We start from the raw sequence: 144,179 nt of genomic DNA on the forward strand, positions 1-144,179 counted from the left end.
CCAAGAAACAATCAGAATCACTTTTAAACTCTGCTTAAGTAGGAAGTTGAATGGATCAAACAGCTTGTCTTAACCAGCAGTTACACTGAGTTTGATTCAGTGTTGAGAAACAGCACTGGTGAAGAAAGGAAACTGGTGAGGCTACTGCTGATTAATTTACAATTGATAAACTTCTTGAGACATCATCCACTTTCTCATGGGCTATTAATTTATGACTTTATGGAATTGTCTAAAATAGTGTTTGACAGACTATAAAAACTCCCTCACTAGCATAAGGGGCCCTAATGGGTATTTCATTACCTGTTTGTTTTTTAAGTTTTAGCACAAGGGAAGATATTTCTTACCCATAGCTATCAGCAATTTAGGGTTAGCAGTAAAAAGCATAGATTCGGCAAATTGCTATCTTTTTTATTCTTAACCTCACAAGTTCAGCTGGATTTCTATGAAAATACCAGTAAGATTTCACCATCAAGCATGAGGGAAGCTTTTGGTTTGAGAGTTATTTATTATTTTGCCATATACAGTACCCCCATTTTATTAGGAGTTTCCCCTTTTAGTCAGAAATTCATGTTGAATTTTATTAAATGACTTTTTTAAAAATTTTATTTTGGTATCATTAATCTTTAAATGACTTTTTAATGTTTGTTGAAATCATATGATTTTACTTTATGAACCTATTAATATGATGATTTAAAATTACAGATTCCTTAAGATTAAATATGGGTTAAGTTTGTTGGATTCACTTAAAGGTTTTTGATTATTTTTTGATTATTTAAAACAAACACTGTTCACATTGTTTTGTATTTCAAAATTCAGAATGATGAAAGAGATCTTGCTATATGTGTGTAAACAGGAAGAACAGAAAGCATCATTACAAAAAGATAACTTGTTACTCAGGCTACAGCATGGTAGTATGACTTGTAATGCAATAGTGGCTGTACTGATTATACTTTTCTCTATGGAAAGCCTTTATTTTGAATATACTATGAATCGACCTGATGGAAATATACATAGGACCACTTTTACAAAAATGAGGATAATGCTGGAAAATGAAAATCTCAAGTTTGAAAATTGATTTTTATTAGCAATATGTAGTCTGTCCTGGTAAAAATTGTATTTTTATTTATTTTCATCTTATCTACCTCTACCCTAACCAAAACATACAGACGACTTAAATTAAAAATGCACACCTTGAATTTTTTTAAAAATTATTTTATGTTAAGCTACATTAAGGGTTCTGATTTTCATGCATGTGGGTAAAACTGTAAAATTTTCAGACTTTCTCGCCTGGCTTTAGTACATCTGCATATCAATATGCATTCAGAGGTGGAAAGAAGTATGGCTTAAGTGCATTTGCATCATTCCTCAGGGGTGGAGAAAAGTTCATCTCCACATCAATAGGTAATTACCTGGGCTAGGAGGGCTTTATCTATACCTGGGAGGTTAGGGGGAGAGCTGGTTTTTGCCTTCTGCTGGAGCAGAAAAGAGAGAAACAGCCCCAGACTGCAGTTTGTGAGCAATAAACGGATTTTAAACTTTATTTAAATGAATTAGGATGTATTTACTTCCTTTTTAAATTTGGTTTATCCCTTACATATTTTTGACAAAAATATAAGCCCTTCTTTAGAAAGAAGTAAAATCAGATATGAGTTTCCCTTTCAAGAATGATTGCTCACTTAATTAGTAAAATATTCGCATTGACTAGATTTATTAACCTAAGGAAAAGTTTTAAAGTAAGTATAGTTAACGTTTATTCTTAAAAGATACTTCCAAGCTTGGAACATCCAAGGAGGAAAAAAGATGACTCTGTGATACTGAAACTTGAAGATTTTTAAAATTATGGTAATTTCAGTGCTTGAAACACTGAATACATTACATGTCATAAAACAGTGGTTAGTATGATATTTAATGATGTTTCAACGCCACCAACTAACTAAACAGAAAAGTTTATTCAGATTTTTTTAAAGGACTTATTTTATTCAGACTATTAAAAACAGGTTTTGATAAGATGGGCAAGGAGGAATATTCGTTTTCTTCTGTAGAATTTATTTCGGTAAAGTGATACATGATATATGCTTTTTCCCCAGAAATCTACATTAACTAAAAAGTATTGTTGATTATTCTTTGCTACAGTGATAGACTTAATTTTTTATTACCTTAAATCTTTCAGTCCAAGTATATTTTTTTTCCGTTCAACTTAATCCTCAAAATACTTTTGATACTATGGGGGGAAAATACTTGGACATCTATTTTTCGCCAACGTGTTCGATGACTTTTTAATCTGGGGAGAAATGGTCAAGTATGTGACTGTGTTTGATGACTTTTTAGTTTGGGGAGAAATGGTGAAGTGTGTGTCTGTGTTTTAATTACATGAATGAGCAAAGAGGAAATACTGGCTGTTTATAAGAACACTAAACTAAGCTCAGCTGTTTCTACATGGATAAAGTAAATCTCGGCTTAAAAATGAAAAAAAAAAACTAAGCCCAGCGCTTAGACAAAACCTTAGCACCTTGCTTCCAGGTGCAGAACACAGAGGACGCTCAGAGGGCCTGGTCGAGCTGGGCCTCCAGCTCCAAGGTGGCCGCAGGAAACCATCGAGCCGTCGTCCTCCCGCGTTCCTAGAGCGGAGAAGAAAGCGTGCAAGGGAGCGAGTGCGACCCTCGGCAAAGAGCTAATTCGGTGCTTGAGAGCGTTCGGTCCCTCGTGCGGGTCTTCAGCTGCCTGAGTGGTGACTTTGCTCCGGGTTAGGGAGTGCAGACAAGGGCCTGTGAAGCAGCTAGAGCTCTGGGGGTGCGCAGAAGCCTTCCGCTACCGCGGGGCGGTCTGTGCTTGGCCGGCGCAGGAGCGGGAGATACCAGTACTGCGCGGCCCAGGAGGACGAAGCCGTGGAGCTGGTAAACCAGGCACAACCTTCTGCTGCGTGTTTCACCAATTGAGCGCAATTTTAAATACGTATTAAAGGTAAGCCTTAGAAGATAATATTTAAGGAAAAACCTGAAGGAGGTGGAAAGACCTACGTGGCTTTTAGGGCACGTGCTTTCTGGGCAGAGGGAACAGCAAGGGCAAAGGCCCGAAAGCGCGAGTTTTCTTTACATATTCTGGAAATAGCAGGGAGGCCAGAGTGGTTGTGTTACAGAAAAGACTGGAAAACCTGGACTGGATCACTGACGGAAGAACCAAGCGGCGCTCGGAGTTCTTGGAGTGTTGAGGTTTTATTTTACACCGGCGGGCTCAGAGGGGAGTAGTCTGCCAAGGTCTGAGCCCTGAGCACAAGCAAGGGGAGCAATTTATATTATTTTGATGTGTGGCACTTCGGCATGCGCTGGGCAAAAGAGGAGCCCGGAGGAGGGGAGGAGGGAGCTGGGAGTGTTTTGCCAACTGGAGGAAAAAAAGCGGTTTGCTGACCTTGACATCTGTGTTGAATATTTTCCTTATCAGTTGGAGCACAGTGAACAAGGGTGAAATTTGTAGAGGATGGTACTGGGGGTGAGGAGAGGTGTGTAGAAGACGTGGACACTATTATGTAAGGAATTTGGTCGTTTCTTGGGGTTTTTACAGGATTTTAAGCAAAGGAAAAACATGATCTGACAAGTTGTAAAGCATCTATAGCTGGGAACTCATGATGAGAACAGACTGTTGAGGGAGGGGCAAGAGTGGAATCAGGGAAATTATTGCAGGTAAATCAGGTGGGAAAGAAGGATGTCTTGGAATAGTATTACTGGTAGAGGTGGTTAGTGGTCAGATTAATGATCTGCTTTGAAGGTAGAGCCAACAGGATTTGCTACTGGATCAGATGTGGATTGTGAGAGGTAAGTCAAAGATAAATCCAAGCTAAATCCAAATTTTCAGCCTGTAGCTTCAAGAGATATTGGAGGAAAAAATCTGAGGTTCAGCCTTCAGACCTTGTGTAGTTATTTAACTCTCCTTGTCTCAGTTTCCTTCTTTGTACAATGAGGTTAGTAATAGTATCTTCACAGGTTTGTATGAGGATTAAGTGCATTAATACATGTGAAGTATATAGAACACTTGTGCTGGCTTACAGCTTTATGTTCTGAGACACAAAGTGTGTATGGGCATTAATGAGAAGAAAGTTGGGGGATCGAAGAATATTCCAGGCAGGAGTAAGATATGGAAGGACCCAACAGCAGGGAAGAGTATTGCAGGTTTGAGGAATGAAAGTTTATTAGATTATAAGAAAATTTTAAGCTATATTGTTTTAAACTTGCTCCCTAAGGGTAAGAATGAGCCACTAAGTGCAATACACACAGCAGAGACATAATCATGTTTCCTCTCTATAAAGATCACTCACTGTCTGCAGTGTGGAAAATAGAGTGGTGGGTCAGAAAGACTAGTTTCAGTAGTCTGGATAGGAGAGGATGATGGCAAAGGGATGAAAAGGAGTGGATACGTTTGAAAGATATTTAGGCAGTGGCTATAGAACTTGATAGATATGATGAATGAGATGTACAAGGAGGCTGGAAGGGTCAGTTTATCAAATTAATTATTATATATTGTGTTGGATATATTTAATCCCATCATAGAAGTGAGCCACCACTAATTTAGCAACCTACACTACATCCAGTACAATATATATCCACTCACATTACAGAGGACAATCTGCTTTACTGAGCCTACTGATTTAAATGTTACTGTCAACCAAAAACAGCCTTACAGAAACACCCAGAAGGCTCAATCAAATTGTCACATAAAATTAACCACCACAATATCAAACATATATTCTGGCTAATAATCATCACTTTCTTGGACTTTTTCACTTCTATTAAGAATAGGATTTGACTTTTAAAATTTTAAGTTCATTTTTTTTTTTTTTTTTTTTGCTGTGAAAGTATTTTTTTTTTTCCTGTAGATTATTATTTTTTATTGAAGGGTAGTTGACACACAGTATTACATTAGTTTCAGGTGTACAACACAGTGATTCAACATTTATATACATGATAATTCTAGCTACCAGCTATAACCATACAAAGTTGTTACAATATTTTGACTATATTCCTTATGCTATACATTACATCCCGGTAAGTTCATTTTTGACAAAGAAAAATACTTATCAACTGGAAGTGTTAATATGTATACATCCAGGAGTATATAATAGCAAGCTGTATTTGGAGCCCAGCCAGGCACAGCCACTAATTGAGCGAGCCTTGCCCCTCAACCATGCATGTTGATTCAACGGTGTGTATCAACAGTTGGCTGATGCTTTGTCACTGATCTATATAGTCACTCAAGAGTAGTCAAAATCAAGAACGCTAAGTCCCCACATACCAAAGGCCTGCTCCAAAGGATTAAAGTGGAATTCTCCGAGTTCATTTTGACATGTTGGGTTTGAGGGGCCTTGGTAAGGTATCCAGGTACCAGATAGCCAAAAATAAAGATCTGGCACTGTTGAGATATCTGGGCTAGAAAATAAGAAAATCATTGGCATAAAGATACTAATTAAAGTCACAAACATACCTGTCTTCTCCATTACCCTTTCCTAGCTTCTGTCTTTTTTTCCATTTAATTTTATTTTTTGAAGAGTAGTTTTCATTCACTCTTACCATTTTCTCATTTTCCTTTGTCAAGCTGTCTCTTCTCCCTATTGCCTACCAGAACTTCCTTCACAGATGACCTATGTGTTTACTAATTAAGTATATATGTCAGGTCTTACATTAATCCACCTTCCTACAGCATTTCTTATTCTTGAGCACCATCTCTTCATAATTCCAGTTATACATGAATTACTATTCTTTACAAGTATTTATCTCAAAACATCTCTATGGATTAGGTATTATCTTCATTTTACAAATGAGTAAATTAAGGCTCCAAAAGGATAAGTAACTTGTCCCAGATCACGCTATAAGTGACAGTGCTGGATTGGAAGCCAGACCTGTTCCAGGCCCAAGCTCTTTTCACCACTCTACACTTGGAGAAATAGATCTTGGCCTTCTGGATACCACTTTGTTCACTTACCTCTCCATCTGTTCCTTCTCATCTCTCTTCCTTATAAGTAGGTCTTTCGCAGGGTTCCAACCCCACAGTCTTTTCCTCTACCTACCTAACTGCTACTCTGGATGCACTAGGCTTTCCAACAGCTCTATGCTCACACTTATCTGTCTGAAAACCCCTTTCCCTATTTTCTTGCCTGACATTGACTTGTCTTTTAAGACTCAGAAGGATTAATCTCTGGGAACACTTTTCTAACTGCTACTGGGAATTAGACGTCTTACCATTTTGCTCTGCTAGCATCCTGTGCATACCATCATCATGGCACTTAATGCACTGAACTATAATTTCTTTTTCACTTAAGTTTCTGGAGAAGCAGAGAGCTGTAGAGGCCAGGGAGTTGTCTTTTATGTCTATAACTCCAGCAACTAAGAGAGTCTGTCACACAGTAGACAATCAGTAAATGAGAGGAGTTATGAATATCCTTATATTCTTTTAGTTAATTCTGGTATTAGCTTTAGTGAACGTATAAGCAGATATATTTATTTTGTGTCTTCCCCCATCCCCCAACATTTTGAGAATTTTCAATCTACAAAAAACTTGAATAGTACATTAAAACTATATATCCCTCATATCAAGTTGTGAATTTCCTGCTACATTGTGCACTCTGTACACCCACACCCACACCCACATTTTACCCACTTGAAACATTTGAAAGTAAGTTTTAGCACCATCTCCTGAGAATAAGGATATTCTTTTACATGACCATAAAACTCTTATCTCACCTGAGAAAATTCTCTGTCAGAGATGACAGACTTTTTCTGTAAAGGGCCAGAAAGTAAATGTTTTCAGCTTTGCAGGTGACATGGTCTCTGTGGCAACTACTCAACTCTTCCTTGTGGTGCAAAAGCAGATGTAAACAATCTCTATAAACACATGGGCATAGCAGTATTCCAGTAAAGCTTTATGTACAAAAAAAGGCTTCAGGCTCTATTTGATCTCCTGGGCCTAATTTGCCTATATGCAAATCATTTATATTCACATTTCTGAATTCTTCAAAAAATAGTTATAGCTTTTTTTTAATGCAAGAGCCAATTTCATGCAATGCATGTAGTTGTCTCTTTGATCCAGAACAATACCTTGCCCACACACTCTTTTTATTTTTGTGAAAGTGATTGTTTTGAAGAATCCATGTCTGTTGTAAATAAGCTACATTCCAGATTTATCTGAAAGTTTTCTCATTATTAGACTCATGTTAAACATTTTTAGTAAAAATGCTACGTAAGCGGTAAGGCATAGGTCAGTTGTCTTACTGTTGGTGTTGCTGGGTTTGATCATTTGATTAAGCTTATGAATGCCAGATCTCCATTTTTCCCATTTTAATTAATAAGCCCTTAGCATGGTGATTCTTTGAGACTGTGATAATGTCCTTTTCCTTCACTCTTTTCAACTCACCCAGTGGCTTCACCCATTTATGTTCCTTTTTTAAGAATGGTTCAGAGAGAATAAAATGGATAATAATTACTGAAAATGTATAAACCAACAGAGGGGTATTGCCATTGTTATTATTGTTAACTACTGCTCTTGTGGTTTCTGTGATTCTTGTTATTACATATTCAGGAATATTCATGAGGAGACAGTCAAAAGGAAGTTCTCCAGAACAGAGAACAGTCTGAAACTAGGGATGGCGACAGCATTGGTGAGTGCTCATTTCCCAGCTCCACTGAATCTGAAGAAGAAGGGGCTTCTGTTGGTGAAGGAGGATCACTGTTTTACTCAGGAACAGGGATTCAAACAGCATGGAAACAGGTGCCTAGGGCAGGAGCCATTGTCCAAACAATTCAGGCAGTTGCGCTATGAAGAGACCACAGGACCTCGAGAGGCGCTGAGCCGTCTCCGGGAACTTTGCCGACTGTGGCTGAGGCCAGAGACTCACACCAAGGAGCAGATCCTGGAGCTGCTAGTGCTGGACCAGTTCCTGACTATCCTGCCTGAGGAGCTCCAGGCCCAAGTACAGGAGCATCACCCAAAGAGCGGGGAGGACATGGTTATTGTCTTGGAGGATTTGCAGCCGAATCTTAGAGAAACAGGACAACACATGGTAAGGGTCAGATGTGCTCTTTCTCAGGAAAGTGGGAATTGAAACCTCTGGCTGGAGAGGAGAACATGAGCTCAGCTGTGGGAGGAGATCTGCTAAGCTTTGGTTCAAAGTTTTTTCCAGTCTGAATATTCATTGCTGTGGGCCTTACCTCAGCCCTACCTGTTATCTGCTGGGAAGAAAATGAATGTGCTCAGTTCCCCAGTCTCTCTGCCCCCCTGGGATTTGTCTTCATTCTCTAACATTGAAGTGTTTTCCAGAACAGCAGTTTCCTCCTAAACCCACATATACTTAATTATCCCTAGGACCTAGACCAGGCAAAGAAACAGAAAATGCATGTGGAGGAGATAGTCCCTCTGAAAGCAGAGCAGGAACAGCAGGTCCAACCTAAGTGTGATGTTCCAAAGCCTGGCAAAGAGACGGGTGAGAAATAGACTACATCTTCTTCCATGTGATATGTGGTGGGCTCTGTAGTCCTTCCTGAGGCTTAGTACCCTTGGCATTTTTGTTTTTGTTTTTGTTTTCAGTCAGGTTTATTGAGGTATAACTAACATAGTAAAATTCATTCTTTCTAAGAGAATGAGTAAGTCAGTGAGTTTTCACAAATGTGAAAGTTTTCACAGATGTCTTCTAATCACTACCACCATCAAGCTATAAAACATTTCCATTACCCCAAACATTTCCCTGTACCGATCCTTGGTGATTTTGTTCACCTAAACCTAAAGCCCTCTCCTGTCTGGACCTTCACCATCCTCTTCTCCTTTTACTGTAGGGGTGAATTAAAAAAGGAGAGCTAGTTTCTGCCCCCTGCCCCCCACCCCAAGGCACATGCTTCATTACTCATTTTTTTCCTGCCTCCTTCAAATTACTGTATTAAGAGTGTTTTCTAAATATCACCAAGATTTTTTTCTTTTTTTACTCTACTGTATTTTCTTTATCACTGAAATGCCCTTTCTAGTTTCTGTCCCTTACATTTTTCTTTTCCTCTCTTACAAGCCTGCTTCTCTTTTCTTAGTGTCATCTTGGTGCTTTCATTAAAGTTGTTGCCTCTTATTCATTCTCCAGCATTTAAGCACAAATCCATTAGTGTTACTCCCCTCCTTAAAATGAGTAAGTGAGCTGGGTAATGCTATTCTTTCTATTTTTGTTTGTTTGTTTGATGTTTGAAAAATTTCATAATAAAAATAAGAAAAAAATCATCACCTTCAGTGACTTCCAGTAGCCATTAACAAAGGCCTCCCATGGCATGTTCTGGTACCTGCTGACCTTTCAGGTTCATGTCCACTAGCATAATCAATTTATTCCAGTTTGTCTTGGACTTCAGCACTGACAATTGCACATCCTGGAAACCCCTCATTCCCAAATTAGGGCAGTTAGCCCCCCTAGGTTCTCACACTGGGTTCTCATGCCGACCAGTATTCCATTTCCCATTTGCTCCTTGCTGTTTCTCTCTTCTGAGTCTCTGCTGCCTTGTTTCTTCTGTCTGGAGTACTTCTTCCCCCCTTTCCCTAATTCCTACGCATCCCTTAGGACCTGTCTTATATACCATTTCCTCTATCCCTCCCTAAATTCTCCAAATGTGTGTTAGTTTCCCCACCTAAGCTCCTTGAGCTCCAAGATTTCTCCTATCGTAGAACTAATCACATTGTATTATAGTTGCTGGTTTACTTCTGTTTTGTTCCTGTCAGACTAAGGGCAGGGGCTTCCTAAGTTGGCTACAGTCCCTAGCATAGAATAGACCATCAAAAAATGTCTATTTGATGAATGGCTGATTTTTATTCTAAAGCCTTCTTTTACTTATCAGCTAATTAACCGATTCAATTTCTGCGTCTGCTTCAGAAATCCCCTTCTGGAAGCTTTCTGAGTTGAATAGCTGAAATAGAAGGGCCTGACTTTTATGAGTAGCCGTGCAGAAATGAATTTATGCCATGTAATCAATGATGGGTATCTATTTTGAATTTGAAAAATGTAGTGATAATAGATACTGGAAAGTGTTCCTTACCATCTGGATCTATTGACAATGCTATTTTATATTCAAAGTTGAGGTCATTTTTTGGTTTCATACTCCACCCCCGCACACATATACAATTTAAGTCATTTATGTCATATCATTGTTGGAAAAGAATCTCTCCTATTCTCATCCCTTAACTCTCACCCCATCCCATTCCCACAAGTAGGCTACTTCACTCTCTTGCAAAACACTACAGCGGTGCATTGTTTACCCTGTTTAATCTTCTCACCAATCCCCACATACAAGACTTACTTCCTCTAATGTCTCCTTACCAGTCTTCACTTTCACTTTTACTTTTGGCTCTTATTTACTCTGTTTGTATAGTCAGCTGTCTTTATCTTTTCACTCCTATTAATCCTCATTGTTTGTTATTAGTGCTGCTTAGGATTTTTCTATTTTCTCTGTCCACCTCCCATTTTACTCTGTCATTCTGACTTTGCATCCCCATTCATGCTCCTGGCCTTAAAAAACGTATCCTTATCTGCACATCTCTTTCATCCTTTTGTCTGTATATCTGAGCTTAGGTTTTATTTGGCAAACATTGTTTACTATCTCTTATGTACCAGACATATGAACAAATTATTACAGCACTGAGATATAATATCTCTGTTGAACCACCCAGGAAAGCAGTTACTGCTGTTTAAGGGGGTGAGGAATGGCTAAGACATTTTTGTGAACTCCCATGTTCCACTAAAGGTCTTATAGTCCACTGTTTTTAATTGACTGGTGAAACCTGAGCCCAGAGGGTTTAAATTGCCTAAGACTACACAGCTAATCATTGATAAAATTGGCACCATGTCTACAATTCTTCATTTCCAGTTCATTTCTTCAATTCCAGTACTAGCCCTTTCCTACTGGCCTCAGGGTCCTCAGCTGACCTAGATTTTTTGTTTTCCATATGACAAACCATCTTCAGGAGAATATAGTCATGCCTTTAAGACAGTTTGCTTGCTGGCTAACTTTGTGTGTGTGTGTGTGTGTGTTTGTATCACATGATAAATATTCAAACTATTTAAAACAAATCACCTCCCTCCAGAGTTCCACATCCTTCCTCAAAGGGAGGCACTATTAAAATTTTCTCATGTATCATTCTGTATATATTCTGTGCATACAGCATCCAGAGCATTTCTACTTTGCACACATGGCTTGATTTAAATTTTTTCTCAAATTGTAGGTTCCTTTCTCTAAGCACCAAAAAACAAGTAATTGGTGATATATTTTTAATGTTTCAGGTGAGGAGACAAGGATTGAGAATGGGAAGCTGGTTGTAGAGACAGACTCTTGTGGAGGAGTGGAGTCATCTCAGAAAATATCCGAACCCACAGATGTTCATTCTAAGGACTCTAACTTGGAAAGGCAGCAGGCCAAGCCCCAGGCGAAGACTGACTATAAATGCTCAAAATGTGGGGAGGGATTCATCCAGCACTCAGACCTGATTAAACATGAAAGTACGCATACAGGAGAAAAGTTTGGTAAATCTGAAGTGTATCAGAGTTCTAGTCTCATTGGACATCAGAAAATTTACTCTAGAGAGAAAGGTCATCAGTGTCATGAGTGTGGGAAAGCCTTTCAGAGAAGTTCACACCTTGTCAGACATCAGAAAATCCATCTTGGTGAGAAGCTTTATCAATGCAAGGAGTGTGGAAAAGTCTTTAGCCAGAATGCAGGCCTTTTGGAACATCTCAGAATCCATACTGGAGAGAAACCTTATCTGTGTATCCACTGTGGAAAGAACTTTAGGCGCAGCTCTCACCTTAATCGGCACCAGAGGATACACAGTCAGGAGGAGCCCTGTGAGTGCAAGGAGTGTGGAAAAACCTTTAGTCAGGCCCTTTTCCTCACCCACAATCAGAGAATCCATGGTCATTCCAAAAGCCATCAGTGTAACGAGTGTGGGAAAGCCTTCAGTTTGACCTCAGACCTTATTCGACATCACAGGATTCACACTGGAGAAAAACCTTTCAAGTGTAATATATGCCAGAAAGCCTTCCGACTAAATTCACATCTTGCTCAACATGTGAGAATCCACACTGAAGAAAAACCTTATGAGTGTAATGAATGTGGAGAAGCCTTCAGGCAGAGGTCAGGTCTTTTTCAGCATCAGAGATATCACCACAAAGACAAGCTGTCTTGAGGTGGCCTTTTCTGATGTTTTGTAAACATCAAAGACCGTATATTGACAAGCAAACAGCACTTTAGAAAACATCACTCTAGTTGATTCTGGCATCAGAGAACTCTTGGAGGCCAAAGTGGAGGCTATGTGCTTCCGCTGTCTACCTTTAGTTTCCTTGAAGTCAACTTTGGGCAACAATAATTTGACCCTAGATAGTACTGTGGAATTAGAGTTAAATAGCATTCTTTATTGTGGGACTTCTCTGGGCCTTTAACATGGTAAATGCATGATTATCCATTTCCAAGTAGTAGAGAGCCTCAAGATTGAACTATGTCTTTGAAGTCAGCAGCCAATCAGTATCCACAGATTTACAGGCTTAAACAGAACAAGAGCAGGTTGAAATTTTTGCATACACTACAGCAAAACTCTATAAAATAAAACTAACAATGTTTGAACAAATACCACATTCAGAAGTCTCTTAAAGTTCAGGTTAATGGTGAACACTTTCCCCCTCTGGCTTTACTAACCAACCCATGCTGGCATTTCCCCCACTCCCAATCAACAGAAGCACTTTGGAATGCAAAGATAATCTAATTTTATCAATTCCCACCTCCATCCTTGCCACAATACTTGATTGATTCAAGTTAGAGATCAAGGTTCTATTTAGACTATGGAAGAGATTTCCTAAGTCATTTGAATGAACAGTGCTGAATTAATCCAGGTAGCAATTGTCTGACTTGCCAACACCAGTGCCACTGTAGTACCTGCTGCATAGACACTATCTAATAAATGGGGAAAGAAATTGGTCTTTTTTCCTTTAATATTACGATGCACTTTTAAAATGTTGCTTGTTCTGGAATTCTTTGAAAGTCACAGTCATCTTGGAAGAGATTATAATCTTTAAACTGAACACCAAAATGTCACAGTAATGATGAATATTAAGCCCAGGGAAGTCTATTTCTAAACCATCACTAACTGATTGGTAATAACTACTTAGGGTACTGCTGTCTGGAAAAGACTGCCCTGGGTGTGGGAAGATAGGTACACCCTCATGTATTGCTGAAGATTTGATTCAGCTGCATATAAATTTTTAACAATGTAGTAGTAACTTCATAAAAATTGGTTTCCCTCTCAAATTGAAAAGACCAGATAAGCTGTTCAGGACTGGTAAGGTGTTTCCATGACATCACCAGGGACCATGGCCTCTGCCTTTCTGCTCCACCTTTCTACTTCATGCCAGTAGTCCTTAAGTCATATGATCCTCAACAACTGCTGAAGCTCCATTCACCATATGCAAAATAAGGACGAAATACAGAAGGACCAAAAGACTTTCCAGTTCAGTCAGCTCCCTTTGAGCAGTCTTCCTATAAATCACTTCAGCACATATGTCAGAGTTCAAAACCTAGGGCAGGGAGGCTAGAAAGTGTCTTACTCTGGGTTGCAGAGGGCCCAGCTGAAAATCAGGCTTCTGTCACTAAAAATGAAGGGGAGAATGAAGGCTAGAATAGGCCTACTTGCTCTTCCCACTCCTTTCTGGCTGCATGCTTACCAGAAGCAACAGCTAATACCGTTTTCGGAGGAGGACCTGATCTGTAGGAGAAGCAGCTATATCTTGCTTATATGAGTAAATTAAGTTGATAATCAGAGGTTTTCCTTCAAGTGTTTTGAGGACTGCTGAGATCAGTACCTAAACATTCAGCTCTGTGTCATAGTTTAAATCTGTTTGATTCTGTTCAGTTTAAGAAAGAGACATCGAATATCTTTATTTTTCTCATTAACAAGCAATGACAATGAAAAGATTCAGAGTATGAAGAGTTATATACTCTTACATATCTGGAAATTTTACTTTGGTTTTCTTCATAATGATTCTATAGTACATGTATTATAAGCATTCTAAATTCATTGACACCTTAAGCAACCTAATTCTTCCTTACAGTTCCAAAGAAAATAGGATTCTCATCAGTACCCTGGGGGCAAATTTATAACCACCTGGGCATAAATACTGAATGGAAGTATATTTTAATATGTTTTCCTTATTCTTGAAACGAATGCATCAAACATAGAACAAATGTTATAACATCTTGATTAAGCTTTGTTTGCAGTGTAAAACCTTCTAGGCACTCTGGTAGTTAAGTTAAAAATCCATTCAGAGGTGCTTGCTTCGGCAGCACATATACTAAAATCAGAATGATACAGAGAAGATTAGCATGGCCCCTGCACAAGAATGACACACAAATTCGTGAAGCGTTTCATATTTTTAAACTCTTTATAAGCGGAGCCAAGTGAGAATCTCAAGAAATTAATAACTTCATATTGTATATTAAAGTTGTAAATTAAAATGTTTTGGTCAAGAAAAAAAATCCATTCAGAGGGAAAGAAACCAGGAAGAATGAACTTCCTGCTGATCAGCCATTTCTATTTGGGTGGTGTCCTGTAACACCCAGATACAGAATGGAATGAGGCATCTGTGTCCCCATTTCCTGCTCATTCTCATAAAAAATGATAAAGTTATATAGCTTGTCATTATAAAAACAGTATGGAAAACTTGGAAAGTAAAAAAACCACTCTAATTTTCACTTATAAAAAAATCACTGCTTTATTAACTTTAACAATTATGATAAGTTGGTATTGATAATTTTGTATTCTATTTGTTTTTTTTTGTATTCTCTATTTTTAACATAATTGTCCATGTTAAAATATCTCCATAAATTCTTATTAACTCATATTGTCTATTATAGAAGTTCATATATATGGTGAAAACCTTGAAAAACAAGAAATAAATCTTGTCTCATGGTCCAGATATAACCACTTAATAATATATTTTCAGATACTGATCTTTTTTCTTTTTTTTTTGGTACCATTAATATACAATTACATGAGCAACATTGTGGTTACTAGTTTCCCCCCATTATCAAGTCCCCATCACATACCGGAATCACTGCTTGTCTTCTCTCTGCTATATTGCCTTCGCCTTGCCGCTCCCCCCACTACATTATGTGTGCTAATCGTAAAGCCCCTTATTCCCCTTCTCCCTCCCTTCCCTCCCCCTCCCATTCCCCCACCTCAGTCCCTTTCCCTTTGGCAGCTGTTAATCCATTCTTGGGTTCTGTGAGTCTGCTGCTGTTTTGCTCCTTCAGTTTTTTCTTTGTTCTTATACTCTACAGATGGTGAAATCATTTGGTACTTGTCTTTCTCTGCCTGGCTTATTTCACTGAGCATAATACCCTCTAGCTCCATCCATGTTGTTGCAAATGGTAGGATTTGTTTTCTTCTTATGGCTGAATAATATTCCATTGTGTATATGTACCACATCCTCTTCATCCAATCATCTACTGATGGACACTTAGGTTGCTTCCATTTCTTGGCTGCTGAAAATAGTACTGCGATAAGCAGAGGTGCATATGTCATTTTTGGGACTAGGAAACTGCATTCTTAGAGTAAATTCCTATGAGTGGAATTTCTGGGTCAAATGGTATTTCTGTTTTGAGTTTTTTGAGGAACCTCCATACTGCTTTCCACAATGGTTGAACATTCCCACCAGCAGGGTAGGAGGGTTCCCCTTTCTCTGCATCCTTACCAGCAATTTGTTGTTCCTATTCTTTTCTATGTTGGCCATCCTAACTGGTGTGAGATGATATCTCATTGTGGTTTTAATTTGCATTTCCCTGAAAATTAGGGATGTGAAGCATGTTTTCATGTGCCTGTTGGTCATCTGAATTTCATCTTTGGAGAATTGTCTGTTCATATCCTCTGTCCATTTTTTAATAGGGTTATTTGCTTTTTGGGTGTTGAGGCATATGAGTTCTTTATATATTTTGGAGGTTAACCCCTTGTCAGATATGTCATTTACAAATATATTCTCCCATACTGTAGGATGCCTTTTTGTTCTGCTGATGGTGTCCTTTACTTTTGAGATACTGATCTTTTTTTATGCATAGAAACATTTTGGTTTTTTTTTTACTGGACTTTAATTATATCATGAACAGTTTTCATTTGTAACAGGACAAATTTGCTGGTTCCTAGTCCAGTTCTGCCATAATCCTGAGTGGGTAACCTGTCATGTGACCCTTCTCTGACCACTGAGATTTAGACCAGGAAGAGACCCCTAAACCAGGCTTCGCCATTTAGATACATCTAGTTTGATACTGAATCACAGATTCTGATTGGTCTCTGTTAGGCATTTGAACTAGAAAGTAATATAGAACTGACACCGTTTCTGTTGTCACATAAGAACCAAATAGATATAAGCTAGCCCAGTGAGAAGCAAAAGAACGCAGCCAACTCCAGAATGTGTTGGCAGGAGAGGGGTGTCCCATGAAGGCTCAGAAAGATTCAGAAGAAACATCTTCAGCCTTCAGCTTCTGAGGTCCACCTACTGCTGGTTTTGGGAGTCCATGGGAATGTTATGTTTCCAATAAAGACTTTTTTAAACTTAGTTTGACTGAGCTTCCAAACTTTTCAAACAACAACAACAAAAACACCCTGATTATCTTCCACATCATGGAAGATAATTTTTAATATATGTTGCACAGTATTCTATGAAATATGTTTCCACTGCCAATCATTTATGTTACCTATAGTTCTGTCATCATAAACAATACCTCAGTAAACATCCTTGTATATACAACTTTTCTCATTTGTAGAATTATTTTCCTTAACTTAATTCCCGTAACTAGAATAGATGAGACAAAGAGGAGATATATTTTCTAAGACTTTTGATGGATTTTCAAGATTGCTCCCCAGAGAGGTTATACGAATCTGTGTACCCTTTTAGCAGTATGTGGAAAGGACCATTTTTCCACACCCATTTCAAACTTGGGAATTATTAATTTGAGTATTTGACAATCGGGTACATACAAAATGGGTCTGCTTTTTAAAGGGTTTTTCAGTATATTTTTACTATCAAACATCTTTCCACATGTTATTCAATCATTTGTAATTCTAATTTTATAAACAGCCATGTTCACATTTTTCTGAAATTTTTCTATTGGATTTTCCCTTTACAGCAGTGCCCTTAAAATTAAATGGAGCTGTATATAAAAATTTTAAATGCACATGCTCTTTGACAGATCAAGTCCAGTGTGTCATATTTACTCTAGAATTATAAAAGGACATAAATATGTTCAATGGTGTTCTGTGCAGCACTACTTATGAAGAAAAAAAGAAAACAATAGGGATAGTTAGTAAATGATGATATGCCCATATAATGGAATATTATTCAGCTGTCAAAAATGTAAGCAGATCGGGAAATCTCTGCAAGATATCTTAACAGAAAAAGCTTAAGGTGCAAAACTATATTGTGATCACTTAAGTGTTTTAACATATATAGACACCCAGTCACTAAACAAATTTATTGAGTGCTACGATGGGGCTGGTGATATCCCAGGGAAGAAATACACAAAATACTGAAAATAGTTAACTGGGGAGTCAGACATTTTTCATTCTATAGTCTCTATGCAATGAGTATGTATAGTTCATACATAATATGTATATTTAAATTTTAAAAATTAATTTGTGCTGCTTTCTGTATTACAATTTTTTTAATTCATCTCTGTCCTGCAGCAGCCTGTGAGGACCCTGAAGACAGAGGCTCAGTTTTGCCTTTACCACCTTGTTGATTTTTAATTGAAATGGGTTGCACAAATGAGGAAAGCGGTTGGGCGTCGAAGGGGCGGTGGGGGTCCGCCCGGGGCACCAGAGAGACGTGCAGCCGCCTTCCTAGAGAGGCGCAGAGCCGACTGGACGCCGCGCCTAGGCCGCTGGTGCGGCGGGGGAAGCAGCCCTGGGCTCCCCGGCCGGGTGCAGGAGGCGCCCGTGAGACCTTTCCGCCCCGCGAGATCTGGGCCTCCGCACCCCGGGGGGAGCCTTTCACGATATCGGCCACGAGTTTGTTGTGTAGGTTCCTTGAATTTTGGTCCATTAACCAGCTATTAGACACGCACTTACCGACTGCCCGCTGTGTGCTGTGCGCTGAAGTGCTGGGGTGCAATCTCGGTAAGGTACGTTCTGGGCCCCCCAGAGCGTCTTGGCTACCGGCGTATCCTGTACATACACGTGCACTCACCAAGAGTCCACGGTGTGTGTTCAATACCAGGTACGTGCCCGGCTCGGGGCGGTTACGCAGAGATAACCTCTGGCATCCAGGAGCAGTGGTGGTGGTGGTAGTGGTGGTTGGTGTGATCTGTATACGACATGGAGAGGGCGTGTGGCAGCTTTGGGCTCACTTTTACGTGGGAACACCCTACCTCCACCTGAATGACTTAGTGGACAGAAGAATTTTCTCTGTGCATTAGATTTGGGGGTGGCAGTTGGGCTGGGTCTTGGGAAATCAATCCTGTTAGAAGGGCTGCCCAGGCCCTAAAGTACAAGGTGAGTGGGGAAAAACTGAGCAGTCAGAGTGACAGTGACGTGAGGAATTTGGGAAGATCGTGGCTTTCTTGGAGGTAGGGACTGTGTCTTTTATTCTTGTGTTGGCATTATGCCTGGAAAGTAATGGCATGCTGATATGTTTATGGAGTGACAAACCAAAAAATACCAGCAAAACACAGTAAAGATCAGATAGTGGGGGGTTTTAATTAGTTCAAAGAGGAGCAATTGAAAGCCGCGTTTTGGTGGGGGATATTGTTGAATATAGTCCAAGTTGTGCTTTAGGAAATAGTAATCCAATCATGATATAGTGGGAGGTGAGGCAGGAATACTGCACAGAAAACTATTGTAATAGTGAATGTAAATGGTAATAAGGGAATAAAAGGAAGCAATGACTGGAAGAGGCATTTTGGTGGAAGAATCAGCTGGACTCAGAGTAATTGTATAGTGGGGCCATTTTGGAGCCTGAATGCCTAGAGGATGGTGGCGATACCAAAAATTGGGAAAGCTGAGTGATTGCATCTTTGAGGGGATTCTGATTTCAGTTTGGGATATGTTAAAATTATGAGGCAGAAGAAGACTGAAGTTGGAGGCATTGTGCTGGCATTTCAAGATAAGAGTCTGAAATGTAGAAGGCAAGTTAGAGCCAGCCAGAGATTTGAATGTTCTTAAAATAGAGATACTGAAATTGTGATTAATGAGATCATGAAAAGAGAGAATAAGGAGAGAAAAGAACTTGAAGCATGCCTACTATTTCAGTATTCTATGGTTACATTAAAAAAATAAAAAATAAACTCCCAAACTTAGGGGCTTTAAACAACCTCAGTTTACTATTTCTTACAATTGTATGGGTTGACTGGGCAGTTCTGCTGCAGTTACTCATGTGGCTACATTCAGGGGGCAAATCAGCTGGGGACTGGGCCCAGCTGGGCTTTGGCTGGGGCCCCTGGGCTCTCACCCACTTGGCCCCCCTGCGGGACTGGCTTGGTTTCTCTCGCAGCATGGCTGGCTCATGGCAGTGTGCTGAGAACTACAAGAGCACTTCCTCTTACAGTGTCCTTTCTGCCATATTCTGTTGGTCAAAGCAAGTATAGGCCAGCACAGATTCAAGAGTAGGAAAAATAGACTTGACCTCTTGATGAGAAGAGTGACAAAACTCATCACAAAAGGTCTTAGGGGATGGGAGAGTTTGGGTATACTGTATCTCACCTACATTTAAGGTGGGATAGTCTGTGAAAAATACAGAGATAGATGGTCTTTGAGAGTATATTTAATCTGCCCATGGAGGCAACCATCTGGCTCCTCCACAGATAAAATTATCCTTTCTTACCAGCTAAAGTATAAGCTGCTAAAGCATTCTTATTCTTAGCCCTTCTTCCATCATATCCCTCACCTTAAATCCCATACCTCCAGGCTCAACACCCTTAAGAGTTCAAGGTATACCTGTGATCAATTTAACTGACAATAAAGGCAACCAGGCTCAGCTTTTGAGCATGACTTAACAGTGGGTACAAAACATACATTTGTTACATGAAAGTTTTGATGCTCTTGTAGTTTATGTTTCTGTCCAGTTCTTTTTTTTTTATTTTTATTAAGGTATGATTGATATACACTCTTATGAAGGTTTCACATGAAAAAACAATGTAGTTACTACATTTACCCATATTCTGAGATCAGACGAGATCGAGCGTGTTCAGGATGGTATGGCTGTAGACATTTACCCATATTATCAAGTCCCCACCCATACCCCAATTCAGTCACTGTCCATCAGTGCAGCAAGGTGCCACAGATTCACTATATGCTTTCTCTGTGCTACACTGTTCTCCCCGTGATCCTGACCACACCGTGTGTACTAAATATAATACCCCTCAAACCCCTTCTCCCTCCCTCCCCACCGCCCTCCCACACCCCTCCCCTTTGATAACCACTAGTTCATTCTTAGAGTCTCTGAGTCTGCTGCCATTTTGTTCCTTCAGTTTTGCTTCATTGTTATACTCCACAAATGAGAGAAATCATTTGGCATTTGTCTTTCTCTGGCTGGCTTATTTCACTGAGCATAATACCCTCCAGCTCCATCATGTTGTTGCAAATGGTAGGATTTGTTTTTTTCTTATGGCTGAATAATACTCCATTGTGTATATGTACCACATCTTCTTTATCCATTCATCTACTGATGGACACTTAGGTTGCTTCCATTTTTTGGCTATTGTAAATAGTGCTGCGATAAACACAGGGGTGCATCTGTCTTTTTCAAACTGGGCTGCTGCATTCTTAGGGTAAATTCCTAGGAGTGGAATTCCTGGGTCAAATGGTATTTCTATTTTGAGTGTTTTTAGGAACCTCCATACTGCTTTCCACAATGGTTGAACTAGCTTACATTCCCACCAGCAGTGTAGGAAGGTTCCCCTTTCCTGACCAGTTCTTATGCCTCAGATGTACATTTGGAAAAACATTTCTGAAGCATAGACACCAGCTAAGTGAACCTTTTCCTAGCCTTTAAACTCAGCATGGATGAAGCTCTGCCAGGTCCCTCTTCTGAGAGTGGAGACAAGCTTACGAGAGTGAAGCAGGAAGATCCCGCATGTGAGCAGATGTGCTCACATGAGCGCTGCTCCCACAGTCAGGAGATTTGCCGCCTGCACTTCCGGCGGTTCTGCTACCAGAAAGTAACTGGGCCCCGGGAGGCTCTGGCCCAACTCCGAGAACTTTGCCATCAGTGGCTGAGGCCAGAGACACATACCAAGGAGCAGATCCTGGAGCTGCTGGTGCTGGAGCAGTTCCTGACCATCCTGCCTGAGGAGCTCCAGGCCTGGGTGCAGACATATCATCTGGAGAGTGGGGAGGACGTGGTGACTGCAGTGGAGAATCTGGAGAAAGACACAGGAGACACGGAACAGCAGGTAGGAAGAGGCTGTGTGTGGTGGTGTCGAGAAAAAATGAGGAATGTTTGTTAACTTTTTAACTTTTTATTTTTAAAAAATAAAAGTATTGGGAGAACAGTACAGAGAACACCTGAAATAATCCTTCCCCATTCCCCACTTGTTAACATTTGTTTCATGCTATGCTCCACTTCTGTGTGAGCAAGCACTGTCTCTCTCTGTATCTCTTTATGTATGCACACTTATACACACACACACACACACATATGCAAGCTTGCATGTTTTTTTCTTGAACCATTTGTGGGTTAGTTGCAGATACCAAGTCCCTTTAATTCTGGATACTTTAGTATGTTCCAAAGAACAAGGACATTCTCTTGTATAACCAGAATACAATTACCAAGTTTCAGGAAATTAAAATTGTTATGATTCTTTCATCTGAACAGTAGTCCTTGTTCAGATTTTGTCATATCATTCCAATAGTGTTCTTTATGGCGGTTTTCCCCCCAGTCTAGGGCACAGTCCTGCATTGCGTGTTGCATTTAGTTGCCATTTCCTTTGTCTCCTTGAATCCGAAACAGTTGCTCAGTTTTTGTCTGTCATGACACTGGTATTTTTTAGGAGTGCAAACCAGTTATTTAATAGAATGCCTCTCAATTTGGGTTTGTCTTATGTTTTCTCATGGTAAGATTCTGGTTGTGCATTTGGCTAGAATAGCACAGAAGTGATGTGTTCAATTTAGTAGGTCAGGAGGCACGTGGTGATGGGTTATCTCATTACTGATAAGGCTAAGGTGGTTGTGCCAGATTTCTTCATCATAAAATTACTGTTTTCCCCTTTGTAATTAATAGGGGAAATGTTTTGAGACAATGTACCTATCTATTCCTTATTAAACTTCCACCCTCTAGTGTAAGTGCCCATCTGGGTTTTATTTAGTTTTTCTGGCAGGGATTCTTTGCCTGTCTTGTCTTTCTCATTTGTCACTGTATCCCCCACACGTAGAACAGGGCCTGGCTCTTAGTAGGTGTGTGGTCCATATTTGCCAAATGAATGAATGTCTGCCTTGCTATTCTGTCTTACTGGCTGCTGCTTTAAAGGAGTAAATGGGATTTGTCCAGTGTTCCCTTAAGACTGTCTGTAACTGCTATTCAGTCTAGTTTCTACCAGGAGGACTTTTCAAGGTAAATATTTTGTCCCCAGGCCTCTGTCTACACTCAGGGACAGGACATGAGCCTACAGGTGGCAGAATCTCAAGGAACCTCTTTGGAAAGTCAGAGCCTTCAGGTCCTGCCCAGGATAACTACCTTGAAGTGTGAACCTCCAGACCTGTCCCAAAAGAACTCTCAAGAAGTGAGTGGTGAGTGCCAGAGGGTGAGTTTAGTGAGGACTTTGGGAGCAGGCCACTGATGGGTGTGTGATCTTAGTAAGAACTTGTTTATCTGTATCCTCAGGTTCTTATGTTTTGTCTATCCATGTAGTTAAACAAGCTTTTAAAAATATTTGAAATTGTAAAATGTTTGAATCTTAGTATCTTCTTGTCCAACACCCTCAGTTAATAGTTAAGAAACCAAAACTAAGAGAGTTTAAATGACTTGCCCAGAGTCAGCAGAGGCAGAGCAACATCTAGAATTTAAATCACCTGACCTTCTGACCAAAATCCTCTAATACATGTCTCTATTCTACACTTCTAATTCTACAGTCATATGTGTTTTAAATATTTACGTGGTAGCTTTCTATAAATTTATCCTTTCCCCATGGTAACATTGTCTTCAGTATCCTCTCTGCCTCCAGTATTTCAATCATTTTAAATACAGCTTTAGGCTTAAACAGGTTCTCTCCTTCCTGTACTTGGAATGTACCTTCCTGCATGCAAGTCTCTCTCACTTTCCATATCCATGCTTCTCTTCCAATTTAAGCCCTCCCAACTGTTGGTTATATTTCAGCTCCATGCAGGCCTCTGGCAGTAGCTTAGGTTATGCAAAGAATACAAAGTCTGGGGTCTGCAGATAGACTGGAGAGAACAGACAAAAGTAAAGGGAAGTTCAAAGAGGAGAACTTAGAACTTCACAGTTTTAGGCCTTTGTGGTGAGGACTGCAAACATTTTTTTCCTCCAAAAGTTGTTGGAAACTATTGACTTTCTTCCCTGGAAGATGCAGGTATGTTCAAAATTATGCATATGATTTAAGAGAGTTCATGATTTACCACAGTTGTGGTTTATCAGTCACCACACTGGTAATCTGTGAATATTGATATTTTGACAGTAAGCATAGAATAAATGGTTCATGTAATAAATGATATGAGAACATTAAAAGGATATAAATAAATAAAATATATAAGGCTCAAATTACTATATTTGCCCATTGTACCATAAATAGAACTTGATATTTCTCTACTTATTAGGCTGATGGTTCTATCATATTTCTTCAGTTACAAAAAACTACTACCACATGAAGCCCCAAATGTTTTGTTTATGTGAAGTAGTTGAGAGGCAGTAGGGATAGTCCTGAGAATTGGGAGGTTTCTGGAGTGGGGAGCCTTGAAGGATGACAGGATTTGCAGTGGAGCAGAAATGGGATACGCATTCCAATGAACCTGTGAGATGATAAACGTACATCTGCTGAAACTGATTTCATTTCACTTTTACTGGACAGGGATAGTGACGAATGGAGGTGAGTAGTTGTCAGGATGGTGATGATGATTGGCAGAAAGGTACCAGCAGTCATGGGATATAAGATTTTTTAGTGGAAGTCAATGCTTAAAAAGCCTCATGAGGTGGCTCATAGAATGGACTCCAGCAGCATTCACCTGGGCAGAGGAACAGTTTCCTGGGCTCCTCTAAGCCCCCACAGGATGCACTGCTGCTGTGGTATGTGTAATCAGGACAAGGATGCTCTCTGGGCCTCCAGGAAGCATGCCTTGTCCTTCTGAACAGCTGTCTACATCCTGTTAGCCCTGCCCTAATATTCTGGAGTCTCTAGCTAAGGGCCTGCCTGCCTACTAGTTATAACTCCAGCACATTTCCTCAGGTTACCTGAGACCAATGAATGAAGATCAATTTCCTTGGCTATCTGCATCCCCTCCTCCTGTGCAGGTATTGTCAAGAGATAGTAAGTCAACCAGCATATCTGGTGGGTAGGGTTTGTTTAGGTAAAGAGTGCATGGGAGGAATGTGAAGGTCAGTTGGGGCCATTTTATGGGGTCTGTAAATTCAAACCAGGAGGCTCAGACTTTATCATTTAAAAGTTGGTTGCCATTGAGGCCTTTTTTAAAAATCAAAATTGTGATATTTAGCGATTGTATTATTTCTGATATATGTGTTGTGGCCTTTCATTCTCACCTATCACAGAACACTAGATTTAAATGAAAACTGGCAAAAATGAAAAAGTTTTGCCAGTCTCTTAAAGCTCAGTTGTAATTGGTTCCTGGTGTAAGACACATTGTTAAGTGTTCACACACATTGTTGTTGGAGATGTAGGAGGGACCTGAGGTACCATCTGACTCACTCCAACTTAAGCCCATTTTCTCCTGTTCTGCCTTTATCAGAGATACAGAGCAATGGGTCACTGTGGTGTTTGTAATGAAATTGCATATATTTGAAAACATTCCTCTACTTCTTCCCAAGGCTCAACCTTAAAGCTCTTCCACCTCAGGAAGATGAGGAACAGTCTGATTTGACCTTTGTTCTCTCAAATTTCCCATCACCTTTTATCTCTCTCCTTATTGACTTTCATCTTTGCCCCCTTCCATTTTCAGTCGCCATTCTCCTGCCTAACTTAGCCCTTTCTCTGTCAGCAGGCCCACTTTGCACTGTGCTCTTTAAGTTGTTGGGTTTGGTTTTTGTGTATGCATCATGGGGAGCTAAGGCAGTAACAGTGCAGCAGGGGCAAGGCTGTTTTTCCAGCAAACTTTATTCCCTCAGAATAGGAAACAGCAGCAAAAAGAAATTCTGTAGTGATCCATATGTCTGGAACACAGAAAAGTGATTCTATGTTCCCTGTTAACCTTTTGGGTTAGAACTGTCACATGTCCTCTTTAGTCATTTTATGATCCCTGTATTATCACCTCTCTTAAAAAATAGTACAGTACCTCATGTAGGGTCCTGTAGTTTTAGAAGACGTTTGTGTTCATATCTCATTTAATCATTAACCATGTGAAGTGGACTGTGGTCTCCCCATTGTACAGATCAGGAATGAGGTTTAGCATGACTGTGACAGGCACAAGGCCACACTGCCAGTGGTAACCCAGTTCTTGTGACATAAAATCCAGTTTATGTCTATATCCCCAGTCAATCTGTAAACCCTCTGAGAGCATAATCATAGTTTCTACCTCTCTCCCTTGCACCAAGTACACTGTGGGACACAAGGTTGATGCACAATTAATTTTTTTAAAATTTTCGTATCATTAATCTACCATTACATGAGCAACATTATTGTGACTAGACTCCCTTGATCATCAAGTCCCCACCACATACCCCATTACAGTCACTGTCCATCAGCGTAGTAAGATGTTGTAAAATCACTACTTGTCTTCTCTGTGTTGTACAGCCCTCCCTGTGACCCCCCCTACATTATGTCTCCTAATCATAATGTCCCCTTTTCCCCCTTGTCCCTCCCTTCTGACCCATCCTCCCCAATCCCTTTCCCTTTGGTAACTGTTAGTCCATTCTTGGGTTTTGTGAGTCTGCTGCTGTTTTGTTCCTTCAGTTTTTTTCTTTGTTTTTATACTCCACATGAGTGAAATCATATCATACTTGTCTTTCTCTGCCTGGCTTATTTCACTGAGCATAATACCCTCTAGCTTCATCCATGTTGCAAATGGTAGGATTTGTTTTCTTCTTATGGCTGAATAATATTCTATTCTGTATATGTACCACATCTTCTTTATCCATTCATCTACTAATGGACACTTAGGTTGTTTCCATTTCATGGCTATTGTAAATAGTGCTGTGATAAACATAGGGGTGTATGTGTCATTTTCAAACTGAGATGCTGCATTCTTAGGGTAAATTCTTAGGAGTGGAATTCCTGGGTCAAATGGTATTTCTATTTTGAGTTTTTTGAGGAACCTCCATACTGCTTTCTGCAATGGTTGAGCTAATTTACATTCCCACCAGCAGTGTAGGAGGGTTCCCCATTCTCCACATCCTTGCCAACATTTGTTGTTGTTTGTCTTTTGAATGGTGGCCATCCTTACTGGTGTGAGGTGATATCTCCTTGTGGCTTTAATTTGCATTTCTCTGATAACTAGTGATGTGGAGCATATTTTCATGTCTGTTGGCCATCTGAATTTCTTCTTTGGAGAAGTGTCTGTTCAGATCCTCTGTCCATTTTTTAATTGGCTTATATGCTTTTTGTTTGTTGAGGTGCATGAGCTCTTTATATATTTTGGATGTCAACCCTTTATTGGATGTGTCATTTATGAATATATTCTCCCATACTGTAGGATGCCTTTTTGTTCTATTGATGGTGTTCTGAGCTGTACAGAAGCTTTTTAGTTTGATATAGTTCCACTTGTTCATTTTTGCTTTTGTTTCCCTTGCCCAAGGAGATATGTTCATGAAGAAGTTCCTCATGTTTCTGCCCAAGAGATTTTTGCCTATGTTTTTTCCTAAGAGTTTTATGGTTTCATGACTTACATTCAGGTCTTTGATCCATTTTGAATTTACTTTTGTGTATGGGGTTAGACAATGATCCAGTTTCATTCTCTTACATATAGCTGTCCAGTTTTGACAACACCAGCTGTTGAAGAGTCTGTCACTTCCCCATTGTATATCCATGGCTCCTTTATTGTATATTAATTGACCATATATGCTTGTGTTAATATCTGGCCTCTCTATTCTGTTCCAATGGTCTCTGGGTCTATTCTTGTGCCAGTACCAAATTGTCTTGATTACTGCAGCTTTGTAGTAGAGCTTGAAGTTGGGAAGCTAGATCCCCCCTACTTTATTCTTCCTTCTCAGGATTTCTTTGGCTATATGGGGTCTTTTGTGGTTCCATATGAATTTATTTATTTTATTTTTTTTATTTTGGCATCTTTAATCTACGATTACATGAAGAACATTATGTTTACTAGGCTCCCCCCTTCACCAAGTCCCCCCCCCACATACCCCTTCACAGTCACTGTCCATCTGCATAGTAAGATGCTGTAAAATCACTACTTCTCTTCTCTTTGCCATATGAATTTTAGAACTATTTGTTCCAGTTAGTTGAAGAATGCTGTTGATATTTTGATAGGGATTGCATTGAATCTGTGGATTGACCATTTTGACAATATTAATTCTTCCTACCCAAGAACATGGGATTAGTTTCCATTTGTTAGTGCCTTCTTTAATTTTTCTTAAGAGTGTCTTATAGTTTTCAGGGTATAGGTCTTTCACTTCCTTGGTTAGGTTTATTCCTAGGTATTTTATTCTTTTTGTTGCAATTGTGAATGGAATTGCTTTTCTGATTTCTCTTTCTGCTAGTTCATCATTAGTGTATAGGAAAGCAACAGATTTCTGTGTATTAATTTTGTATCCTACAACTTTGCTGAATTCAGATATTAGTTCTAGTAGTTTTGGAGTGGAGTCTTTAGGGTTTTTCATGTACAATATCATGTCATCTGCAAATAGTGACAGTTTGACCTCTTCTTTACCAATCTGGATGCATTGTATTTCTTTGTTTTGTCTGATTGCCATGGCCAAGACCTCCAGTGCTATGATGAATAACAGTGGGGAGAGTGGGCATCCCTGTCTGGTTCCCGATCTCAGGTGAAAAGCTTTCAGCTTCTTGATGTTATGTATGATGTTGGCTGTGGATTTGTCAATATATGTGCTTTATTATGTTGAGGTACTTGCCCTCTATACCCATTTTGCTGAGAGTTTTTATCATGAATGGATGTTGAATTTTGTTAAATGCTTTTTCAGCATGTATGGAGATGATCATGTGGTTTCTGTCCTTTTTGTTTATGTGGTGGATGATGTTGATGGATTTTTGGATGTTGTACCATCCTTGCATCCCTGAGATGAATCCCACTTGATAATGGTGTATTATCCTTTTGATGTGTTTTTGGATTCGGTTTTCTAATATTTTGTTGAGTATTTTTGCGTCTATGTTTATCAGGGATATTGGTCTGTAATTTTCTTTTTTCCTGGGGTCTTCACCTGGTTTTGGTATTAGAATGATGCTGGCTTCATAGAATGAGTTTGGAAGTATTCCCTCCTCTTCTATTATTTGGAAAACTTTAAGGAGAATGGGTATTATGTCTTCTCTAAATGTCTGGTAAAATTCACCGGTGAATCCATCTGGCCTGGGTGTTTTGTTCTTGGGTAGTTTTTTTATTACCGCTTCAATTTCTTTGCTGGTAATTGGTCTGTTTAGATTTTCTGTTTTTGTCTTCATCAGTCTTGGAAGGTTATATTATTGTAGGAAGTTGTCTATTTCTTCTAGGTGTTCCAGCTTGTTAGAATATAGATTTTTATAGTATTCTCTCATAATTCTTTGTATTTGTGGGGTCCGTCATGAATTTTCCATTCTCATCTCTGATTCTGTGTATTTGTGTGGATTCTCTTTTTCTCTTAATAAGTCTGGCTAGGTGTTTAACTATTTTGTTTATTTTCTCAAAGAACCAACTCTTGGTTTCATTGATTTTTTTCTATTGTTTATTCTTCTCAATTTTATTTCTTCTCTGATCTTTACTATGTCTCTCTTTCTGCTGACTTTAGGCCTCATTTGTTTATCCTTTTCCAGTTTCAGTAATTGTGACTTTAGACTATTCATTTGGGATGTTCTTCCTTCTTTAAATAGGCCTGGATTGCTATATACCTTCCTCTTAGAACTGCCTTCATTGCATCCCACAGAAATTGGGGCTTTGTGCTGTTGTTGTCATTTGTCTCCATATATTGCTTGATCTCTGTTTTAATTTGGTCATTGATCCATTGATTATTTAGGAGCATGTTGTTAAGCCTCCATGTGTTTGTAGGCCTTTTTGCTTTCTTCGTACAATTTATTTCTAGTTTTATATCTTTGTGATCTGAGAAGTTGGTTGGTAGTATTTCAATCTTTTTGAATTTTACTGAGGCTCTTTTTGTGGCCTACTATGTGGTCTGTTGTGGAAAATGTTCCATGTGCACTTGAGAAGAATGTGTATCCTGCTGCTTTTGGGTGTAGAGTTCTGTAGATGTCTCTTAGGTCCATCTGGTCTAGTGTGCTGTTCAGTGCCTCTGTGTCCTTACTTATTTTCTGTCTGGTTGATCTGTCCTTTGGAGTGAGTGGTGTGTTGAGCTCTCCTGAAATGAATTCATTGCATTCTATTTCCTCCTTTAATTCTGTTAGTATATGTTGCACATATGTCAGTGCTCCTGTGTTGGGTGCATTGATATTTATAATGGTTATATACTCTTGTTGGACTGCCCCCTTTATCATTATATAATGTCCTTCTTTATCTTTTGTTACTTTCTTTGTTTTGAAGTCTATTTTGTCTGATACAAGCACTGCAACACCTGCTTTTTTACCCTATTGTTTGCATGAAATATCTTTTTCCGGCCCTTCACTTTTAGTCTGTGCATGTCTTTGGGTTTGAGGTGGGTGTCTTGTAAGCAGCATATTGATGGGTCTTGCTTTTTTATCCATTCTATTACTCTGTCTTTTGATTCGTGCATTCAGTCCATTTAGATTTAAGGTGATTATTGCCATTGCAGGCTTTAGATTCGTGGTTACCAAAGGTTCAAGGGTAGTTTCTTTACTATCTAACCATCTAACTTAACTCTCTTATTAAGCTGTTATAAATCCTGTCTGATGATTCTTTATTTCTCACCCTTCTTATTCTTCCTCCTCCATTCTTTATAAGTTAGGTGTCTTATTCTGTACTCTTTTGTGTTTCCTTTGACTGCTTTGTGGATAGTTGATTTTATTTTTTGCCTTTAGTTACTATTTGGTTAGTCTGCTTTCTTTGTTGTGATTTTATTTTCTCTCGTGGCATTTATTTAGCCTTAGGAGTGCTTCCCTCTAGAGCAGTCCCTTTAAAATATCCTGTAGAGGTGGTTTGTGGGAGACAAATTCCTGCAACTTTTGCTTGTCTGGAAATTGTTTAATCCCTCCTTCAAATTTAAATGGTAATTGTGCCGGATACAGTATTCTTGGTTCAAGGCCTTTCTGTTTCATTGCATTAAATATATCATGCCATTCTCTTCTGGCCTGTAAGGTTTCTGTTGAGAAGTCTGATGATAGCCTGATGGGTTTTCCTTTGCAGGTGATGTTTTTTCTCTCTGTGGCTGCCTTTAATACTCTGTTTTGATCTTTGCCATTTTAATTGTTATATGTCTTGGTGTTGTCTTCCTTTGGTCCTTTGTATTGGGAAATCTGTGGGCTTCCATGGTCAGAGAGACTATTTCCTCCCCTAGTTTGGGACGTTTTCAGCTATTATTTCTTCATAGACACTTTCTATCCCTTTTTCTCTTTCTTCTTCTGGTACCCCCTATAATGAGGATATTGCTCCATTTGTATTGGTCACACAGTTCTCTTAATATTCTTTCATTCCAATCCTTTTATCTCTGTCTGCCTCAGCTTTTATGTATTCCTGTTCTCTGATTTCTATTCCATTAACAGTGTCTTGCTCCTCGTCCAGTCTGCTCTTAAGACCTTTTAGTGATTGTTTCATTTCTGTTATCTCCCTCCAGAGTTCATCCTGTAGCTCTTGCATATTTCTCTGCAGGCCCATCAGCATGGTTATGACCTTTATTTTGAATTCTTTATCAGGAAGATTGGTTTTATCTATCTCACCAGGCCCTCTCTCTGGGGTTGTGTGAGTGATTTTTGACTGGACCAGATTCTTCTGCCTTTTGTGGCAATAGAAGTGGTTGTAGGCAGGTGTCACGTGTGTCAGCTGTGAGCACAAGGTCCCTTCCTGCTTATTGGTCACCTTGCTCTTCTCTGCTGTCTGTGCCATCTACCTGCACACCAGGAGCAGTCTCTAGGATAATCTCCTGAGCTACCATTGGTCGGGCAGCCCTTGGGATAGCCTAGCACACTGGGGGTTGGAGCCATTCCTGGTGTGTTCTCCTTCAAGAATGGTGCCCCTACATGCCTTCCAGACCTTGCTCCAGCTTCCACTGCCTGTGCTGTCTACCCGCACACTGGGAGCAGTCCCTGGGATAGTCTGCTGATCTGCTGTGGGCAGGGCAGCCCTTGGGATAGCCTAGCACACTGCAGGGGTTTGCAGCTGTGCTGGGTGTGTTCTTCTATGAGAATGGTACCCCTTTGTGCCTTCTGGACCTGGCTCCAGCTTCTGCTGCCTGTGCCATCTAACCACACACTGGGAGCAGTCTCTGGGATAATCTCCTGAGCTGCTGTGGGCAGAATGGCCCTCGGGATATCCTAGTGCACTGAAGGGGGATGGAAGACATGCCAGGTGTGTTCCTGTGCAAGAACAGTGCCCCTTCAGTTGCATAATTAATATTTGATGCTGATGCTTGTTTTGGTTCCTGCTGAGTTTAGGTCTTCTCATTCCTTCAGGTGTCGCATATGACTACTTTTTGGCCTTTAACTCTTTGGCCCATGTTCTGTTCTCTGCCTTTCAACTCTGCCTGTGATCTCATTGTCAGGCAACATATGCCTCATATTCAGACATTTCATAGCTCTCTTCCAGAAAGTCATCCTTACCTTCCCTCCCCACCCAGCTTTCCCCATCCCCAAACTGTGCTTAAAAGGAGGGAACTCAGGCTCCTCTGAGAATATCCGAAGGCACAGCTTTTCTCCCTGTAGTCAGTATTCAGGTATGAACCTTGAATACAAAAATTAACCCAGAGGAAGATGGTGGTGTGAGTAGAGTAGCAGAAATCTCCTCCCAAAAACATATATATTTTTGAAAATACAACAAATACAACTATTCCTAAAAGAAAGACCAGAAGACACAGGACAACAGCCAGACTACATCTACACCTGTGAGAACCCAGTGCCTCATGAAGGGGGTAAGATACAAGCCGTGGCCCAGTGGGACCTGAGTGCCCCTCACCCCACCACCCTGGTGGGAGGAGAGGAGTCAGAGCGGGGAGGGAGAGGGAGCCCAGGACTGCTAAACACCCAGCCCTAGCCATCTGCACTGGAGCACGGACACACAGTGTGTGGTGTGCTGGATGATAGGGAAACGGGACAGTGAAACCTGCGAGTGGGTCCCTGCAGCCAGCACCCCAGGGACAAAGAAAAGCGAGTGCCCTTTGGAAGTCTTAAAGGGACAGGGTCCCCACAGCTGGACGGAGGCGTCCCGGCACAATCAGCTCAGCAGCTGGGAATCCCAGGGAACTCTAGGCGCCCTAACCCCCTGGGAGGCAGAGCAGCTCCGAGGCCCCTCACAGTGATAAACAGCCTCCCACCCATTCCCCCTCGGCATGGGTCCGCCATAGCGGCAGAGGCCACACCCACAGCAACCGCGTACGTAGCTTCCTTCACAGCGGCCGGGTAACAATGAGACCTCATCTGCACGCAGCTGCCCAGCACAAGCCACTAGAGGTTGCCATTCTCCCAGGAGAGGAAGCCACAAACTAGCAAGAATAGATGTTCTCCCAGCTGACAGGTGCAAACTACCCACAACTATCTCTATCACCATGAAAAGGCAGAAGAATTTGATAGACCAGATTAACCCAGACAGTCTCCCCTGAAAAGGAATCTGGGGAGATAGACCTAACCAATCTTCCTGAAAAACAATTTAAAAGTAAGGTCATAACCATGCTGATGGACTTGCAGAGAAATATGCAAGAGCTAAGGAGGGAGAATACAGAAATAAAACAATCTCTGGAAGGATTTAAAAGTGGAATGGATGAGATGCAAGAGGCCATTGATGGACTAGAAACCAGAGAATAGGAACACATAGAAGCTGACACAGAGAGAGATAAAAGGATCTCCAGGATTGAAACAACATTAAGAGAACTGTGTGACCAATCCAAAAGGAGCAATATCCACATTTTAGGGGTACCAGAAGAAGAAGAGAGAGAAAAAGGGATAAAAAGTGTATCTGAAGAAATAATTGCTGAGAACTTCCTCAAACTGGGGGAGGAAATAGTTGCTCAGACCACGGAAGCACACAGAACTCCCAAAAGAAGGGACCCAAAGAGGAGAACACCAAGACGCAAAATAATTAAAATGGCAAAGCTCAGGGACAAGGACACAATTGTAAAGGCAGCTAGAAAGAAGAAAAAGGTCACCTACAAAGGAAAACCCATCAGGCTATCATCAGACATCTCAACAGAAACCTTACAGGCCAGAAGAGAATGGCATAATATATTTAATGCAATGAAACAGAAAGGCCTTGAACCAAGAATACTATATCCAGCATGATTATCATTTAAATATGAAGGAGGGATTAAACAATTCAGAGACAAGCAAAAGTTGAGAGAATTTGCCTCCCACAAACCACCTTTACAGGGTACTGCTCTAGATGGGAGCACTCCTAAGGCTAAATAGATGTCACCAGAGAAAATAAAATCACAGCAAAGAAAGCAGACCAACCAAATACTAACTAAAGGCAAAAAATAAAATCAATTACTCACAAAAGCAGTCAAAGAAAACACAAAAGAGCACTGAATAAAGCACCCAACATATAAAGAATGGAGGAGGAGGAATAAGAAGGGAGGGAAATAAGAATAATCAGACAGTGTTTATAACAGCTCAATAAGCAAGTTAAGTTAGACAGGAAGATATTAAAGAAGCTAACCTTGAACCTTTGGTAACCACGAATCTAAAGCCTGCAATGGCAATAAGTACATATCTTTCAATAAACACCCTAAATGTAAATGGACTGAATGCACCAATCAAAAGACACAGAGTAATAGAATGGAAAACAAAGCGAGACCCATCCATTTGCTGCTTACAAGAGATTCACCTCAAACCCAAAATATAAATGGACTAAAAGCCAAGGTATGGAAAAAGATATTTCATGCAAAGAACAAGGAGAAAAAAGCAGCTGTTGCAGTACTAGTATCAGACAAAATAGACTTCAAAACAAAGAAAGTAACTAGAGAGAGAGAGAGAGAAGGATATTACATAATGATAAAGGGGTAAGTCCAAGAGGATATAACCATTATAAATATATATGCACCCAACACAGGAGCACCAGCATATGTGAAACAAGTACTAACAGAATTAAAGGAGGAAATAGAATGCAAGTCACTCATTTTAGGAGATGTCAACACACTACTCACTCCAAAGGATAGATCCACCAGACAGAAAATAAGTAAGGACACAGAGGCACTGAACAACACACGAGAACAGATGGACCTAATATACATTAATAGAACTCTACATCCAAAAGCAACAGGATACATATTCTTCTCAAGTACACATGGAACATTCTCCAGAATAGACCACATAGTAGGCCACAAAAAGAGCCTCAGTAAATTCAAAAAGATTGAAATTTTACCAACCAACTTTTCAGACCACAAAGGTATAAAACTTGAACTAAATTGTAGAAAGAAAGCAAAAAGGTTCAAAAATATGGAGGTTTAACAACATGTTTCTAAATAATCAGTGGATCAATGACCAAATTGAAATAGAGATCAATCAATATATGGAAACAAATGACAACAACAACACAAAGCCCCAACTTCTGTGGGACGCAACAAAAGCAGTCTTAAGAGGAAAGTATATAGCAATCTAGGTATATTTAAAGAAGGAAGAACAATTCCAAATGAATAGTCTAACAATTCCAAATGAATAGATAACATCAATTATCGAAATTGGAAAAAGAAGAACAAATGAGGCCTAAAGTCAGCAGAAGGAGGGACATAATAAAGATCAGAGAAGAAATAAATAAAACTGAGAAGAATAAAACAATAGAAAAAATCAGTGAAACCAAGAGCTGGTTCTTTGAGAAAATAAACAAAATAGGTAAGCCTCTAGCTAGACTTATTAAGAGAAAAAGAGAATCAACACACAACAGAATCAGAAACAAGAAAGAAAAAATCATGATGGACCCCACAGAAATGCAAAGAATTATTAGAGAATACTATGAAAACTTATATGCTAACAAACTGGATACCTAGAAGAAATGGACAACTTCCTAGAAAAATACAACCTTCCAAGACTGACCAAGGAAGAAACAGAAAATCTAAACAAATCAATAACCAGCAAAGAAATTGAGTTGGTATTTAAAAACTACCCAAGAACCCCTGGACCAGTTCGATTTACTTCAGAATTTTATCAAATACACAGAGAAGATATAACACCCATTCTTCTTAAAGTTTTCCAAAAAATAGAAGAGGAGGGAATACTCCCAAACTCATTCTATGAAGCCAACATTACCCTAATACCAAAAAGCAGGTAAAGACCCCAACAAAAAAGAAAATTACAGACCAATATCCCTGATGAATGTAGATGCAAAAATACTCAACAAAATATTAGCAAACCGAATTCAAAAATACATCAAAAGGATCATACACCATGACCAAGTGGGATTCATCCCAGGGATGCCAGGATGGTACAACATTCGAAAATCCATCAACATCATCCACTATATAAATAAAAAGAAGGACAGAAACCACATGATCATCTCCATACATGCTGAAAAACCATTTGACAAAATTCAACATCCATTCATGATAAAAACTGTCAAAAAAATGGATATAGAGGGCAGGTACCTCAACATAATAATGGCCATATATGATAAACCCACAGCTAACACCATACTGGATAGTGAGAAGCTGAAAACTTTTCCTCTGAGATCGGGAACAAGACAGGGATGCCCACTCTCCCCACTGTTGTTATTCAACATAGTACTGGAGGTCCTAGTCACGGCAATTAGACAAAATAAAGAAATACAAGGAAGCCAGATTGGTAAAGAAGAAGTTAAAACTGTCACTTTTTGCAGATGACATGATATTGTACATAAAAAACCCTAAAGACTCCAATCCAAAACTACTAGAACTAATACTGGAATTCAGCAAAGTTGCAGGATCCAAAATTAATACACAGAAATCTGTGGCTTTCCTATACACTAACAATGAACTAATAGAAAGAGAAATCAGGAAAACAATTCCATTCACAATAGCATTTAAAAAAAGTGCCTAGGAATAAACCTAACCAAGGAAGTGAAAGACCTATACCCTGAAAACTATAAGACACTCTTAAGAGATATTAAAGAGGACACTAACAAATGGAAACTCATCCCATGGTCTGGTTTAGAAAGAATTAATATCGTCAAAATGGCCATCCTGCCTAAAGCAGCATACAGATTTGATGCAATCCCTATCAAATTACCAACAGCATTCTTCAACAAACTGTAACAAATAGTTCTAAAATTCATATGGAACCACCAAAGACCCCGAATAGTCAAAAGCAATCCTAAGGAGGAAGAATAAATTGGGGGGGACCTTGCTCCCCAACTTCAAGCTCTACTACAAAGCCACAGTAATCAAGACAATTTGGTACTGGCACAAGAATAGACCCACAGACCAGTGAAATAGAAAATAGACTCCAGACATTAACCCAAACATATATGGTCAATTAATATACAATAAAGGAGCCATGGACATACAATGGAGAAATGACAGTCTCTTCAATAGATGGTGCTTGCAAAACTGGACAGCTACATGTAAGAGAATGAAACTGGATCACTGTCTAATGCCATACACAAAAGTAAATTCAAAATGGATCAAAGACCTGAATGTAAGTCATGAAACCATAAAACTCTTAGAAAAAAACATAGGCAAAAATCTCTTAGACATAAACATGAGCGACTTCTTCATGAACATATCTCCCTGAGCAAAGGAAACAAAAGCAAAAATGAACAAGTGGGACTATATCAAGCTGAAAATCTTCTGTACAGCAAAGGACACCATCAATAGAACAAAAAGGTACCCTACAGTATGGGAGAATATATTCATAAATGACAGATCTGATAAAGGGCTGATATCCAAAATATATAAAGAGCTCACTCACCTCAACAAACAAAAAGCAAACAATCCAATTAAAAAATGGGCAGAGGAGCTGAATAGACTGTTCTCTAAAGAAATTCAAATGGCCAACAGACACATGAAGAGATGCTCCACATCGCTAATCATCAGAGAAATGCAAATTAAAACCACAATGAGATATCACCTCACAACAGTAAGGATGGCCAACATCCAAAAGACAAACAACAACAAATGTTGGCGAGGTTGTGGAGAAAAAGGAACCCTCCTACACTGCTGGTTGGAATGTAAATTAGTTCAACCATTGTGGAAAGCAGTATGGAGATTCCTCAAAATGCTCAAATAGAAATACCGTTTGACCCAGGAATTCCACTTCTAGGAATTTACCCTAAGAATGCAGCAGCCCAGTTTGAAAAAGACACGCCCCTATGTTTATAGCAGCACTATTTACAATAGCCAAGAAATGGAAGCAACCTAAATGTCCATCAGTAGATGAATGGATAAAGAAGATGTTGTACATATACACAATGGAATATTATTCAGCCATAAGAAGAAAACAAATACTACCATTTGCAACAACATGAATGGAGCTATTGTGGGGTATTATGCTCAGTGAAATAAGCCAGGTGGAGAGAGACAAGTACCAAATGATTTCACTCATATGTGGACTATAAGAACAAAGAAAAACTGAAGGAAAAAAACAGCAGCACAATCACAGAACTCAAGAATGGACTAACAGTTACCAAAGGGAAATGAACTAAGGAGGATGGGTGGGAAGGGATGGATAAGGGTGGGGAAAAAGGGTGTAGTACGATTAGCATGTGTAATGGGGGGGGGCACCGGGAGGGCTGTGCAACACAGAGAAGACAAGTAGTGAATCTACACATCTTACTACGCTGATGAACAGTGATTGTAATGGGGTTTGTGTGGGGGTCTTGGTGAATGGGGGAGCCTAATAAACATAATGTTCTTCATGTAATTGTTGATTACATGATACTATAAAAAAAATTAACCCAGAGTCTCATCAGACACTAGCTCTGATTTGTAGTATTTCTAGTGCTTCTTAGCTGAAGGTGGTTTGCAAAATTGCCCTTCCCATTTTCCAAGGGATGCAATTTTTTATTATCTGGAATTTTAGATGCTTAGGCATTAGAGCAATTTTAGGAGGAGGAGATAGTGGCACAGTGTTTCACGTTGTGATATACAGTAGTTTGGCATCTGAGTGGTGTGATCCCTGACTTTTCATTCTGTGTGTTTCAAAAGCAGGCCTGTGCTTTGCTGGAGGCCAGTAGGCTTGGAACTGGAATTCTTCACTTTCTATACTAAGCCAGCCAGAGCTAAGCCTGTATGCCTGAGAGAAACCAGGAGGAACTAGAGAGCCCAATGGCTGAAAGGCAGTGTAAACTGGAGGCTTGGGGAGCCGCTTGCAGCACACATTATCCCCTATTCCTGGTGTCCTGCAACTGAAAGAAGCTGCAGAACAGGAGGAACAGAGACCAGAAAGAAAAGTCATAGCAGAGAGGAAGGACTTAGAGAGTCCTTCAGAGTCCCAGCTCTGCCCCCTGCCCGCAGTGTGACCTGGTGCAGGTTATGTAACTGGTCATTCAGTTAGGCAGTCATTCAACAAGTATCTCTCTGACTTCTACATGCTTTGCTTAGTTCTGAGCTCTGAATTTTCCTAGGATAAATGGAGATGATTTAGATTCTTAGGGTTGATGTGAGTATTAGAAATACTCTTACTTGACAGCACAGTGCCTGACATCACAGTCCCCATGATGGTTTGATTTTTGTTGGTTCCTTTGGGATCAGCAGCTTCCAACCTGGCAGAACCTCACAAGGTCTTCTAGCTCATGACTATCATGTATGACTATTTTTTAGAGAAGTTTTAGTTTCACAGCAAAACTGAAGGTTCAGAGATTTCCCTGATGCCCTCTTGCTCCCACACATGCATAGCCTCCTGCATTATTTAATAGCTCTTTTTATTTATTTATATCTTTATTTCCTCTCTTTTCATCTTTTTCTGCTTTCCTGTTTCCCCTTTGCCTTGTCTCTTTTTGCCACTTCATTTATGTGTTCTCTGGTTAATCCTTCATAACCAGCTTCTTCCTCTCCTCTCTTTATTTTCATCTGTGATTTTTAAATTGGCTTTATGTGTGTGAAATTGCATAACTGTAAAGCACCTTATGAGTTCATAAACACCACTCAGTTTTGTGGGTGTGACCCTGAAGTTTTAGAATTGCAGAATTCTCAAAAGAGTGAAAACAGCTGTGATGCTCTGTCTTAGTGAGATCTGTATCTCAGTTCCTGGATGTTTAACAAGCATAAGAGGATTGGGGGGCTGTGACAGTGCCCCACAATGGGCACTCCTTAAGACTGTGTCTCACTCAGGACTTTTGTCTCCTCCCTCCATAGGGCCTGCTTCTCAGGGAACAGCCCCCCTCCAGGAAGAAAATCCCAGAGACAAGATAGAAGTACCTGAGTCTAATTCAGCCAGCTCCCAGGTAAGCAGGGTGCCCAGGCTTATGGGAACTTCAGTAGCAGTCCTCCTCCCTGGCCACCTTCCTTACTCTCTTGGCTCATACTCCTCACCCCTGAGTACCTTTCAGGTAGCACAGACCCTCTGCCTCATCCAAGGAGCTCATTGAATACATACTTTTGCCTCATTCTGTAGCATGTTTAGGAGAAATGTCCAAATCTCAAGGTGTGAGAGCAAGGCAGAGAGCAAGCCTTGGTTTCAGAAAGTGCCTCCTCTCATTTGATGCTTAATGAGTGTTTTTTGTTTGGGGGCCATGGATTTCTCTCCTCAGCCTAAGAACCAAGACTCTTCCCCACACTCATTGGTATTCCCAGTGTTTTGCACATACCCAGTTATTATTTGTGATGGTCATGGAAATTCTGTGTATCCAAGATGAAATTTTACATCTTCTTCACAAAATGGATTCTTTTTTTTTAATTCTCTCAGTGGTTCAATCAGTTTCCTAGTCATTTAGTTAAAAAACAATTAAGCCTCCCATCTACAAACTCTGCTGTTAAATCAGTTCTCTCAAGACAGTCTTCATGGAGTTCCCCTCTTTCTCAGTCCTTTCCTGTGGCTTCTAATTGGTTCTTAGTCCTCTCAGGCCCTCCTTTGTTAAGAACAGAGCCTCCTGTTGTTAACAAATCTTTTACCCTCCTGAAAAGAAATTTATAGAAAATAAAACTTACTGTACATATTTTTAAAATCACTATAATTATTTAGAATGTAATATAATGGAGAAACAAATAAAAAGTAACTTATAAAAAAAAGTAGTGTGTATTTCAAAATGCAAATGTTTGGACATGATTATACCAGAAGAAATAACAAAATAGTTAAATGTTTGCCTTGATGTATAATCAATAAATTTGACTTAAGGAGGAATAAGAAGATAAGAAGTATGGGAAAATGAGAGTGTGGGTGGACAGTAGAATGAAAATGAGTGTTGAATCAAATAAAAGAAGAGCAGAAACAGAGAGAGAGATGACCTTAATTGAAGTAGGGCTAAGATGGTGTTGTGAGATGAATCATTCTCCCCCAAAAGATATGTTGAAGTTCTAACCCCAGCCACCTATGAATGTGATCTGATTTGGAACTAGAGTCTCTGTAGATACAATCAAATTAAGATGAGGTCCAAGTTAGAACCTAGGTTAGGATGGGCCCTAAATGGTGTCCTTATAAGAAGGACCTAGACCTTCAGAGAGAGCATGTCCCTACTGAGGCTTTGGTACTGCTGGTCTACAAAGTGGTATCCAACTGGACCCCTTTTCCTTACCATAGTGAAGACTGAGAGGCCATTTTCTGCCTTTTTAGACATCAGTGAAGACTGAAGCAGCAGCAACCCAGGTCCTTGTCCCAGGGGAGTGGCCACCTCTGAGTAGTGTGGCTCAGAGGAACTATTGTGGCAACTCAGCTCAGGAGAAGGTTACAGACTTCAATCTGATGAGTAAGGACCAGCCTCTGGTTTGTCCCCTGTCTGTGCTCATCTTTTTCCATCATTAACCCTGATTTGTCCCTTGTGAACCCACATTTCCTACAGATTATCACCCTCCCTTCTGCTTCTACCCTCTGCTTCTAGACTTCTTTCAGCTCCTATCTGCATCCCTCCCAATCCCATTATCTTCTTCTGTTGGTAATCACTTGGCTTATTGATTTTTACTATCTTCTGTGACCATTCCTATATTTCCTGAATCCCTCAACAACTCATCCTTTGCTCCCCTTTTTCTTCCCTATCAAGGGTCCAATGTAATTGTCATCCTCAGACATCCCTTCACATCTGGAAGCCCCATGAACTCCTCTGCCTAATCCCTTCTTCCTTGTGTCAAAGGAAGTTCTTTTCACTCTCAAAGACATTATTACCATGTATACTTTTCTTTATGTATGCTTTGCCCTGTAAGACCTTTTCCTAACTTAGCTAATTGACCTTCCTTACTCTCTTTCCATACTGTGTCACATTTTGTAGGACTGCTTTGATTGCACTTCTGGGACACCTGTTGATTGAGTGATTGTTTTAATTTGGAACATCCTATTCCCTACCCTGGAGATTATTTTTTCTAAATTCAGGCAACAGATGACATTTAAATTATTAATGTATTATTTTAGCTGAAGAAGTTGTAACTAAAGATGGATTGTTTAATGCAAAGCAAGAAACTTCTGAAGAAATGGAACAAGGTTCTGAGGCCTCAGGAATACCCAACAGGTAAGTGTCTGTGATCCTAAGTGGAACAAATCCTGCAGATGTCAGAAGAAATTGAAACAGAACCAGAGAAACCAACTGGTCAAAAGCTGCTTCCCCGGAATAATACAAGAAGGGTACCACTCTACTTCTGTGATCAAAGGAGGCTCCATTCCAAGAAGGTGACCTGTTAGTATACAATCATTATGTAAAACCTTCAGTTGGTGCACAGTTGCCTCCAGGAATCCTATCCTGACTCAGTCTTCCCTGCCTGATTTCCCTTCTGGGCTCCCTTTTGTGGAACGAGATATAGAGAAGCCAGAAAAGGCAGAATAAGAGAAGGTAGAGAATTTAGACGATAATGAGGGCTACTGATGGGTAAGAGAAGAACGTCAGCAGAGCTGGAAGAGGACTTGGGGGGACAAGAAAGGTATTTTCAATCACCAGTAGGGGAATTCTGAACAAGAATCAAAAAGAAAAGTAGCTGATGAAGAAGAGAAATTAAAGATGGTGGTAGGTGCTGAGTAAGTATTGGTTGTGGAATGAGTGAATGTGTGGCTGAGATACTCCCAAAGCAGAAAGGGAGGAGCCAGGTCGCAAGCAGAGGGTTGGCTTCTCATGAGGCCATTAACTCCTTAAGAGACAAGAAAAGAGGAAAAAGGAAACAACAGGGGGTAATTAGACTGAAGAGCAGGGTGGAGTGTGGAGATTCTCCTGATCGTCATTTGTTCATCCTCCGGAAACGGTTTGCTAAATCTCAGTTAAAATAGGAGTGTCTTGAAGCTCAAAAAGAGAAGTAAAATTTTTTATCAAGTTCATCTGAGCCAAGCCCCACCAAACAAAGAGAAATAATGTTCTGTGTCTTAATTCAGAGTTAAAATGGGAGAACATAAATCTGCTAGTGTGCTTGTTGGGTACATTCAGCCTCAGATAACTGAAACCATGACTTATGTACCTTTACTCCCTGCTCAGCCACGCACAAACACACACATATGCACACGTACCCTTAGCTCTTTTTCCCATTACTCCCGTTTCCTTCTTTTACCATATTGAGTTTAATGTGTGTGCATTGTTAGCATGTATGTGTGTAAATATGTACTTCTGTTTTATGTGCATGTGTTTTAAATTATTTAAGTAGTATTATGAATAAATATTGTTCTGTTATTTTATCACTCAATGTAACATCTTAAGACCTATCTGTATACATTTATTCCTTTATTTATAACTGCTGCATCGTACTCTGTGCTATACACCTTTATGGTTTGCCTATCAGCCTCCCTGGAGATGGCCACCCAGATTGCCCCACCAACATAAACAGTGCAATAGTGACATCCCCAGACATGCCTGCTGTGTGAAAAGCTCTTTGGGATAACTACCTAGGAACAGAATTGCTGAGTCATAGGATGTGTTTTTACTAAATTTAATTCAAACACTGCTAAACTTGTAGAATCTAAGCATTAGTAAGATTAGTAAGTTAGCATAAGCATAGCCATCTTAAGGGCCTAGAAGCCATTTTCTGAGTATGTGACTTAAAAAGAAAAAACTGGGCCTGAGTAAGGCCTTGAAAAACAAGTTAATCAATCATGAGCACCGACTGCACTGACCTTTAGTCAGCCAACCTCAATCAGTTAATCATACATACCAAGCTTATCTTGCTAAACCCCAGGATGTGGCGCCAGCCGAAAAGTTATGTGCTTGTGGAAAAACACTGTTATGTGCTTGTGGAAAGATACTTTTTTTCTCTCTCTCTTTCTTCGAACATGCTATATAAACCCCTGGCTTTGAGTGCTCGGGGTCCTTGTTGAAACCCGCTGCATCGGGCTGACACTTGGACCCCAGCTAGCTGGTTCCTGAATAAATTCCTCTTGCTTGTTGCATCAAGAGACACCTTCCGTGAGTGATTTGGGGCGGCGTCCTCCTCTGGGAGAATCCAACATTTGGGGGCTCGTCCGGGATCGTGCGCTCACCCCGCTTCACTCCCGAAGTCGCTCTTGGAGGAAGAGGTAAGATTAGTGGCGCCTTGAGTTGTCTGTGTTCTGTCTTCTGATTTTCAGTGAGACCGGTCAGAATTCTGAAAGGGGTACCCTCTGTCTGGCAGTCGTCCCGATCCCGTAAAGGGGTTGAGACTGCGGTCGGTAGACGTACTTGGAGCACCGCAGGCTGCAACCCTGGGGGACGCCTCGGGGAGAGTGGAGGGCCAGGGACGCCTGGTGGCCTCTCACCTGTTTTTCGGGCAAGGTGAATCTGATGAGATAGGGTTGATTTTCGGGCGCCAAGAGTATCAACCCTCCGATTCCTTTCGGTTTCTGATTGAAAATCTGAGGAAAACAAGGAGCGGCCGCTGTGTGTCTAATCTGTGTGTGTCTCTGTTTTTTGTGTCTTTCACGTGCCTAATAATTGTTATACTGACAATGAGACAGACTCAGACAACCCCCTAAGTGTGTAAATGAATATATCTTTCTACCTCCAGATGGTATTAATGAAATTGATTTAAAGACAAGCGCTTGTGAAAATTGAGTATTCTAAAACTTCCAGAAAACCTGATAAAAAGTGTTAAGCATTAATGCTAATTTGAGTTTGCCTGAGGCGGGCATGTCCTGGTAGTTATCAGCTGCCGAAGTTTACCTAAGGTCATTTAAGTCATGTTATCTGCTAAATCTTTTAAGAATAAAATGCTTAAAGGCTTGGCTTTGTCTAATATTCAGTAAAGGTCTTGTAAGTAATCTAGCATAGTTGTTACGAATGAGTGAACTAAATGAGTGTGACAAGTGAACACCTTTTTAATTGTGTGTTACAGTGTGTATACCTACCTACACTCTGAGAATCTCTGTAGTAACTTAAAACCTTAAAGTTTTGCTAAGTTAAGAAGATATGCTCTATGTTTACTGAGAGATTGTGCTGTAAAGCTCATGGTTACAGAAATTTTAAAATGTGTTCATAAATTTGTCAATCTAAAGAATGTTAGTTTAACAGTTTACAATATCCTACTTCTCAGTGTTCACTGGAAATTAAAGTTTCTAATAGTTTTAAGTTCTAATTAAAACTACTTAAAGTAATAAAGAAAACATTTCTCTATGCTAAAAGATGTATGTTTTAATAAGAAAAAGTATAAAGAATGAAAACTCTTCTGCATGCTAAAGAATGTGTTTTGTGATAAAAGAAAGTAACTTTGTTCTAAAGTACAGCTATTTATTTAAAGAGAGACAAAGAGAGAAAACAGCGTGGTGCCTTTTGTTGTGGAAGATCCGCTCAGCCTGTTGCTTGGGGGGAGGGTCAGGATGTTTAGAGATAAGGTGAGATAAACCCAGTCAAAACCGCAGGCAAGCCCAGGCATAATTCTCACCGGCTTATGTGCTTGGGACCATGGGGCAAATGAAGAATAAATTACTATATTCTTACAGATATAGTCGTGCCTAGTGAAATTAAAGAAAGTGAGTCTTGATATCAAGTGCACAGCAAAATTAGAATCTCGTTTCCAGTTAAACAGTTTTCTTTAACTGTTAGTCTGCTCTTAATGTTGAAAGATCAAAGCAGTTTCTCATGCTTAAAGTCTCAGTGAGTTGCCAGAATATTAAAAAAAAATGAAATCGTAATATTAAAAAGACTAAAAGCTAAAGTTTGTTAACAACTGTGTAACCTTTATTTGCCTTTGAAATATTTTGTTATTGAAAACGATTGCATGGCATGAGAAATTGAATTATTCCATATATTTTTATAAGTGGAAAAATCTCTAACCAACAAATGATTAAAGTTGTTAGTGATTGTTTTCTTAATTTATCCTCCTAAGCAGAATGGTAACAAAGCTTTTTTCAGCTGATTAAATGCACTTAGTTAACAAACCAAAATTTATTCTTAAAAATTAAACTGTGTAGAATCTGGACAAGATTATGTTTCTCCCAGAAAAACAGGTTTCACTGTAAAGGTTTAGATGGACGAACGTGTGACCACTTTTGAGAAAAGTTGTAATAGATTTTTTTGAGAACCACCAGGTCTTCTTGTTTAATTTATATGCTGTGGATATGTTTGTATGTTTTAAAAAACATGGAGGACTCCATATTTTTTTAATGCAAATGATCTTATAAGCTGCTATGCAAATTCTATTAAAAGCTCTATCTACTATTAAAGAGTAAAACATTCTTGAAGCTTTCAGGGAAGACCTGTAGACTTAAGCACTTTCTCTGCTTTTTTGTATCTGGTCTTAGACACTTATGCTGAGTTATGTTCTTATTATTTTCACTGTTTGTAAGCTATTGATTGTAAGCCAAAGGTCATCATTTCTCAGTCCCTAAATGAAGAGGTAAAATGCCTGATCTCTTTTATCTCAAAGCATATTTCTGGTCATATCTGAATATCTGTGTGAAGGAAAGAGACATTTAAATTTGAGATTCTGCTTAAACTTTTAAGTTGAATTTGACTATAGCCATATTCATTCTTTGTATGTATCTCTAACAGGTCTCTTGTATGCCTGGTGATATTATACTCTGCCTTGAGTTTAGACAGTTCTTTCAGCTAAATGTGAATTCTTATTGTAGCTTTTTTTCCCTTCCTGAAGATGAAAGCAGAGAAATCTACCATCTGCTACCATTCTCTCAAGAATGTTTGGTAACCTAGAATTATTTTGACTTTCTATATATTGTCTTTTAAAACTGACAGCAGCAGTCTCCCCTGCTGCCCCACCTTTTTAAGGTATCTCATTTACTGTGCTGGGTATCTAGATAATAAATGTGTAATGATAGACAGTTCTAATAGAATTAAATGCAAAAAAGTGCTTCTACCTCTAGTTAACTCTGATATTTTCCAGAGGGCCCCTGGAACATGTCAGAGGATTTTTTTCTCATTAGAGATAGTATTTGACTAATTTGGCTTATTTATCTGATATATATATATATATATCTACCAGGAAAGCACTGTCAAAGAGAATGATGCTAAACTTCGTTAGTGAATGTTTTGTATTACAGAAATATCAGAATTTCCTTATGTCAGCTGTCTTACAGTAAGCTCTCATCAGATCTTTAACCATTGTCATTTGTAAGTCTTTTGTCATTTATAGTCAGTTTTATTATTCCTAAACTAGTAAAGAACTAGATTTGAGCAGAATAGGTATTAGTTACATAAGTTTACATAAACTAAAGAAAATAATTTTTTGTCTTTTTGTTTCAAATGTTGCTGATAAAGTGTTTTAACCTTGTTCTCTTAAACTGACAACAGTTTAGTAAATGACTTCAGAATTGAAACATCCTTCTCTCTACCTGATCCCTCCAGAGTTTAAAAACTTTCAGTGACTGTTTTTGTATTCCATGGCAGTATGTTTATTTGCATGAGTTCAATAAGAATCTGCTTTCCTTGTGAGAAGACTACTTAAGAACACTGGTTATACTGCCAGGGCTTTAACTGGAATGTCATACCTGAGAGACATGTGCATAGACTCAGATGTGAACAACTTTAAAGAACTAAGATTGACTTTATAAAGCCAACAAAGCCCCTTAGAAGAACTGGCCTGGTACCTTGCTTACAGAGTTCCCAGCAGCCTTACCAGGTGAGTAAAGAAGGTCACTTCCTGGCAGGTGCAGAGACCTCGAGAAGAGAGAAATTCATCCAAATCTACAGGTACTGCAGGCAAAGCCTGATGGCAAGTCTGGCTTGGCTGTCTGGCCTCAAGAGGCCTTTAAAAGTTCAATCTGAAATTCCTTACAAAAAGTTCCAGCAAAGCATATTCAAAAGAGCCTGTGTAATCAATTGCTCTTCTTGCTGCACTTGTGCAAATAATCAAGCCAGCTGTTAATTATTTTCTTAACGTGGTTACTTCTAATAAAAATGAGAGTGATTTTAGAGAAAAGTATTGTTTCAATAACAGAGCCTCCTTCCAGAATGGAAAATCCAACTCCAGATGTTGCTACATAACCTAATAACACAATTTGTTTTATCTTGCCTCGAAGCCACATCCTGGGGTTTAGCAAGATAAGCTTGGTATGTATGATTAACTGATTGAGGTTGGCTGACTAAAGGTCACTGCAGTCTGTGCTCATGATTGATTAACTTGTTTTTCAAGGCCTTCCTCAGGCCCAGTTTTTTCTTTTTAAGTCACATACTCAGAAAATGGCTTCTAGGCCCTTAAGATGGCTATGCTTATGCTAACTTACTAATCTTACTAATGCTTAGATTCTACAAACTGACTTCTAAAAAGAATGTACCATCTATACTCCCAGGTCAATGAATGAAGGAAGGTTCATCCCCTCCAACATTTGACATCATTCAGTTTTCATTTTCAAGGATCCAGGTTCTTAAGTCTCTACTTGTACCATCCTTAGTGTTAGTTTATAGACCTATGACCACAAGGTGGCTCCTGCAGCTCCAAGTCTGTTTAAAGCAGAAAGGAGGTAGAAGGGCATCTCTACCACTGTCTGTCCGGGTATCAAGAAAGCGAAAGCCTTCCCAGAAGCCTCCATCTTCCCCTTATTTCTTGCCAGCTAAAACTGTCTCATGACCACCTGGCTACCAGAGATCCTGGAGAACTGACTGTCTAGAAAAAGGGAATGGAATTATCATGACTGGCTTAGACCAATCAGTTCATGGCCTGGACCTGGACACATGGCTGCCCCAAACACAGTTGGTTTTCTGATTAATTAAGAGGAAGAGGGCAAGGGATGTTGGCAGAAAAGTAACAAAGTCTGCCTCTATCATGGAGCAGATTTTTAGGGATTTGAAACTTTCTCAGGATGTCTCAGGCTAAAATTAATTAGGCAGATTATGGATAAAGAATTGGGTTTAGAAAAACAAGCAAGGAACTGGTAAGAAGAGGCCAAGAGTTAGTTGTGTTGAAAAGACAGTGTGTTCCAGGTGCACCTTTAGAAGTTCCAACTTACATTTCATTTCATATTATCCTTCTTTTCTTCCACTCCTCATTGAGCAAGAATTTTATGCCTCATATCCAGTCATATATAATACAGAAACCCTACTTTCAATAAGTCACCTGAGGGTCGAGCAGATGAGGCAACACAGGACTACTACAATGTAGCGTGATGAAGTGCCCTGTTGGTAGGATAGATCATATAGGAGAGCATCCACCTGAGCTCTGAAGTATCAGAGAAGGGGTCCATAAGATGTGGTGTCTGAAACAAGACTTGATGAGTAAGCAGAAATTTGTTAGATTAAGAGGAAGTGTGTAAAGGAAAGAGGCTAAGAAATAGAATATGCAAATGTCTAGAGCAGAGAGGAGAACTGGAAGAGAGGGGTCATGGGAGCTGAGGAGGGAGACCATTTCTAAGAGCAAGTTTCCAATTCAAACACTCCGGGTCATCTTTGGAGTAGGGAAAAAGGTCATGTTTGGAGATACCAGGAATTGGATAGGAGATTTGAGAATAGTGATGAATATTTGAAATAACCTGCTTTCTGGAACTGGGAAGAAAGGGACAAGAGGGAATGGGCAGTATTGCATAACTAGCTGAATCTGGGAGACCATCTTAGCAGTGTCAGTCTGCCTACTTGTGACTTCTTTGGCACTGTGCACTACTGGGTGAGAGGAGAGAAGACCAGCAATAGGCTTGATCAGGTGCTGAAGTTTTGCTGGCCCAGTGTTACAGAAGGACACTGGGCAGGTGATTGATGACCCTGGCAAGAAAGGTATTAAGGTGATGGATTATGGAATCTACACTGAATAGGAAGGGAGGTGGAAGCAGGAGTGAATGAAGGTGTCTGAGAAGAATAGGAATCACTGACAAAAGAACGAGGAAGCTAGACTGAAAAGAAACTGGGGATAGAACGTGGGCTCTTAGTTTAAATTTTATCAGTGCAAAGCTTGCATGTAATGACAGGCTTCAAGGAGTGTCCCTGCAGTTCACAATGTCAGGGACTCTGATGTTGAATGGGTCATGCATGTACACACTGACACCTAGGATGATAAATGCCCTAATAACTATATGTTGTGTAAATTACATTACAACATACTCTTTTCACTTTTCCCCTTATACCTTATAAAACTACTCTTTGACAATAGGACATTAGTAAATGAAATGCATATCTCTAGAATTAAAAAATGTGTATAATACTTTTCTTCTTAGTAACTTCAGCCTACTTCCTTGTAAACCCCATAGAAATCATTTCAAGGGCAGTAAGTTTGCGTTTCTCTTGTTTCTCCTTAGAGCAGTGTGTCCACCAGATGAATGTGGAACTAGGAGGCTAAATCTTTCCACATTTAGAAATTCTGTGAGAGGTGTGAGGGGCCAAGTAACAACCCCATTCCTTATCTAACTTCAGAACTGACTGATAGAGACAGAAAACAAACAGCAAATAAGAATAAGGATTTTCATAGCATGTGTATTTTTTTCTTTCCCAGAGACTGGGCACCCCAGGTACCTTGTAGTACTCCTGTTCCTACTGAGAGGACAGTTGCTCATTTGAATACTTTGAAGGACCGTCACCCCAGTGACCTGTGGGCCCGGACGCACATCTCATCTTTAGAATATGCTGCAGGAGACATTACCCGAAAAGGGAGAAAAAAGGACAAAGCTCGAGTGAGTGAATTGCTCCAAGGCCTTGCATTTTCTGGGGACTCAGATGTGGAAGAAGATAACGAGTCTGAGACTCAGCCTGCTCAAAAAAAGCTAAAGATGTCAAATGTCCCAGGGAAGAATTGGACCAAAAGAGACATTAAACCCAACTTTCCAAGCTGGTCAGCACTGGATTCTGGACTTTTGAATCTCAAGAGTGAAAAGTTGAATCCAGTGGAGTTCTTTGAATTATTTTTTGATGATGAAACATTTAACTTGATTGTCAATGAAACCAATAATTACGCTTCTCACAAAAATGTCAGCTTGGAAGTCACAGTTCAGGAAATGAGGTGTCTGTTTGGTATCTTGCTTTTAAGTGGATTTGTGAGGCGCCCCAGAAGGGGAATGTATTGGGAAATCTCTGATGCTGATCAGAACCTTGTTGGAGATGCAATTAGAAGGGACAGATTTGAATTGATTTTCTCATGCCTTCATTTTGCAGATAATAGCCACCTAGATCAAAAAGATAAGTTTACAAAACTGAGGCCTTTTATAAAGCAAATGAACAGAAATTTCCTCCTATATGCTCCCCTGGAAGAATACTATTATTTTGATAAGACAATGTGTGAATGCATCGATAGTGATCAATTCGTGAATGGGAAGCCTATTCGAATTGGCTATAAAATCTGGTGTGGTACAACCACACAGGGTTATATGGTTTGGTTTGAGCCCTATCAAGAAGAATCAACTGTGATAGCAGATAAGGATCTCGATCTTGGTTTAGGTGGAAATCTAGTGATGAATTTTGCCAATATTCTTTTAGAGAGAGGTCAATATCCCTATCACCTTTGTTTTGATAGTTTCTTTACAAGTGTCAAACTGGTGGCAGCCTTAAAGAAGAAAGGGGTGAGGGCAACAGGAACAATTCATGAGAACAGGACTGAAAAATGTCCCCTCATGAATGCAGAACACATGAAAAAAATGAAGAAGGGATATTTTGATTTCCAAGTGGAAGAAAATGATGAGATAATTTTGTGTCGTTGGCATGGTGATGGCATTATCAGCCTGTGCTCCAATGCTGTAGGCATAGAACCAGTTAATAATGTAAGTTGTTTTGCCAATGATGATGAGATCACTCAGATAATTCAACCATCAATAGTGAAATTGTATGATGAATGCAGAGAAGGTGTAGCTAAAATGGATCAAATCATTTATAAGTATAGGGTGAAAATAAGAAGCAAGAAATGGTACTCAGCTTTGGTGAGCTACATAATTGATGTAGCCATGAACAATGCATGGCAGCTACACAGAGCCTGTAACCCAGGTACCTCTCTAGACCTCTTGGATTTTCGGAGATATATTGCACATTTCTACTTGAAGCAGAAGGCTAACCTGTCAGATTAAGGCAGATAAAACAGATGCACTGCAGATACTAATAAGACACAGAAAAGTCACAAGTACACATCAGACTGTACCCTCTCAAAGCAAACCTGATGTTTGCAATGAAATTAATATTTTTTTAAATCAAACATTTATTGAGAGTTTCAAATACTATCACAACAAGTAATATTAAAGTTTACTTGTAAAAATGTTGAACTCCAGTGGTACGTTTTCTATGTGTAATTTGGATGTCATATGTGGAAATCACCTATTTGTTGAATTGGTTATTTTGTGCATTTAAAGAACGAACTGACTTTTCTTGTTGTAATTTTTCCTGGAAGGTGCCATTTAAAAAAATGCAGGCAAGACCATAGTAACCATAGAATGGTGCCAAATCCATAGTTGAAAATTGACACAGTCCATGAAGTAAGGATGATCTAAACAAAACAGGGAATAAGAGGCTGAAGACCTCATGTCTTGCCAATGGGTTTCAGCCCTGGGCAAGTTCACTATGGATTCAGTGAGACTGAGGAATGACAGTGGAATGTTCTTGGGTGTAAAAGGGTTTGTTACCTGGCTTGTTCTCCTGTGGATAGTGGAGCAATCCAGTCATGTCTGCATCCAACAGTTGGCAGGTCTGTAATCCTCCGTTTCTGCCTCCTCCCTGAGCACTGGGCAGAGCTCTTTATATAGTGACTCAGTCAGTAATAGCTTATTGCTAACAGGTATGGAAGCAGTAGCTTAGCAGGAGGCCAGTTACATTATCAAGTAGATTAGGTTCAGGTGAGGATCCTAGCCATAGGAACTTCAATTTTCCCCACACCTCAGCATTGGTATAAAACTGGATCAGACTGTGTGTAGATGTGGATAAAATGAGAGTTCCTGTGGCCAGGATTCTCACCTGGCCCCGGTTGACTAGCTCACTGTGGGCAATACATGGCTGTTGACTCTATATAGGGAGCTCCACCCACTGCTCTGGGTACGACACAATGGCGTGGTTGCAAGGGTGCAGGAGAGCAGAGCAGAGGCTGGAGTGGTGGCAGTGCCAAGAACAGAGACCCAGAGGACAGCTGTGTGGGATGGCTGGAAAGAGGCCCAGAGGACGGCTATGTGGACAGGCAGTGGGTGTGCATGGGGACCACAGGGTTAGGGACTATGTGACGATGTAGAGGTTGTAGGTGAGGAAGCATGGGAAGGGCCTTTGATTTGCTTGGCACCTCTAGCATTTGAAGGACCATCTCAATACTCAGGGCTGTCTGAGGCCTTGATACCCAAAGTGTGTTCCATGAGCCCACAGTACAAGCAGCAGCACTGGAGATCCCTGGGCTCCTTTCTGACCATTTGAATTAGAATCTGTGTTGTAATAAGATCCCAGGTGACTTGTAGAAACTCTCAAGTTGATAAGCATTATTCTACATAATCTGAACTTAGCTAATTGTTCCATTCACAAATTAGTCACTTTTAAGGTCAATATTAAAGTTTTTTTTCTTATGCTCCCTAAACTATAAAGAAAACCAAATACATATACATATACATATATACACATATGTATTTAACTATTTTTCTTATAAAGTTTGAAGACAGGCTCAGCACAGTATACTTCTAAGCTGAACTTTTACTTCCTCTTTTTTGCAATTCTGATTCAGATTTTGACTGTGGAGAAAAGTATAGTAAGAATGTCAGCAGTCATTTAATATCCTATTTAGTTTTAAAATACAATTCCACCTACATCCATTTTATAGTATTATTTCTTATGTAAATCATAGTGCACATTTATTGAGAGCTGTTTGAAGTTTGAATTAATTTAATCTTACGTACCTATGAGAAAAGAGCTCTTATCATCCCATTTTACAAATGGGGAGACTGTAGCACAGGAACATTTAAATAAGTTGCCCATGTCTCACAGCTCACAAATGGAGAGGCAGAATTTGAACCTAGACAGTTGGGTACCAAAGCTTGGGTTTAACCCTGACAATCAATGGCCTGAGCATGGTGGTCTCCCTAGTCAAGCAGCAAGCTGCCTGAGGTTGGAGGCTCCTTTCTTTATAGAGCCTACATGCTGCTGCTTGCAGTGGCATTCAAAGCTGCTAACCTCCAGAAGGCAGTAGCTGGGGAATAACGCTACAGAAAAAGCTATTAACAAGAAAGGCACATTGTGAAGGTTTTAAAATATCCTCTTATTCATTATTGATGACAAAAATGGTAACTTTACATATGGAATGCACTTAGATATCAAATGGGACATGGATTTCTAAACCATCAAGAATATAGGTTTCACACCATGGATAATACTGCTTAGTTAATGAGTATGCCACCCCTTCTGATGAAAGCCCATGGAGATAATTTACCACATTCCTATGGGAGACCATGGAAATTAATCCCTATGAGAATAGGAATGATTTTTATTCTCCTAAGCCTTAAGTGTGTTTAAAATGCAACTTTTACAGAAAACAAAACAAAACCTCACCAACTTATCCAATCTTAAAGTATACACAGATGTTAGTCTTTTAGAGTTGTTCAATATTCAGTACTACTCAAGAACTGACCTTCTGTACCAATTTATTTCCAGGTAAAATCTGGGTCCTTTAAGGGAAATAACTAAAAATGAACCAAGGGATAGGAAGGAGAAAGCTGCCTGGCAACTACTTACACCCACAGTCATCCACCCAGGAGACACCCATGTGCAGACATGCTACTCATTCCAAGGCAAAATGTTTGATAAGAACAAAATAAGCCATTTGAAAATCTTACTTTCCAAGATGGCCCCATTTAGGGGCATGGGGTGGGGGGAAGGGTGTCCATGGAATTAGTCCAGTTTGGCAACAGTATGGATTCTAAAATGCCTAATGAGGTTGGAGTGATGACTGAAGGCTTTCCCACACTCATCACACTCATACGGTCTCTCTCCAGTGTGGCTTCTCTCATGTTTTATAAGGAGCGTTCGCCTACTAAAGCTTTTGCTGCACTGACTGCACTGATAGGGTTTCTCACCGGTGTGGATTCGCAGATGCTGGAAAAGCCCCGCGTTTTGACTGAAGGCTTTACCACACTCGTTACACCGATAGTGCTTCTCTCCAGTATGTATTCGAGAATGCTGAACAAGGTATGAGCTCAGGCGGAAGGTTTTCCCACACTCTTCACATTCATATGGTTTTTCCCCTGTGTGGATTCTTGTGTGTCTAATGAGGCCATTGCTGGCACTGAAGGCTTTCCCACACTCCTTACATTGATAGGGTTTCTCTCCAGTGTGGCTCCGCTGATGTTCAATCAGACCAGACCTCTGGCTGAAGGTCTTCCCACATTGTTCACATTCATATGGCTTCTCCCCAGTGTGGATTCTCTGGTGCTGAATAAGGACTGAACTCTGAGTAAAGCTCTTCCCACATTCATTGCACCTGTGACGTCTCTCTCCAGTTGGGTGTCCCCCCTGCTTTTCTACCTTGCTCTCACATTTACGAGTTTCTCTGTACTTATATTCTAGAGGAGTGTCTCTCTGGAGTCTACTATTCCCAAAATGTTCCATTTCTTTTAAGACTTCTTGCTTTGAGGCCAATTCCTGACTTTCAGATACAATTTCACCATCTGGAATAAAAAATGGACCAAACAATGTCATCTTTTTCCTTTATGAATGAGTACAACCATAGGATGGGGAATAGGAAGATCCATGTCAAACATGCACATTCTAGTAATGCTAAATTGGCAGTGTAATGTAAAGAAAGGTTGATCAGGGGTATTGAGACTAGCAGAGTAAGGGGCATCAGCACTCCTGACACAGCTGGAGGTCACCCAAAGAAGGCAAGGCTCCCAGATGGACACTAGAGTGCTTATTATGAAGCAGGCACTGTTCTCAGTGTTTTACATATAGTAATGTACTAAATCTTCAAACCATTCTATGACTAAGGTACTATGATTATCTTCATTCTATAGATGCAAAAAGTAGGCACAGAAAGGTTATTTGGCCTGCCCAGTGTCACAGAGCTACTAAGCAGTGCTTAAACTCCAACCCAGGAAATTTGACTCCAGGGTCCAGGGTCTTACTATTACCCTATTCAGTGCAACTGGAGGTTCGTGGAATGGATCTATCAAAGTCCTTACCTTGTTTTCCAAATTTGTGGGGACCAAATGATTCACATTTGAGCTGTGTCACCATGGAGTGAAGTTGGATGGCTGTTGATTCCTGCTTGGCCTTCAGACGCACCACATCCTCTGAGAGCATTTCTGAATGTTCATGTTCATAATCTGGGGCCTGAAGGTAGATAGGTATATTTGAATTCATAAGAGAATGACTACAGGAGCCCAGGCTAATAATCAATGAAAGATCATAAGGAACAATATGAAACATTTTTTAGAGAAATGGGAGAGGGGAAGGTCCAGAGTTTAATTCTATACCCGAGAGCAGAAGGGGGAAAATAAGAGTGGTCCAATGTGCTGTGGTGGCTGACAATAGGTTTACAAGTTATTTGATACTATTTCCTTTAAAAGGTACAGCCTAAGTCCCCTCACCTTGAGTGTGAGCTCTACTTAATGGCTCATTTCTACTGAGTAGAATGTGTAGCAGAAGTGATGGTATATAACTTCTGAGACTAAGTCACAACAGCAATAGGGCTTCATTCTCTCTCTTTCTCTTTCTTGGGAAAGTCGGCTGGCATGTGAGGACACTCAATCAGCCCTAGGCAGAAACCCAGAGGGCAAAGGACTAAGACCTTCTGCCAATAGCCAGTGAGGAACTGAGGCCCCTACCAACAACCATGGGAGGGAGTCATCTTGACTGGCATCTTCACTGCAACCTCGAGATCCTCCTAGGTAGCTCCTAAAATCCTGACTCAGAGAAACTGTGAGATAATGTTTTGTTTTTCTTAAGCCATTAAAGCTTGTGGGTAATCTGTTATATAGCAACAGAGAACTAATACATGTGGCTATAACCAACCAACCTGGGTCACCAAATTTCACCCTTCATTTAGTATTCAGTGTCTAGGAGTACATCTTCCTCCTCTCACCTGGTTCTCTGGCTCACTAAGCTCCCTCTCCAGATCTTCAACGACAGCCACTGCTTCCTCCCCACTCTCTGGGCGATGCTCCCGCACCCAGGCCTGGAGCTCCTCAGGCAGGATGGTCAGGAACTGCTCCAGCACTAGTAGGTCCAGGATCTGCTCCTTGGTATGTGTGTCTGGCCTCAGCCACCGACAACAGAGGTCCCGGAGCCGGCTCAGTGCTTCCCGGGGACCAGGAGTCTCTTGGTAACAAAAATGTCTAAAAAGTTGGCGGGAGGCCTCCTGGCCAGAAAAGCTGTTCTCTCTGTCTTGGTCCCAGGTGGAGTCCTCCTCCACCTTCACAATCTTAAGTCCATCCTCTTCCTCTCTTGAAGCCATTCTAGGACTAATTTGGAAGGCTCACTCCAGCTTGGGGTGAAGGGGTAACAAATGACTTAAAATTCTCTGATTTAATCTTCTTTGGGAGGATACACCTGATGATAAAACATTGTTTTAATTGAAATAAAGCAATGGAAAAAAAAAGAGACATATAGGAACAATGATTATACTATAATTTGTTAATAAAAAGTATATCAAGGATTTTACTTACATATATTTAGAAGCTGAAAAAAAGCATATGGCAGAATGCAATAATGGCCCCAATTCTTCACTCTTCCCTGTAGCCATGTACTTTGCAGTGCCCTCCCACTGGGACTGTGGGCTCAACCATGTAGTTGAAGTTGGCCAGTATGTCACTAACAAGTGTGATACAAACAGAGGCTTGAAAAGTTCTCATGTGATTGAGCTTGCTTGCCCTTGCCCTTTACACTTGGTCAGAGGAGGATATGCCAGCTTTCAAATAATAAAATACATACAAAACAAGAGTCTAACTACCTCAGTGGAGCAGATGGCCTATCCTAGCTCAGATAACAGCCAGCCTACTCTCAGACACGTGAGTGAGTCTTGCTTGAGATGTGCTGAGCTGCTTGAGAAACCCACAGCTGACCAGATATTCAAGTAAGCCCTGCCCAGATTAGCCAAATCCCATATTCACATGCTAAATAAATATTTATTGCTGTATGCCACCAACGTTTAGTGGTTGGTTGTTATACCGCATTATTATGGCAATAAAAAATTGATATAGGAGGGTGGCCTCTAAGGAGGGAACAGGTTAACTGCATGCCAAGAAAGAAAGGGAAACTTACTTTTCATGGACTATTCTCTGTACTTCTGATCTTTAAATCATTTGAAATACTTATTCCAAGAGGTAAATAAGTAGTAGTGAACTAAAAGCCTGGTAGAAAGTCAGCATATGATAGCTTTAGGTGAAGAACAGAACATACAAAACTAGCTGTAATAGCAAGTGATGAGTGCTACAGTATAGGCTTCAACCAAATATCCAAGGAGCAAAGAGTAGGGAAAAAGTAATTCTGGCTAGGTATGGAGAGGTGAAAGAATGTGGCTGAGGTACAAAGACATTTGAATTAGGTCAAAAATAATGAAAGGAGTTTGTCAGGCAGAAAGGGAGATTGGAGGGGATTTAACATCACAAGCCAATCAAAAAACAGGACCAAAGGTATTTAAGGTTACAGTTCACAGTGGACATAAGGACAGACAGGGGATCTTGGTGGCTGAACTACAGCCACAAAATGGACAAAGTTGAAAAACAACAGTAATTTTTAACTGTTCAGTATCTGACAATACTAAAGACTTCACTCTGAATGCAGCCCATGATGAAAAATCTGAAGAAGCAGTTAAGGACCTATATTAAGAAAATACAGTGTTTATATAATAGATTCAGAAGAGGAAAATGTAGTGAATGGCTGAGAAATAATAGTGGATGAGAAAAAATTAAGAATTTTCCAGGAATGAAGGTATGATTTCTCAGATCGAGTGTACACCCCTAAATAAAATATGTGAAACTTCTGCCTGTTGAGGATAGAGACAATCCTGAAAGCTACTAGAGTAAAAGAGGTAGATTACCTACAGTAACACAGCAGAACACTCATAAGCAAAAATGGAGTCCAGATTGCAATCAGAGTGAGGAAAAGGACAACTTTCAACATGGAATTTACCCCCAGTCAAATATAAGCAAATAGTGGGAGCAAAATAGTCATTTCCCACCTACAGATCGCTCCTAAAAAAAGTAAAAGATGTAGTTCAGCAAAGAAATGTTAACTCAGAGAAAGTGTGAAATAGAAGAAACAACATAATTTTAGTTCACTACTATTTATTTACCTCTTGAAATAAGTATTTCAAATGATTTAAAGATCAGAAGTACAGAGAATAGTCCATGAAAAGTAAGTTTCCCTTTCTTTCTTGGCATGCAGTTAACCTGTTCCCTCCTTAGAGGCCACCCTCCTATATCAATTTTTCATTGCCATAATAATGCGGTATAACAACCAACCACTAAACGTTGGTGGCATACAGCAATAAATATTTAGCATGTGATAAAATATGACAATAAATTTAAATGACTATGGCAAAAAAATACAACTCTATAAAGTAATATACTCACCAATGTGTAAAATTATGTATCTAGAAAATTCTTTATTTACTACAGCACTGTTTTTGACCAAAAGGTTGGAAATAAACTACATGTCCTCCAATATGGGAATGCTTAATAAATTATAGTAATCCATATACTGTATTCTGTGCAGTTAAAAAAAAAGAGCTCTTTATGCACTATATAAAAGGACTGCCAAGATATATTTAAGTGAGAAAAGCAAGGTGAAGAGTGTGAACAGGATGCCACCATCAGCTGTATAAAAAAGGAAAAAATGAATATATAGATATATATTTATATCTACATCTGTATCTGTCTTCCCTATTTGGACACCCAAGCAACATTACTTGTCTCTGGGATAGGAAAAAGACTGTTTGGGGCAGGATGATAAACAATTTTTCCTTTATCACATCTTTTACTTAAGAATGTTTTACTACATAAAAGAGGTGAGATATGAAGCTAAAATTCTAATGTACAATAACAAGATGTGGTGGATGTTCAGTTCAGTAAAATGTTAGAGTGTATTAAGGCTTTCACTATTACCAGGAAAATGAAATTCTAAACAATGACAGCATCATTTAAAAAATTCTGAAAGTAAATATGTATCTTATGGTTTGAGGGTAAATCAGTAATGTATGGAACAAATGGAACTCTCATATATTGATGCTGACAGTTTAATGGATACAACCACTTTGAAAATTCTTTAATCTATTAAAGCTTGAGAATAAAAAGTTCCCTCACTCCTAGGAAAAGACTGACTGGTCTTTAGCTATGGTATCAAGTAGTCCAGACTGATCTGTTCACTCAACAACAATTCACTTCAGAAATCTGCAAGCCAATTTGTGACAACCTATAGCTTTTGAAAATCAGCCAATCCAGAATGACTTATTCCAATAAACACAGCTCTGAGTACCAACTAATAGGCAACCGTTTGTCCCATGAAACCATGCTTCCAGAGGTGATGTCAGTCCACTTAACTCCATAAACATCCAGCAATCACTGAACTCCATGCTTCCCAAAACTCCTATATAAAATCAGCAATCTCTTCTGTTCAGGAGGACTGAACCCAGTTGGCATACCTCTTCAGCTCTGCTTTTGAGTTTCAGATATTAAGTGAGTCTCATGATTTTTTGACAGGCTGAAAATATGTGCACCCCATGGCCTAGTAATTCCACTCCTGGATATATACCCCAAAGAAACAAGTGCTTATGGCCACTGAAAACTAAATACAGGAATGTTCAGAGCAACTTTATTTGTAATAGCTCTAAACAACTCAAATGTCCATCAAGTGCAGAATAAATAAACAGTGGTATTGTGGTAAGCAGAGTTGTAAGATGGTCCCATGATCTCTATCTTCTAGTGTTACTCTTTTGACTGTTAATTTACATGGCAAAAGGTCTAATTAAGATGTAATTAAGGTTACTAATTAGTTGACCTTATGACAGAGAGACCTCTGAGCTGGCCTAACATGCTTACCTGATCCCTTTAAATGCAGAGTTTTCTGTGGCTGGTGGCAGAAAGAAGGCAGAGATTTGAAGCATGAGAAGGATTTGATGCACAACTGCTGGTTTATCAATGGAGGGAGCCACATGTAAAGGAATGCAGGCATCTTCTAGAAGCCGAGACCAGTCCCCTGCTGGCAGCCAGCAAGGAAAGGGGGCCCTCAGTCCTACTAGGGACTTCAGTCCTACAACTATTCAATTTCTTGTAGTAGAAATTGAATTCTGATGATGGCTTAAGACTTTTAAAATATAGCAGATAAACTTGGTACAATTTATTTTAAGCACTCAAAGTTCTCCTGCTTGATTTTTTTCTGATGTCGTGGTTCTTGGCTGTGTTCTAGATAGATGTTGTTGCCATTTATTCACTCATTTTACTCAATGTTTGCTGAACACCTACTACGTACCAGGCCACTTTGCTAGGCAATAGAGATACAAAGGTAAAAAAGACAGACCCATCCACTGTGCTGCAGGAGCTTACATTCAAATAAAGAAGACAAACGAAAAACAACAGCAACAACAAAAGGAGGCAAATAATACAATGAACAGTTGTGATAAGCACAGTGAGGAAAACCAATGAAGCAGTGAGTTATCAAATAAATGGAGGACCTATTAAGAAAGAGCGATGGGAGGTGACATGACATTAAAGCTGAGCCCTTAAGAAGCAAAAGGAGTGAGCTGTGCAAAGAACAGAGGTGGCAGTCAGGGAGAGCACTCAAGACTATTCAAAGGCCCTGAGGCAGCACATGGTGTGGCCCAAATGAAAGGAAGCTGGAGTGTCTACAGTCAAGTGAGAGGAGAGTGGCAAAAAATTAGGCTGGCAAGACAAGCCAAATTATGCAGGGCACAGGAGTTTGGATTTTATTCTAACTGCCAAAGCCACTGAAGGCTTTTAAGATGAAAAGATTTATGTTTTAAGAAACTTGCTACTGGACGGTGAATGAGCTTAGGGAATGAAGGTGGAGACAGGAGTGACAGCCGAAAAGGCAAGAGTTGAAAGAAGATTGGGGGTGAAGTCTACTGCCTTGGATCCAGAGAGACTTAGGGGTTATATTACTGTATTCTTCAAATTAACTTTGAAAAATACATACAACTGGAAGGCAAGACAGCTTAACCTTTGTTAGTAGAAGTGCTTCAGTCTTTGGACAGATGATTATGGATCTATGCTAAGAGCGCATATACACAGCAGTTCATGGCTTCACAGAGACAGAATTACAACGTGGCATAAAAGCCATAATAATCTTGGGGTGTGTACAAGGTACTATTCCTGGAGGAGGTAGGAGAGCTCATCCTAAAGTCAGTATTCAGTTTCTATGCATTACCTGTAACCCACAGAGGAACTCACTTCAGAAAGTTTTACTTAGTGCCTATTATGTGTCAGGCAGCAAACACATGATAAAACTGTGATACAACTGCAGAATTTGATACAGTGTCCTCATTTTCCCTAATTGAACTAAAAATATGCAGGAAAGAGCATAAAAGAGCATTTTTCTTATTAGCTTCAACATCAGATAATGACAATCATAAGCCACCTGTGTTGTAAAAAAAAAAAACCCAAAGGATAACTGATTGCAATGACAAGGAAATAGAGGGGCAACTAAAATACAAAAAGGAAACAGGCAAATCCAGAAACAGGATACTCTACAGGAAGACCAAATCTTTTCAACAGGGCACGGGATGGGGAAGAGTGGGGAAGGGTAGGATTGTTTTAAATTAAAGACTTTACATGCAACGAATGGTCTTTAATTGGATCCTAGTTGATATAAACCAATTAATGCAAAAGATGACAGTTTAGGAAACTGAATATGAGCTAGGTGTTAGGTGGTATTAGGGAATGCTCCTACAACATAGCTGGTTGTGCAAATGATACTGTGGTTATGAATTGCGTATGAAAAATGTCCTTAAATTTTAGAGGTGCACATATGGAACTGTTTAGGGATGACAAGTCATGATACTAGTAATTTACTTTTAAATAGTTAAAGAAAAAATATATTCGACAAATACTGCGTATTGCTATGTTACGTAACAGTGACGGACACAGCGCTTTTGACATGGAGCGAGACCAACGCCCAACCTCCACCTCCCCTCAGCGGCTCCAGCCACAAAGCTCCGCCCCTTCAAGGGGTCTCTCCCACGACCCCGGCAGGGGCGGGGCTCCTCCTACACCACCGGGATTTCAGGCCTGTGAATGTGTTTCGACAACTGCAAGAGGGTGTCCGGGGGGTCACGCCTGCACAGACGTCCCCCTCTCCGCCTACTCCAAGGCGCGGACCTTATATCTTACCGGAGTCTGGCGGATCAGGGTGAGAGGTCTGAGACTCACCTTCGGCTCCGGGGAAGCTCCAGATTCCCTGTGGAGTTAGCAGCACCTGAACGACCGACTAGCCGCAAAGGCCGGAAGTACGTCAGCCGTCCGCGCCCTTTCGCGGAAGCCTCTCAACTCTGGCTGTTCCTGGAACTTTCTGGTACTTTCTAGAAGCTGCGGAGGTTGTAGTGTCTTGATGGCTACTTCTTACAATACTCGGAGCTAGACATCCAGCCGGACTGGGTGGGAGGCGGTTCTGTAGTGGGAGATTTTGGTGCGCAGTGGCTGCTGGCATCAGGGAGTCGAGCGGTCTGGGAAACGCAAAACATTAGGGTCAGAAGGACTTTATAGTTCCTCCAGTTGGATACCACCCATTTCTTTCTGAGACTATCTGCTTCCTCTGGTCTCATGGACACAGCTAAGGGGAGATGGTGGGACTGGGGGAAAGAATACAACGGGTTTGTTGTGGTGGGTGGTGTTTTTTTACTCTCAACTCGTCTAGGAGGAGACACGGGCACGTAACAAGTAACTACCTAAAGCTAGTTTGCATGTGAAATGAAAAAATTTTTTAATGTGTAGGAATCGATTAGAATATACAGTAAATGCTGTGTATTTAGAAAGTAAGTGTATTAAGCAGAATTAGCGGCTCAGAAGGAAGAGGAAAAATAATGGAGCAGAACAAGAGGCTGGAGTTTTCCAGCGTACGGGGGAAAGGAACAAGAGAAGAGAGTTATGGGAGATGGAATAAAAGAAGAAAAGCAGGAATGGGTGAGCTGTTTTGGTGCATCCAGAAAATTGAGCAGAGAGCATGACTGGAGAATGAAATATGTGGCAAGGGGCACCAGCAACTAATTTCCTGGCTCTCTAACCAAGGAGTTTGGCCAGTATGGTCAGATAGGCACCTAGAAATGTTATCGTGGCAGGACTGTGGAAAATACACTGGAAGGAATTGAGATTACAGGCAGGGAGGCCAGTTAGGAGAGGACTTCAAGAATTCAGGGTACGTGAGGGTCTGAATCAAGCAGTGGCCACAAAAATGAAGAGAGAGATAACGTACGTTAAGAAGTTGAATTGACTTTAAATTCATTAGTATATTCATTTAACAAATGATCGTTGAATGCATTGTGTGTGTGTGTGGACACAATAATAAAGAACACAAGGACCCCGCCCTCATGTAGCTTATAACACAAAGAGAAATACAGACAGTAGGAGATCCAGGTTATACGATGTTACAGTGAAACGTAAGCATGAAAATGGAGATTTAGAATGGAAAATCACATCATTTTACAAATTTTAAAGTCTTAACACACATCACAGAGATCAGGAAATAATAAAGTAACTTTTTATTTATTAACTGCCTGATGCACCACCTCTATTTTTCCCATAAACTGGTGTTATGTTTTTGGACTGTCTCTTCATATGTTAATTTTGTCATTTAAAATTTTCTAGAGAGAATGAAAAAGATGATGTGGTATTTCCTCTAGCAGGCCTGGTCAGAAACATTTCAAATTGCTGATGTTTAGGTAAACCTTTATCAAGTTTCTTCCAATTACAGGCTACAAATTTTAGGACATTTTGTTTTTTATATCAGGACAATTCTGAGAATCTCATTTGTGACACTTATCAGTTGGATGTTTTGTTGTCCTTATTGTCAGTGGCATATGTTATTTTTGTCACTGTCAGTATTTTATGTTAAATATGCAAGAAATTTAAATCTGTTTTTACTGTTCAGTGATTAACTTATCAATTACATTATCAAGCAATCCAATGGCCTATTTATTGCTTTATTCAAAATTTAGCTTTCTTAATGAATTACTGTTTTTGTATAATCTGAAATTGGCTTTTTATTTCTCCATAATGTGCTTGATGTCAGAATAAAAATTTTATTGACCATTTTCATTGCTTTTCTCACATTCCTTTTTTAGTTTGAATTTTCTCTGTTCTTTAATAAACTTTATTTTATTTGTTTCTTAAATCATACCAAAATGTCTTTCCAAACTGCAGAGTAATTTCTAACACAGTGTCTCCTAACCAGATCCCAAAACTGCCTGTAGCTATTCAGTGCTACACAGCAAAAAGAAAAATATGAGAAAGGGATCAGAACTGAAGGTAAAACAATTATTTTAAACACTTGTAGCTAAATATACAATTTTTCCAAGTTTGACAAGCATGTGAACCATGTGAACACATTGCTAGGGTCCATTTCAGGCCAGAGTATTTGAAAACATAATGGAAATGGGAAGGAAATCACTTACACTTTATAAACTTAAACATAAATCTACTCTGAATAGGTAAATGCTGGAGTAGGAATAGAATGGAATCTAATGGTTGTTCTAGGAATAGGAATTATAATTTCCCTATCTTTAATGCATCACAGTCTACTTGGAAATAATGTCACACCATTTCACATTCTAGTCTTCATGGTTCACATTTCACACTTTATACTTCAACATACACTTTAATTAGAAAGAAACCTGCAATACTTTTATTTGTCCTCCATCTTTTGTGATGCTACTATCATATTTTACTTCTACATACAAGATCCACCTTGATATTTTTGCTTTAAATGGCTATTTGTTTTTTAAGTAAACTAAGAGAACAGCCTTGTATGTTTATGTATATATATTGACCATCTGATGCTCTTCCTCCTGTAAATGTTTCCATTTCTAAATATGTTAATGGATATACAATATAAACATGTGACTTGTTTTTTAATTTAAGTATAGTTGATATACAATATAGAAAAAGACTTTTACACAAAATACTACAAACTCCCTAATTCCAAATATATGAAGTTAAAGAAAAGATGAAACTAAACTTTGGTAAAAAAAAAATAAGCATTGTTACCTCTGGTGGTGGTGTGGAAAATTACTGGGAAGTGGTATGGAGAGACATTTTGGTACAATGGTAATGTTCTACATTTCAAAAGAGGTTTGAATTGCTCAGGAGCATGAATTTATGAAAACTCAATGTATAATTAAGGTTATACATTCTATTATAGATAAATTTTACCACAGGAAAAAAAATCTATAAATGTTAAAATCCCATTAAGTGTAGTGATTGATGCCTGAAAGTTACTTTGCTACATACTGAGAAAAAATATATATGAAAAGTGAGATTGATAAATGGATAGAGGACTAGACATGATAAAGCAAAGTAAGATGGTAATAGTGGAACCTAAGTTGTGGGTAAATGATACTGTAAACTTATTTCAACTTTCATCAGTGTTTTTTTAAATTCATTTTATTATCATTAATCTACAATTACATGAAGAACATTATGGTTACTAGACTCCCCCCTTCACCAAGTCCCTCCCGACAAACCCCATTACAGTCACTGTCCATCAGCATAGTAAGATGCTGTAGACTCACTACTTGTATTCTCTGTGTTGCACATCCCTCCCTATGCCCACCCCCACATTATATATCCTAATCGTAAGGCGCCCTGTCTTTTTCCCTGCCCTTATCCCTCCCTTCCCACTCCTGCCCAGTCCCTTTCCCTTTAGTAACCGTTAGTCCATTCTTGGGTTCTGTGATTCTGCTGCTGTTTTGTTCCTTCAGCTTTTCTTTGTTCTTATACTCCACATATGAGTGAAATCATTTGGTACTTGTCTTTTTCTGCCTGGCTTATTTCACTGAGCGTAATACCCTCTAGCTCCATCCATGTTGTTGCAAATGGTAGGATTTGTTTTCTTCTTATGGCTGAACAATATTCCATTGTATATATGTACCACATCTTCTTTATCCATTCATCTACTGATGGACACTTAGGTTGCTTCCATTTCTTGGCTATTGTAAATAATGCTGTGATAAACATAGGGGTGCATGTCTCTTTTTCAAACTGGGCTGCTGCATTCTTAGGGTAAATTGCTAGGAATGGAATTCCTGGGTCAAATGGTATTTCTATTTGGAACTTTTTGAGGAACCTCCATACTGCTTTCCACAATGGTTGAACTAATTTGCATTCCCACCAGCAGTGTAGGAGGGTTCCCCTTTTTCCACAACCTTGCCAACATTTGTTGTTGTTTGTCTTTTGGATGGTTGCAATCCTTACTGGTGTGAGGTGATATCTCATTGTGGTTTTAATTTGTATTTCTCTGATGACTAGCGATATGGAGCATCTTTTCATGTGTCTGTTGGCCATCTGAATTTCTTCTTTGGAGAACTGTCTGTTCAGCTCCTCTGCCGATTTTTTAATTGGATTGTTCACTTTTTGTTTGTTGAGGTGTGTAAGCTCTTTATATATTTTGGACATCAACCCTTTATTGGATCTGTCATTTATGAATATATTCTCCCATACTGTAGGGTACCTTTTTGTTTTATTGATGGTGTTCTTTGCTGTACAGAAGCTTTTCAGCTTGATATAGTCCCACTTGTTCATTTTTACTCTTGTTTCCCTTGCCCAGGGAGATATGTTCATGAAGAAGTCGCTCATGTTTATGTCCAGGAGATTTTTGCCTATGTTTTTTTCTGAGCGTTTTAAGGTCTCATGACTTACATTCAGGTCTTTGATCCATTTCGAATTTACTTTTGTGTGTGGGGTTAGAAAGTGATCCAGTTTCATTCTCTTAAATGTAGCTGTCCAGTTTTGCCAGCACCATCTGTTGAAGAGACTGTCATTTTCCCATTGTATGTCCATGGTCCCTTTATCATATATTAATTGACCATATATGTTTGGGTTAATATCTGGGATCTCTATTCTGTTCCACTGGTCTGTAACTCTGTTCTTGTGCCAGTACCAAATTATCTTGATTACTGTGGCTTTGTACTAGAGCTTGAAGTTGGGGAGTGAGATCCCCCCTACTTTTTTCTTCCTTCTCAGGATTGCTTTGTCTATTCGAGGTCTTTGGTGTTTCCATATGTATTTTTGAACTATTTGTTCTAGTTCATTGAAGAATGTTGTTGGTAATTTGATAGGGATTGCATCAAATCTGTATATTGCTGTGGGCAGGATGGCCATTTTGACGATATTAATTCCTCCTAGCCAAGAGCATGGGATGAGTTTGATTTGTTAGTGTCTTCTTTAATTTCTCTTAAGACTGTCTTATAGTTTTCAGGGTATAGGTCTTTCACTCCCTTGGTAAGGTTTATTCCTAAGTATTTTATTCTTTTTGATGCAATTGTGAATGGAATTGTTTTCCTGATTTCTCTTTCTATTAGTTCATTGTTAATATATAGGGAAGCACAGATTTCTGTGTGTTAATTTTGTATCCTGCAACTTCGCTGAATTCTGATATTAGTTCTAGTAATTTTGGAGTGGTGTCTTTCGGGTTTTTTATGTACAATATCATGTCATCTGCAAATAGTGACAGATGACCAACCTGGATTCCTTTTATTTCCTTGTTTTGTCTAATTGCCGTGGCTAGGGTCTCCAGTACTATGTTGAATAACAGTGGGGAGAGTGGGCATCCCTGTCTTGTTCCTGATCTCAGAGGAAAAGCCTTCAGCTTTTCACTGTTCAGTATGATGTTGGCTGTAGGTTTATCATATATGACCTTTATTATGTTGAGGTACCTGCCCTCTATACTCATTTTGTTGAGAGTTTTTATCATGAATGGATGTTGAATTTTGTCGAATGCTTTTTCAGATTCTATAGAGATAATCATGTGGTTTTTGTCTTCTTATTGTTTATGTGGTGGATGATGTTGATGGATTTTTGGATGTTGTGCCATCCTTGCATCCCTGGGATGAATCCCACTTGGTCATAGTGTATGATCCTTTTGATGTATTTTTGAATTTGGTTTGGTAATATTTTGTTGAGTATTTTTGCATCTATGTTCATCAGCGATATTGGTCTGTAATTTTCTTTTTGGTGGGGTCTTTGCCTGGTTTTGGTATCAGGGTGATGTTGGCTTCATAGAATGAGTTTGGGATTATTTCCTCCTCTTCTATTTTTTGAAAACTTTAAGGAGAATGGGTATTATATCTTCTCTGTATATCTGATAAAATCCCAAGGTAAATCCATCTGGCCCGGGGTTTTTTTCTTGGGTAGTTTTTTGATTACCACTTCGATTTATTTGCTGGTAATTGGTTTGTTTAGATTTTGTGTTTCTTCCTTGTTCAGTCTTGAAAGGTTGTATTTTTCTAGGAAGTTGTCCATTTCTTCTAGGTTTTCCAGCTTCTTAGCATATAGGTTTTCATAGTAGTCTCTAATAATTCTTTGTATTTCTGGTGGGTCCATTGTGATGTTTCCTTTCTCGTTTCTGATTCTGTTGATGTGTGTTGATTCTCTTTTTCTCTTAATAAGTCTGGCTAGGGGCTTGTCTATTTTGTTTATTTTCTCAAAGAACCAGCTCTTGGTTTCACTGATTTTTTCTATTGTTTTATTCTTCTCAATTTTGTTTATTTGTTTGCTGATCTTTATTATGTCCCTCCTGCTGAGTTTAGGCCTCATTTGTTCTTCTTTTTCCAATTTTGATAATTGTGTTTTTAGACTATTAAATTGGGATTGTTCTTCCTTCTTTAAATATGCCTGGATTGCTATATACTTTCCTCTTAAAACTGCTTTCGCTGCATCTCACAAAAGTTGCGGCTTTGTGTTGTTGTTGTCATTTGTCTCCATATATTGCTTGATCTCTGTTTTGATTTGGTCGTTGATCCATTGATTATTTAGGAGCATGTTGTTAAGCCTCCATGTGTTTGTGAGCCTTTTTGCTTTCTTTGTACAATTTATTTCTAGTTTTATACCTTTGTGGCCTGAGATATTGGTTGGTAGAATTTCAGTCTTCTTGAATTTACTGAGGCTCTTTTCATGGCCTAGCATGTGGTCTGTTCTGGAGAATGTTTCATGTGCACTTGAGAAGAATGTGTATCCTGTTGCTTTTGGGTGTAGAGTTCTATAGATGTCTATTAGGTCCATCTGTACTAGTGTGTTGTTCAGTGCCTCTGTGTCCTTATTTATTTTCTGTCTGGTGGATCTGTCCTTTGGAGTGAATGGTGTGTTGAAGTCTCCTAAAATAAATGCATTGTATTCTATTTCCTCCTTTAGTTCTGTTAGTATTTGTTTCACATATGTTGGTTCTCCTGTATCGAGTGCATATATATTTATAATGGTTATATCCTCTTGTTGGATTGACCCCTTTATCATTATGTAGTGTCCTTCTTTATCTCTTGTTACTTTCTTTGTTTTGAAGTCTATTTTGTCTGATACTAGTACTGCTACACCTGCTTTTTTCTTGCTGTAGTTTGCATGAAATATCTTTTTCCATCGCTTGACTTTTAGTCTGTGCATGTCTTTGGGTTTGAGGTGAGTCTCTTGTAAGCAGCATATAGATGGGTCTTGTTTTTTTATCCATTCTATTACTCTATGTCTTTTGATTGGTGCATTCAGTCCATTTATATTTAGGGTGATTATCGATAGATATGTACTTATTGCCATTTCAGGCTTTAGATTTGTAGTTACCAAAGGTTCCAGGTTACTTTCCATACTATCTAAGAGTCTAACTTAACTCACTTAGTATGCTGTTACAAACACAATCTAAACGTTCTTTTCTATTTCTCCTCCTTTTTCTTCCTCCTTGTTTCTTTATATATTAGGTATCAAATTCTGTACTTTTTGTCTATCCCTCGATTGACTTCGGGGATAGTCAATTTAATTTTACATTTGCCTCACAATCAGTTGCTCCACCCTCCCTACCATGGTTTTACTACCTCTGGTGACAACTCTCAACCCTAGGCACACTTCCATCTATATCAGTCTGTCCAAAATAGACTGCACAGTTTGTGGGAGGTAAACTCTCTCAGCTTTTGCTTATCTGGAAATTGTTTAATCCCTCCTTCAAATTTAAATGATAACCTTGCTGGATAAAGTAATCTTGGTTCCAGGCCCTTCTGCTTCATGGCATTAAATACATCATGCCACTCCCTTCTGGCCTGTAAGGTTTCTGCTGAGAAGTCTGATGTTAGCCAGATGGGCTTTTCTTTGCATGTGATCTTATTTCTGTCTCTGGCTGCTTTTAACAGTGTGTCATTATCCTTGATCTTTCCCATTTTAATTACTATATGTCTTGCTGTTTTCTGCCTTGGGTCCCTTGTGTTGGTATATCTGTGGATCTCCATGGCCTGAGAGACTATCTCCTTTCCCAGACTTGAGAAGTTTTCAGCAACTACCTCCTCAAAGACACTTTCTATCCCTTTCTCTTTCTCTTCTTATTCTGGTATCCCTATAATGCAAATATTGTTCCGCTTGGATTGGTCACACAGTTCTCTCAATATTCTTCCATTTTTAGAGATCCTTTTTTCTATCTGTGCCTCAGCTTCTTTGTATCCCTCTTCTCTAGTTTCTATTTCATTTATTGTCTGCTCCACCATATCCAACCTGCTTTTAATACCCTCTATCATGCTCTTCAATAATTGGATATTTGACCTGAATTCATTCCTGAGTTCTTGGATGTCTTTCCGTACCTCCATTAGAATGTTGATGATTTTTATTTTGAACTCCCTTTCAGGAAGAGTAACAAGGTCCATATCATTTAAATCTTTCTTGGGAGTTGTATTAATAATTTTACTCTGGACATGGTTCCTTTGGCGTTTCATGTTTGTATATGGTGTCCTCTAGTGTCCGGAAACTCTATTCTGGAGCTGCTCAGCCCCTGATGCAATTTCAGGGGTCACAGGGGAGTGGTACTGGTGACTGGGGGGAATAAAGAGCTGTTTCCTGCCTCCAGCCTGCTGTGCCTGTCTCCACTGCCTGAGCCAGTGGGCTGGGCACACAGGTAGAATTTTTTTGTCCCAGAGCAGCCGGATATGGATCCCTCCTCTCCACAAGTGGCCGGAATGCCAGTCTCCCCAGGAACTGTGCCTTTATTAACTTTCCAACCCAGCAGTCATGCGAGTCTCATGAAAGCACCATGAAATGTAGGTTTGTGGTCCCAGAGCAGATCTCCGAAGCTAGGTATTCAGCAATCCCAAGCCTTCCACTTTCTCCCTGATCAGTTTCTCTTCCTCCCGCCATTGAGCTGGGGTGGGGGAAGGGCTCAGGTCCCACAGAGCCACAGCTCTGGTACATTACCCCGTTCGGTGAGGTCTGCTCTTTTCTCCAGGTGTATGCAGTTTGACGCCATCCTCTTCCCTGTTGCTCTCTCAGGATTAGTTGTGCCAACTAAATTTTGTAATTGTATCCAGTTTTAGGAGGAAGCCTCTGTCTCTCCTCTCACACTGCTATCTTTAATCCCATTATCTTCATTAGTGTTTGAAAGTGTTCATAATGGTATATTAGGGGAAAGAAGCAAAGGTGTGCAGTAAGTGAAGTAGAAATATAGAACTGCTACTGCAAATGATGGAGGCAGGATCAAAAAGCTCAGACAAGTGTGCATGCTAGGGCAGATATACCATGTAAGGCCAGAAATAATGAGCTGACCTACTGTATGGGAATGAGATGGAGAATCCTTCATTAACCAAACTGATAAGGAATATCAGAAGCTCTTTAGTGAGTTTTCTGTGGAAGAGGGCTGGTAGAGGGTAGGTGTATTCACTTTATAGAGCTGCCAAAACAAAGTACCACAAACTAAGTGTCTTAAGCAAAAGAAGTGTGTTTTTGTACATTTCTTTAGGTCCAAGATCAAGGTGTTGGCATGGTTGGTTGCTTCCAAAAGAGGTGAGGGTAGTAGCTGTTCCAAGCTCTCTCCTAGATTCTGGTAGTTTGCTGGCAATCTTGGTGTCCCTTGGTTTATCTCTGCCTTCATCTTTACATGGTGTTCTCCCTGTGCACCTGTGTCCAAATTTCCCCTTTTCATAAGGACAAGTCATATTGAATAGGAGTCCACCCTACTCCAGATTGACCTCATCTTAACTATTTACATCTGCAATGACTCTTATTTCCAAACAAGGTCACATTCTGAGGTACTGGAGGGTTAGACCTTCAGCATTAATTTTCAGGGTATGCAATTCATTCCATGATAGCAGGAGATGCTATAACATAAGGCTTCCTGATTGCAAAGGGGATGACATGATAACAATAGAACAGAGGCCAGGCAGTAATGCTTAAACTTCAGAAGCAATGTGACAGAAAACAGCAAGTTCAGAGTAGCAGCCAGAGAGACCTGACCCTCAGGATGTTATGGAAATAGACTATGGAATATAGCTTTCCCAGTGGCAAGACAGATGGGCACCTGATAAGGGTGGTGTTGGAATATAAATAACTTTTTAGAAATCAAGGATAAGTGATAAGGCTAACCCAATAAAAAGTCTCAAGTCATTATGCAGTTTCTGAACCTAAGCTACTTACCAGAATCGGCTGTTTTTCTAGGGAAAAAGCCCCTGTAATGCTAAACTAACTTCATATAGTACATTCCTCCAAGACTTCCAAAGAGGACCGCAGTGCATGACACTTACTTCATTAGAGGTACACTTGGTAAAGATGGAATAGCCAAAGATGTTTAGGATTTTTTGACACAAATTTTGAGTTGATACCCCCTGTTAGAGTGTGGGCATGTGGGGGTCAGATAAGAAAGTCCTGGCCCAGATAAGGCTCAGATTGAGTCAACAGAGACCCCCCATCTGCACTTGTCATTTCTCTCATGTCTGAATATAAAACCACTGGACATACTCCAGAGAAGCAGCAACCCCACATTGATTTTTTGGACTGGACGTTAAGAACTATTATAGTGGGGAAAGCAAGCAGTAGTTTCTGAAACTGCCGTACCTTCCCCAACAAGAGAAACTTGTAAAAAGTTTTAAAAAAATCCTACCAGGCTTGAAAAGGTTAATGCCGCCCTTAAAGACAAAATGAATGCAGGGTTGATGATCCTTATCATCCACCCTACCCTCCATTTAATTTACCAGCCTGGCGCCTACAAAAACCAGGCGGATCCTGGTGAACGATAGTTAACTACTGCAAATTCAACCAAGTAGTAGACTTAGTTGCAGCTACGATACCAGATGTGGAATGTTTTCTAAAGCAGAGTTGTATGACCTTACATACACAATATGTAGTCATTAATCTGGTAAGTGCATTCTTTTCCATCTCTCTTAGAAAGGAGGAACAGAAGCAGTTAATATTTGCATAAGATGGACAAAAGTTTATATTTCTGGTTGCTTGCTAGGGGCTATGATAGGTCTCGAGTCCTCTATAAGAAGGGATCTGGACTATTTGGATAATTCTAAGGACATTATATTGGTTCACTCTAATGATGATAATATATTTTCAGACCACATGAGCAAAATGTGATGATGTTGGAGGCCTTGGTAAAATACATTTATTCCAAAAGGTGGGAGATACATACTACAAAGATTCAGGTGCCAATCACATGAAGTGAAAAAACTAGTTGTGTTTAGTTGTCTGGGACATGCCAGACCATCCTCTCTGAAGAAAATAAATTACTGCATCTTGTACTTCTAATACTAAGAAGATGCCTGGTTTGCCTTTTCAGGTTCTAGAAGCAACATATTTCATACTTGGGAAAAATTCTTTGACTCATTTACCAAGTAATGAAGGTGGGATTTCAGTGAAAGCCAAGGCAGGAAAGGATTCTGCAGGAGGTCTAGCCTGCAATACATGCAGCACTGATCGTTGGGCCATATGACAGGAGTTACAGATATCACAGGTGTCCTTTGTGGAAACCATGCTGTGTGGAGTTCATAGTAAGTCCTAATAAGAGAATCACAATATGAGAATCACCCTATGATTTTGGAGCAAGGCCATCCAATACATGGTGAATTATACATCTTTTGGAAAACATCTCCTGTTGTGTTCCTAGGTTCTGGTAAAGAAAAAGAACCTGACTATGTGACATCAAATGACCATTTGGCCAAAGATGCCCATTATAAACTAAGTTCTATCACATCTACCAAGATATAAGAACAGACGGGTCCAGCAACAATGCACAATAAGACGGGATTGTTATGTATAGGACTGTGCAGGGCTGGAAGGCAAGCAAACTTTCTGAGCAGGTAGGTGTCCTACACTCTCCTGCCATCCATCTCTGCTGAATCAGCACCTGACCCTCAGCTCATCTCTATGGCTATGTGACTGGGAGAGTGGTGGTTGATGGGGGTGTGCCAGAATTCCTTATGACCAACTGAGAGAGGAGGAAAATGCTAAATTTGGGTTGTGGTTGAATTGACATGGTATGCTCGTACAGGAATTCCACCCAGAGGGCAGAGTTTTGGGTAGTGCACCTGGTAATGTATTGAGTGGAAAAAAAAATGGCCACAGGTAAGAATATATTTACATTCAGGGAAATGATAATGCCATGGTTGGTTTTTAGGGTCCTAGAAGAAAATAAGACTGGAAGATCACAAACAAGGAGGTCTAAAGAACAGACATGTGGATGAATCTAAAGAGTAGGCAGAAAGTCTGAAGATCTTTGTTAATACCCACTACAGACTTTTTAAAGCCCTTTACAGACTTTTTGAAGTCTATTTCAGGCCATACTTAATGGAAGGGGCAATAAACAAACAAGCAGACAGAATGACTCAGCTGGCTTTTACCATCCAGGTTGTCACTAACCACTCCAGTGCTAGCACAATGCGCTCATGAACAGGGGAACAGAGAAGGCCATCCATGGGCCTAACAGCACTGACTCACTCTTATCAATGGTGTATAGCTACTGCTGAATATCTGCTGGAGTCCAGCTCCAGTGGTGGGGTGGGGGGTGTTTCCCGAAAGGATGAGACGGAATTGGAGCACGGAGAGACAGGACACAGAGTCAGATGGAGGTGGTCTCTCGACAAAGTGCCAATGACAGCTTTATTTATACCATTTTGCACAAGGATATGATTATTTTTTATTTGTTCTTTTGATTAACAAGCATAGGCAAGCTTTTTTCTTCTCTTTCCTTCTATTCTATACATGATTAGTCAAATGTTAGACAGGTGATCTTTTTTCTGTTTCTTGATTTAACGTTTTCCTAGCAACATGTACTCTATTGTGTTTTATGTTTCTATGCAAGCCGGTTTCTAAGTAATGCATGTGACCACACAGACGTGCAGCATGTAGCAGTGACTATGGAGTCTATCAGTTCAAGGTCACTCACTGCTACACTTAGCTAGGCAGGTATCATCATCTATCTTTCTAATGCAATGGGTACATTTTATCCCCTCATAATATTTATTCTATCATAGGTAGACGCAAGATAAAGATAGAAAGCATGATTTAGTGCTGTAAGAAGGCAAATGTAGATGATCAGGTCTCTGCCCATAGACTAGGTATTAATCCAAGTTAGACAAGGGCAACAAAACATCCGTGGGTATAGAAGATTTGTCTCAAAATTGGGGGGGGGGTTTTGAGATTCTAAGCCTCACCTCTGTTGGCCCCCATTTTCTCACCTGATGGTCCCCCTGTGACTGTGCCTGTCTTAGGTTTTTCCTCTCATGAGGAATCTTACCTGTCTCTGGCTGACCAGCCATCTTCTGGGGCCATACAGGGAGATGTAAAGCTGGTAAGTGAGAGAGAAGTAACATTCTTTGAAAAGGTTAGCTCTTCACTTCTCTGCAGATTTATGCTCTGTGGCTTCTATGCCCAGCACTTGTCTTAAGGTATCTTTACCACTTGGAAGAATTATGGTACTTGGTAATTTCATGTATGAGGCACAAATTCTAGTAAAGGGCTATAATTAGGAAGGAAGAAGAAAAGCTATAGAAGTAGCAGATGGAAGAAAACATGAGAAGATTGATTAAGTATCAGATAGGGTTATTCTATTCAGTAATCTCTCATAATTCTATTTCTCTAATTTTCCTATAAAACTCTTCATCACTAATTTCACTAGCATTATAAGGAAAAGGGGGGCATTCCCACTTAGGTGGAGATGGGGTAGTCAATGTTTGACTAACTAACTGCAGGTTTTGGTATTCTATGCCAAGATCACCGTCTGGCCCCTGCATGTTCTATTCTTCAGGAGCAGTGTCCTGAGAAGCTTTTGGGAAGTTTATGTTCTCCTCCTTTCCATCCTGCTTATCAAAGGTTAGCTTAGTCTTTGGCAAAAATGCAAGCAAAAAGAAGGAGCCAAGATGGCGGTGTGAGTAGGACAGCAGAAATCTCCTCCCAAAAACATATATATTTTCAAAAATACAACAAATACAACTATTCCTAAAAGAGAGACCAGAAGATACAGGACAACAGCCAAGCTACATCTACACCTGCGAGAACCCAGCACCTTGCAAAGAGGGTAAGATACAAGCCGCGGCCCAGCAGGACCTGAGCGCCCCTCACCTCAGCTCCCAGCAGGAGGAGAGGAGTTGGAGTGGGGAGGAAGAGGGAGCCCAGGACGGCTAAATACCTAGCTGTAGCCATCCCCACTGGGAGTGCAGACACACAGCGTGCAGCATGCTGGATGTTAGGGAAATGGGACAGTAAAACCTGCGAGCGGGTCCCCGCAGTCGGCACCCCTGGGACAAAAGAAAAGCAAGTGCTCTTTGAAAGTCTTAAAAGCACAAGAGCCTCAAAGCTGGATGGAAGCATCCTGCTCCAGCAGATTGAAATCCCGGGGAACTCTGTGCCCTAAACCCCCTTGGCAGCAGTGCAGCTCGGAGGCCCCTCACAGTGATAAACAGCCTCCTGCCCATTCCTCCTCTGGCATGGCCCTGCCATAGTGGAGCAGCAGCCTGAAAGTGCCCAAGTCCACAGCAACCCCGCAGAGCTCCACAGCGGCCCAGGCAAGAATCAGAGGCCCTGTCTGTGTGCAACTGCCCAACACAAGCCTCTAGGGGTCGCTGTTCTCCCAGGAGAGGAACGCAAGGAGCAACCAGGAAGGGATTTTTTTCTGCAAGTTGACACATGTGCCATCTGCCCATCGCCATGAAAAAGCAGAAGAATTTGATTCAGACCAGAATAACACAGACATCCCCTGAGAGGGAACCCAGGGAGACATATCTAACCAATCTTCCTGAAAAAGAATTCAAAATAAAGTTCACAACCATGCTGATGGACTTGCAGAGAAATATGAAAGAGCTAAGGAGGGAGAATACAGAAATAAAACAACCTCTGGAAGGACTTAAAAGCAGAATGGATGAGATGCAAGAGGCCATTGATGGAATAGAAATCAGAGAATAGAGAACAGGAATGCAGAGAAGCTGATGCAGACAGAGATAAAAGGATCTCCAGGAATGAAAGAAAATTAAGAGAACTGTGTGACCAATCGAAATGGAACAAAATCTGCATTATAAGGGTACCAGAAGAAGAAGAGAGAAAAAGGGATTGAAAGTGTCTTTGAAGAAATAATTGCTGAAAACTTCCAAAAACTGGGGGAGGAAATACCTCTCAGACCACAGAAGCACACAGAACTCCCAACGGGAGGGAGCCAAGGAGGAAAACACCAAGACATATAATAATTAAAATGGCAAAGATCAAAGACAAGGACAGAGTATTAAAGGCAGCCAGAGAGAGAAAAAAGGTCACCTACAAAGGAAAACCCATCAGGCTATCATCAGACATCTCAACAGAAACCTTACAGGCCAGAAGAGAATGGCATGATATATTTAATGCAATGAAACAGATGGGCTTTGAACCAAGGATACTGTATCCAGCACAATTATCATTTAAATATGAAGGAGGGATTAAACAATTTCCAGACAAGCAGAAGTTGAGGGAATTTGCCTCCCACAAACCACCTCTACAGGGCATTTTAGAGGGACTGCTCTAGATGGAAGCACTCCTAAGGCTAAACAGATGTCACCAGAGAAAATAAAATCACAGCAAAGAAAGTGGAAAAATCAAATACTAAAGGCAAAAAATAAAATCAATGACCCACAAAAACAGTCAAAGGAAACAAAAAAGAGCACATATACACACACAAAAAAAACATCTAACATACAAAGAATGGAGGAGGAGGAATAAGAATGGAGAGAAATAAACAATCATCAGACTGTGTTTATAATAGCTCAATAAGTGAGTTAAGTTAGACAGTAATATAGTATAGAAGCTAACCTTGAATCTTTGGTAACCACGAATCTAAAGCTTGCAATGGCAATAAGTATATATCTTTCAATAATCACCCTAAATATAAATGGACTGAATGCACCAATCAAAAGACATAGAGTAATAGAATGGATAAAAAAGCAAAACCCATCTATCTGCTGCTAGGAGACTCACCTCAAACCCAAAGACATGCACAGACTAAAAGTCAAGGGATGGAATAAGATATTTCTTGCAAACAAAAAGGAGAAAAAAGCAGGTGTTGCAGTACTAGTATCAGACAAAATAGACTTCAAAACAAAGAAAGTAACAAGAGATAAAGAAGGACACTACATAATGATAAAGGGGTCAATCCAACAAGAGGATATAACCATTATAAATATATATGCACCCAATACAGGAGAACCAACATATGTGAAACAAATACTAACAGAACTAAAGGAGGAAATAGAATACAATGCATTTATTTTAGGAGACTTCAACACACCATTCACTCCAAAGGACAGATCCACCAGACAGAAAATAAATAAGGACACAGAGGCACTGAACAACACACTAGAACAGATGGACCTAATAGACATCTATAGAACTCTACACCCAAAAGCAACAGGATACACATTCTTCTCAAGTGCACATGAAACATTCTCCAGAACAGACCACATACTAGGCCATGAAAAGAGCCTCAGTAAATTCAAGAAGACTGAAATTCCACCAACCAACATCTCAGGCCACAAAGGTATAAAGCTAGAAATAAATTGTACAAAGAAAGCAAAAAAGGGTCACAAACACATGGAGGCTTAACAACATGATCCTAAATAATCAATGGATCAACGACCAAATCAAAACAGAGATCAAGCAATATATGGAGACAAATGACAACAACAACACAAAGCCGCAACTTTTGTGAGATGCAGCGAAAGCAGTTTTAAGAGGAAAGTATATAGCAATCCAGGCATATTTAAAGAAGGAAGAACAATCCCAATTTAATAGTCTAAAAACACAATTATCAAAATTGGAAAAAGAAGAACAAATGAGGCCTAAAGTCAGCAGAAGGAGGGACATAATAAAGATCAGAGAAAAATAAAATTGAGAAGAATAAAACAATAGAAAAAAATCAATGAAACTAAGAGCTGGTTTGCCAGAGTCCAGCTCCAGCGGGGGGGTGTGAAGCCCAAAAGAATGAGATGGAGTCGGTGCATGGAGAGACAGGCACAGAGTCAGATGGACGTGGTCTCTCGACAAAGTGCCAATGACAGCTTTATTTATACCATTTTGCACAAGGATATGATTATTTTTTATTGTTCTGATGATTAATTGGTATAGGCAAGCTTTTTTCTTCTTTCTAATCTATTCATGGTTGGTCAAGTGTTAGAAAGTTGATCGTTTTCTGTTCCTTGACTGAAAGTTCTCCTAGCAACATGTACTCTATCATGTTTTTGTTTCTATGCAACTTAGCATGTGACTGCAGGAGCATGCAGTATGTAGCAGTGACTATGGAGTCTATCAGTTCAGGGTGAAATACAGGTCACCTACTGCCACAGTTAGCTAGGATTCTTTCCCACAAAAATATTCTTAGAGGCTTTAATAAATTTATAGTCAATCTAAAATCATAAACTCCTATTTTCACCATATACCCCTTTATAGGGCACAGTAGTTAGCAAACTAAATTTCCCCTTCTTATCTATATTTCTCTTCCTTCTGGGTGGATACCAAAATGTCCCTGACATATAATACACAGGTCTCCATGACTCTACTACTTCAGGGACTAATCAAGTTCTAATATGGTGAACAATGCAAGGGCATTCATATCATAGAAACTGTTTCTGTTTTAACTACAAATCTTAAACTATAAACAAACAAGTCAAATATGTTGTATGATTATTCATTTGATTTTTATACTTTATATGTGACTCTCACATTTTCTCCTTTATGTTTCTAATAAAACATTGATGTAGTAGGTAGATGCAAGATATAAGTATAAAGCATGATTTAGTGTTGTAAAAAAGCAGGTGTAGATGGTCAGGACTGTGCCTATAGACTAGGTATTAATTCAAGCTGGATAAGGGCAACAAAACATCCACAGGTACAGACAATTTCTCTCAACACTGGGGTGGGGGTGAGGTTTTAAGCCTCACCCCTGTTGGCCCCCATTTTCTCACCTGATGGCCCCCCTGTGACTGTGCCTGTCTTAGGTTGTTCCTCCCTTGAGGAATCTTACCCGTCTCTGGCTAACCAGCCATCTTCCAGGGCTATACAGGGAGATGTAAAGCTGGTAAATGAGAGAAGTAATGTTCTTTGAAAAGGTTAGTTTTTCACTTCTTTGCAGATTTATGTCCCATGGCTTCTATGCCCAGCACTTGTCTTGAGGTATCTTTACTACTTGGAAGAATTGTGGTACTTGGTAATTTCACGTATGAGGCATGAATTCTAGTAAAGGGCTGTAATTAGGAAGGAAGAAGAAAAGTTATAGAAGTAGCAAATAGAAGAAAACATGAGAAGATGGATTAAGTGTCACACAGGGTTATTCTATTCAATGTTCCCTCATAATTCTATTTCTCTAATTTTCTTATAAAACTGTTCATCACTAATTTCACTAGCATTGTGATAAAAAAAAGGGGGGGGCATTCCCATTTAGTGGAGATGGGGCAGTCAGTGTTTGACTAACAGTAAGTTTCAGTATTTTATGCCAAGATTGCCATCTGGCCCCTGAGTATGCCATCCTTTAGGAGCACTGTCCTGAAAAGCTTCTGGGAAACTTATGTTTTCATCTTTTCCACAGTGCTCAGCAAAGGTTAGTTAACTCTTGGCAAAAGTGCAAGCAAAAGCAAAGCCAATAGTATAATGGAGGAAAATAAAATCAAGCTGGGTATTAGGGGGAGCCAGCTGCAAAAGCCCTTGATTTGGGGGGACTTCCTCCAGCCTGAGCTTTGCTACACAGCTTGAGTAGCATGGCTCCCGGCACTGGTTCTTTGAAAAAATAAACAAAATAGATATGTCCCTAGCCAGACTTATAAAAAGAAAAAGAGAATCTAAACACATCAACAGAATCAGAAATGAGAAAGGAAAAATCACAACAGACCCCACAGAAAACAAAGAATTATTAGAGAGTACTACAAAAAGTTATATGCTAACAAGCTGGAAAACCTAGAAGAAATGGATAACTTCATAGAAAAATACAACCTTCCAAGACTGACCAAGGAAGAAACAGAAAATAGAAACAGACCAAATACCAGCAAAGAAATTGAAGTGGTAATCAAAAAACTACCCAAGGAAAAACCCTGGGCCAGATGGTTTTACTGCAGAATTTTATCAGACATGCAGAGAAAACATAATACCCATTCTCCTTAAAGTTTTCCAAATAATAGAAGAGGAGGGAATACTCCCAAACTCATTCTATGAAGCCAACATCACCCTAATAACAAAACCAGGCAAAGACCCCACCAAAAAAGAAAATTACAGACCAATATCCCAGATGAACATAGATGCAAAAATACTCAACAAAATATTAGCAAAACGAATTCAAAAATATATCAAGAAGATCATACACCATGATCAAGTGGGATTCATCTCAGGGATGCAAGGATGGTACAACATCCAAAAATCCATCAACATCATCCACCACATCAACAAAAAGAAGGACAAAAATCACATGATTATATCCATAGATGCTGAAAAAGCATTCAACAAAATTAAACATACATTCATGATAAAAACTCTCAGCAAAATGGGTATAGAGGTCAAGTACCTCAACATAATAAAGACCATATATGAAAAACCCACAGCCAACATCATACTGAACAGCAAGAAGCTGAAAGCATTTCCTCTAAGATCAGGAGCAAGACAGGGATGCCCACTCTCCCAACTGTTATTCAACACAGTACTGGAGGTCCTAACCATGGCAATTAGACAAAACAAAGAAATACAAGGAATCCAGACTGGTAAAGAAGAAGTCAAACTGTCACTATTTGCAGGTGACATGATATTGTGCATAAAAAACCCTAAAGACTCCTCTCCAAAACTACTAGAACTGATATTGGAATACAGCAAAGTTGCAGGATACAAAATTAATACACAGAACTCTGGGGCTTTCCTATACACTAACAACAAACTAATAGAAGGAGAAACCAGGAAAACAATTACATTCACAATTGCATCAAAAAAAAAAAAATACCTAAGAATAAACCCAACCAAGGAGGTGAAAGACCTATACCCTGAAAACTACAAGACCTTCTTAAGAGAAATTAAAGAGGACACTAACAAATGAAAACTCGTCCCATGCTCTTGGCAAGGAAGAATTAATATCATCAAAATGGCCATCCTGCCCAAAGCAATCTACAGATTTAATGCAACCCCTATCAAATTACCAACAGCATTCTTCCACAAACTGGAACAAATAGTTCTAAAATTCATATGGAACCACCAAAGACCCTGAATAGCCAAAGCAATCCTGAGAAGAATAAAGTGGGAGGGATCTTGCTCCCCAACTTAAAGCTCTACTATAAAGCCACAGTAATCAAGACAATTTGGTACTAGCACACGAACAGACCCACAGACCAGTGGAACAGAATAGAGTCTCCAAATATTAACCCAAACATATATGGTCAAATAATATATGATAAAGGATCCATGAACATACAACGGGGAAATGACAGCCTCTTCAACAGCTGGTGTTGGCAAAACTGGACAGCTAAATGTAAGAGAATGAAACTGGATCATTGTGTAACCCCATACACAAAAGTAAATTCGAAATGGATCAAAGACCTGAATATAAGTCATGAAATCACAAAACTATCAGAAAAGAACGTAGGCAATAATCTCTTGGATATAAACATGAGTGACTTCTTCATGAGTATATCTCCCCGGGCAAGGGTAACAAAAGCAAAAATGAACAAGTGGGACTATAGCAAGCTGAAAAGCTTCTATACAGCAAAGGACACCATCAATAAAACAAAAAGGCATCATACAGTATGGTAGAATATATTCATAAATGACAGATCCAATAAAGTATTGACATCCAAAATATATAAAGAGCTCACACATATCAACAAACAAAGCAAATAATCCAATTAAAAATGGGCAGAGGAGCTGAACAGACAGTTCTCCAAAGAAGAAATTCAGATGGCCAACAGACACATCAAAAGATGCTCCACATTGCTAGTCATCAGAGAAATGCAAATTAAAACCACAATGAGATATCACCTCACACCAGTAAGGATCGCAACCATCCAAAAGACAAACAACAACAAATGATGGCAAGGTTGTGGAGAAAGGGAAACCCTCCTACACTGCCGGTGGGAATGTAAATTAGTTCAACCATTGTGGAAAGCAGTATGGAGGTTCCTCAAAATGCTCAAAATAGAAATACCATTTGACCCAGGAATTCCACTTCTAGGAATTTACCCTAAGAATGCATCAGCCCAATTTGAAAAAGACAGATACACCCCTATGTTTACCGCAGCACTATTTACAATAGCCAAGAAATGGAAGCAACCTAAGTGCCCATCAATAGATGAATGGATAAAGAAGATGTGGTACATATACACAATGGAATATTATTCAGCCATAAGAGGAAAACAAATCCTACCATTTGCAACAACATGGATGGAGCTAGAGGATATTATGCTCAGTGAAATATGCCAGGCAGAGAAAGACAAGTACCAAATGATTTCACTCATCTGTGGAGTATAAGAACAAAGAAAAAACTGAAGGAACAAAACAGCAGCAGAATCACAGAACCCAAGAATGGACTAACAGGAACCAAAGGGAAAGGGACCTGGGAGGATGGGTGGGAAGGAAGGGATAATGGGGGGTCATAAAGAGGGCATTACGATTAGCATGCATAATTTGGGGGGGCACGGGGAAGGCTGTAGAGCACAGAGAGGACAGGTAGTGATTCTACAGCATCTTACTACATTGATGGACAGTGACTTCATTTGGGTATGTGGGGGGAACTTGGTGATGGGGGAGTCTAGTAAACATAATGTTCTACATGTAATTGTAGATTAATGATACCAAAAAAAAGGGAATCAAAAGCAAAGCCAATAGTATAATGGAGAATAACAAAATCAAGATGGGTAATAGAGGGAGCCAGCTGCAAAGGCACCCGCTTTGTGGGGGTGTTCCTCCAGTCTGAGCTTTGCTACACAGCTTGAGTAGCATGGCTCCCACCAAATATCCAAATTTCTTGCAACAGAAATAAGTATCAAGTACTTGGTACGGTACCATATAATGAGGGATCAATTCCGTTTATGGCAAATTATCACATGGGACCTCTTCACCTCTGAAAGGGGAAGTGATTAATTTTGACTGTAATTACATATATTGTGAGTATGGGTTTAACTTTCTCACAGGACTCAACTACCACTATTATCCAAGAACATATAGAATTTTTTATTCACTAACATAGGATCTGTATAACTTCACATTGATTCAGAGAGATACAGTGATGAACATGTGATGACAGGATCTACTGGTTCTATCATACACTTAACCACCAAGAACCTTCTGTCCAGATAGAGCAATGGAATGACCTTCGGAAAGCACAGCCAAAGTGTCAACTTAAAGATGATATCCTGAACAATGGTGTCTCATCTTCCAGAGCAAAGCATAAATACCCTAAACCAATGATCATTAAGTAATGTTTGTTTCCTAATATGTAAACATGTACACCTAGGAATTAAGGAATAGAAGTAGAAGTGGCCCTGAATTTCTCCCCTTTTAGTGATCAATGTGGGTAAATTTGTGCTTTCTGACCCTGTCTAGAAGATTTAGTTCCTAGAAAAACACTTCTACCATGAGAAACAGGGAAATTCTCTGTCAAAGGTAGGACTGCCACAAAGATATTTTAGCTCCTTTTCGTAAGACATCAGCAAATCTTAAGAAGAGCCACCACCCCAGAAGGAGTTGATAGTCCTAGCATCAGTAGAAAGTAGGGCTACTGTTACACAATGGGGATAGCGAAGAAAAGTTTGTCACTCAGGTGATCCACCCCCTGAGTAATCTTTTGCTAAATGGGAAGCGAGGTTGCTATAGCCTGAGCGGAGCCTCAGAGATGAGAGTATGGGTCACCTACCAGGTGGACATCCAGACAATCAGAGGTAATCATCAAGGACAAGGGGAATCTACAATAGGTGGCAGAGGAAGGAGTCAATGTGTGTTCTTAATGACTTTAAGGTGTGCTTGGGTCTCTGGGAGCTATAATTCTTCCTATTCATTTACCCTTGTGAATTTTCTCAGGAAGAGAGCAGAATTCTGGGGTAGTTGTTTCTATTCCTTATTACACAAAACAGATGTGTCAAATGGTTTAAGGGTGGATTGTAATGGATGTTGTGCTACAGTACGCAAAACAAGGCACTCATTTCCCTCTGGAGAATTGGTAGCTGGAGGCTCTTGGTTGAGCCTGTGTCTGGGAATTGCCCTCAGTCTGAGTTGCAAGCAAGGTTACAACTTCTCCTACTCTGAGACACCTTATTTCAAGGCAGGGCAATTCTGAAGGACCATCCCAGCTCTTGAGCTCCTGATAAGATCAGCGGTGCCTCTCTTGTAACTGTATCACAACTACTGTATTCAACTATTCTGTCTGGTTTTGTTTCCTTAATCCCTCATAAGTGTTAGTCCCTAAGATGTATCTCAATAAAATTCTTGCATACAAATCTTAAGAGTCTTAAGTCAGCTTCCTGGGAACCCAATCTACAACAATTCTCTTCTTTTCTTTATATATACAGTTGACACTTGGACAGCATGGGGTTGGGGACATGTGTAAGTTTTGACTCTCCAAAAACTTACCTGGTAATAGCCTACTGTTGACTGAAGCCTTATCAATAACAGTCAACTAACAAATATTTTTATATATTATATGTATTATATATTGCATTTCTAATCAAGTAGGCTAGAGAAAAGAAAATGTTACTTAAAAATCATAAGGAAGAGAAAATAAATTTACAGTATTGTACTGTATTTTCTGAAAAAAAATCCTCATATACGTGGATCTGTGAAGACCAAACCGTATTGTTCAAAGGTTAACTGTACTCATTCTCTATGTGGTCTCATCCACCCTCATGCTATCTTTCAGCTTTTGAACTCTCAACTGCATATTTCTAGTCCTGACTGCTTCCCTGATTTGCAAATTCGTATCTCCAGCTTTCTTCTCAACAGTTCTTCAGGACACACTCTGAAACCAGCGCACTCTCACAGAAAAGAAAGCACTCCAGCATGTAAAGTACCACTAGTTTAATTTAGGGACTGAGTACAAGCTGACAGGAAAGCTGGGGAGCCAAATAGGAAATGATGAGGCAACCCAGAGATCAGTAATTGCAAGAAACTGTTATCGCCCTTAGAGCTGGAAGAACAAAGGCAGAGATGGAGCTTGATTCACTCAACAAAATCTGAATCATTAGGAACTTTAAGCGAGAATAATGGAAGACAATCAAAGACATTAGAGCACCAGGTGTACCCAGCTGTTGCTAGAGACAGTCCCTGCCTCCTGCCAAAACACAGAGACCATGGGAAACCCCCTGGTCATTCCTCTTGCCCTCCTGTATGCTTCCTGTGACTCCCATTAGCCAAACCTTTTCAGCAACTGAAGGGAAAAGAAGTTTGGGAAATATTCCCAGAAGGCAGCTGAAGGCAGTGAATGGATGTGAGAACAACTAGGCAAATGACTGACCCCTCACATCAAACCTGACCAAAGCCACATATTGATTATCCCTCTCCAAACTTTCTCCACCCACTAATTAAACATATTAGTTGATGGTAATTTCATCCTTGCAATTGCTCAGTTGAACTTTGTAATCATCTCTGAATTCTCTTTTCTTTCGCATCTCATATCCACACTGTCAGAAAAATCATGCTGGTTTTACCTTCAGAATTGTTTCACCTGAGGATTTCATCCCTGAGCAAATTCACTCTGGATTCAGTGAGACCAAAAAGTGGGAGTCTGAAAAATGACAACAGAATGTTCTGGGGGTAAAAGGGTTTATACCAAATTTTACTCTCATGGTGGCAGGTCCAGCTCTAGAAATCCATCTGCCTCAGGGGAAGTCTGCAGGTAGCATTGCAGTCTCTGCCTCTGGGCCTCTCTGCCATCTCGCAACCCCAGAGCACTGGGTGGAGCTCTTTATATAGAGTCAATAGTAACTCATTGTCCACATGTGTACAAGCCTGCACCTGTGAGCACTGCATGTGCACAGTGGGCAAGCAGACAAGGGTCAGGTGAGAATCTTGGCCACGTAACTTCCATTTTCCCTACAAGAACATATCTGGAATTCTTACCACCTTCAGTACTACCACTCTGTCTGAGATACCCTCTCTCCCGGCTGAGTACTGGGTTCCCTGCTTCTGTCTTTGCTAATCCTGCAGGAGGTTCTCTGCACAGCAGTCAGAGTAATCATTTCAATCAGAATGTCACTCTCTTCCCTGGAACCCCACAAAGGCACCTCGTTTCACTGAGAAGCTAAAGTCCTTGCAGTGAACCACAGCGTTTTACAGGATCTGACCCTTATTGTCTCCTAACCTTATCTCTTATACTTGCTTTCTTATTCATGCTATCTCAGCCACTAAAATGGAAAACCTCAGTTTTTTCCTTCCTACACAGGGGAAAACCCATGCTATCTCAGCCACTAAAATGGAAAACTCAGTTTTTTCCTTCCTACACAGGGGAAAACCCAGTTCTTCACCGTGTTTCTTTTCTGCGTCTCCTTTACATGCAACACTTTACTTCTGACACCTCTGGTCACCAAATGTGTGGAGGTTTTTCTCCACAACAAGCAATTGTGTGATGCCAGCTGGTATCCTGCAATTTAACTCAATTCTAGCACTATATACCTGGAGATAGCATCAGATCCCGTAGGGAAGGAAGGGCTCAGCCCACAAGACTGCCCTCCCAATCCCCACTGCAGATGCCAGTCACAAGCCCAGGTTATCACCTGTGCTTCTTATTGACTAACTATAGATCGGAAGCTCTAAAGACCCCTTCTTGGGTTTAATACATTTTTTAGAGTGGCTTATAGAACTCAGGGAAACACTTATGTTTATCAGTTTATTAAAGGGTATGATAGAGGATGCAGATGAATGGCTAGATGAAGAGATATGTCCCTAGTGGAGCAAGGTCTGGGAGGGTCTTTAGTGCAGGAACTTCTGTCCCTGTGGAGTTGGGGTGCATCATCCTCCTAGTGTGGATGTGTTTGCCCACCTGGAAGTGCTCTGAACCCACTACTATTAGGATTTTTATGAAGGCTTCCTCTCATAGGCATGATCAAGTATTAACTCCATTTCTAGCCTCTCTCCCCTCTCTGGAGAATTGGGGGTGGGGGAGCAGTGAGGCTGAAAATTCCAAGCTCTAATCATGGTCTTTCCAGTGACCAGTCCCCATCCAGGAGCCCACCCAGAATCACCTCTTTAGAACAAGAGATGCTCCTAGGGCTTTAATTACTTAGGAATTTATAAGGGTTTTAGGAGCCCTGTGTGAGAGACAGGGTCAAGAACAAAAATTAGAACAAGAGATACTCCAAGTGTTCTTATCGCTTAGGTAATTACAGGGGTTTCAGAAGCCCTGTGTCTGAACAGGGGACAGAGACCAGTATATATTTTCTATTAGCTTAGAGCCACCCTGGCTTCCTTGTTGCTTCCTCTACCAGGATAGGCACAGAGTTAACTCTTCAATCTCCTTCAGATTTTGGCTAAAATGTCATCTGCTCAATGTGACTTACATTGATTTTTCTATTTGATACTTCAGCTAGCTCCCTCACATGCCAGGACCTCTGATCTCTCTACCTCAATTTTACTTACTCTTTTATCAAAGTGTTCATCAACTTTCATTTTACTTTTATGTATTATTTTGCTTAATTTTTTGGAGGGGGGTGGTCAGTGCCCACTGGAACATTAGCTTTATGAGGTCAGTGATCTTTGCCCCCACTTCCAGACCTCATTTTTTTTTCCTCCCCGACACTTTTTTGTCATGTTTGTGTCCTAAATACCTAAAACTGCCTGGTCTACAATAGCCATTCAATTAATATTCTTGCTTATGTACAAGAGCTCCTACAAGGTAAACACCTGAAAGATGCTGGGCCAATATATATATCATTTTTAAACTTTACTATATATTTCAAAATTGCTTTTTAAGTAAGTGTACCTTTACCAACTATGTATGAGAGTTTCAATTTTTTCATAAATGTTATTGCTGAGGTGTGGATATGAAATGGTTTTAAACTGGCCTTTTCTTAATTACTAATGGTTAAGCATATTTGCTTATGTTTATTGATTATTCAAGATTCTTCCTCTATGAATTGCCTGTGCACTTCTCCATTTTTTTCTGTTTGGTTGCTGGATTTTTTTTCTTATTTATTTATAGATATTCACTGTACATTCAGAGGTGATATTTTAGCCGAGATCTAAAGAAGATAAAGAGGAACTTTAAGCGACTGTGCATATACAAATCAGTCTAACCTAATGCTGACTATATATGTTAGAAATGTCTTTTCCTTATTTTCCACTAGTTTCTGGTGTTTTTAAGTACAGTTTTAATTTTTATTAAAGTCAAATTTGTTATTTTTCCTTCAAATTTGTACATTTGTACATTTTAGAGCAAATCCTCTTTACTAGAGATCATAACGAAATTATCCTAAATTTTCTTTTAAAATGCTAAAGTTTCAGTTTTTGACTTTTAAGACTTTAATCTTATTGGAATTGATTTTTGTGCGTATGTGAGGTAGGAACCCGATCTTTATTTTTCCACTTGGCTACCCAAATACCGCGGTACTATTTGTGAAGTAGCTGCTTCTTTCCCCACTGATTTGCAATCCCACATGTGTTACATATCAGACTTCCACACATGCATGTTTCTCAGCCCTCAATTCTGTTCCATTGGTCTACTTGTCTTAACTACTATATATTTATAATAAGTCCCTGTATTAAGTAGAGCAAGTTTCTGCACTGCCGTTTACTCAAAAAATCACTTGGATCTTCTTCACTCTTTCATTATTCCGTATGAACTTTACAATCAACTAGTTACGTTCATGGGACACATTCTTGGGATTTTGACTGGCTTTGCTGTGAGTTTATATATTAATTTAGGAAGAAATGACATCTTTATGATATTAAGTTCTCCTAACCCAGACATAGTATGTGTCACCATCATCCTTGGTAATTAAAAGTTTATAATAGAATCTGTTAGGTAGAAAGACAGACATGAGCAGGTAGGGAACGGAAAGATAAGGTTCAAAGAAAAACACGCAGTTAGTGGGTCGCACTTGAAGACAACAAAGACTTTGCAGGGAGATAACTTCCTTGCCTGTTGGGACCAGGCCGAACCAGTCCCAACCTCGTCCCAATGCAGGCACAATCAAACAAAACTAAAACTGCCCAAACCACACCTCATCATAATCTCACTAAAATAAAATTGCCGGTTTTGCTTCCCCTCCCCCCTCCCCACTTTTCTGTGTGCATTTTGGGGAAAGGCCTGAACCAAGAGGAATGGATGTATAACTAGAACTATCAATCAAATGACCCCGTGTCAATCAAAGAGGCACCTCCAGGCTAGGACTTCATAAACAGACCCTCCCCTAAAAGTTCGGGTTCTTTGTCTACCTTGACTCTGACCCGCTGCTCCCTTGGAGTGTATCCAAATAAACCTTTCACTCTGCTTTGCTGTTGTGTCTCTGCCTTTCAATTCTTTCTTTCCTTGGGCACAAGCACTGCGGAGAACAAACTCCCCAGCACAGCCTCTTCATTTAAGTAATATATTTCTTTGCTCCTGTAGTTGATTCTTTTAAAAATTACATTTTCTGACTTGTGCTGGTGATTGGAAGTGCAATTGTGAATATGAATTTTTTAAAATTCCACAATTTGGCTAAACTCTTATCATAATTTGAGTGCTAAGATTATCTTGGATTTTCTGTGTAAACAATTCAGCATGCTCCTTAAAACAGTTGTGTATTTATAACCAATATTTTAATTAGGTATCACTATCAAATTACAATTTAATTTAATCTCAAATTTAAAATATACTAAAAACGTTCAGGGTAACACTCTTCCTCTCACCCTTGTTCTCCTTTTCACTCAGTTGCTAACCGTTCATTTCTTACAGGTAACCACTTACTAATTTTCTTACCTATTTTTCCAGGGTTTCTTTCTGACTGCTTAAGAAAATACAGTTTTTTTACTTACTTCTATTCGCAATGGGCAGAGATCGGCACCCTGCCTTCCTCCCTTGTTACAGCTGGAAATGTCACGTTTAAAAGCCTCTCTTAATAGCGAGGAGTGGAGGGGAGGGGATCGGCGGGGAGGTCGGAAACGACAGAGTGCCTATCGGGGAGGCGGCTAGAGAGGCCCGGAACTGGCCCGGGTGCCCCGTCATGCAGTGGTTCGCCGTTTTGGACAGTGACTGCGGTAAGGGGCGGGCGCCGGTTGGGCGCTCACATCCCGCCGCGAGTGTAGGTCTCCTTTCGTGGCTCTGCTCCTGCAGTTCCGCCTTCCCTTGCCCCCGGGTAAAGGTGTGTCACGGGTGTGGAGAGAAGCCCCTCCCTCACAGGTCCCCTGAGCCTCGGCTGCAGAGAGGGAGACACCCGGGAGAGGCCGTGGAGGACGAAAGGGCGCTCTGTTGCCCAAGGGGTTTGGGGGGCATTAGGGGACGGGTCCCTGCAGCAGACAGGTGCCCCATGTCTTTGGGTGCCTGGGTCGCTGCCACGGGGAATTTGCATACTGGGGATTCTTGGTTCACACCCACAGAGCCTTTAAAATGGGAACCGTTACATTTTTGCTTCGCATGGTGACAAGGTCAGTAACAAGGTCTGTAAATTGCTGGTAATGGAGGAGAGCCCTGACCTTGGACCAGACCTTACAGTTTGATTCCTGCCTCTGCCATTTAATATTGGCTGTGTGACTTTTGGCCAGTCCTTTAACCTCTCTCTGCTTCATCTTACTGCTCTGTAAAATAGGTATAATGGTATCACCTAACTCCTTGCATTGTTGTGAGGATTAAATGAGTTAGTATGTGTAAGGCCATTAAAATAATACCAGGTACAAAGTAAGCATTATTTAAAGATTTTCTATTATTAATGTTACTATTACCATTTAGAATTTTGGTGCCATATTGCTTCAATGAGTGGTCTTGGCTTTTCTTACAGTTTTATTAAATTTTAATGTCATTCATCAGTTCTCTCTGTGGATGGTTTCTATATTTTAGGAGGAAAAAATAAGGTATTCTAAAGAAGAGCCTATCCATAAGCAAAGACCCAGACTGGTTTGTATGGTGTGTTGAGATGCTCAAACTCCCCAGCCTTTAAGATTTGGGGATGACTTCTCCTTGGCTTTGTGGATTCACAAGGAATAAGAAAGATTTTGAACAGTGAAGGAGTGCAACCCTTAGTGTTAAGAAAAATCATGAAGAGTTGCCAGCTTTTTGAGCCTCCAAGAGAGTCCTAAATCGTAGTCTGAGCGGGAGTCATACTTGTTTCTGTATGTAACTTCTATGTTTTAACTTCTATGTTTTTATGTACAACTATAAATATTGGAAATTGAGTTCACACTAACACACTGACTTCTAATCTAACTCCAATCTAACATTACAGGGTTTATTCTAGATTTCTTTTCCATATTTGTAACTCTTCTCTGGTAATGCGAAACTTTGTTCTCATTATCTTCAATATATTTACTTATTTGATCAACACTTCTTATAATAACCAATCTCCCAATCCACTGCCTTCTCAACTGTGCTCAGTTGGGCTCAGACCGCAAGGACAGGAGGTGAAGCTTGCATGGGGAATGTGGAATAGGTGGTAGTAATTAGTTTTCTTGCTGTAGCTTCCTCCCCCTGCCTCTATGGACACCCTCTCCACTCCACTGGGTTCCAAACTCACTCTGGGCTGGGCTGTGGTCACCTCTCACCTCCCATGACCCCACCTTAATGCTTTTAGACTGTAAGTGTAGGTCACGCCTACCTTTTCCTTTTTCTAGACACATGGGATATACAGGGGGTGACAGATGGGAGAATTTTCTTACCTGTCTGCTGAAGTTGGAGGGGACAAGTCTATAATCCTATCCTCTAAGTTTTATTCAATAAATACTTCCCAGATGACAGGAAATATTCTAAGTTCCTTAAAAATATTAACAAATACATAACTACATGAGGTAGATCCTTTTAGAGATAGGAAAACTGAGGCATTGAGTAGTTAATAAGTAACATGTCCAAGGTCACACAGCAAATAAGTGGCAAAGGTGGGATCTGAATCTAGGCTGTCTTGTTCCCGTGCCTGTGTTCTAACTACCATGTACAGTGTTTACCCAGTCACGTTCTGGCATCCATTATCACTAGTGCTAGTCTCCTGTGAGGCACACGAGGCAGACTCTGAATGCCCATTTGTCACTTCTCTCTGTTAACATCTGGGACTAAACAGTAACAAAGGGCAGGATAACCCTTCCTTCACATTGTGGGACACCCCATGCACCTGGTGGGCATGTCTACAGAAGTCTTAGACCCCAGTCCTTGTTTGCCCATCCGTCTGCTGCCTTGTATCCAATATGAGAAACTCAGGAGTCCTTACAATGCCCACTTCAGTTCCCTGGAAGTGTGCCCTTACTCACTTGCCACGTGAAATTTTTTTTCTGGCCCCTAAATTTCCCATAAACTTTTGGCACAGATTTATCAGCAGATTTTGTAATTCAAAACTTTACATTTTCATTCTTTACAACAGTGGTTCTAAACCAGAGGCCTGTCAGGGAAGCTGCTAATCTCTTGCAAATTCAGGGAAATTTAGTGCGTATTAAAAACAGATACCTTCATTGAGAGGACACAATCTGGAGGACAGAGGTTTGTGAGCCCTACCTAATCCCCCACTGTCCCATTGGCTGGGCGTGTTGAGCAGTGCATATGTGATGATCCCATTATTTAAGTATTTACTACTTCTTGAAGACAGAGAACCAGCAGGGAGTTTGAGTAGAAGTGGGTGCTTAATCTGGCTGCAAATGGGAGCATTATTGTCTTTAGGCAAAGGACTTGATTAGGTATATATTTTAGAAAGCGCCTTCTGGTGGCAGCCCGGAAAGTGGGGGGTGAAAGCAGTAAGTAGGCTAGAGACAATAATGAGGGCTGGTACTGTGGCAATAGCAATGAGAACAGAGAAAAGGGAACAGATCTGAGAGACATCCCACAGGTAGAACAGACTGGACCAGGGATCTAGTATAGCAAATGAATGAGAAGAGCAAGTAAAAAACGATTCAGAGGAAACTGACAGGTGGTGCTGCTGTTTCTGGAGAATACCAGCCTGGGGAAGGAGTAGATTAAGGGAAAGAAAATCAGCTTGGTTTGGGGCATTTTTTTTTTTCACTTTTTGAACAAGGAGCCCTGCTTGTCATTTTTCTTTTTTTTCTTTTTTCTTTTTTTTGAGAGGGCATCTCTCATATTTATTGATCATATGGTTGTTAACAACAATAAAATTCTGTATAGGGGACTCAATGCACAATCATTAATCAACCCCAAGCCTAATTCTCAACAGTCTCCAATCTTCTGAAGCATAATGAACAAGTTTTTACATGGTGAACAAGTTCTTACATAGTGAATAAGTTCTTACATGGTGAGCAGTGCAAGGGCAGTCATCACAGAAACTTTCGGTCTTGATCACGCATCATGAACTATAAACAATCAGGTCAATTATGATTATTCGTTTGATTTTTATACTTGATTTATATGTGAATCCCACATTTCTCCCTTATTATTATTATTATTATTATTATTATTATTATTATTTTAAAAATAAAATGCTGAAGTGGTAGGTAGATGCAAGATAAAGGTAGAAAACATAGTTTAGTGCTGTAAGAGGGCAAATGTAGATGATCAGGTCTGTGCCTATAGACTAAGTATTAGTCCAAGCTAGACAAGGGCAACAAAACATCCACGGATGCAGAAGATTTATCTGAAAACAGGGGGGGGGTGAGGTTCTAAGCCTCACCTCTATTGATCCCCAATTTCTCACCTGATGGCCCCCCTGTGACTGTGCCTGTCTTAGGTTGTTCCTTCCTTGAGGAATCTTACCCATCTCTGGCTAACCAGTCATCTTCTGGGACCATACAGGGAAATGTTAAGTTGGTAAATGAGAGAGAAGCAATATTGTTTGAAAAGGTTAGCTTTTTACTTTTTTGCAGATTTATGCCCTGTGGCTTCTATGCCCAGCATTTGTCTTGAGGTATCTTTACCACTTGGAAGAATTATGATACTCAGTAATTTTGATATGAGGCACGAATTCTACTTAGGGGTTGTAATTATGAAGGAAGAAGAGAAGCTATAGAAGTAGCAGACAGAAGAAAACATGGGAAGATTATTTCTTTGACATATCTTCTTGTAGTGTAACATAAGCATGTATAGGTTTTAAATTACTAATTAAATTGCGTGCACACATTAACATAATAGGAATACAGCTACATAACCAAAGCAGACCTACAATTACCAGCCATATCCAGTGAAACCAAGAAAACCAGTTAGGCACCCTGGGCATTTGTGAAAACTTATCAATGATATGATAGGTTTGGGGCATTTTAAATTGGATTTACTTGTAAGATTTCCAAAGAGAACTCTCCAGGAGGCATCGCAGGATTGGAATCAGGAGGCAGCCTAGGAATGAGAGTTAAAATCATGCAAATGATTAAAGACAGTTTGTGGAAGAATATGGAGGCAGTAAAGCAAGGTTCAAGAGTAGAATGTCGAGCAGATGGGATTAAACATGGCGGGATGAGAGGTGAGACAGAGGCTTCCTCCTAAAACTGGATACAATTGGAAAATTTAATTGGCAAAACTAATCCAGAGAGAGAGCAACAGAAAAGAGGATGGCGTCAGACTGCACACATGTGGAGAAAAGAGAAGACCTCACTGAACAGGGTAACATACCAGAGCTGTGGCTCTATGGGACTCGAGCCCCTCCCCCACCCCAGCTCACCAGTGGGAAGAAGAGAAACGGAGCAGGGAGGGAGGGGAAGGCTTGGGACTACTGAATACCTAGCTCTGGAGATCTGCTCTAGGAGCACAAACCTACATTTCATGGTGCTTTCATGAGACTCGCATGACTACCGGGTTGAAAAGTTAATACAGGCAGAGTTCCTGGGGAGACTGGGATTCCAGCTGCTTGTGGAAAGCAGGGATCCATATCCAGCTGCTCTGGGACAAAAACATACCTGTGTGACTGGCCCACTAGCTCAGGCAGTGGAGACAGACACAGGAGCCAGGAGGCGGGGAAAAGCTCTTTCCTCCAACCAGGCACCAGTACCGCTCCCCTGCAATCCCCGACATTGCTTCAGGGGCTGAGCCCCTCCAGAATAGAGCTTCTGGACACTAGAGGGCACCATATACAAACATGAAACACAAAAGGAACCTAGTCCAGAGTAAAATTATTAATACAACTCCCAAGAAAGATTTAAATGATATGGACCTTGTGACTCTTCCTGAAAGGGAGTTCAAAATAAAAATCATCAACATTCTAATGGAGGTACGGAAAGACATCCAAGAACTCAGGAATGAATTCAGGTCGGAGATACAATTGTTGAAGAACATGATGGAGGGTATTAAAAGCAGGTTGGATACGGTGGAGGAGACAATAAATCAAATAGAAACTAGAGAAGATGAATACAAAGAAGCTGAGGCACAGAGAGAAAAAAGGACCTCTAAAAGTGGAAAAATATTGAGAGAACTGTGTGAGCAATCCAAGTGGAATGATATTTGCATTATAGGGACACCAGAAAAAGAAGAGAGAGAAAGGGATAGAAAGTGTCTTTGAGGAGGTAGTTGCTGAAAACTTCCCCAATCTGGGGAAGGACATAGTCTGCCAGGCCATGGACATCCACAGATCCTCCAACACAAGGGACCCAAGGCAGAAAACAGCAAGACATATAGTAATTAAAATGTGAAAGATCAAGGATAAGGACAGACTGTTAAAAGCAGCCAGAGGCAGAAATAAGATCACATACAAAGGAAGGCCCATCAGACTAACATCAGACTTCTCAGCAGAAACCTTACAGGCCAGAAGGGAGTGGCATGATGTACTTAATGCCATGAAGCAGAACAGCCTGGAACCAAGATTACTTTATCTGGCAAGATTATCATTTAAATTTGAAGGAGGGATTAAACAATTTCCAGATAAGCAAAAGCTGAGGGAGTTTACCTCCCACAAACCATCTCTGCAGTCTATTTTGGAGGGACTGATATAGATAGAAGTGTGCCTAGGGTTGGATAGCTGTCACCAGAGGTAGTAAAACCATGGTAGGGAGGGTGGAGCAGCTGATTGTGAAGCAAATGCAAAATTAAATTGACTATTCCCAAAGTCAATCAAGGGATAGACAAAAAGTACAGAATTTGATACCTAATATATAAAGAAACAAGGAGGAGAAATAGAAAAGAACCTTTAGATTGTGTTTGTAACAGCATACTAAGTGAGTTAAGTTAGACTCTTAGATAGTAGGGAAAGTAACCTGGAACCTTTGGTAACCACAAATCTAAAGCCTGAAATGGCAGTAAGTACATACCTATTGATAATCACCCTAAATGTAAATGGACTGAATGCACCAATCAAAAGACATAGAGTCACTGAATGGATAAAAAAACAAGACCCATCTATATGCTGCTTACAAGAGATTTACCTCAAACCCAAAGACATGCAGAGACTAAAAGTCAAGAGATGGAATAAGATATTTCTTGCAAACAACAAGGAGTAAAAAGCAGGTGTTGCAGTACTAGTATCAGACAAAATAGACTTCAAAACAAAGAAAGTAACGAGAGATAAAGAAGGACATTACATAATGACAAAGGGGTCAGTCCAACAAGAGGATATAACCATTATAAATATATATGCAGCCAACACAGGAGCACCAGCATATGTGAAACAAATACTAACAGAATTAAGGAGGAAATAGAATACAGTGCATTCATTTTAGGAGACTTCAACACACCATTCACTCCAAAGAACAGATCCACCAGACAGAAAATAAGTAAAGACACAGAGGCACTGAACAACACACTAGAACAGATGGACCTAATAGACATTTATAGAACTCTACACCCAAAAGCAACAGGATACACATTTTTCTCAAGTGCACATGGAACATTCTCCAGAATAGACCACATATTAGGCCACAAAAAGAGCCTCAGTAAATTCAAAAAGATTGAAATTCTACCAACCAACTTTTCAGACGACAAAGGTATAAAACTAGAAATAAAGTGTACAAAGAAAGCAAAAAGGCTCACAAACACATGGAGGTTTAACAACACGCTCCTAAATAGTCAATGAATCAATGACCACATTAAAATGGAGGTCCAGCAATATATGGAAATAAATGACAACAACAACACAAAGCCCCAATTTATGTGGGATGCAGTGAAAGCAGTCTTAAGAGGAAAGTATATAGCAATCCAGGCATATTTAAAGAAGGAAGAACAAACCCAAATGAATAGTCTAATGTCACAATTATCAAAATTGGAAAAAGAAGAACAAATGAGGCCTAAACTCAGCAGAAGGAGGGACATAATAAAGATCAGCAAACAAATAAACAAAATTGAGAAGAATAAAACAGAAAAAATCAATGAAACCAAGAGCTGGTTCTTTGAGAAAATAAACAAAATAGATAAGCCTCTAGCCAGACTTATTAAGAGAAAAAGAGAATGAACACACATCAACAGAATCAGAAACAAGAAAGGAAACATCACAACGGACCTAACAGAAATACAAAGAATTATTAGAGACTACTATGAAAACCTATATGCTAAGAAGCTGGAAAACCTAGAAGAAATGGACAACTTCCTAGAAAAATGCAACCTTCCAAGACTGACCAAGGAAGAAACACAAAATCTAAACAAACCAATTGCCAGCAAAGAAATTGAAGTGGTAATCAATAAAAAGTACCCCAGAAAAAAAACCCCGGGCCAGATGGATTTACCTCGAAATTTTATCAGACATACAGAGAAGATATAATACCCATTTTCCTTAAAGTTTTCCAGAAAATAGAAGAGTCAGGAATACTCCCAATCTCTTTCTATGAAGCCAACATCACCCTAATACCAAAACCAGGCAAAGACTCCACCAAAAAGAAAATTACAGACCAATATCCCTGATGAATGTAGATGCAAAAATACTTAATAAAATATTAGCAAACAGAATTCAAAAATATATCAAAAGGATCATACACCATGACCAAGTCAGATTCATCCCAGAGATGCAAGGATGGTACAACATTCAAAAATCCATCAACATCATCTACCACAACAACAAAAAGAAAGACAAAAACCACATGATCATTTCCATTGATGCTGAAAAAGCACTTGACAAAATTCAACATCCATTCATGATAAAAACTCTCAGCAAAATGGGAATAGAGGGCAAGTACCTCAACATAATAAAGGCCATATAAGATAAACCCACAGCCAACATCATACTGAACAGCAAGAAGCTGAAAGCTTTTCCTCTGGGAATGGGAACAAGACAGGGATGCCCACTCTCCCCACTGTTATTTAACATAGTACTGGAGGTCCTACCCATGGCAATCAGACAAAACAAAGAAATACAAGGAATCCTGATTGGTAAAGAAGAAGTTAAACTGTCACTATTTGCAGATGACATGATATCGTACATAAAAAACCCTAAAGACTCCACTCCAAAACTACTAGAACTGATATCGGAATACAGCAAAGTTGCAGGATACAAAATTAACACACAGAAATCTGTGGCTTTCCTATACACTAACAATGAACCAATAGAAAGAGAAATCAGGAAAACAATTCCATTCACAATTGCATCAAAAAGAATAAAATACCTAGGAATAAACCTCACCAAAGAAGTGAAAGACCTATACCCTGAAAACTGTAAGACACTCTTAAGAGAAATTAAAGAGGACACTAACAAATGGAAACTCATTCCATGGTCTTGGTTAGGAAGACTTAATATAGTCAAAATGGCCATCCTGCCCAAAGCCATATACAGATTTGATTCAATCCCTATCAAATTACCAACAACATTCTTCAATGAACTGGAACAAATAGTTAAAAAATTCATATGGAGACACCAAAGACCCCGAGTAGCCAAAGCAATCCTGAGAGAGAAGAATAAATTGGGGGTATCTCACTCCCCAACTTCAAGCTCTAGTACAAAGCCATAGTAATCAAGACAATTTGGTACTGGCAAACAAACAGAGCCACAGACCAACGAGACTTCAGACATTAACCCAAACATATATGGTCAATTAATATTTGATAAAGGAGCCATGGACATATAATGGGGAAATGACAGTCTCTTCAATGGATGGTGGTGGTAAAACTGGACAACTACATGTAAGAGAATGAAACTGGATCACTGTCTAACCCCTTACACAAAAGTAAATTCAAAATGGATCAAAGACCTGAATGTAAGTAATGAAACCATAAAACTCTTAGGAAAAAACAGGCAAAAATCTCTTGGTCATAAACATGAGTGACTTCTTCATGAACACATCTCCCTGGGCAAGGGAACAAAAGCAAAAATGAACAAGTGGGACTATATCAAGCTGAAAAGCTTCTGTACAGCAAAGGACACCATCAATAGAACAAAAAGGTACCCTACAGTATGGGAGAATATATTCATAAATGACAGTTCCGATAAAGACTTGACATCCCAAAATATATAAAGAGCTCATGCACCTCAACAAACAAAAAGCAAATAATCCAATTAAAAAATGGGCAGAGGAGCTGAACAGATAGTTCTCCAAGAAGAAATTCAGATGGCCAACATGCACATGGAAAGATGCTCCACATTGCTAGTTATCAGAGAAATGCAAATTAAAACCACAATGAGATATCACCTCACACCAGTAGAGATGGCTACCATCCTAAAGACAAACAACAACAATGTTGGTGAGGTTGTGGAGAAAGGGGAACCCTCCTACACTGCTGGTGGGAGTGTAAATTAGTTCAACCATTGTGGAAAGCAATATGAAGGTTCCTCGAAAAGCTCAAAATAGACTTGCCATTTCACCCAGGAATTCCACTTCTAGGAATTTACCCTAAGAATGCAGCACTCCAGTTTGAAAAAGACAGATGCACCCCTATGTTTATTGCAGCACTATTAACAATAGCCCAGAAACGGAAGCAACCTAAATGTCCATCAGTAGATGAATGCATAAAGAAGATGTGGTACTTATACACAGTGGAGTATTATTCAGCCATAAGAAGAAAACAAATCCTGCCATTTGCAACAACATGGATGGAGCTAGAGGGTATTATGCTCAGTGAAACAAGCCAAGTGGAGAAAGACAAATACGGATGATGTCACTCATCTGTGGAGTATAAGAATAAAGGGAAAACTAAAGGAACAAAACAGCAGCAGAATCACAGAACCCAAGAATGGACTAACAGTTACCAAAGGGAAAGAGACTGGGGAACAATGGGAGGGTAGTGCGGGATAAGGGCAGGGAAGAAGAAAGGGGATATTATGATTAGCATGTATAATGTGCGGGGAGGTACGGGGAGGGCTGTGCGACACAGAGAAGATAAGTAGTGATTCTACAACATCTTACTATGCTGATGGACAGTGACTATAATGGGTTTTGTGGGGGGGACTTGAGGTAGGGGAGAGCCTAGTAAACATAATGTTCTGTATGTAGTTGTAGATTAATGATAATAAAATAAAATTTTAAAAAGTAAAAAAAAAGCAGAATGTCAGGGCCCACTCGTACTTAAAAGGAGAATGGAGAGTGAATTATACTATTAGCTGACATTTATACAGTACTTACTACAAGCCAAGCACTGTTGTAAGAACTTCATACACGAACTTAAGGCTTGCAATATCCCTATCCCCCATTACAGATGGGGAAAGTGAGGTACAGAGAAACTGAGTAATTTACAAAGGTTACCCAACAAGGAGTCAAGCTAGGATTGTCAACCGAGTTGCCTGGCTTGAGAGTCTGCACATAACCATCTGTGAATGGGGGCTGGAAAGAAATGGGAAGAAGGAGAAAAGGAGAGAATGGAGCCCCTGGATCTGAGGACAAGATAGTTTCTGGAAGTAGACAGCAGCAGCTGCCTGAGAAGAAAATGGTAACTGGAGATAATCTCTGGATTAATTCTGCAGCAGCAATCGCAGGGGTCATTGTTTCACTGTTGTCAGTTAGTTTGCTGCCCACAATATGTTGAAGGGCAGTGGATGATGAGGACTAGGGTTGAGGTCTGGAGGCTTCCTTTCAAGAAGTTGTGTCTTGAAGGGGATAGAAGTATGGTAGAGTGGGGAGATGCCAAGGACCAGGAAGAAGAAGCCACTACTCTCTCCAGGGCAAGGTCTTGGTGATATTTTCTGCTTCTTTGATGTTTCTGAGAGAACTAACCATCCTCTCCAGCCCAAAACTCAGAGCGGTTGATGAAACCCTTACTTTTAACTTAATTTGAATGTCAGTTTTCTGTCAGTTTTTGGGCAAGCCTCACATCGGAGAGAATTGGGAACCTCACAAACAGGTGTCCAGGGTTTAAAAATTCTGTCTTATTTCTTTTGTTTCAGGGCCTGTTATCTTTTCTTTTTCCCCCTAACTGCAGTGCCTTAACAGCAGACAAACAGCTGTTCTTCATTTCCTACATGACAGTTTACCACAAATGCATCAGATTAAAACAACCTCTTTATTATTTCCCTGTTCTGTAGGTCAGAAGACCAGGCAGGCTCAGCTGAGATCTCTGCCTAGGTTCTTCCAAGGCCAGAGTCAAAGTATTGTATGGGCTGGGCACTTATTTGGAGGCTCTGGGGAGGAATCTGCTTACAGGCTCATTGAGGTTGTTAGCAGAACACAGTTCTTTGTGGTCAATCAGTCCAGGCATGCTACTTCATCATATTCAAAGTCTTGGGGAACAGTTAGGAGTCTTTGGGGGTCATTTTAGAATCTGCTCAACCACAGACCTGGTTGCAAATGATGTTAAGTCTGTGCCAATTACTGAGAGGGACTTAATTGAGAATCCAGTGGCTTGTGTCTCCACCAGTGGTCTGCCTAACCATTGCCAATTTCACTCCCCGAGTCTGGAGATTTGGGGGAGAGAGGTGAAGAAGAGTGGAATGCCCACGCCCAAGATATTAAGGTTTTGGTTTTGGTGCAAAGGATGGAGTGACAGAGACACCTGAATGAGTGTAAGAAATCTTTGCAGCTGTCCCCCTGCAATGTCTTTTGGGTTTCTGGGCATGAGAGGAGGGGGCTGTTTGCAATTTTACTGGTTAATAATGATGTCCCACTTCCAGGCATCTTCTGGAGAAATACAGCTCCCAGCTAATGTCAGGCTCAAGTACTGCCTTGGCCCAGGATGGCTAGAGAGTTGAAGAAAAGTGCAGCCTTGGATGCCCAATCTGCAGAGGACCAGATGGGGATTCTGGTCATAAAGGTGGAGGAGGAAGAGGCCTCTGTCTTTGCGGAGGAGGCCAGTATGAGGGGCAGCCCTACTCAGGGTTTGGAGCACTTCCGCCAGCGCTTCCGGGGCTTCAGTTACCTGGAGGTCAAGGGGCCCCGCCAGGTGCTGAGCCGCCTCCGGGAGCTCTGCCGACTGTGGCTGCAGCCCAAGATGCACAGCAAGAAGCAGATCCTGGAGCTGCTGGTGCTGGAGCATTTCCTGACCATCCTGCCCCGGGAGCTGCAGAGCTGGGTGCGGGAGCCGCATCCAGAGAGTGGGGAGGAGGCGGTGGTGCTCTTGGAGTGTTTGGAGAGGCAGCTGGCTGAGCCCATGCCGCAGGTAGAGAAAACAAATTTAGTACCTGCTTCTTCCAGAAATCTCAGAATCCGAGTGAGAGACATTTCTTTAAAACTCAGAATTTCTCAGTCTCTCTTTGTTCCATGAACAACTTTGGCAGTAGTGTCAAGTCCCTGGACCCCTTTTCATAATAGCATTTTAAAATACATAAAGGAAAATACAAAGGATTCCAAAATAATTCAATTACATGAATATATAGCAAAACATAAAACAAATTTGTGATAAAATTATATATGTGCTTTTTTATTAATGCACTAAATAAAAAACGTAGGGACTGGCAGTTTTGGAAGTTTAATAACTGTAATGACTGGCGATTTTGAAGTTATTATAAGCATAAATAACTTTGACAATATTCACCTGGTTGTAATGCAATATGAAAACATCTGCCAATTTCTGTTAGTGACAAAATCCTAGGTATGCTTATGCCACATTGGTTTGTTAATTACATTTGTGAGGGAAGGAAATGCTACATTTCTGTAGAGGCTGGTAAAAATAAAAGCAGTTTTCCTATTCAAGTTTATGGACCATTTGGGAGGGAGTCCACGGGCCACAGGTTGAAAATCTCTGATAGAAAATAGTTCGACTTTTTTACCTGCATCTTCTTGCCTGTTTTGTGAGATTTTTTCCTCCTTACATTATCTTGTGCCCTTGTGAATGTTCCTTCAGAGGACTGTGGCCAGAATCTTCTAACCAGTGACCAAGAGACCAAAGTTCTTGACTACAAGTATCTGTTGCCTTTGAACTCTGTAACAGTGAAAAGTCAGTTCAAGTCTCTTAGCTTCAGGCTCATCATCCTTTATAGAGAATATGGGAAATTCTCAGCAGCATATGAGAAAGCACCTTGAAAACTACAATGTAAGTATAAATGTCTGGACAGAAGCCTGCATTTAATGAAGACACCATATACAGGGTCCTGTGTTAGGAAGTTTCACATACTGTGATCTTATTTACTGGTTCCCAAACCTTGTAACCTAGAAGTTATTTTCTTCATTTTTCAGAAAGAAAATATATTAGTATTCTGAAAACTTAGTACCAATTCCCAGAGTTTTCTTAAAAGCACAAATTATATTATGAGGGAGCACAGTAATGCTTACAAGGAGAGGCTCTGGGGCCATTCTGCCTGAGCACCCATCCCAGCACTGACACTTATGAGCTGGGTTGCCTTGGGCAAGTCCTTCAGCTCTCTGTCCCTTTGTTTCCGCATTAGCAAAATGGGGATTATAATAGTACCAACCTCAAGGCAGTTGTTGTCTATGTTAAGTGAGGTAATATTTTTAGGGCTCCTGAAAACGGTTCCAAGTGCATAGAAAGTGCTATAGGAAGTGTTTGATGAATAAGTGAAAATGAATGAGTAACTAGGTGCCAGGTGGTGACCAGGGGCAAGAACTGCTCTGTTGCATAATGGCACAGTTGACACCATCCTGGAGATCACAAAGTAGCCACTTCCAGTTGATGAAGGCTCTTCTCAAGCATGAATCTCTGGAATCCCAGCCCTCACCAGACAGAGGTGAGGATTATCTTCAGGGCAACTGGAATTCTACACACTTCATCCAGTTTCACTTAAGCGTCACCTGACAGATCCACTGACAGTTACTTTATGTGCCCATCACTGATTGACTACTTTGAAACTGACCCTGAAAGGGAAATTTCAAACAATGGTAGGAAGCTTTCCCAACAGAGACTTGGACATAACAACTAAGATAAATAAAATTTTGTTTGGAAAGTATTGGTTCTCCATTCATGTAACACATAATTATGGAGATAGCCAGTGTTGATGATGCAGGGGGTAGAGCTTTCAGTGAGATGGAGTCCTTGCGGCGATGCAGCTTACATTCTGGTGGGGAAGCAGTGAACAAACATACAAATAACACAATTTCAGATAGTGGCAATTGCCAAGAAGAAGATGAAGAGAATCTATAAAGTCAGAATATCCCAGATTATAGGTCTGCTCAAACCTGAAAAGTATAAATCTTCTAAACCATACATCTGTTATTAAGAAAGCATGATTCACACCACACAACTTGCTTGTATGTCCGAGGTGTTTTCTCAAGTGCCCTGAAATATGTGTAGGGACACCCTGGGACATACCAGCCAACATGCAATCTTTATTTCTCAAAAGAGATTCTAGCCTCAACTGTTTTTGACCCTTTTAAAGTTTGCCTTCTGTGGGGAAACCTGAAGCTCTTTTCACCTCTCTCTCTCTTGAATCTGAGTAAGTTCTATGTAACCAGATGCCCACTTCTGCTTTTTTGGGCAGCCTTGGCTGACTTCGTTTAGTTTTTCAAAACCAAAGCAGAAACCCCCTAACAAGTACTAACCACATTTTAAACAAAATCTTATTTTTCTCCTGCTCCTTGGCAAAACTCAAAGGATCCTCAAATGAAAACCTTGGTTTATGTTGCTTTCATTAGACTGTTCCTACCAGAGGTCCTTCCCTTTCTGTGTAGTATTTGTGTATCTACAAAGTACCTTGGATTTCTTTGGGCTCCAGGATTGGAAAGGGCATGGATCAGGCATTTTGGAAAGGAGCATACTATATAAATTTCTTGGCTGGAATTTATTAACCCAGTTTATGAACTTGGATTTTGCAGGAGAGGGAGGCTAAAGCCAGGCTAGATCTCATTCAGAGCTTTCCTTCTTAGTTCTCCAGGTTCCTGTGCTTACCCAGGGAGGGTGCTGCAGAGGAGGCTCACCCCAGAGGCCCAGGTGAGCTGCAGCTCCTCTCCCTTCCCAGGCTCCCAGCACTCTTTCCTTCTGTTGGGCTTCCTATAGATCTCTTTATCCCCACTCTTCCTACACCCTCATCCTAGATCCACACGGAGTTTGGGTTTTCTCATCTATCCCAAAGTTGTTGATCATAGGCTGCCTTTATTTTGGTGCCAATCCCAAAGTTGTTGATCATAGGCTGCCTTTATTTTGGTGCCAACTTAAGAGGATTTTCCTGTTTTACTCCTAGTTGGGGTGGGGGTGGGGAAGCTGTCTGTGATTCCCTGATTTTCCTTATCTCATCTGTTTGGTCAGCTCCCTTAACAATGGGATTTTTGTCTTCAATAAGGGCAATTTAGCAACTACAAACTGAAGATTCCATTGTGATGGTGATTGAGTTTTGTTTTTTATAGCATCACAAACTGCTGTTAGTGAGGGATAAGACCTCTGCCCTCTAGGAACTTAAACTTGAAGGAATAGATCAGATGTGTTCTCTGAGTCTAAGGTTAATATTACAATCTGAACAATCTTCACTCAACAAGGATTTTAATTTCTTACCAGACTTTCACATCCAACTTGAAGATCTCAGTGTTTGAGGCTCTGTAGTATCTATGTTTTCTGTGGTTTTTCTCACCTAGATTTAGATATCATTGTATTAAAAAAATCATTAAGATAAGTGAGCCTACCTCTACTTTGCCAAAGCACCCCACAGTATTTTGAAAGGTGTGTGTATGGTTCCACTCACTTCACTGCACTAGCCCTTGTTTTCTAAATTTTTTCACTTCTGGACTATTTAGATACTTATATGAAAGTGCTTATCCTAATATGTATAATATTTCTCTCCTTTAGTGGTTATATTTTGGAAAAAAAATGTTATTAGAGGTAGGTGTAAATGTGCCACATTGCTCTTTCTTAAGAGCCCCTTTAAAGGGGATGTTCATTCTTTGCAGGTGCCCAGATTTTGAAGTGATTTTGAGTAAGGGGGACTAGGTGGGATTACTTATTGTTCCAGGGGTTGATGAAAGTGGAAGATGTGGCCCTGGCCCTCACTTCTGGATGGACACAGCTGGATTCATCTCGGGTGAACTTCTGCAGAGATGAAAGGCAGGACCTCCATGGCAGCCTGATCTCCCTGGGTAAGACTGATGGGCCCTGACTTCTCATTGGGTTTCTTGGCTTCCCTTGTGTATTAGAACTTACTGGGCTGGTAGAAGCTGCTTGAATAATGTTTAGATTCAGAAACACCATTCCTGAACCCCAACCACTAACCAGCTGTGTGGCTAGTTCCGTCACCCTTCTGACCTTGGCTTTTCTCTGCCCTGCCAGTCTTCTAGTTGGGCTAAGTGGGATGAAGCAGATATAGCACTCAATACCAGCCTGGCTCATAACAGACACTCCGGACATGTTGATTCCCTTCCTGGTATAGGCCTGCCCAAGGGGGAGAGCTGAGGGGTCTCCAGGAAATGGGCCATGGGACCAGAGAGTGTGAGAGCCAGAAGTGACCTAGGGATTGAGGACAGAGCCTGACCTTCAGAGGAGGGTGCAGAGGCACACAGTGTGCCTGACTGACTGAGTTCCCATTGCTCATTGGTGGCCCATTGGGAGCTCCAGCTTAGATCTCCCAGCACTGAACCCAGTCTCATTTGGGGGACCCTGCCTCTGCCTGGGGCAGAGTCAAACATGACTGCACTTTCCATTGGTCAGTGACTAATTCCTGAGTCCCCACTTTCCCTGTTCCTTACAGAACATTTCAGAAATCCTTTCACTTGCCTTGTTTACTGTCGACTTTGTCGACTTTGGCTCAGCTCTTTTAGTGTCTATACCTAGGGGCATGACCCTGCCTTCCTATACTTAGAACCTAGAGCCTCTGCCTGTAAGCCCAGCACAGTCCTCACCTCCTGTGCTCCATTCTGTCTGTACCCTCCTTCCAATGGCCCTGTTTCCATTCCCAGGTCTCCCTCGCCAGCACCCCTGTTCTCCCCCTTTATTCCCATCTTTTTTCTTGCACCTAAATCATCTGTAGCTTATACAGGCAGACCCTATACCCTTGCCTCCCTGGGACTCATCACAGAGCTTTCCCCCATGGCAGGCATGATTGACATGTGCTGTCCACTTGTTATTTCAGGTGGTGAAATACAGACCGAGATCAGGGAGTTACATCCAGGTGAGGAACATCCAGTACGAGAGTCTGGGGAAATACTGTGCCACTTGAGTGAAGACATTGCCCAGATTCCTACACGTGCAGAAGCTGGTGAACAGGAGGGTGGGTTACAAAGAAAGCGGAAAAATGACACTGGGAGGAGATGACACATTTGCCATGAATGTGGAAAGAGTTTTGCTCAGAGTTCAGGCCTTAGTAGACACCAGAGAGTCCACACAGGTGAGAAACCATATGAGTGTGAAGAATGTGGAAGGCCTTCATTCACAGCTCAGACCTGATCAAACACCAGAGGACTCACACTGGGGAGAAGCCCTATGAGTATGACAACTGTGGGAAGACCTTTAGCCAGAGCTGCAGCCTCCTTGAACATCACAAAATCCACACTGGGGAGAAGCCATACCACTGCAACATGTGTGGGAAAGCTTTTAGGTGGAGTTCACACCTCCTGAGACATCAGAGGATCCATGGTGATAAAAATGTTCAGAATCCTGAACCTGGAGAGACCTGGGAGAGTCAGGGTAGGATGGAAGGCCAGTGGGAAAATGCTGAGGCTCCCTTATAAATGCAATGAGTGTGAGAGAAGTTTCACTCAGAATACAGGCCTTATAGAACATCAAAAAATCCACACTGGTGAGAAACCCTTCCAATGTGATGCATGTGGAAAAGGCTTCACCCGAACTTCATACCTTGTTCAACATCAGAGAAACCATGTTGGGGAAAAAATTCTGTCACAGTGACCCAAGTCGGACATGCCAGAGTTGCTGCTCATTCCTCATTGAACTGAAGCCACCCTGAAGCCTGTCCTGACTGCTTAAACTGTGGGCTGGGGCTTCATTTACAACTACTAGTCATCAGGAGTTTGTTAGAAGATACAGAGTCTGAGATGAATTATCTTCTGCATTCTAGAAGGTGATGGGCAGAAAACTTGTTTGATAGGAGAACTACGAGTGTTGTCTGTAAGAGACTGAACCTGAAATGGTTTGTTCTCACCTATTGGATTTAAATGGGTTCCAGACAGGCTCATCACCCTCAGCCAGGACTTGATGACGTCTCCTGGGCAGATGGCTGTGATTTGGGGGCTCCTTCTATGACCAGTAATTTTGCCTATGGAAGAAAATCCTCTATTGTGAAGTCTTGTACTTCCCACTGTGCCTTGTACACAGGTGCTAATAAGCATTTATTAAATACACCAGTGAGATGACCTTCATAGCTCTGAGAACCTGATATCATCTGGATTTCTGAGTAGTTTCTCAGTGTTTGTGTCTATTTCTGAGGTACTTGGTTCTGAGTTATCTGGCGCATTTTTGCCAAGCACCTAGAGTTTGCAGTTGGGAGGCTGGGGGAAGGTGGGCAGGGTGGTGTTATTGTGATAGAACAAATCTAAATTTCTTATCCAGACTAGGAATTCTAATTAAGTATTTTATCATTAAATCTGTGTGAATGCATGCCAACCATGGAATTCCTTTCTTTAGTTAATTTTGCTGCTCTTTACAGAGAAAAGGTTCCTATTCAGGCAGTGTGAAAACTAGTTATTCAATCAGAAAATAATAAATTCTCTGATGCTCATCATCTTGGTTCTCACCTTGTAGCCCTCTTGGGCTTAACCACATGCTCTCTAAAGCAACCTGCCCACAACCCATCCTGCCCAAATATATAGTAGACTGTGTATCAAGACTCACGCCTGCTAGGTTCAGTGACCTTATCCTCCAGGTCAGTGGATTCACACTGAATATTTGAATATTATTTTGGTGTCAAAACTCAATTATTAATATGTGACGATCTTGGTCTTCTTTCATATTAATTTCTAAGCCACCTCTCTGGTACCATCTCCTCAATTATCCATGATGAGAATTTTAGCCATCAAGTTAACTCCTCAGGGTAATTACCTTTCCTTAAACACACGTTGTGGACCATCTTTCTTTTTCCTCATGATAGTCAAAATTTCAGTCTTGGGAAAAATTCAAGTGAGAAAACTTTTTCAGTCAACATTATACATGTAGTATTTGTTATGTATATTACAAATGGAATTGCTTCCACAAAAGTATTTCAGGATGACTACTTTCCTGTAAACTTAAAAAAATACATATCACTTCCTGTGCTTTTGTTTCTACATCTACTTACATATCACACTTGGTTTCTGGCACCAGCAATCTCTTACATACTCATAGTTATCAGTTTAGGACCCTGGAATTCAGATATAGTAATGTTTTCTTACAATCAATGGTTTTGCCATCGCGATATATTCTCTCCTGCTTATCCAAAAATCCTTTGATGATCTATCCTTGTCCCCATTTTTATGTGTTTCCAAGCTTTGGTACTTCAAAGTTTTCAGGGATGTAGGGGACACACATTTAATAAATCCTAAAATAAATTATTTATATTACAGTAAAATCCATGTGATTATTTATTTTAAGTAAATTCTTAAGCCAATAAAAATTCACTGTATGATTTCCACTTTTTCTGTACCTACACGTGTTAGTCAATGCTCTCCAGAAAAACATATCCAATAGGCTATAAATATACAGAGATTTATTATAAGGAACCAACTCACATAATTTTGGAGGCTAAGGAGTCACAAGATCTGTAGTTGGCAAGCTGGAGACCCAGGAGAGCAGATGGTGTGGTTCCAGTCCAAGTCCTAAGGCCTAAGATGGAATGTTTTTAAGTCTAGTCCAAAACCCAGCAGGCTTGAGAACCAACAAGAGCCAATGTTTCAGTTGGAGTTTGAAGACAGGAAAAAACTGATATCCCAGTTCAAGGCAGTTAGGCAGAGGAGTTCCCTCTTACTGAAGGGAGAGTCAGCCTTTTTGTTCTATTCAGGCCTTCAAGTGACTGGATGAGGGCCATCCACATTAGGGAGGGTAATTTGCTTTGTGTAGTTTACCAACTGTAAGTTAACCTCCTCCCAAAACACCCTCACAAGGCACACCCAGAATAATATTTGACCAAATACTTGGGCACTCCTTCACTTAGTCAAGCTGACACATAAAACTGACTATTATAATACTGTAGTTTCAGGTATTAACTAAAATATTAAAACCTTTAACCATGTCCCCACTTCTCTTTTGATCTCTAGTTCTTACAATTGACAGTAAGAGCCTAGGACAGAATGTTTGTAGCTTCCCTACCCTGCTTCCTGGTCAGAACAGAGAAGGGCTGATATGAAGCTGAGAAACAAGAGGTAAATGACTAGCTCACTCTTGACCCTCACAATACCTAATAGAGCTCCTGATGAATGAATGACTCTGAAAATTGGCTGTTTCTACTTGCTTTTTCATATTAACAAAACATCCCTACTACTAGAGACCAAAGTGTTCAAATTCCTACTTCCAGGAATAACAATTTTTCTTCCCTATTTCTAAACAAGTTATGTGTTTTCAACCATTCATTCAGCATAACTCATTATTTTAGGTCATGCACTAAGGAATCAAAGATGAACAAGACATTGTCTCTGTCTCTGTCTTCAAAGACATTGTGTCTATCTTTGAAGAACATTCCTAACTTTCCTATCTTTTAACCCAAAATATTCTATGCATGTTTGTCCTTTTCTGAGGCTGGCTGGCAACTCATATGTATGCATATGTGCTATAGAGACCAGGATTTAACAGCAGCTGATCTAAGCCATGTAATCTACTCAGAATATGAGAACATGATAGACTTTATAAGGAGCTACTATAAAGCCATTTGCCACTTCTGTCTTTGTTAACTTGGAGGCTGTCATGAGATAGTTTCCTATGATGAAGAATAAGGCTTTCTCTCTCCCTGTTTAGAGTGTTCACAAGCTACAAATAGTGCAAGCTATTGAACTGTTTAGCTGCAAGGTGACCCCAACTCCTCAGCAGCAGGATGTTCTATCATATGCACTGCTTCCATATGGCTTCTTTTGGCATCATTCTCTGGTACAAGGGACACAGGAAGCTAACACATTTGGCTATTCTTGCTTTTGATGTTTTAAATAAATTTTAAAAACTGCTTTGATCTAAAAAGGGCTTTGTTTCCTGAAGAAATCTGTCAACTTTTCCTTGAGAAGTGCAGTGCTAGATGGGGCACACAATGCCCAAGATGTGGCCATGCAGAACAGAATAGGATATGTGATAACTCCTGGGACATGGTAGCACATGTGCTTGCCTAAGTGGTGGGCAATAGGGGAGAGTAAGGGTCTTCTCACTGTTGTACCTACAGTATACTAGCTAAGCTACAGGATATAAAAAGATTCTCTAGGATCCAATAGCATATGTACTTGCTGGTGAATGTTTGGAAGTTAAGTCACTGAAGGTAGGATTGAATCCAGCTACCCAGTGCCCCCATGTTTATTAAAAGTTTGTCCCTTGAGGCTAAATAACCACTTAAAAATGAGACTCAAAGCAAATCTATGCTTACTGGTGTGAGCTGATGCTTTCTTCTGTACCTCCTGATCCCTTCCTGCCCTATATCTCAACTTCAGTTATTTCAAGGAAACAAGTCTCACCTATGTGCAAGCTACCTCTGCAGGAGAGACTTCCGTATCACCCCTGCATTTCCTGAGCTCACAACCAAGCAAACATGGCTGTTGATGTTGTAATCCTTGAGATGTCTGGGTTAAGATGTTGAGATGAGGAAAGTATTAAACTTTCCTCTGTGCTTCTGCTTAAAAAAATAATGTATCAGTTCAACTGATGGAATTTGAGAAAAACCTGCAATGAAGAGAAAAAAGTTAAAGTAACCTTGTGAATGAGGATGCCTGAAAGATGATATAGGGCATGAATGGTCCAGTGAATGACACAAGTGCCTGACCATTATTGGATTCTCATCAATAGAAATATCTGTTCATGAGTTTTGCCCATAACTAATTGAATTATTTGTTTAACTTTTGAGATTTGATGAGTTCTTTTATATACTAGATACAAGACCTCAGTTAGATACTAGTTTGCAAATATTTCCCCCATCTGTAGCTTGTCTTTAAATCCTCTTAACAGTTGAGTCTTTCACAGAGCAAAAGTTTTAAATTCTGATGACCACCAAGTTATTAATTTTTCCTTTAATCAATCATGCTTTGATGTCAATTCTAAGAATCTTTGCCCAAACTTAGGTCCTTATGAGTTTCTCTTACTCTTTCTTCTAAAAGTTCTATAGTTTTAGGCCTTATGTTTTAGCCCATGACCCATTTTGAGCTGACTTTTGTCAAAGATATGAGACTTAGGCTGCTTTTTGTTTTGTTTTGCCTATGGATGTCAAATTAGACCAGCACTATTTTCTGAAAAGGCTGTCCTTCCTCCACTGAAGTGCTTCTGCATCTTTGTGAAGAATCATCTGGGCATTTTTGTGTAGGTTCCCCAACCTGTTCCACTGAACTGTATGTTTGCAATATCACACTCTTTTGATCACTGTAGGTACATAGTAGGCCTTGACATCAGACATAGTGATTCCTCCCACTTTCTTTTTCAAAAACTATCCCTAGATCTCTTGTTTTCCCAAATAAATTTTAGGAAAAGCTTATCTGTATCTCCAAAAAATTCTTGCTGATATTTTGATAGGATTCATATTAAACCTACAAATCAGTATAGGGAGAATTGCCAGGAGCCATGCTACTCAAGCTGTGTAGCAAAGCTCAGGCTGGAGGAAGACCCCCACAAAGCAGGGGCTTTTGCAGCTGGCGCCCCCTATTATCCACCTTGATTTTGTTATTCTTCATTATACTATTGGCTTTGCTTTTGCTTCCATTTTTGCCAAAGACTAAGCTAACCTTATATAAGCAGCACAGAAAGGAAGAGAACATAAACTTCCCCAAAGCTTTTCAGGACACTGCTCCTGAAGAATAGAACACGCAGGGGCCAGATGGCAATCTTGGCATAGAATACCAAAACCGCAGGTAGCTAGTCAAACATTGACTACCCCATCTCCACCTAAATGGGAATGCCCCCCTTGTTTGCAATGCTAGTGAAATTAGTGATGAAGAGTTTTATAGGAAAATTAGAGAAATAGAGTTACAGGAGAATACTGAATGGAATAATCCTGTATGACACTTTATCAATCTTCTCATGTTTTCTTCCATCTGCTACTTCTATAGCTTTTCTTCTTCCTTCCTAATTACAGCCCTTTACTAGAGTTTGTGCCTCATATGTGAAATTACAAGTATCATAATTCTTCCAAGTGGCAAAGATACCTCAAGACAAGTGCTGGGCCTGGAAGCCATGGGACATAAATCTGCAAAGAAGTGAAAAACTAACCTTTTCAAAGAACGTTACTTCTCTCTCACTTACCAGCTTTACATCTCACTGTATGGCCCCGGAAGATGGCTGGTTAGCCAGAGACGGGTAAGATTCCTCAAGGGAGGAACAACCTAAGACAGGCATAGTTGCAGGGGGTCCATCAGGTGAGAAAATGGGGGCCAACAGAGGTGAGGATTAGAATCTCACCCCCCCAATTTTGAGAGAAATCTTCTACACCCATGGATGTTTTGTTGCCCTTGTCTAACTTGGATTAATACCTAGTATATAGGCACAGACCTGATCATCTACACTTGCCTTCTTATAGTTCTAAATCATGCTTTCTATCTTTATCTTGCACCTACCTATGATAGAATAAATATTATGAGGAGATAAAATGTACCCATTGCATTAGAAATATAGATGATGATACCTGCCTAGCTAACTGTAGTAGTGAGTGACCTGTATTTCACCCTGAGCTGATAGACTCCATAGTCACTGCTACATGCTGCACATTTCTGTGGTCTCATGCATTACTTAGAAACCGCTTTGCATAGAAACAAGAAACACAGTAGAGTCCATGTTGCTAAGAAAAGTTTAGGTCAAGGAACAGAAAAAAAAATCACCCATCTAACACTTGACTAACCATGTATAGATTAGAAGGAAACAGAAAGAAAAAAGCTTGCCTATGCTTGTTAATCAAAAGAACAAATAAAATAATCATATCCTTCTGCAAAATGGTATAAATAAAGCTGTCATTGGTACTTTGTCAAGAGACCACCTCCATCTGACTCTGTGTCCTGTCTCTCCATGCACCGACTCCATCTCATCCTTTAGGGCAACATATCCCCTGAGGGAGCTGGACTCCGGCAGAGAATTGCCAATTTTACTATGTTATGTCTTCTCATCCAGGAACAGAGTATGTGTCTGCATTTATCTATATCGTCTTTGATTTCTTTCATCAGCATTTCTTTCAGCATACAGATCCTGTACATATTTATTAGATTTATACCCAAGTATTTCATTTTCTTTGGTACAATTACAAACAGCACTGCATTTTAAATTTCAATTTCTAAATGTTCATCATTAGAATATAGAAATAAGATTAATTTTAACATTAAAAATATCTTTGTATCTTGCAAAGGTGAATTCACTTACTAATTTTTTGTAGAATCCTTGGGATTTTTTATGTATAAAATCATATCACCTGAAAATACAGTTTTATTTTTTCCTTTCCAACATGTACGCTCAAATACTATTTTTGCCCTTACTGAATTGACTTGTACTTCCAGTGTTTTGTTGAAAAAAAAGTGGTGAGAGTGGATATCCTTGTCTTGATTGTAATTTAATGGGGCAAGCAGTGTATTTCACCATAAGTATGAAATTAGCTATAGGTGTTTTGTAGATGTTCTTTATAAAGTTGAGGAAGTTCCCCTCTATTTCTAGAGTGATGAAAGTTTTTTTCATGAATGGGATTTTGTTAAATGCTTTTTCTGTGTCAACTGCATAATAATTTGTTTCTTTTGTCTGCTGATATGATGGAATACACACATTTTTAAATATTGAAACAGCGTTGCATATTGGAATAAATCCCAGGTAGTCATGGTGTATAACTCTGTGTAAATACCTAGATTTGATTTGCTAGTATTTTATTGCATCTAAGTTCACAAGGGTATTGGTATGGCTTTCATTTTTTGTTCTTTGTCCACTCCAGTTACATTATCAAAGTAACCCTAGTCTCATTAAAAAAAAACTTGGGAAGTGTCCCTTCTTGTTTTCTGTAAGAGAAAATTGGTGCTAATTGTCTTCTTCAAATGTTTGGTAGTGTTCTCCGGTGAAGCCATCTAGACCTGAAGATTTGGGAACTTTCAAATTATGAATTAAATTTCTTTAACGGCTACAGTATCATTCAGATTATCTACTTTATCTTAGTTGGAATTTGGTTGCTTATACTTTTCAAAGAATTGGTTTGTTTCTTCTAAGTTGTCAAAGTTATGATTATGCATGTAAAGTTGTTCACGGTCTGCCCTTATGAACCTTTTCATGGATGCAGAATCTACAGTGATAGCCTCAACTTCATTCCTATTACTGTTCTATTATTTTTCTTGTCTGTTTCATTAATTTCCACTATTTTCATTATTATTTTCTTCTTTCTGCTGCCTTGGGTTTATTTTGCTCTTCATATTTTGGTTGTTGAGGCAGGAACTCAGATTATTGAGACTAATTGCACTTTTCTAAAATAAGTATTTCATGCTCTGACTTTCCCTCTCAGCATTTCTTTAGCTGTGTCTCACATATTATGATAGGTTGTGTGGGGACAAGTACTGCCCTTGTAACCTTTTGTTCCAGAATAACCATATGTCCACATGGCCTCTTACTTTGGGTAGTACGCTAAGTATATGGTATGTTGATGGCCTGGGAGTGGCCAAGTCCGGGCCTGAATTACCTATGGAAACATCGTGTTGGGATGCAGACCCCTCTGACAAAGGTTTTGTTCCTTGGGGTGCTGGTTGCACAGAATGCTCCCTTGTTGCAAAACACACAGCATAGTCATAAATCACATGCCCTTTTTTATTTTATTTTTGGTATCATTAATCTACAATTACATGAGGAACATTATGTTTACTAGACTCCCCCCTTCACCAAGTCCCCCCCCCACAACCCCCATTACAGTCACTGTCCATCAGCATAGTAAGATGCTGTAGAATCACTAATTCTTTTCTCTGTGTTGTACAGCCCTCCCCGTGCCCCCCCCCCACTATACATGCTAATCGTAATGCCCCCTTTCTTCCCCCCCTAATCATCCCTCCCTTCCCACCCATCCTCCCCAGTCCCTTTCCCTTTGGTAACTGTTAGTCTATTCTTGGGTTCTATGATTCTGCTGTTGTTTTGTTCCTTCAGTTTTTCCTTTGTTCTTATACTCCACATATGAGTGAAATCATTTGGTACTTGTCTTTCTCTGCCTGGCTTATTTCACTGAGCATAATACCCTCTAGCTCCATCCATGTTGTTGAAAATGGTAGGATTTGTTTTCTTCTTATGGCTGAATAATATTCCATTGTGTATATGTACCACATCTTCTTTACACATTCATCTACTGATGGACACTTAGGTTGCTTCCATTTCTTGGCTATTGTAAATAGTGCTGTGATAAATATAGGGGTGCATCTGTCTTCTACAAACTTTTTAAAGGCACATAGTCTTTGTCCCCTCACCCCTGACATACATGCAGTCTTTGTCTCCTCACCCCATTTAAGTAGTTCCCTCTCTGTCCACAATAGCAGCATGCAACCTTGTCCAGCCAGCCACTACTGGACTCCTATAAGTAAGTCCCAATAAACTCTCACATCTTGTATGTCTTCTCTAGGTCTTTTCTTCAGTCGCTTGAGTACTTTCTCATTGCAACTCACCCAGTTAGGCATGCAATTGGACTTGTGATCATGCAGTTGTATTTATTTTCATTCAATTTTAAAAAATTTCCTTTAAGATTCCTTCCCTTAAGCATTATTTAGAAATATTTTGCTTAGTTTCCAAATGCTTGAGGATTTTTCTGTTATTGATTTTTAGTTTGGTTCCTTTGTGGTCAGAGAATATGGTCTGATTTCATTTCAACCTGTTTGTTTTGGTTTGTTTTATGACCCAGGATATAGTCTATTTTTGCAAATGTTCCAATGGGTACTTGGGGAAAAAAGTGGATTCTGTTGTTATTGGGTGGAATGCTCAGTAAAAGTTAATTAAATCCCCTTGATTGATTATATTGTTCAGTTCTTCTATATCTTTATTGATTTTCTACTAGTTGTATTGGTTGCTGAGAATGGTGTGTCAGAGGAACCCTTAAAGCAGATTTAAGTAAGACCCATAGTATAATGTCCAGAATACTAACAAATCCAGGAGACAATCAAAAACTCATCACTCCACAAACCATGAAAATCTCAACCTGAAAGAGAAAAGAATCAACAGACATCAATGCCAACATGACACAGATGCTGGACTTACTTGACAAACAGCCATCATAAAAATGCTTTAGTGAGTATTTAGGAATATGTTTGAAATAAATGAACATTCAGGCCAGTGGGAGGTAAGGGCAAGAGATGTGGCTGAGGTGTTATGAGAACTCCAAAAGTGGAAGAATTGTGGACCATGTAGGTTTCTGTTGGGGTGGGAAGGAGGACGCCTGCAGTTTAGCCTGGCCAAGCTGACACACCACAAGACAGCATAATCCACCCCTTGTCAATTTGGTCCATACTGGGCAAAGGAAGAATATCACGACTGAGGCCCATACCGACAAGTGTCTCAGGCAGTTGGTTGCTATAACTGGGAGAGATCATGGGGTCCAAGAGTGAATAAAGTAACTTTTATTTCCACCCCTCAAATCCTGGACTTTTAAATAATGGCTATAAGCACCATATTCACTCTTGATTTAGAACATATACTGTATTCTAGAAGACTATATCAACTCTGCCAGGTATTTCCACCTACCTAGTGTCATAACTGAGTCTTAAAAAGGCATTTCACTGTCTTATTTAGCCAGGTGCTTATTTAGCCAGCAGCTCATCTAGGGGATGAATTGCTGGTGAAGTGGGGACCTGCTGCTTGCAGCTGCAGGTGGGTGCTTATGTTAGGGGCTCTGGGTTCCAGTGCTATTCCCTTCCCCTGGACAATTGTGACAAGCTGGCAGTGAGCACCTGCAATACCAGGGTGGTATTACCCAGGGAATCCTCAACTCAGCATACTTTGTGTGTCAGACCCTCCAGGTGGACAGATGCTGCTTCCTACCAACCAGCTGAGCAGCAACAATGTGTGTATGGTACATAATGGCTGCTGCCTCTCTCTTGCCCTCTCTCACCAGAGTCTTCCCTCAGGCCACCCTAACTGGGAAAATGCGAGAGAATTCTGGGGAATGTAGTTCAGCCTGGACAACCTGACACACCACAAAACAGCATAATCCACCCTCTGTCAATTTGGTGGATTACTCATCTCCTTAACCATACTTAATCCCCTAATAAAGATAGTTACAACTTCCATCTAAATGATGCAACTAATCCCCATAAAACCATAAATACACTAACCCTTTCCCCTGAAGAGGATACAAGTCACCCTCTCTCTTTTCTTTCTCTGTCTTTAAATGATGTTTATTCATCTCTTAGCTGATTCATACTCCTCCTTTTGAAATCCTTGGACTTAAATAGTGAGACACACAGTTAACATTACTGACAAATCTTATGTTAGATGGTAAGAGGACAAAAGAGGGAGAAAAAAATTGATCCATATTTACAAATATTCTTTCAAAAAAATAGTCATAACAGTTACTGTCTTCCTTTTTTGCAACTAATCACATAGTCATAACTTATTTTTAAAAACCTTCTTCCCCTATCCATTCTGTATTCCCTTTGCCCGAGTAAGCCCTCAGCTGGTTGTGGTTCTTCCCCAGGTAGGGGCACCCAAACTTTTTATTTTCTGAAGGGTCTGAGCCATTATCAGTCCTGTCTGAAATTGGGTTATTGTAGTTGTCCAATGACATTAATCATATAGGAGTGTGACAATACACCCTTCAGGATCTCTTGTGGTCCAGACATTCTTACTCATTGTCTAGTAGCAGCCCACTTTCCACTTATAATTAAGATCAGTCACCCCAGACAGTATAGTAACTTCTTTCTTTGCTGATTCAGAGGCATCATGGAACCCAAAGTGACTAGGCCATAGTCTCAACTTTCAGTTCAATGGAATCCTTATTCTGTCATCTGGTGGAAGCATTCCTCCCTAGGTCAGCAGATCCTAAGATCAGAGATGGGTAGTAAAAGTTTTGCTACTGGATTTCTACTTGAGGTAAGAGTGAATAAAGTAACTTTTATTTCCACCCCTCAAATCCTGGACTTTTAAATAATGGCTATAAGCACCATATTCACTCTTGATTTAGAACATATACTGTATTCTAGAAGACTATATCAACTCTGCCAGGTATTTCCACCTACCTAGTGTCATAACTGAGTCTTAAAAAGGCATTTCACTGTCTTATTTAGCCAGGTGCTTCAGGATAATGGGGAAGATGGTTAAGACCAAAGACCAGTGAATTCCATGTACAGGGTCCCAATGCCCATTTCACTTGCTGTGAAATTAGTTCCTTGTCAGAAATGATGTTGTGTGGAGCACCACGATGGTGGTTAAGGCATTCTGTAAAGAACATATAAGAGAGTTTTGGCAGAAGCACTGAGGGCTAGGAAGGCAAATCCAAATCCAAATCAACTATTTATTCCAATATGAACAAAATGCCACCTCTTCCATGATGGAAGTGGTTCTATGTAATTAACCTGCAGTCAGTTAACTGGCTGATCACCCCTAGAAATGGTATATATTGAGAACTCAGTGTTAGTTTCTGTACTGACAGATTGGGAACTCAGCAGTGGCTCTGCCTAGGTTGGCCTTGCTGAGTGAAGTGAGCCCATGCATAATTTCAATCTCTGCACCCACAGTCACCTTGTTTGTGATCCCATTAAACAATGACAAGACTGTTTAGGGGAAGAGGCTGACTGATAGGCACAGAACAGTTCATCCTACCCATCCTGATAAACATTCAGTGGCACATATGTATCTTCATGTTCTGTGCTCATTGGAGTAGTCTACCCACATACTTTTCCCCAGATCTCCTTGTCCTCAATACTCTAATTGTGTTTCTTTCAAGTCCTTGACCATTCAGCCAAACCAATGGCCACAGCCCAAGAATTCTGTTATAGACTCATACTTCTGGCCATCTCTTCTACTAAGCAAAATGAGCAACCAGGTGCACTGCTAGAAGTTCTGTCACCTGGGAAGATGTCTCTTTATTATTGTCCTTCAGGGCTGTCCAAGAGTAGGGCTATAGTGCTGCAGCTGTCTCCTTTTGGATGCTGCCTGTGTGTCATACAATATCATCTGTAAACCAAGCCCAAGTTTTTTTCTTCAGTCGTAGAGTGCTCCTCATGAGGCCACACGTTCAGGCGGACAGAGAGTAGATAATGTAGCTGGCATTGAAGCCTTGAGTACTTGGGTAACCGCCTCATGCAACTTATTTGTATCTTTAGGGCCAGCTCAAACTTGACTTTATATATGTACTGTTTCCACTTAAAAATGAAGTGCTGCTGTACATGCCAAATGGTATATCAGACAATATCCAATACATGATAAGCAGATTAGGTCACTTGGTAACTTCACGGTCCATGGCCAAGCATTTATTCTCCATTAAAGTCCAGCAGTATGCCAAAACTGTTTCTCAAAAGGACAGTAATTATCTGCAGATAATGGCATGGCTTTGGTCCAAAATACTAAGAGTCTGTTCAATGATTAATCTACAGAGACCTGTCAACATTTCCAAGAAACATCTCTATCTGCCATTGGCAGTTCAAGGACCACTGGATATGCTCTACTATGTGGGAGGAGTTTCTAGTACCTAAATTATCACTAAGAGAGGCTATAATCTAACCTACTCAACTTGTGAATCTGAAATTTGGGTTATTTTAGAAAGTAGTGATCCAAAGACAGATTTCACTCAGATATGTTTATATAAACATATAAAAAATGGCTATTGGTTGGGTGCTGCTAGACTTCTAATGGAAAGGAAAGTATATGAAGAGGCTGATACTAACATTTATTAAATATCCTCTAAATGTCAGGCACCGTGCTGGGTAGGTACTTATATTTATGATTTAATTCCTACAAGTGACCAGTTTGGGGATTACAAACACTGTTTACAAATGAGGAAACTGAAGTTCCGAATAGTTCAGTGACATACACAAGAGAAAAAAGGAGGTAAACTGAAGTTTTCAATTTAAAAACAGGTCTCTAACTCCAAAATTCATTTATCTTTCACTACCTCAGGTGAATTAACTGAAAGACAGCAGTTATGGGCTGCAGTAAGGACTATTATTTAGGAATAACTATATAGAAGAGGGAGTAAAGGTGAAAGAAGGGTTAAGAAGGCAGATAGGTACTAAATAAGCAAAGTGATTACTCTCAAGGGATAAGAGCAGGACAGGAGTTAAAAGGTAGTCACTGTGACTGATGGCCTCCTATACCTGTACATGTATGTATATTGATGAAAACAGAATTTTAAAAAATAGCTATGAATGCAAAGATTTTATCACCATAAAACTTCAAGGCAATGGATGAATCTAAAAGGAATACCCATAAAGGATGCTCCAAAATATGAGATAAATATGCATGTATAGTCAGATTTGTGGACACAGTGAATAAATAAGATGAAAAATTCCCCTGAATGCCATCTTTTAGGGGAAGCTTTACCCATACAGTGATATAAAAAACATTGATATCCAGGCTCCCAAATAAATACAATTTTAGACGATATAAATAATTGACCAAATCTTGGGATGTTATACTTTCTTATGTGCATATATTCAATTCAGTTGGTATAATTTCTTTTTAAACTCTCAAGTTATTCCATGGATGCCTCAGAGGAACTGAATTTTACTCCTGTGCATAGAAAAGGTTATATCTTAGCAATAATCCTGTAGTACTAATGGTTCCTTCTTTCTCTAGAAGATGCGTTCTTTAAAAAAAAAAAGTGATGAAGGACTGTAAATATGTAGAATTCCATGTTTAATTAATAACACTGCAAAAATGTGAAAAACATAAAAATCAAGTTGCTAAAATATCAGAAAATAAGACTGTTAGTCCCACTTGTCTCATTCAATGTCCAACAGCAAGTACCCCATATCTTATATCCAAATTAATCCCAACCACCCAAAACAAAAACAACCAGCAAAAATACATAACAAAAAAACCTAGGTAACAGTGAAGGACGTATGTCACAGTTTTGTCAATGTGATCAGAAGCACTTCATTTTCGTTTAAATCATTTCACATTTTAATTTATACCTGCATATTTCAAGGGAATAGAGTGCTTTTTTCACCCCTTCAAGGTCTGAGATGTGGTTTTTGGTTCTATATTCATTGGAAATCCAAAGAAACCTAAACTCACTTGGCAACTGATGTTTGTGGTGCTGAAGGTGGATATTCGATTATCAGTAGGCATCATAAAATATCCCACAGTGCCTACTGGTAAGAGCTAAAAATGAATACAGAAATAGCACTTTCTGTCACTGCTAGCCATGTAATTATTTCCTATCTGTATTATGATACTTGAAAAAAATTAGTCATTCTTTCTTTCCTGTTGCCCTATAAGCCTCTCTGCCAACTATCTTGTATCTCTAGGACCCAGCTCAAGTGCCTTGCACATAAGCATTTACTAATGACAGAAAATGTGTTTCCTTTGTCCCAAGGTTCTTGCAAGAACTTCATTCATTCATTCAAGAAACACTGAGATCCTACATGTAGTGTGCAGTGAATAAAATAATAATAGCAACAAACACATAATTCTTAACGTGTGCCAGGCACAGTTTTGGCACTTTACATTACTTGAGTTAAACAAAACAGACACAAATGTCTGCCCTCAAAGAGCTTATATTAATGTTAAAGTGAGAATGAGTTGGAGGTTGAGACAATAAACTTCGATGGGCTTCACACAGTGAGTGGTTGGGTTCTCCAAGCCTACTTCCCTCTACTTACTGAAGGAGGCATTTTATCCCCATCGACCCACAGGCTGGCCTCTATTACTGGTGGTTATGAGAGTTGATTTAATTTCCATTACCAGTAAAATTAAGACATTTTCCTTACAGAGTTGTTTGCTGACTTCACCAGTCTTATTATATATATATGCCTATATATAGCATCTAGGATAGGGCCTGGCACAGGTAAGTACTTTGTATTTGCAAAATAAAACAGTGCTGTAAGATAAATTTTAGCCGAAATAAGCAGGTGAAGAGAGGCAACAAAGGGCCAGGTAGTTTATTTGAATGCCACTACTGGGTGATGTTCTGTGGTCTGGGTACTACAGGCCACGGAAGTCTCACCCAGTCAGGGAGGTGGGGGTTTATAGGGAATTAGGAGGGGGAGGAGTGGGCAAGCTATCCTAGGGGGTATGGAGAGGTATGATCGGCTAAAAGTGACATAATAGACAACTAGAAACTTTTTTTTCCTTCCAAGAGGGAGTAGGCTGACATCCAGGTCTTAGTTGGCACATCAGAAGGATGGAATTCAGGAAGAGCTGTCCCCTTTCCATATAAGGCATGGACCTTGGGGTCTGGTCTGTTCTCCCCCTATAGCATCTCTCTGTTCTGTTTGCATGTCCTTGCTTTTCCTTCCTCCAGCCTAACATTCCAGCCTTTTGGTCATATATAGGCGATGACTCGATCTGGCTACTTCCAGCTGACAAGGGACATCATGGGGGTTTGAGGCTGGAGGGGGTTTAGTGGGAAGAGGTGTGTAATGGTGAAGTAACATCTGGTTGGTGGCAACCCGGGTCATCTGGGTTAGCTGCTGTTGAAGGAACCTGAGGACACAAGGGGCAACTAAGAGTAAACCACAAACTGTTATTAAGGGGCCCAGTAGGGGCATTAGCCAGGCCATTATGGGGAACTGGAATTCTGGATCGAGTTTACATCTCAATGACTAGCATTAGGATTTAGTATAGATAAGACTGCATTATTGAAACAATACTTTTCTCTAAAATCACCCTCATTTTTATTAGAAGTAGCCAGATTAAGAAAATAATTAACCGTTGGCTTGATTATTTGCATAAGTGCAGCAAGAAGAGCAATTGATTACATAGACTCTTTTAAATATGCTTTGCTGGAACTTTTTGTAAGGAATTTCAGATTGAACTTTTAAGGGCTTCTTGAGGCCAGAAAGCCAAGCCAGACTTGCCATCAGGTTGTGCCTGTAGTACCTGTAGATTTGGGTGAATTTCTCTCTTCTTGAGGTTCCTAAGACATTCCTGAGGTTCCTGCACCTGCTAGGAAGTGACCTTCTTTACTCACCTGGTAAGGCTGCTGGAAACTCTGTAAGCAAGATATCAAGTAGGTTCTTCTAAGGGGCTTTGTAGGCTTTATAATGTTAACCTGTTCCTTAAAGCTGTCTGTTCCTATCTGAGTTTACACACGTGTCTCTCAGGTATGACATTCCAGTCAAAGCCTTGGTAATATAACTAGTGTTTTTAATTGGTCCTCTTACAAGGAGAGCAGATTCTTACTGAACTTGTGCAAATAAACATATTGCCATGAAATATAAAAATAGTCACTGAGAGTTTTTAAATTATGGAGGGATCAGGTAGAGAGAAAGATAAAGTTTAAATTCTGCTTATAAAGGCAGTCATTTACTAAACTGTTGTCAGCTTAAGAGAAAAAGCTTAAAATACTTTATTAGTAACATTTGAAACAAAAAGCTACAAAATCTTCTTCTTTAGCTTACTTAATCTTATGTAACTAATACTTGTTCCACTGAAATCTAGTTCTTTACTAGCTTAAGAGTAATAAAACAGTGACTATAAATAATAAAAGACTTATAAATGACAATGGTTAAAGATCTGATGAGAGCTTACTGTAAGACAGTTGACATAAGGAAATTCTGATATTTCTGTAACAAAATATTCAGTAACAAAGTTTAGCATTATTCTTTTTGACAATGCTTTCTAAGTAATTAAGCAGGTAATTATATATCAGATAAATAAGTTAAATTAGCCAAATACTTTCTCCAATGAGAAAAAGTTCTTCTGGCATGTTCCAGGGGCCCTCTGGAAAATATCAGAGTTAACTAGAGGTAAAAGTACCTTTTTGAATTTGATTTTGGGAAGCTGTTAAAAGTTTTAAGGCACTTGCTTAAATAGGATTATAGATTGCTATGTAGCAATACTTATCTATTTAACCAGAAAGACAACAAAATATCTCAAATTTTTTCCTACCAGGAATATTTTTTAAAAAGCAAAAAACACACTAAGAAATAAATACAGTAAACATGACATACAAAATAGTAAACATAAACAATTATAAAATACATTGACAGAGTTCAGACCAAGTATGTCAATCATATCAATAAATGTGAATGGACTTCACTTACCTATTAAAAGATTTTCAATTAATAAGCCCTATACAATGAACAGTAAGATACATCCAAAACAATCTAAATATGGAAAAATATACCATGTTCAGGCGTTAGAACATGCAGTATTCTTAGGGTGTCAATTCTCTCCAAATTGATCTACAGATTGAATGCAACCCAAAATCCCAGATTTTTTTTGGTGGAAATTGTAAGTTTCCAATATTCAAATGGAAATGGAAATGACAAATTTCAAAAAGCTGGAAGGCTAATGCTACTTGATTTCAAGAATTATTATAAAGATATAGGTATAAATTATATACACTATAATAAGAATCTAATAATCAAAAGACAGTGGTGTTGGTGTAAAAGTAGACAATTTGATCATTTGAACAAAATATAGTTCATAAATGGGCTCCCACGAATATTAACTGATTTTCAAGAAATTCAAAGGCAATTCAGAGGAGGAAAAAAACCCCAAAATTTATAAATCACCTAGAAGTGATGTTAAAAGAAAAATTTTGTGACTCTGGGCTATGCAAAGATTTCTTAACCATTGTCACCAAAATCATGGCCCATAAACTAAAAAAAGTATATACATATAATAAATTAGACTTCAACATTTAAAACTCTGCTCCTCAAAAAATACTGTTAAGACAATGAAGACAACAACAAAACTGGAATCTTCACACATCACTGCACTGATAAAGGACTGGTACTCAGGATATATCAATATAAAAATCAAATAAACAAAGGAAAAAAACGGGCAAAAATTTTAACAGATACTTCAGTAAAAGGCTATCGTTGGATGGCATATAAGCCCATGAAAAGATATTCAATATCATTAGTCATTATGAAATGCAAATTTAAATTATAATAATGTAGAACTCTACAGTACACATAATAGAATGTCTAAAATGAGAAAGACCATACTAAGTGTAAAGAATGTGGAACAATGGAACTCACACACTGCTAGTGGGTTGTAAAAGAGAAAAACACTGGAAAACAATGACAGTTTAAGTTAAAAACATTCTTATTATATTGATCCAACTACCCACTTCTAGGTATTTACTGAAGAGAAACAAAAGCTTATATCCATACAAAGACTTGTACACAAATGTTCATACCAACTTCATTTGTAATATCCCTTACATGGAAATAATTCAAATGTCTTGCAACAGGTAAATGTATAAACTAATTGTAGTATATCTATATAATGGAATACTACTCAATAATAAAAAGAATGAAATGTTGATAGATGCTACAACATGGATGAATTTCAAAACAACTATGCTGAATGAAAGAAGCCAGACTGAAAAAAATGTATCATTATGTATGATTCCATTCACATACAATTCTAGAGAATGGAAACAATTTTAACAACTGAAAGCAGAGAAGAGATTGCCTAGAGATGGGTGTTGGGTAAAGGGAAGGGTAAGAAGGAGGAATTATCAAATGATGTGAGGAAACTCTTTTTGGGTGATGAATACTGGGTGATTATTTTGTAGGTGTGCACATGTTAAAACTTAGCAGTTTACTATGTATCAATTTCCCTCCATAAAACTGTTTAAAAAGTTGTAACAGATTATATTACAGATTCTAGGCAAATAAATGTGAAAATATAAATGAAATGGGTATTATAGGCAAATAATAGATTACCAAAGTTGACTCCCATTATACTTAGAAAGCCCAAATAGACCATTTTTGTAGAAGTAGTAGAGGAAGTTACCAAAGAACTATCCCATATACAAAAAAACCCAGCCCAGAGTTTTAGGTCAGAATCCAACCTTTTCAAAGACCATCTAATTCCTTTATAAACTGCCCTAGAGCATTAAAAATGAACAAAAACTTTTTATGGTGCACATAAAATGCTCAAACCTAAACCTAAAAAATACAGTATGAAAAGAGAAAATTACAGACCAATTTCATATAAATATTGAAGAAAAGTATACCAAACAAAATATTACCAAGTAGAACCCATGGACACATTAAGAATACATCATAACTAAGTGGGATTTACAACAGGAATGCACAGTTAGTTCAATATTAGGAAATCCTTTCATATAATACAAGATATACTTTAACAAAATAATACTTTACTATAAAGTTAAGGGGAAAAAACTACTGTGATTTCTGTAAATGCTGAAAAGGCCTTTTATGTAATATAGTCCATATTCTTTAATAACTATACTTACTCAAAAAAAATTTAGTGATATACATCAGATACAAACAGAACTCTGAAATAAACATTGCAAAGTTTTGAAATCTGTGGTTCCTGTACTTAGTGACCAACTATAAAATATATAATATATAAGCTTTATTCTTTTAGAGATTGAGCTATATTATCAGCTTGCTAAAGAAAAGCTACTAAAGTTATTTCCTTTTATAATCTGTATGTTTTAGAACTGAAAATGATAATAAGCTAGTTACTTAAGGTATTACTTTTCACAATAATATTATGTGTATCTATAAGGGGAAATATATCATTATCTGTCAATAGGCTGTATATGAAGTATCTTTTTCTCTCTTAAGAAGGAGAAGCCAATATGGCAGCATGAGAAAGGCAGCAGAAATATCCTCCCAAAACCATATATATTTTTGAAAATACAACAAATAAAACTATTTCTAAAGAAAGACCTGAAGATACAGCAAAACAGTCAGGCTACATCTACGTCTGTGAGAACTCAGCACCTCACAAAGGGGTTAAGAAACAAGCAGCGGCCTGGCGGGACCCGAGCGGCCCCCCACCACAGCTCCCCAGCAGGAGGAGAGGAGTCAGAGATGGGAGGGAGAGGGAGCCCAGGACTGCTAAATACCCAGCCCTAGTCAACCACACTGGGAGCATAGACACACAGTGCTTGGTGTGCTGGATATTAAGGAAATGGAACAGTAAAATCTGGAAGAGGGTCCCCTCAGCCAGTGCCCCTGGGACAAAAGAAAAGCGAGAGATTTTTGAAAGTTTTAAAGGGACAGGGGTTTCACAGCTGGATGGAAGTATGCTGGCACACTGAGCTCAGCAGCTGGGAATCCCAGGGAACTCCAGGCGCCCTAACCCTCCAGGAGGCAGCACAGCTCTGAAGCTCCTCATGGTGTTAAACAGCCTCCCATCCATTCCCCATCCTGTGTGGCCCCACCATAGCAGGGAAGCAGCCTGAGAGCAGCTGCACACACAGCAACCACCCGGAGCCTCCTCTGCAGACACTTGGACCAGAATCAGAGGCGCCATCGGTGTGCAGCTGCCCAGCACAAGGTGCTAAAAGTCACCATGCTCACAGGAGAGGAAGGTGAAGAGCAAGCAGAAAGGGACTTTGTTCACCCACCTGACACATGTGCCAACTGCCCACGACTACCTCTACCACCATGAAAAGGCAGAATAATTCGATCCAGAGCAGAATCACACAGACAACCCCCAAGAATGAGCCTGGGGAGATATACTTAACCAATCTTACTGAAAAAGAATTCAAAATAAAGGTCATAACCATGCTGATGGAGCTTCAGAGAAATATGCAAGAGCTAATGGATAAAGTTGGGAGGGAGGATACAGAAATAAAACAATCACTGGAAGGAATTTAGAGCAGACCAGATGATGTGCAAGAGGCCATTAATGGAATATAAATCAGAGAACAGGAGCACAGAGAAGCCAAGGCAGAGAGAGATAAAAGGATCTCCAGGAATGAAAGAATATTGAGAACTGTGTGACCAATACAAATTGAACAATATCCGCATTATAGGGGTACCAGAAGAAGAAGAGAGAAAAAAGGGATACAAAGTGTATTTGAAGAAATAATTGCTGAAAACTTCCCCAAACTGGGGGAGGAAATAGTCTCTCAGACCACAGAAGCCCACAGAACACCAATCAGAAGGGACCCAGGGAGGACAACACCAAGACACATAATAATTAAAATGGCAATGAAGGACAAGGACAGAGTATTAAAGGCAGCCAGAGAGAGAAAAAAGGTCACCTACAAAGGAAAACCCATGAGGTTACCATCAGACTTCCCAACCAGGCCAGAAGAGAATGGCATGATATATTTAATGCAATGAAACAGAAAGGTCTTGAACCAAGAATACTGTATCCAGCATGATTATCATTAAATATGAAGGACGGATTAAACAATTCCCAGACAAGCAAAAGTTGAGGGAATTTGACTCCCACAAACCACCTCTACAGGGTATTTTAGAGGAACTGCTCTAGATAGAAGCACTCCTAAGGCTAAATAGATGTCACCAGAGAAAATAAAATCACAGCAAAGAAAGCAGACCAACCAAATACTAACTAAAGGCAAAAAATAAAATCAACTACCCACAAAAGCAGTCAAGGGAAACACAAAAGAGTACAGAATAAGACACCTAACATATAAAGAATGATGGTGGAAGAATAAGAAGGGAGAGAAATAAAGACTCATCAGACTGTGTTTATAAAAGCTCAGTAAGTGAGTTAAGTTAGACAGATAGTAAAGAAGCTAACCTTGAACGTTTGGTAACCATGAATCTAAAGCCTGCAATGGCAATAAGTACATAACTTTCATTAATCACCCTAAATGTAAATGGACTGAATGCACGAATCAAAAGACACAGAGTAATAGAATGGATAAAAAAGCAATGACCATCTATATGCTGCTTACAAGAGACACCTCAAACCGAAAGAAATACTCACACTAAAAGTCAAGGGATGCAAAAAGATATTTCATGTAAAAAACAGGGAGAAAAAAATCAGGTGTTGCAGTATTAGTATCAGACAAAATAGACCTCAAAACAAATAAAATAACAAGAGATAAAGAAGGACATTACATAATGATAAAGGGATCAGTCCAACAAGAGGATATAACCATTATAAATATATATGCACCCAATATAGGAGCACCAACACATATGAAACAAATAGTAACAGAATTAAAGGAGGAAAAAGAGGGCAATGCATTCATTTTAGGAGACTTCAACACACCGTTCAGTCCAAAGGACAGATCCACCAGACAGAAAATTAGTAAGGACACAGAGGCACTGAACAACACACTAGAACAGATGGACCTAATAGATATCTACAGAACTTTACACCCAAAAGCAGAAGGATACACATTCTTCTGAAGTGCACATGGAACATTTTCCACAATAGACCACATACTAGGCCACAAAAAGAGCCTCAGTAAATTCATAAAGATTGAAATTCTATGAATGAACTTCTCGGACCACAAAGGGAAAAAACTAGAAATAAATTGTACAAAGAAAGCAAAAAGGCTCAAAAACACATGGAGGCTTAACAACATGCTCGTAAATAATCAATGGATCAATACCCAAATTAAAATAGAGATCAAGCAATATGTGGAGACAAATGACAACAACAACGCAAGGCCACAAGTTCTGTGGGACCCAGAAAAAGCAGTTCTAAGCAGAAAGTATATAGCAATCCAGGCATATTTAAAGAAGGAAGAACAATCCCAAATGAATAGTCTAAAGTCACAATTATTGAAATTGGAAAAGGAAGAAAAAATGAGGCCTAAAGTCAGCAGAAGGAGAGACATAATAAAGATCAGAGAAGAAATAAATAAAATTGAGAAGAATAAAACAATAGACAAAAATCAATGAAATCAACAGTTTGTTCTTTGAGAAAATAAAGAAAAGAGATAAGCCCCTAGCCAGACTTATTAAGAGAAAAAGAGAATCAACACACATCAACAGAATCAGAAACAAGAAAGAAAAAAATCACAACGGACCCCACAGAAATACAAAGAATTATTAGAGAATAGTATGAATACCTATATGCAAACAAGCTGGAAAACCTGGAAGAAATAGACAACTTCCTAAAAAAATACGACTTTCCAAGACTGAACAAGGAAGAAGCTAAATCTAAACAGACCAATTAGCAGCAACAAAATTGAAGCAGTAATCAAAAAACTACCCAAGATCAAAACCCCCAGGCCAGATGGATTGACCGCGGAATTTCATCAGACATACAGAGAAGACATAATACCTGTTCTCCTTAAATTTTTCCAAAAAATAGAAGAGGAGGGAACACTCCCAAAATCATTCTATGAAGCCAGCATCACTCTAATACCAAAACCAGGCAAAGACCACACCAAAAAAGAAAATTACAGACCAATAACCCTGATGAACATAGATGCAAAGATACTCAACCAAATATTAGCAAACTGAATTCAAAAATACATCAAGAGGATCATACACCATGACCAAGTGGGATTCATCTCACAGAAGCAAGAATGGAACAACATTTGAAAATCAATCAACATCTTCCACCACATAAACAAAAAGGACAAAAATCAGACGATCATCTCCATAGAGTAAATCCAACATCCATTCATGATAAAAACTCTCAACAAAACGGGTATAGAGGGCAAGTAGCTCAACATAATAAAGGCCATATATGATAAACCCACAGCCAACATCATACTGAACAGAGAGAAGCTGAAAGCTTTTCCTCTGAGATCGGCAACAAGACAGGGATGCCCACTCTCCCCACTGTTATTTAACATGGTACTGGAGGTCCTAGCCACAGCAATTAGACAAAACAAAGAAAAACAAGGAATCCAGATCGGTAAAGAAGAAGTCAAACTGTTACTATTTGCAGATGACATGATATCATACATAAAAAAACCCTAAAGACTCCACACTAAAACTACTAGAACTGATATCGGAATACAGCAAAGTTGCAGGATACAAAATTAATACACAGAACTCTGAGGCTTTCCTATACACCAGCAATTAGTTATCAGAGAAATCAGGGACACAATTCCATTCACAGTTGCATCAAAAAGAATAAAATACCTAGGAATAAAAATAACCAAGGAAGTGAAAGACCTATACCCTGGAAACCACAAGACTCTCTTAAGAGAAATTAAAGGGGACACTAACAGATGGAAACTCATCCCATGCTCCTGGCTAATAAGAATTAAAATTGTCAAAATGGCCATTCTGCCCAAAGCAATCTACAGATTCACTTAAATCCCTATCAAATTAGCAACAGCATTCTTCAATGAACTGGAACAAATAGTTCTAAAATTCATATGGAACCACCAAAGACCCCAAATAGCCAAAGCAATCCGGAGAAGGAAAAATAAAGTTGGGCGGGGGGGATATTGCTCCTAGCTTCAAGCTGTACTACAAAGCCACAGTAATCAAGACAATTTGGTACTGGCAAAAGAACAGAGCCACAGACCAGTGGAATGGAATAGAGACTCCAGACATTGACCCAAACATATATGGTCAATTAATATACAATAAAGGAGCCATGGATATACAATGGGGAAATGACAGCCTCTTCAACAGTTGGTGCTGGCAAAACTGGACAGCTACATGTAAGAGAATGAAACTGGACCATTGTCTATCCGCATACACAGAAGTAAATTCAAAATGGATCAAAACCTGAATGTAAGTCATGAAACCATCAAACTCTTAGGAAAAACATAGGCAAAAATCTCTTGGACATAAACATGAGTGACTTCTTCATGAACATCTCTCCCCAGGCAAGGGAAACAAAAGCAAAAATGAACAAGTGGGAATATATCAAGCTGAAAATCTTCTGTACAACAAAGGACACCATCAATAGAACAAAAAGGCATCCTACAGTATCAGAGAATATATTCATAAATGACAGATCTGATAAAGGGTTGACAACCAAAATATATAAAGAGCTCACACACCTTAACAAACAAAAAGCAAATAATCCAATTAAAAGATGAGCAGAGGCGGAGCCAAGATGGTGGCATGAGTAGAGCAGTGGAAATCTCCCAAAAACACATAGAGCTATGAAAATATAACAAACAAAACTCTTCCTAAAATAGAGACCAGAGGACACAGGACAACATCCAGACCACATCCGCACCTGCAAGAACCCAGCACCTTGCGAAGGGGGTAAGATACAAGCCCCAGCCCGGCGGGACCCGAGCAACCCTCTCCCCGGCTCCCGGCGGGTGGAAAGAAACCGGAGGGGATTTTTTTTTTTTTTTGGCGAGTGCTTTTTGGAAGCCTTAAAGGGACAGGGACCCCGTTGCTAGGGAGGCAGGGTGGCGGGACCGGTGAGTGGTGCCTGGGACCGGCACCTGAGGACAAAGATCGAGCGTTTTTCCCTGCGGGACTGGTGGGCGGGTGCCTGAGACCGGCGCCTGAGGAGAGAGGAAATCGCGAGTTTTTCCCCCTTTTTTATCTCTCTCTTTTTGGCGAGTGCTTTTTGGAAGCCTTAAAGGGACAGGGACCCCGGTGCTAGGGAGGCAGGGTGGCGGGACTGGTGAGCAGGTGCCTGGGACCGGCGCCTGAGGACAAAGACTATCCCGTGTTTTTCCCTGCGGGACCGGAGGGTGGGTGCATGAGACAGGCACCTAAGGACGGAAGAAATCGCACGTTTTCCCCCTTTTTTTCTCTCTCTTTTTGGCGAGTGCCTTTTGGAAGCCTTAAAGGGACAGGAACCCTGGTGCTAGGGAGGCAGAGCAGCAGGACTGTTGAACGGGTGCCTGGGACTGGCACCTGAGGACAAAGAATATCACGCGTTTTTCCCTGTGGGACTGGTGGGCGGGTGCCTGAGACCGGTGCCTGAGGACGGAGGAAATCGCGCATTTCCCCCCCCTTTTTTTTCCCTCTCTTTTTGGCAAGTGCTTTTTGGAAGCCTTAAAGGGACAGGGACCCCGGTGCTAGGGAGGCAGAGCAGCAGGACCAGTGAGAGGGTGCCTGGGACCAGCGCCTGAAGACAAAGAATATCGTGCATTTTTCCCTGCGGGACCAGTGGACGGGTGCTTTTTGGAAGCCTTGAAGGGACAGGGACCCCGGTGCTAGGGAGGCAGGGAGGCAGGACCAGTGAGCGGGTGCCTGGGACTGGAGCCTGAGGAAAAAAAAAAATCGTGTGTTTTTTCCTTTTTTTTTTTTTTTCTGTTCCCTCTCTCATTCTTGCTGTTGTTGTTTGGAAGTCTTAAAGGGGCAGGAGAGGACACTTAGTCCAGAGGCAGGGAATCTAGGGATCTCTGGGCACTCTAACCCCATGGGCAACAGGGAGCACAGAGGCCCCTTATGGAGATAAATAGCCTCCCGGCAGCTCCCCCTCCAACGGGGCTCCACCATTTTGGAGGAGCACCCCCAGCCAGGCCACGCCCACAGCAACAGTGGAGATAAACTCCATAGCAAACGGGCAGGTAGCAAAAGCCCTGTCTGCGCACAGCTGACAAGCATAAGCCAGTAGAGGTCGCTATTCTCCCAGGAGAGGAAGGCCACAAACCAACAAGAAGGAAAGCTCTTCCAGCGGTCACTCGTACCAGGTCTGCAAAGTATCTCTATCACCATGAAAAGGCAAAACTACAGGCAGACAAAGATCACAGAGACAACACCTGAGAAGGAGACAGACCTAACCAGTACTCCTGAAAAAGAATTCAAAATAAAAATCATGAACATGCTGACAGAGATGCAGAGAAAAATGCAAGAGCAATGGGATGAGATGCAGAGAAAAATGCAAGAGCAATGGGATGAAGTCCGGAGGGAGATCACAGATGTCAGAAAGGAGATCACAGAAGTGAAACAATCCCTGGAAGGATTTATAAGCAGAATGGATAAGATGCAAGAGGCCATTGAAGGAATAGAAGCCAGAGAACAGGAACGTATAGAAGCTGACATAGAGAGAGATAAAAGGATCTCCATGAATGAAACAACACTAAGAGAACTATGTGACCAAACCAGAAGGAATAATATTTGTATTATAGGGGTACCAGAAGAAGAAGAAAGAGGAAAAGGGATAGAAAGTGTCTTTGAAGAAATAATTGCTGAAAACTTCCCCAAACTGGGGGAGGAAATAATCGAACAGACCATGGTATTACACAGAACCCCCAACAGAAAGGATCCAAGGAGGACAACACCAAGACACATAATAATTAAAATGGCAAGGATCAAGGACAAGGAAAGAGTTTTAAAGGCAGCTAGAGAGAAAAAGGTCACCTATAAAGGAAAACCAATCAGGCTAACATCAGACTTCTCAACAGAAACCCTACAGGCCAGAAGAGAATGGCATGATATACTTAATGCAATGAAACAGAAGGGCCTTGAACCAAGGATACTGTATCCAGCACGACTATCATTTAAATATGATGGTGGGATTAAACAATTCCCAGACAAGCAAAAGCTGAGGGATTTTGCTTTCCACAAACCACCTCTACAGGGCATCCTACAGGGACTGCTCTAGATGGGAGCACCCCTAAAAAGAGCACAGAACAAAACACACAACATATGAAGAGTGCAGGAGGAGGAATAAGAAGGGAGAGAAGAAAAGAATCTCCAGACAGTGTATATAACAGCTCAATAAGCGAGCTAAGTTAGGCAGTAAGATACTAAAGAAGCTAACCTTGAAAATTTGGTAACCACAAATCTAAAGCCTGCAATGGCAATAAGTACATATCTCTCAATAGTCAGCCTAAATGTAAATGGACTTGATGCACCAATCAAAAGACACAGAGTAATAGAATGGATAAAAAAGCAAGACCCATCTATATGCTGCTTACAAGAAACTCACCTTAAACCCAAAGACAAGCACAGACTAAAAGCCAAGGGATGGAAAAACATATTTCAGGCAAACAACAGTGAGAAGAAAGCAGGGGTTGCAGTACTAATATCAGACAAAATAGACTTCAAAACAAAGAAAGTAACAAGAGATAAAGAAGGATACTACATAATGATAAAGGGCTCAGTCCAACAAGAGGATATAACCATTCTAAATATATATGCACCCAATACAGGAGCACCAGCATATGTGAAGCAAATACTAACAGGACTAAAGAGAGGAAATAGACTGCAATGCATTCATTCTAGGAGACTTCAACACACCACTTACCCCAAAGGATAGATCCACCGGGCAGAAAATAAGTAAGGACAAACAGGCACTGAACAACACACTAAAACAGATGGACCTAATAGACATCTATAGAACTCTACATCCAAAAGCAACAGGATATACATTCTTCTCAAGTACACATGGAACATTCTCCAGAATAGACTACATACTAGCTCACAAAAAGACCCTCAGTAAATTCCAAAATATTGAAATTCTACCAACCAATTTTTCAGACCACAGAGGTATGAAAGTAGAAATAAATTCTACAAAGAAAACAAAAAGGCTCACAAACACATGGAGGCTTAACAACATGCTACTAAATAATCAATGGATCAATGAACAAATCAAAATAGACATCAAGGAATATATAGAAACAAATGACAACAACAACACTAAGCTCCAACTTCTGTGGGATGCAGCGAAAGCAGTCTTAAGAGGAAAATATATAGCAATCCAGGCACACTTGAAGAAGGAAGAACAATCCCAAATGAATAGTCTAACATCACAATTATCGAAACTGGAAAAAGAATAACAAATGAGGCCTAAAGTCAGCAGAAGGAGGGACATTATAAAGATCAGAGAAGAAATAAATAAAATTGAGAAGAATAAAACAATAGCAAAAATCAACGAAACCAAGAGCTGGTTCTTTGAGAGAATAAACAAAAAAGATAAGCCTCTAGCCCAACTTATTAAGAGAAAAAGAGAATCAACACAAATCAACAGAATCAGAAATGAGAATGGAAAAATCATGACAGACTCCACAGAAATACAAAGAATTATTAAAAACTACTATGAAAACCTATATGCCAACAAGCTGGAAAACCTAGAAGAAATGGACAACTTCCTAGAAAAATACAACCTCCCAAGACTGACCAAGGAAGAAACACAAAAGTTAAACAAACCAATTACGAGCACAGAAATTGAAACGGTAATCAAAAAACTACCCAAGAACAAAACCCCGGGACCGGACGGATTTACCTCGGAATTTTATCAGACACACAGAGAAGATATAATACCCATTCTCTTAAAAGTGTTCCAAAAAATAGAAGAAGAGGGAATACTCCCAAACTCATTCTATGAAGCCAACATCACCCTAATACCAAAACCAGGCAAAGACCACACTAAAAAAGAAAATTACAGACCAATATCCCTGATGAACATAGATGCAAAGATACTCAACCAAATATTAGCAAACTGAATTCAAAAATACATCAAGAGGATCATACACCATGACCAAGTAGGATTCATCTCACAGATGCAAGAATGGAACAACATTTGAAAATCCATCAACATCATCCACCACATCAACAAAAAGAAAGACAAAAACCACATGATCTTCTCCATAGATGCTGAAAAAGCATTTGACAAAATTCAACATCCATTCATGATAAAAACTCTCAGCAAAATGGGAATAGAGGGCAAGTACCTCAACATAATAAAGGCCACATATGATAAAACCACAGCCAGTATTATACTGAACAGCGAGAAGCTGAAAGCATTTCCTCTGAGATCGGGAACCAGACAGGGATGCCCACTCTCCCCACTGTTATTTAACATAGTACTGGAGGTCCTAGCCACGGCAATCAGACAAAACAAAGAAATACAAGGAATCCAGATTGGTAAAGAAGAAGTTAAACTTTCACTATTTGCAGATGATATGATACTGTACATCAAAAACCCTAAAGACTCCACTCCAAAACTACTAGAACTGATATCGGAATACAGCAAAGTTGCAGGATACAAAATTAACACACAGAAATATGTAGCTTTCCTATACACTAACAATGAATCAATAGAAAGAGAAATCAGGAAAACAATTCCATTCACCATTTCATCAAAAAGAATAAAATACCTAGGAATAAACCTAACCAAAGAAGTGAAAGACTTATACTCTGAAAACTACAAGTCACTCTTAAGAGAAATTAAAGGGGACACTAATAAATGGAAATTCATCCCTTGCTCATGGCTAGGAAGAATTAATATCATTAAAATGGATATCCTGCCCAAAGCAATATACAGATTTGATGCAATCCCTCTCAAATTACCAGCAACATTCTTCAATGAATTGGAACAAATAATTCAAAAATTCATATGGAAACACCAAAGACCCCAAATAGCCAAAGCAATCCTGAAAAAGAAGAATAAAGTAGGGGGGATCTCACTCCCCAACTTCAAGCTCTACTAGAAAGCCATAGTAATCAAGACAATTTGGTACTGGCACAAGAACAGAGCCACAGACCAGTGGAACAGATTAGAGACTCCAGAAATTAACCCAAACATATATGGTCAATTAAGATTCGATAAAGGAGCCATGGACATACAATGGCAAAATGACAGTCTCTTCAACAGATGGTGCTGGCAAAACTGGACAGCTACATGTAGGAGAATGAAACTGGACCATTGTTTAACCCCACATACAAAGGTAAACTCAAAATGGATCAAAGACCTGAATGTAAGTCATGAAACCATTAAACTCTTTGAAAAAACCATAGGCAAAAACTGCTTAGTCATAAACATGAGTGACCTCTTCTTGAACAGATCTCCCCAGGCAAGGAAAACAACAGCAAAAATGAGCAAGTGGGACTATATCAAGCTGAAAAGCTTCTGTACAGCGAAAGACACCATCAATAGAACAAAAAGGAACCCTACAGTATGGGAGAATATATTTGAAAATGACAGATCCGATAAAGGCTTGACGTCCAGAATATATAAAGAGCTCACACGCCTCAACAAACAAAAAACAAATAACCCAATTAAAAAATGGGCAGAGGAACTGAACAGACAGTTCTCTAAAAAAGAAATACAGATGGCCAAGAGACACATGAAAAGATGCTCCACATCGCTAATTATCAGAGAAATGCAAATTAAAACTACAATGAGGTATCACCTCACACCAGTAAGGATAGCTGCCATCCAAAAGACAAACAACAACAAATGTTGGCGAGGCTGTGGAGAAAGGGGAACCCTCCTACACTGCTGGTGGGAATGTAAATTAGTTCAACCATTGTGGAAAGCAGTATGGAGGTTCATCAAAATGCTCAAAACAGATCTACCTTTTGACCCAGGAATTCCACTCCTCGGAAGTTACCCTAGGAACGCAGCAATCAAGTTTGAGAAAGACAGATGCACCCCTATGTTTATCACAGCACTATTTACAATAGCCAAGAATTGGAAGCAACCTAAATGTCCATCGGTAGATGAATGGATAAAGAAGATGTGGTACATATACACAATGGAATGCTACTCAGCCATAAGAAGTGGAAAAATCCAACCATTTGCAGCAACATGGATGGAGCTGGAGCGTATTATGCTCAGTGAAATAAGCCAAGCGGAGAAAGAGAAATACCAAATGATTTCACTCATCTGAGGAGTATAAGAACAAAGGAAAAACTGAAGGAACAAAACAGCAGCGGAATTACAGAACCCTAAAATGGACTAACAGGTACCAAAGGGAAAGGAACTGGGGAGGATGGGTGGGCAGGGAGGGATAAGGGCGGGTGAAGAAGAAGGGGGGTATTAAGATTAGCATGCATGGGTGGGAGGGAGAAAGGGGAGGGTGGGCTGCACAACACAGAGAGGATACGTAGTCTTTTTGCTAAGCTGATGGACAGTAACCATAATGTGGTTGTTAGGGGGGACCTGATATAGGGAGGAGCATAGTAAACATAGTACTCTTCATGTAAGTGTAGATTAAAGATTAAAAAAAAGAAAGAAAGAAAGAAAAGGGGGATTACTCCTTGATAGGATAAAACTATTGGTAAATCAAAGATCAACGCATGCTTTAAATATTCTCAATGTTGATCACTTAAAGGGTGTCAGATGGTCAGCTATGGAGGTACTCTTTTCTGATATATTCCTTTATTTTGATAAAAAAAAAAAAAGCAGTCCCTGTGTGCTGACCTCCAATGAGTTCTGTACAGTGGTATAGAGGGCATGTCAAAGTGTGGGCAAAGGGTCTGTTTGTTTCTATGCAGAAAATCAAGGCCTAGCTTGGATACCCAGAAAATGAACTAAGATACGATATGAGGAGGAGCTTCCGGCATCAGCACTCTCTGGAGGACTCGTGCCGGGGGATGATCATCAAAAATCCTCAACAGGGATCCGGGTGATGCTGCGGTCATGGCTGCATCCACCCGACCGTTTCCTGGATTTGCCATTGTAATGAGGAGGGAGATGTCTAGGCTGGCATGTGCATACAGTGAGACAACGAATTTGACCGGATCTGTACTGTTGGAACTCAACCAGGAGTTGGGAGGGGTGCAAGATGTAGCACTCCAAAATCTTATGACTATAGACTATCTATGGTTAAAAAGACATATGGGAGGTTAACAGATCCCAGAAATGGGCTGCTTTAATTTGTCTGATTTCTCTCAGACTGTTCAAGTACAGTTGGACAATATCCATCATATCATAGACAAATTTTCACAAATGCCTTGGGTGCCTAAATGGTTTTCTTGGCTTCACTGGAGATGGCTGGTAATTATAGATTTGCTTTGTTTATGTCACCATATTCCTATTATGTTAATATGTGTGTACAAATTAGTTAGTAGTTTAAAACCTATACATACTTAAGGTACTCTACAAGAAGATATGTCAAACAAATAATCAATCCTCCCATGTTTTCTTCCGTCTGCTACCTCTATAGCTTTTCTTCTTCCTTCCTAATTGCAACCCTTAAATAGAATTCATGCCTCATATCAAATTTACCGAGTATCATAATTCCTCTAAGTGGTAAAGATGCCTCAAGACAAATGCTGGGCATAGAAGCCATAGGGCATAAATATGCAAAGAAGTAAAAAGCTAACCTTTTCAAACAATAAGGCTTCTCTCTCACTTACCAACTTTACATCTCCCTGTATGGCCCCAGAAGATGACTGGTTAGCCAGAGACGGGTAAGATTCCTCAAGGGAGGAACAACTTAAGACAGGCACAGTCGCAGGGGGGCCATCAGGTGAGAAATTGGGGATCAACAGAGGTGAGGCTCAGAACCTCATCCCCCCTGCTTTGAGAGAAATCTTCTGCATCTGTGGATGGTTTATTGCCCTTGTCTAGCTTGGATTAACACATAGTCTACAGGCACACACCTGATCATCTACAATTGCTCTCCTACAACACTAAACTATGTTTTCTACCTTTATCTTGCATCTACCTACCACTTCAGCATTTTATTAAAAATAAAAATAATAATAATAATAAAGGGAGAAATGTGGAATCCACATATAAATAAAGTATAAAATCAAATGAATATTCATATTTGACCTGATTGTTTATAGTTCATAATGCGTGATCAAAACCGAAAGTTTCTGTGATGAATGCCCTTGTACTGTTCACCATGTAAGAACTTATTCACTATGTAAGAATTTGTTCACCATGTAAGAACTTGTTCGTTATGCTTCAGAAGATTGGAGACTGACGAGAGTTAGGCTTGAGATGGATTAATGATTGTACATTGAGCATTGATACCCCTATACTGAATTTTATTGTTGTTAACAACCATTTGATCAATAAATATGAGAGATGCCCTCTCAAAAAAAAAAAAAAAGATGAGCAGAGGAGCTGAACAGACAGTTCTCCAAAGAAGAGATTCAGATGGCCAACAGACACATGATAAGATGCTGCACATCGCTAGTCATCAGGGAAATGCAAATTAAAACCACAATGAGATATCACCTCACACCAGTAAGGATCACCACCATCCAAAAAACAAA

At 39.9% G+C, this 144,179-nt stretch overlaps 3 protein-coding genes, 1 non-coding gene and 1 pseudogene across 10 annotated transcripts; 4 read left to right on the plus strand and 1 right to left on the minus strand.

Annotated features, from left to right (window-relative positions):
* Window positions 1–2,548: 2,548 nt before the first annotated feature.
* Window positions 2,549–16,600, plus strand: ZSCAN26 (zinc finger and SCAN domain containing 26). 2 transcript variants are annotated; one of them, XM_037019088.2, is made up of 4 exons: window positions 2,549–2,961; window positions 7,564–8,044; window positions 8,347–8,464; window positions 11,285–16,600. In XM_037019088.2, exons 2-4 carry the CDS (start codon window positions 7,628–7,630, stop codon window positions 12,184–12,186), a joined length of 1,437 nt encoding a protein of 478 aa, XP_036874983.1. In that variant the 5' UTR covers window positions 2,549–2,961; window positions 7,564–7,627; the 3' UTR covers window positions 12,187–16,600. The 2 variants fall into 2 exon arrangements, with proteins under 2 accessions (XP_036874983.1, XP_036874984.1); XM_037019089.2 differs by lacking the exon at window positions 2,549–2,961 and adding an exon at window positions 3,046–3,809.
* On the plus strand, window positions 14,318–14,424 carry LOC118972507 (U6 spliceosomal RNA). Its single transcript, XR_005061527.1, has one exon. It is a non-coding gene; the product is annotated as a U6 spliceosomal RNA (small nuclear RNA).
* A 1,132-nt stretch (window positions 16,601–17,732) lies between the features above and the next one.
* On the plus strand, window positions 17,733–52,157 carry PGBD1 (piggyBac transposable element derived 1). Of its 3 annotated transcripts, none has more exons than XM_073224267.1 (7): window positions 17,733–18,164; window positions 21,025–21,431; window positions 22,608–22,764; window positions 39,698–39,786; window positions 41,112–41,244; window positions 41,901–41,997; window positions 50,306–52,157. In XM_073224267.1, the coding sequence occupies exons 2-7, from the start codon at window positions 21,039–21,041 to the stop codon at window positions 51,861–51,863; spliced, it is 2,427 nt and encodes an 808-aa protein (XP_073080368.1). In that variant the 5' UTR covers window positions 17,733–18,164; window positions 21,025–21,038; the 3' UTR covers window positions 51,864–52,157. The 3 variants fall into 3 exon arrangements, with proteins under 3 accessions (XP_073080368.1, XP_073080366.1, XP_073080367.1); XM_073224265.1 differs by having other exon boundaries at window positions 17,734–18,259; XM_073224266.1 differs by lacking the exon at window positions 17,733–18,164 and having other exon boundaries at window positions 18,297–21,431.
* A 2,068-nt stretch (window positions 52,158–54,225) lies between these two features.
* Window positions 54,226–92,251, minus strand: ZSCAN31 (zinc finger and SCAN domain containing 31). Of its 4 annotated transcripts, XM_037025098.2 has the most exons (6): window positions 92,130–92,219; window positions 76,444–76,494; window positions 63,138–63,430; window positions 56,837–57,303; window positions 55,935–56,085; window positions 54,226–55,421 (listed from the first exon to the last, which is right to left on the minus strand). In XM_037025098.2, the coding sequence occupies exons 4-6, from the start codon at window positions 57,206–57,208 to the stop codon at window positions 54,646–54,648; spliced, it is 1,299 nt and encodes a 432-aa protein (XP_036880993.1). In that variant the 5' UTR covers window positions 57,209–57,303; window positions 63,138–63,430; window positions 76,444–76,494; window positions 92,130–92,219; the 3' UTR covers window positions 54,226–54,645. The 4 variants fall into 4 exon arrangements, with proteins under 4 accessions (XP_036880993.1, XP_017510187.1, XP_036880995.1 ...); XM_017654698.3 differs by lacking the exon at window positions 76,444–76,494 and having other exon boundaries at window positions 92,130–92,251; XM_037025100.2 differs by lacking the exon at window positions 76,444–76,494 and having other exon boundaries at window positions 63,099–63,430; window positions 92,130–92,251.
* An 11,835-nt stretch (window positions 92,252–104,086) lies between these two features.
* LOC108393693 (zinc finger protein with KRAB and SCAN domains 4-like) lies at window positions 104,087–110,998 on the plus strand (annotated as a pseudogene).
* The last annotated feature ends 33,181 nt before the right edge of the window (window positions 110,999–144,179 follow it).

The sequence above is a fragment of the Manis javanica genome, chromosome 16 (genome assembly GCF_040802235.1).
Source record: "Manis javanica isolate MJ-LG chromosome 16, MJ_LKY, whole genome shotgun sequence".
NCBI lineage: Eukaryota > Metazoa > Chordata > Mammalia > Pholidota > Manidae > Manis > Manis javanica.

Coding starts and splice junctions, on each gene's coding strand:
- ZSCAN26 (XM_037019088.2), top strand. CDS start 7,628: ATGGCGACAGCATTGGTGAGTGCTCATTTCCCAGCTCCACTGAATCTG. Junction 8,045..8,346: donor GAGAAACAGGACAACACATG/GTAAGGGTCAGA, acceptor AATTATCCCTAG/GACCTAGACCAGGCAAAGAA. Junction 8,465..11,284: donor AAAGCCTGGCAAAGAGACGG/GTGAGAAATAGA, acceptor TTAATGTTTCAG/GTGAGGAGACAAGGATTGAG.
- ZSCAN31 (XM_017654698.3), bottom strand. CDS start 57,208: ATGGCTTCAAGAGAGGAAGAGGATGGACTTAAGATTGTGAAGGTGGAG. Junction 56,086..56,836: donor TTAGTGAGCCAGAGAACCAG/GTGAGAGGAGGA, acceptor ATCTACCTTCAG/GCCCCAGATTATGAACATGA. Junction 55,422..55,934: donor CCACAAATTTGGAAAACAAG/GTAAGGACTTTG, acceptor TTTTTATTCCAG/ATGGTGAAATTGTATCTGAA.
- PGBD1 (XM_073224267.1), top strand. CDS start 21,039: ATGGATGAAGCTCTGCCAGGTCCCTCTTCTGAGAGTGGAGACAAGCTT. Junction 21,432..22,607: donor CAGGAGACACGGAACAGCAG/GTAGGAAGAGGC, acceptor TTTTGTCCCCAG/GCCTCTGTCTACACTCAGGG. Junction 22,765..39,697: donor GAACTCTCAAGAAGTGAGTG/GTGAGTGCCAGA, acceptor CTCCCTCCATAG/GGCCTGCTTCTCAGGGAACA.